General features: G+C 46.2%; 12 protein-coding genes across 14 annotated transcripts; all 12 read right to left on the reverse strand.

Annotated features, from left to right (window-relative positions):
• Positions 1–12470: 12470 nt before the first annotated feature.
• Positions 12471–20457, reverse strand: KRT39 (keratin 39). The gene is made up of 7 exons (XM_075559342.1): positions 20005–20457; positions 19069–19151; positions 17779–17935; positions 16941–17102; positions 16704–16829; positions 15180–15400; positions 12471–12747 (listed from the first exon to the last, which is right to left on the reverse strand). The coding sequence occupies exons 1-7, from the start codon at positions 20455–20457 to the stop codon at positions 12471–12473; spliced, it is 1479 nt and encodes a 492-aa protein (XP_075415457.1).
• A 3798-nt stretch (positions 20458–24255) lies between these two features.
• Positions 24256–29981, reverse strand: KRT40 (keratin 40). Its single transcript, XM_075559651.1, has 7 exons — positions 29535–29981; positions 28768–28850; positions 28325–28481; positions 27176–27337; positions 26970–27095; positions 24876–25096; positions 24256–24370 (listed from the first exon to the last, which is right to left on the reverse strand). Exons 1-7 carry the CDS (start codon positions 29979–29981, stop codon positions 24256–24258), a joined length of 1311 nt encoding a protein of 436 aa, XP_075415766.1.
• A 4113-nt stretch (positions 29982–34094) lies between these two features.
• LOC142458319 (keratin-associated protein 3-3-like) lies at positions 34095–34391 on the reverse strand. The gene has a single exon (XM_075559344.1). The coding sequence runs from the start codon at positions 34389–34391 to the stop codon at positions 34095–34097; it is 297 nt and encodes a 98-aa protein (XP_075415459.1).
• Positions 34392–42041: 7650 nt separating this feature from the next.
• LOC142458320 (keratin-associated protein 3-3) lies at positions 42042–42338 on the reverse strand. Its single transcript, XM_075559345.1, has one exon. It carries the CDS (start codon positions 42336–42338, stop codon positions 42042–42044), a length of 297 nt encoding a protein of 98 aa, XP_075415460.1.
• Positions 42339–54459: 12121 nt separating this feature from the next.
• Positions 54460–54768, reverse strand: LOC142458321 (keratin-associated protein 3-1-like). Its single transcript, XM_075559346.1, has one exon. It carries the CDS (start codon positions 54766–54768, stop codon positions 54460–54462), a length of 309 nt encoding a protein of 102 aa, XP_075415461.1.
• A 20919-nt stretch (positions 54769–75687) lies between these two features.
• Positions 75688–76242, reverse strand: LOC142458322 (keratin, high-sulfur matrix protein, B2A-like). Its single transcript, XM_075559347.1, has one exon. It carries the CDS (start codon positions 76201–76203, stop codon positions 75688–75690), a length of 516 nt encoding a protein of 171 aa, XP_075415462.1. The 5' UTR covers positions 76204–76242.
• A 2876-nt stretch (positions 76243–79118) lies between these two features.
• Positions 79119–79481, reverse strand: LOC142458733 (keratin-associated protein 9-3-like). Its single transcript, XM_075559652.1, has one exon. It carries the CDS (start codon positions 79479–79481, stop codon positions 79119–79121), a length of 363 nt encoding a protein of 120 aa, XP_075415767.1.
• Positions 79482–82900: 3419 nt separating this feature from the next.
• Positions 82901–83455, reverse strand: LOC142458324 (keratin-associated protein 9-3-like). The gene has a single exon (XM_075559349.1). It carries the CDS (start codon positions 83414–83416, stop codon positions 82901–82903), a length of 516 nt encoding a protein of 171 aa, XP_075415464.1. The 5' UTR covers positions 83417–83455.
• A 5286-nt stretch (positions 83456–88741) lies between these two features.
• Positions 88742–100737, reverse strand: LOC142458735 (uncharacterized). Its single transcript, XM_075559653.1, has 3 exons — positions 100365–100737; positions 95020–95421; positions 88742–89295 (listed from the first exon to the last, which is right to left on the reverse strand). The coding sequence occupies exons 1-3, from the start codon at positions 100735–100737 to the stop codon at positions 88742–88744; spliced, it is 1329 nt and encodes a 442-aa protein (XP_075415768.1).
• A 6711-nt stretch (positions 100738–107448) lies between these two features.
• LOC142458323 (keratin-associated protein 2-1-like) lies at positions 107449–107874 on the reverse strand. Its single transcript, XM_075559348.1, has one exon. The coding sequence runs from the start codon at positions 107827–107829 to the stop codon at positions 107449–107451; it is 381 nt and encodes a 126-aa protein (XP_075415463.1). The 5' UTR covers positions 107830–107874.
• Positions 107875–115380: 7506 nt separating this feature from the next.
• On the reverse strand, positions 115381–115761 carry LOC142458736 (keratin-associated protein 2-2-like). Its single transcript, XM_075559654.1, has one exon. It carries the CDS (start codon positions 115759–115761, stop codon positions 115381–115383), a length of 381 nt encoding a protein of 126 aa, XP_075415769.1.
• Positions 115762–124636: 8875 nt separating this feature from the next.
• LOC142458326 (uncharacterized) lies at positions 124637–125275 on the reverse strand. 3 transcript variants are annotated; one of them, XM_075559351.1, is made up of 2 exons: positions 125085–125275; positions 124637–125003 (listed from the first exon to the last, which is right to left on the reverse strand). In XM_075559351.1, the coding sequence occupies exons 1-2, from the start codon at positions 125273–125275 to the stop codon at positions 124637–124639; spliced, it is 558 nt and encodes a 185-aa protein (XP_075415466.1). The 3 variants fall into 3 exon arrangements, with proteins under 3 accessions (XP_075415466.1, XP_075415465.1, XP_075415467.1); XM_075559350.1 differs by having other exon boundaries at positions 124637–124979; positions 125040–125275; XM_075559352.1 differs by having other exon boundaries at positions 124637–124758; positions 124921–125275.
• Positions 125276–141044: the final 15769 nt, after the last annotated feature.

Raw genomic sequence — 141044 nt, forward strand, 5'->3', positions numbered from 1 at the left:
TATTTTTTTTTAACAATTTCATAAAATGATTTTTAAAAAAGGACATCTGAGGTGACCCTGTGGAGCTGTTCTAGTCTCGCCTGTAGAGTCCTCGTGGGTCAGCGTCGACCTGACAGCAACGGATCTATAATTTAATGTAAGCAGCGGTTAACCCATCAGCTTGCATGAATTTAAAAATTATATTTTCCCAAAGTGTAGAATTTAAATCATGTTTAATTAAACTATTTATAAATAATTCTTGAAAAAGATAAAATCCTGTAAAACTAAGGCAGTACCTAAAGATCCAAGACACGTAGAAACCATAAGGGTCAAGGTGAACTTCAAAATGTATAGCTCAAGTCTGCCTCCGACTGGTCTCGCCTTTCGTCCATAGCTTTGGAACTCCTCTGTGGACCAGCCTCCCAGATGAGCCACCTAGACATGAGTTTTTCCGTCCCTAATTGCTGTTTACGACGGAGGCTTCGTGTTATTAGTGTGAAGAGATGGTGCTGTGACTGGGGATGGGCCATGTGCCTTCAAGGTGGCCCCCTGGCCACTATTCCATTTTGCCCGTAGTTTGCTCCTTCCGCCTTCTTAGTTTGTTTTTTCTGGTGTGTCCTCTGAACTCAGAGACATAGCATGTTCTACTTCTCGTATTCAGACCTAATGTATTCGAGTTCACTTTTGTTTACCACCTCTGAGCATTTTGTAGCTGTTACTTACTAAAGGTGGACCTCTAAGCCCACCCGCAGCTCTGCGGGAGAGAAGAGCTGGTAAGCTGGGGGCAGTTCTACTTTGTCCTAAGGGGTCACTATGGGTCGGCACATGGGAACAACCACAGCACCAGACGCAGCATTCCCAGGCAGTCCAGGGGTGGGATTTGGATAGCCTCCTTTACCACCCTCGTCCCTGTTCATTTGGGATGTATCGAAACCAGGAAGTCCCCACACCGCCTTACGCCCATGATTGCCGATGGAGCCAGAGATCGTCTGCTGGGAACATGGATACGTGGCGGTCATTGTGTCTACCACATGAGACCACGAATAGGAACAGGATGGAACGTTAACCGCGTGCTTTCCTGATGTTTCTGCCGTCAAGGTCTTTCGGCTTCTTCGCCAGTGCAGCAGGGCTCCGCGGTCGCTCTTCTCCCTGGAACCGGGACGAGCAACAAGCTGCCTGCTGCTGTTAGAAGGAGGCGGGCTGGAGATGCTTCCTTGTTGGGTCCTCGGGCCCCAAAGGAGGAGCTGTGCAGAGGGGCATGCTCTTGGGCCGTCATGGTGGCTGCCTTTGTTATCTTGTGCGACACGTATCACAAGTACGTCATTTACCGAGGACCTTTATTTTCTAGAAGTCAGATTTTAGGCAGAGGGCTCCATGGACAGACTTCCTCTCTGTTGGTTCTGGAGGTGGGTCCTAGTCTCTTCTGAGTCTCTGTTCCCCGCTGATTTTCACGGGCCTTTAGTATCTCTCTCTCCCTGTCTCTGCTTGCTTGCCTGCCTGTTTAATATTGAGAGAGAGAGACTCAAAACCTACCCTCTGCTAATCCTGCCTCATCACCATAGACCACAATTCCCTATTGGGATTATACACACAGAGTTGAGGATCTGTAGCACGTGTTTGAGAGGGATCCAATTCAATCTGTAAGAGTGTCCCATGCACGTTTGCAGGCCCAGAGGCTCAGAAGCACCTACATTTTATTAATGCACCAGGAGGAACCAAAGGGATTCTTAACAGCTCACAGTATCTTAACTTTATTATTATTTTCTTCTTTTTTATTTTTTACAAAGTAACCTAAGTGAAGCAGCAGACTAGTAAACCAGCATGAAGACTCCACTAGCTTAACATTGAGAAGTGATTCATTCTGGGACTGTGAGGTCCCATTTGCAAATAGGGGAACTTGTTTTGTTCCATAAAAGTACTGAAGAAACCAATTGTCCTGTGGAGATTGGTTGCCAAACATGGAACCAGAATCAAAGCGTGGTGGGGTTTTAAGGACTGAGCCCTGAAGAAATTGCCTGACCTACATGAGCTAACATGCCGGCGTCAGCATTGATCTCTCCTGGATGGGGGTGAAAATTTCATGGTCACGTTGTGTTTTCAGGGCTCAATTACCTTTAAAAAAAATAAATCATTTTATTGGGGGTTCATACAATCCTTATCACAAATCATAGATACATCCATTGTGTCAAGCACAGTTGTACATTTGTTGCCATCATCATTCTCAAAACATTTGCTTTCTACTTGAGCCAATGGCATCAGCTCATTTCTCCCCTCCCTTCCTCATGAACCCCTTCACCCACTTTTATGTTGTCCGTCCCCCTGGGAGGGGGTTATATGTAGATCATTGTGATTGGTTCCCCCTTTTCTTCCCCCACCTTTACCTTCCCCTCCTGGTATGACTACTCTCATTATGGGTCCTGAGGGGTTATCTGTCCTGGATTCCCTGTGTGTCCTGCTATGATCTGTACCAGTGTATATGCCCTGGTCTAGATGGATTTGTAAGGTGGAATTGGGATCATGAGAATGTGTGTGTGTGGAGGGGGGAGTGCAGTCCAGGGCTCACTTTCTTTAGCGTTCCACCGCACACTCGTTTGTGATGGAACGATTGATTCACACCTTTCTCGTTGTTGTCAGGTGCTGCAGAGTCCCTTCCTCCGTGTGGCAGAACAAAACATTGCTGGGTCCTGTGCCAGCCGCGCAACGGACACATGTCGTACATTCTCAGATTTGAACGATGAAATCCTGGGCATTTGGAAACAGAAAACACATGCTTTCAAGTTTTGACTTTGCCATTTCCTAACCGTGTCATGCTGAGCAAGTTACACATTTTCGACCAATATTGGCAAACTTGCGAGTGATGTGGGGACAATAATAATATATAAGCACATCACTTGCAAGTATGCCAATATTGGTCGAAAACTGTGTGTGGACATTGTTTGAAATAAGTCACGTAGAACACTCAGTATTGTGTCTGAGGCATGGTATTCCATTCATTTGTACTTAAAATTTTAAACAGTTTTATTGACAAATAATTCACATATCATACAGTTCAGTAGTTCAATTAAAGTGTTGCATATTCATCACCACAATCAGCTCAGAACACTTCCTTCTTTCTTGTACTCATTGTTACTGGCTCCCAATTTCCCCCCAAAACTCCCTGCCATGCCCCCAAGAAATTATTAACCCAGTTACTGTCTTTATAGATTACCTATCCTGGATTCCTTACAGAAAAAACAAGACAGACTACAACGTAAAACACTGAGAAACCCGAATCTAAAAGAAAGCAGAAAACAGTGAAAAATAGAAAAACTTAAAATGTGTCAAAAGGGAGATTAAGTGATAAGGTGCTAAATTTTGAACTAACTGCATTGATGACTGCATGACAGCCAAGCTAGGCTATGGTCAGAAGAGAGTCACCAGAATCTTAATCCACATGCATTTCCTTCATGTTTTTTAAGCTGAAACAACTTAAAAAGGGGTCAAAAGGGAGATCAAATGATGGGATATTACATGTTAGCCTAAATGCCCTATATACTCGTGTATAAGCCGAGTTTTTCAGCACATTTTTAATGCAGTTTTTGTGGTGAAATTTTGGCTAGTGTTCGGGTCGGCTGATACTTGCGTACATATGGCATATCTGCCATAGTGGATTTTACAATGCTCTCTGTCTGGTACGGCTATTTGCAGCCCTCAGCTATGGCCAGAGGGAATTCGCTGGAGGCCTAGTTCATGTGTGGACCCTGCACATGGATTTTGGGCTTGCACTGTCAAACCGAGTGTTCACCACGTAAGCTCTGAAGCCATCCCTCCTTCAGATCTGGATTTTATCATTTACAATCCTTGGATCACTCAGGCTGGTGCGCTTCTGCCACGTGGACTGCCCATTTGTTTGAAGACACGCCTTTAAGACCCCAGACAGTATTTTCTTCTCATAGCTGGCCACCATCTGCTTTCTTCACCACCTGGCTACAGCACCCATGTCTTCAGTGAGCTCTTCCTGAGGCTCAATCCACTTTTAAATGAGTAGAAGCGCTGCTTTTTCTACCTTCTGGTCCTCGTAGGCACCATGACTTCTGCACATATCTACTTCTTTGATGATGTGGTGACTGAAACTAGGCTAACTGTTGAGAATTTGGGGGATGTTTTCCTATTGACTCTGAAAGACAAGGGAAACATACTGTCCTAGAAGAACTACCTGAACTGTCCACCATCTCCAGACTGGGGAGGAAGGATCCCATTTCCAGGCTGGTGTCAAACAATCCTTCATCCTCCTCTTGGATCATCCTCTTTGAATTTGTTGCCAAAGGAGACAAGGGTCGGTAATTTACAGGTAGGCCTTCATCCAGGTTCAATCCAGTTCAAGCCCTTGTATATATCCATCAGAATCACCCAGTGATTTTGTTCAAATGTAGACTCTGATTGATTATATGTGGGTGGAATACAACTCTAAGCAGAGGCTCAAGCCAGAATAAACTCATTCAAAGGAAGCCCCGCTTACTCATGGGGAAATCCACTGAGTTCTGTAGACCCCAAATCAAACCCATTGCCAATGAATTGATCCCAAATCACAGCAACTCTGTAGAGGAGGGTTTCCAAAGTTATAATCGTCATGTGACCAGAATGCCACCTTTTTCTCCCATGATGGGCTCAAACCACTGACCTTCCGGTTAGTACCTAAGAACTGGACCGACGCAAAGAGCTGGTGGTTTGACTGTAGGCGTTGTGTGACTCCACTTCCCGTGAAAAACAAAGGCTCCATCCTGACCCCAGTGCTTGAATCAATGATGCTAGCAGGATGGCTTTGTGCACCCTTGTGGCACTCGGTTAACCTGAGGAAAATACTGGGTCGGCCATGTTTGTATGTTTGTGCCCGTTGAATCTGAGCTTCTCCACGCAGCGCCATGACGTCATCTAACAGCATCACTGGGCCCCAGACAAGCTCTAAGAGTTTTGCCTGCCTTAATTAATGCAATCATCTCAGCCCTGTGAAGTAGGAACTATTCATAACCCCGTTTTTCAGATGAGGAAGCAGAGAGAGAGAGAGAGAGATAGATAGATAGATAGAGAGAGAGAGAGAGAGAGAGATTGAATAACCTACTCAAGGTCTCACAGTAGGTGGCAGGGCAGGGAATCAGACCCAGCTGGTTTGACCTCAAGCACTTGCTCTTAATCAGTATGCGGTTCTGTTTCTTAACTAGACAGGACCGCGTTTTCTTCTGACCCATTTTAACGCCTCAGACGGGTGTCACCGGCTCTGAATCAGCATCCTGGTTTCCTTAAATGGGTTGTCGCGTTTGTTTGCTTGCCACGGGGGAGACTTCTCTCTGTGCCCACACAGCCTAGGCCCATGGGTAGAGGAGATTACCACAGTTGTCTTTCTGTTGGTGGGTCCGTGGGAAACGAGCTGACTAAAACTTCAACCTCTGGAATCTCATCGGGTCCCACATACAAGTTGTGGGTTCTCTGCAGTCAGCTCTAAAGATCTGGAGAAATGCCTCCCCAATATGGTCTTTCTGTATGTCTGCTGGGCCATGGATTAAGTTGCTTTTCGGGGGTCCACTGAGATCAACTAGGTAAGTGCTCTCTTCTCCCCAGTAACTGTCACGCATCGGCCCCCTAAGCCTCCATGAAGTGAAAAACCACACTCCACTGCCCTCCAGGCCATCGAGTCAGGCTGCCCCTGTGCCTTTCTGAGACGGCCACTCTTCACGAGAGCAGAAAGCCTCGTGTTTTTCCTGCAGAGCGGCTGGGGGGTTCCAACTGCTGACCTTGTGGCTGGAAGCCCGACTCATAACCACTCTGCTACCAGGACTCCTCGCCACAGGCGTGGTCTTTGTCAATCAGAGAGTCTTGCCCTGGGCTCAGAAGGAAGGCAGCAAGAGTTCTTTCCTTTTTTGTCCTTTAGACTCCTAGAGAAATTCCAAACTCACCTCTAAACCAACTACACCGCCAGGGCTGAGTCACAGAGAAGGGAGCCCCTAACCGGCTGTCAGAGGTTTTCCCTCCAGATGCCAATATACCTATCCTGTAAGGACAGTTCTGAGATAGAAAAGGTAAACACACACACACACACACACACACACACACACACACACACAGAGAGAGAGAGAGAGAGAGAGAGAGAGAGAGAGAGAGAGAGAGAGAGAGAGAGAGAGAGAGAGAGAATATGTCTTACTGGTGATAGCTTCCCCAAGATATGTAAAGCATCAACATATTAAATGTTTTTCTGCGCATGTATGTGGCAGCATCTTGCTTAAAGCATCACCTGAGAAAACTCTCCAAATAGGATGCTCCCCCTGAAGGGATACTTCCAATCGAAACAAACCTTTCATTGTTGCCAAGCAGGGTCACTCCCACTGAACAGGCTGCGTGGGTGGTTCTCATGAAGCTGTGAATCATGCATGAGCACCCGGACCAGCTACTTCCAGCCAGCCCGCCAGCCCAGGTTCATTCCAGAGGAAGGGCATGTGGGCACAGTGTGGAAACAATGCACTCCACGCTTCCCGCCACTGCAACTAACCACGGACGTGGTGGCTGCGGATTGCCTTGACCTCAACGTTCTTCCTAACACGTACGGGCTTTCCCTCCTCTTCTGGGACTCTTCGCCTGTTTCTTGAATTTTAATTTCTCCCTTCTCCTCTAGAGAGGAGGTTTGCTTTTAAAATGCTACCTGTCACCCACAGTTTAAATGTAACTCAAAGGGGACAGAATTAGGATAAATGTACTCAGTTGATTTCTGTCGAGTAGAAGATATTTTCTTTGTCTATGGTTGGGCATATGGAAATGGTAGGAAATATTAACTGTAACAACAAACAGTTGTTAGCTTCTAGAGAATGTAAAGATTTCGTTGATACCACCTTACCGTATATACTTGTGTATAAGCTGAGTTTTTCAGCACGTTTTTAATGCAGTTTTTGTGGTAAAATTAGTTGCCTTGGCGGATAGTCGGGTCGACTTATACTCGAGTCTATGTGGTAATTACCTTTAAAGGACCCCAAGAGAGAAAAGAGTTGGAGGCTGTTGTTTCTGATGCCCTCTCCTATTGATGGATGCCCAAGCTTAGGCATGAAAAGATGAGTAATGTCAGGGATTGAAGGTCACACGTAGAACATAAGCACAGACAAACCGAGGGTGCTTCTAAGAACCAGAACCCACGGTCACTGTGTGGTCCAGTGTGGTACCCACCAGACTCCACTCCACTCCCGCCCCTGCAGATGTGGTGGGCAGTGAGTTAGGGGAAGGGCACGTGCTGTCCTCACGGGTTGTGTGGTTGTGGAGCTCGCCTGTTGTTGTTGTTGTTTTTCATCTCGGAAATAAGCAAGGCTATCAGAGGTCACCAAACTATCTTTCCAATTTTTATTGCCCTTTATAAACTTCCTCCTTTTTTATCTTCCTGATTCTAATGCTCCAGTAGTCTGTGCCTATCTGAACAAAGACCCACCAGTGCTAATGGCAGAAAGGCTCCTTGGTTGGTTTTTCCTTAGAAGCAGGACAAAATTCTCATAGGGCAGCTATGGCTATTTAGCTTCAGAGGATGAGTAGGTGCATTGTTGTGATGGGGGAAAAAATAAGCAAACAAGACTTCTTTGGTACAATTTTCCCAGGATTTTTCTCACAGAGGCAGTTTTTAATACTCTTAAGACTTCTTCCTAATAAGCCCCTGTGCTTTTCCAGAAAAATTGATTACCTTCACCTTCTGAGTTGACTTCTCTGTCTTGAATCACTGGCCCAGACGACCCCCTTGGAAGCCACTCATTACTGGATGTGGAGAGTATAAGTAAGTCCAGGACATACCCCATTTATTTTTCCATTAAACTAACTTCACCGGTTTGGAGCTTGCTTAAATGTCTGGTGAAAAGATTAGTTTTTTGAGCAAACTGATCTTCACACAGTGCTTCGGCACCCATGGCCAAGATGTTCAAACCATGTGAGACTTCCAACATCAGTAGTCATAATATTGTCTTCTGCCCACGCTTTCTGGATCCCACTCAGTCTCTTCATTTGTCCAAGTTGAGCATCTTCCCTTCCATGACGCATCCTCGAGGTCTTCCTGACCATCCTTAAAATGCTCTATCCGTCGAGACACGTGTTTGGTGTGGAAAGCACGCCTAGAAACTTGTGGCAATGCTTCCATGACTTGGAAAGATGTGCAAGTGAGTGGACTCGGAATTATTATTTTTCTCCTGGCACCAAAAGGATCATTTTTTGAAGGCAACCTAATGAGACTCAGAGCAGCATATGTATTAAGGCAAGATTCTGTTGGCAGCCTTTCGTGGATCGCAGAGACTCATGTAAACATGTCTTGTGTGGGACAAACCCCGCATGTATGAAGTGGATCCCCAGTAGCAATACTCTTTGACTTACCCTCATGATTCAGAGACGGAAAGTCTCTGTAATTACTTTTCAAGCCTTCGAATGCACGCTGATCAAAGCTGTCACCATTAACCTGTTCTAAAGATGCCTTACATCCTGTGGTATGTCTGCGTGTGCTATAAGCCTGCGCTGTTGTTTTCATTCATTGCTCTGGTATTTTTATAGTTGCTGATGTTGCTGCAATTTTCTGGTGTTTGGGCTACCATATTGTGGTAAGCAGTATGCTTGAACCCATATCAATGACATTTTGTAGACGCCCTGGTGACACAGTGGTTATGAGTTGGGCTGCTAACTGGAAGGTCAGCAGTTCAAAACCACCAGAGGCTCTGTAGGAGGAAGACAAAGGCTTTCTACTCCCATCGAGAGCTTCAGTCTGGGAAACTCACAAGGACAGCTCTACCCTGTCCTACAGGGTCACTATGAGCAGGCAGTGACTCGTTGGCGGTGTTTGGAGTTATTAAAAGACAAGAAGGCGAGAATCCAAGACTAATAAAGTTATTACTAACAACTTTGTAATTCAATGTAGGAGGGTTTATAGAACATTTTCTTGTCAGTATTCATCTAATGTAAGGGGTATTCCATGCAAACAGTTTACCACGATATTGCTCACACTTTAGTCTGTGATCAAAGTTGATAGTAAGCATTACTAAGGAGCCTGTGTGGTCTGGTCAGGATGCGGTCCATGGGGGTTGGGGAGGTGACACCAGGAAGTACAGCCAACCCGACTGGACCGCTGGAGAAGGACTTGAGTTGTTGAAAAGGCTCCCGTGGCTGTCATGAATGATTTCTGTTGAGACTGGTTATGTAATGTGTCGGGATGCTCTCAACTTCCCAAGGAAGCCAGGAAGGTACTGAAAAGACTCCTGTCTTATTACTGTGTGGCTTTGTGTGAGTCATTTAGCTTTTCTTACTGTCCGTCTGCTCCTCTTTTGAGAAGAACCTTCCTATTCCCCTACTTTAACCCCCATTCTACGCTAGCTGCTGGCCTGCCCTGAACTTTGTAAAAAGACACTTGAACTCCCTCCTGTGGCTGCAAAAGATACTTTGGAAGCTTCCTGGTGAAACTCCAGGCTCCTTACCACCAGCCCAGGAGCCCTGGTGACACTGGGTTAGGGATTGGTTGGCACATTCACCGTCCTCTCTGAGGGAGGAAGATGAGGCTGTCTGCCCCAGTGAGCACCGGCAGTCTGGGAAACCCTTTCGGGGAGCCTGAGTTAGAACTGACTCACAGTGGGCTTGCTTTGATGGGTCTACCTACTACTTTTGGAAGTTGGCCACCCGTGGGCAGTGTTCAGCAGAGAGCTTCTCTCTCCCGTGTATATAGATAGGCACCCTCCTGGCACAGTGCATTTGGGGCCCGGCGGTTAACCGAAAGGTCAGTGGTTCCTCCCCCCGCCCCCTGCCCCAGCCACTCTGCAGGAGAATGATGAAGCGGTGTGGTCCCATAAAGATTTATAGCCCCAGACACCCTAGCGAGCAGTTTTGCTCTGTCCCATAGGGTCCCGATGGGTCGGAATCAACTTGGTGGCTGCTAAGAGCCGTTAAGTCAGTTCCAACCCGTAGTGACTCTGTGTGCAACCGGAGGGAACTCTGCCCAGGCCTGTGCCACCTTCCCAGTGGTCACGTTTGAGCCCATCATGCACCCATCTTGATGTCCTTTTCGCTGCCCCTCCATTCTACCAAGTGGCATGCCTTTCCCCGGGGCCTCGTCTCTCCTGATAACATGTCCAAGGTCCGTGAGATGAACTCTCGCCGTCTTCCCTCCTAAGGAGCGTTCCTGCTGTGCTTTTCCCAAGACAATCTCATTTGTTTTGTTTTTGACAGTTTATGGTAGTGACTTAGGTTTTTTTCTTCTTCTTTTAATACAGAAAAAGCATATTTTATTTAAGCAATTGGGTGGGCAAACCTCTTACTAGGCAGTTTTACAATGACGTATTTTCACTTAGGAAGGCATGCGGGATTTCTGGGATAAAGCGAGCATAGCATTGCTGGAGATGGAACTCAGCATGAATGAGTCTAGCCTGAATCCAGTGAGGTTCTTAAGCTCGGAATCTTGTGGGAATCAGCAGCTCAGAGCAGACCGAGCACCTCTGACCTCTCGCCATCTGCTCTCTTAGTTGGTATTGATGGTAAGCATTATAGTCCACTCCCGGCCAAGCCCTGACTCAGACGCATAGAAAAAAGTATGGGAGGAAATGCTATATGCCTGCTTTCAATGAGAGGGCCAAGTCCATTTGTATGCAAGGGGATTGAAACTGCATCCCAGGGTTTCTGAACCCACGTCCCATGCTTTTCCCACATCGCCATTCCACAGCTTGAGATGTCATGAGATTAAGTGGCAAATGAAATGACAAAGACCACAGGTCCTCTGAGGGTTCACACGAGAGAGGAATTATTGACAGGTCAGAAATTACTGAGGGAGTTCTGGATCATGCTTGCTTTTTATAAGTGGCCACTTGTCTGTAGGAAGTGAATTGTGGAACCATTAGATAATTCATATGTCTTTGACGTGGGTATTGGGTATTGCCGATCTCTACATGCTCCAAGACTAAAAAAGCAAGAAAACCTCCTCCCCCCCCCCCACCCAGTATCCAACTTCATTGAGAAGAATCGTGGGTTTGATAATAGGACATCGTGTTCAGTTTTTCTTACAAGCTAACCACCATTAAAACCCCAAGGTCATCACTAGAGGACGAAGGTAGTGAGGAGTCACTTTAACGTGAGACAATAATGATAGATCTCCGTCCAGAGTTGGAGTCCAAGTAAGGCTTACGTAAAAATAATTTTTCTGTGCTTCTTTCCAGGGTATAAAGTCATTTACATAAACATTTTCACTTGATCTTTGCCACCGTCTTGTGCAGTAGGCAGGATCCTCATTTAACACGCAGGAAGTTGGATTTGATGAAGGCTAGGTGTTTTGCCCATGGTGGCAGGCAGTGGTTAAGATAGGACTCGGGGCTTTTGAATTCCATATTCTGCATTCTATTTGGAATTATTTACTAAAACCCTTGCAAATGTGGAAGAATTTCGGTAGGGAATGACTTAAACATCCTGTGACTGAACTGCCCAGCACCGTGATAAAGGCTGGTGCCCAAGTGATGCCTTATCGCCCCGGCACGGCCTCACTCTTACAAGCAGCAACTTCTTAGGATTCTCCGCAAAGCTGGCGGCTAGTAAGCCCACTTCTCCCTATGGATAGACTGAAGCAGGAATCTAAGCTATTCATCCACTGTCATTCAGCCCAGGGAGACAGAGGAACAGGAATTCTGTCTCAAAACTTCCAGCAATAAGCCCCTTATTAAACAGAACAAAGCCCCCTTCCATGCAGACTAGAGAGAAATAGGAAATATGAAAGGACCCAGGCTATTCCCTGGGACGTGACACCGGACATATCTGGGGTGGAATAGCTCACAGCTTTGGAGACTGTAGACAGCTTAAAGGAGATCTTGGCAAGGTTTGGTGTATTTGTATGGAGCAATAATCAGCAGCGTTCAACAGGGTTTAGACTGGTGGCTCTCTATCCAAAGGAGCTCTGTATTGAATACCCTTCTCTGTGTTACTGTGTTATGACCAGGCTGCGGGAGAAAGACGAGGCTTTCCACTCCTGGGAAGAGTTACAGTGTTGCAAACCCACATAGGATCACCATGCACCCACTCAATAGCAGGGAATAATAGTTTCTATAAAGGCTTTCTTTCTTTATTTGCAGAGAGAATTTAGAAGGGAAGGCTGTAGCTTTTCACCTTCATGTGCCGTACGTCACCCCAAAACAATCCTAGAACTTGTCTGACTGGCTCTCGTGAGGAACATAAGTCAACAAGACCGGAGTGAACAAGCGGGCAGCCTCCGAGTCACCCATTGAGTCAAGCGTAGGCTGACTTCCGGGACACGTAACAAAGCAGTTTCCATCCTTGCGATTAAAAGCAAAAGGCCCTTCTGGGGAAATGCCATTTATTATTACTACGTTGGCAGCAGTGACTGAGTAAAGGAGCAGAATAGATTGTACTCTAGCTAGCAACCGGGACCTGCTGGGGTGAGGAGAAACTAAGTACCTTCAGCAGGACAGGGACTACTTGGCTTCTGTTTCATGAATGTGGGCCAGTTTCATTGCCCGGGAGTGCTAGACTTTAGCAGCCCTGGTGATGTAGCAAGGCTGCACATGCTCGTGGGACGAAATGACCTTCCCGTCCTTAATCTCCTTGGTGGTTGTGCATATCTTCACTAGGATCCGCGGCAGGGGTCTGCAGACACTGCAGGGCTCATGGATCCCATGGCGGGCAAGGGACTCAAAGCAGCTGCACGCTGTAGACACTGGGACCATGCCTTCCGTGGCCCTGGCCTTCCAGGATGTGCAAGTGGAAGGGTCACCTTGGGTGGCACCCAGGTTACAGGGAAGCCTAGGGAAGAAGCAGACATGTACCTGTGATTGGTGGAGGGCAACAAGCACTGTGGAGGAAAATGACAGTGGTTAGTTTTTCAACATGTCACTCAAAACAAGTGCCTCTTCTACGGTAGTCGTTGCCAGGGAGTTGGTTGGCTATATGGTGACCAGGTGGGCGGAGTAGAACTGCTCGGTAGAGTTTTTCAAGATGGATGATTCTAGAAGCTGATTAGAAGTCTCATCTTCTCAGGGACTTCCGGGTGAGTTGGAATTGCCAACCTTTTAGCCAACAGACGGGGAGATAAACCTCAGACCAGAACCCTTGGAAAGTGGCATCCTAGGTTTAGAAGTATCTAAGGTTATCTAAGCTTCCATTAGAGTAACTTTCATATTGTTGGTGGGAAGAAGGCCATACCAGGACCCAGCTGGGGACCTCAGGGAAGTCAGTCAGTCAGTCCTCCTGAGCTTCTTGTCTTATCTGCAGGATGGACGTAATGATAACCGAACTCACAGGTCTGTACAAGCACTCGAGGCTCCACAGTGATGAGGAGGAAGTACAACTGATTATTTTCTGAAGAATGGAAGACAACAAAATCCTTTTCTCCCCACTCCTCTCCCCCAGATTGTAATTATTTTTGATACTGTCATTTAGATATTGTCTTTAGAAGAGAGGGAGGTAGCCACAAAATGCTTCACGAATAGTGCACAAAGTGTGTTCTGGGTGGTCTATCACTGGAGACTTTAAGAGAATCAGAGCAAGAAACAGTGAAAAGGAAAACTTTTATAAAGCATCATCTTTCTTTGAGTATTGTATGCACTTTAGTTTACTCTCATTGTTCAAAATTATGACATTGCTTGACATGGTGCTAGTGGACTTGGCAGTTAAGAAGATGCTCTGAACAGAGTTCATTGATTATTTGAGGGAGGAAGGTCCCTTACCATTTCTAACCAAGTCTGTGTTTGAGGTATTAGTTTTAAAGTGAATTGCTTCAGAGAACTTGTGCTACAGGATAATTCTTCATGAGTTCGTTAGTTTCTAAAAAATACTACAACTTCTATTTGAAAAAAAGCAGATCGGGTGGTGGAGCATACAGGGTGTAAAGTTATATAACTTTTCCTCAAGGGAATGAGTTCCTGGGCCAGGGACCCAGGTCCATCGTCTCGGGGGATACCAAGATCAATTGTGATAGCAGAGTCGCACCCTACTTTGGTTAGTTGTGACTGGGGTCTTAAAAGCACATGAGCAGCTACTTAAGGTGTAGCTATTGGTCTCTTCTTGTCCAGACACATGGAGACAGTGAGTTCAAGGGACTAATGGACCATGTCAACATCAGTCTCTGTGACCCCAAAACCAGAACTAGATGGGACCTAGCTACCACTACTAACTCTTCTGAAAACATCACCTTCAAAGGTCCTAGGTAGTGTGGACCAAACCTCAAAACTATGCAAAGACTAGTCTTACTGGCCAGGTAGAGAGTGTGGAGCCCCTCAAACTATGACCCTTTGTTACCTTTCAGGTTTGGAACCTAACTCAGCTCTGTGGCTCAGTTTTCAGCCAAACAATAGGTCTATCACAGGTTCAGTAACCCTAAAGAGGTACGTACTCCTTAGAGTAGCCAACCATGTGAGATACAAAGGGCCTCGTTTTCCAAAGGACAAAGTTCAGAATGGCTGGGAAAGGAGGAGGACTGGAAACAGGGACGAAGAGGGATTAAGTGAAGTTACACGGACTACATGGATTACAAAAGGGAGGAAGAGGGATAAAGTGACGTTACATGGATTACAAAAGATTGTTATCAATGAGATGAAAGATTGTTATCAATGAGATGTTACAAAAGATTGCTATCAGTGAGATGAAACAATCTGTGTTTATATTGTGGAATATAAAACTGGTGCTCTACTCTGTAAACCTTTACCCAAGTCACAATAAAAAAAAAAGATGCTGAAACACACGGATGACATGCTTCTACTGGCCTCAAGTACAAGTAGCTAGGCAGGGTTGGGGGTCAGGGACATGAACTTGAGAAGACGGTTCCTCCCCAGGGAGCAGGGTTGTCTGGTTAGAGCTCATGAAAGAAGACTTAGCTCATGGAGGCCACATGTGTAACAGTGCCAGGAGCGTTCATCTTGAGTGAAACCATCTTATTTTTTTCCTAGTAACTTAAAACTGGAAGCCCCTCATCCAGAACGACTCAGTTCAAGTCGCACCTCAAGTCTGGACTGGGTTAGAATTGCAGGCCTCCCATTGCTATCAAAGCACGCGTCCCCCTCTGGCTAGTGTTAGCACACACCGTAAATGAATCGACCCGAGTATCAGCAGAGGCACCTAATTTTATCCCCCAAACTGCATACAAACATGCTAAAAACCTCGGCTTATACTCGAGTATATATGGTGCAGACATGTGTGCCCCTCGGCCTCTTTCCCCCAATCGTTTTTCTGTTACGTACTTGCCGTCCCAGCTCTCCAGGAGTCTGCGGTAAGTGGCGATCTCACACTCCAGTCGGGATTTGATGTCCAGAAGATTTTCATATCCTTGATTCTGTCTTTCTAGGGCGCACCGGATCTCCGTCAGCTGCGCCTCCAGACTGTCAATCAGACCTTGGATCTGGCCCAGGAGGGCTGCGTAGCGGGCCTCTGTCTCTGCCAGGGTGCATTCCTGAGAGTCTCTCTATCATGGAAGAGGAAAGGTAGGCTTTAACGTGATGGCTTTGTCCAGCTCATGGCCAACGTAGGCCACTTGTGATCTGTCTGGTTTTTAACGGTCGTTCCTCAGCGGCAAGGGCTGACGGATTGCCAAGGCCCTGTGTGCTGCCCTAAGCAAGTCACCTCGGTGGGTAAAATTTCCATCTACGCTAGAGCGTACTTTCATTTGTCTCCTCTTTCACCCTCCTTTCAGGGTTTCCTTGTCTTCCTCTTTTTCAATCGTGTGATAATCTCCTACCACACTCTCTTACCTGTGAGTACCCCACAACATTGCAACTCATTTCACATCCGGGCATTAAAATGGGTTATCATGGCACCCCATGCAATGAGTGTACCTTAAAAGGGAAGCAAACAATATTGAGTCATAGACATTTTTCCTTTCTGGACCAAGTACTCTATCTGTAAGATACAAGAGTTGAAACTTTGATGATTAAAGGTCATTGTTGCTCTCTTGCTCTGTACGTCTGTGGATCGTGGTGGGATGTTAGGCTTTACGAACCTATTATTTGTCTGCTCGTCTGCATCTTTATAGATGAGAAAACTGAAGTTCAAGAGGTTAAATGAGTTGCCCAAGGTCATATGACTAGCGAGGGACAAAAATAGGGTTGAGTTATTCAAATCAATTAGGTAACGTCCTACTTCAGAGAAGGCAGACATAATCAGGCAGAAGCAGTACCAGCTTTGGAATCTTAATTGCGCCTTGAACTCTTATTATTCTTGTGACTTGGTTCAAGTTGTTTCGAATCTCATGATCTCAAGACCTCTATTTACAAGACAGAGATGAGCCTTATGTTGGATTTTCCCTGAGAAAAACCACCTTTCTGTCAAATGGGTGTCATAATTAGACCATGTTGTTCATTAGATGGTTTTGTAAATATAATAGCTTATGAAACTTTTCATCTCCCCCCCAGCATTTCCCGATGTATACTCCATGCATCATTTTTACCATGATATGCTCTTCCCCACAAAGTGTGATCTTTAACCTTTTGGAATGCTTGGAAATTTATGGTGCACATCAGCTTATTAAAGACCCTCTGGAAGGTGCCTTGTCTAAGATGTTTAAACCAGAAGTTCCTAGACATATTTGATCACAGTTTTTTTGGTGTGTGTGTGTGTGTGTGTGTGTGTGTGTGTGTGTGTGTGTGTGAGATAGATCCTCCAATACCAGAGAAGCTGCACTTCTGAGGGGCAGAGTTAAAGAACATTGTGATATAGGAATGGCAGGGACTGTCGCTGGCATAGCTAAGCTTGGTCAGCTTGCCGGGTACCATTCGGTGTTGGGCCTGCAGCTCAATCTCCAGGGTGTTCAGGGCACGCCTCCGTTCAATGAGCTCTCTCTGGCAGCACTGCTGCTGCTGCGAGCTGGTCGCCACTTGCTGGTTTAGCTCTTCCATCTGAAACACAGTCAAGGACCTTTGCATTAAGCAGGCAAATATGGCTTCCCTTAAAGCGCGCCCAGAAACCCAAGGTTATTTTCCTGCTTTCGATTGTTAGACTTTCCCCACCTGCATGCGGAACCATTGTTCTACATCTCGGTGGTTGGTCTCGGCAATAGACTCATATTGACATCTCATTTCTTGTAGAACCTGGTTTAGGTCAACCGAAGGGGCAGCGGTCACTTCGATGTTGAGTCGGTCTCCAAGCTGACTCTGTAAGGAATGGATTTCCTATGGAAAGAAACAAGTGCCAATCCCCTTAGTGAGCATACGACCCTTTGGGGTTCTTGTGACGGGCTGGCAGCAATAGTTTAACTTAATTGTGTTTGAAATACAGCCCACAATAAAGGAAGTATATGACTTACAGGTATTATCGAGAAGCTATCCAATGAATTCAGGTCATTTCACACATGACTGTGCTAAAATATGAGCTAAGCTAAAGGGAATTGGCTAGGAAGTTCAAGGTGTTAAAGGATGTAGGTCATTTCTAGGGATGGGTCATGGATACAGTAGGAAAGAGGCAGACTTTATAATAAGAGGCCATATTCTTTAGGTGCCAATACAGACTTGTGCCAATATTGACTTGCACTCAGATGAGCTGGCAGATGTCTGCCTGGAAATGTCCACCATAAGGTAGACAGGGTTGCTTCCTCCTTCCTGAAAAGCAGGAACCCACAGAAACTCCCCGCCCCCTCCAACCCCCCGCCCCACCCCTTGGCTCTAGATATTGTGTTGTAGCTGGTGGATTGGAAACATTGAACTTGTGGTAGTAGCAGTGGAGTGGGTGGTGGTGGTTGTCAGTGCTCCAAACCAGAGCAGTAGGTGGAGGGGACACCACCCTTTGTTCAAGTTCACTGCCATCAGTAGAGGCGTGGCTTGAGGCTGATTCTCTTGGCCTTTGACTCACCTGTTGATGGTGGTCTTTCAGGACGAGGAGCTCCTCCTTCAGAGACTCCATCCGTGCCTCCAGGTCTGCCTTGCCCAGGGTCAGCGCATTTAGGATTTGCTGCAGGCTCTTGGCATCTGCCTCCACCAGCTGGCGTAGGGACACCTCTGCTCCATACCTTTACAAAGGAGACACGAAAGATGGCCTGTGTTTATAAGACGGATGGGAAAGCACGCCAAACAGAACTCCAATCTGCCATTTTCTCTGGATCTTTGCTTCACTCTGTATTGCAGAGTGTTACTCCCTTTAGAGAGGAAGCCATGGGATAAGCATGGAGACTTACTGATAATTCATAAATCATTTTCCAGAGTGCTGTGATGTTGCTCATTCTTTGAGGAAAGTCAATTTCTTCTGCTGCCCTTGGAGCCAGTGCTGTCTAAGGGAAAAGCACTCGCTGACTGAGAAAGCCCAGATCCCAAATTTGACTGTTTTGGATTGACTCCCACGCCTTTGGCTAACCTCATACAGCTCCCATTTTCTCACCGTAAATGGAAGCAATATATTGTTGCAATTGTATGTGGTAGCGTCCATTGTGACTCATTTAACCCTATAGGACTGAATCAGTAGAACTGCCCCATCGAGTTTCCCAAGGGTCATCTTTTATAGGAGCAGATCTCAAGTTCACCGCCATTGAGTCAATGCTGACTCACAGTGACCTTTATAGGACAGAGTAGAACTGTCCCTGTGAATTTCTGCAACAGTGACTCTTTACAGGAGTAGAAAGCCCAGTCTTTCTCCTGTGGAGCACCTGGTGGTTTCGAACTGCTGACCTTGGGATTAGCTGACCTTAGAGTTAGCAGGTTTTCCTCCTGTGGAGCGACCATTAGGTGTGAACCACTGATTGACCTTTGGATTAGCAGTCAAGTGCCTAGCTGTCGCACACTATGGCTCCTTTTAAAAATATACCGGGCCAGTGGGTGGTAAAATAAACATATACCAGGGGACTGGGAAAAGTTAGAGGGGAAACTCCACTGTCTTTTCTTTCCATTCCCATGAACGTTTGGAAGCCCACCTCACATGAGTTGAACCATCCTGTAGGTAATAAAAAAAGATGGTTTCGTACACTGGAAGCCACAAGTGTTACATCACGTAGGCTGCTATTCATCCTAGTGAGTTATTGAATTTGAGCCTTTGCTCTGGGTGGGTGCTAACCTGATCTGGGGCAGCTGGGGTAGGGGTCCTCTTATTGAGAGTGGTCAGCATGAGGTTGGGGTGCATTCTGTCACGCGTGACAGTGTCAGATGAGCTTACTTTGCTCTCAAGTCATCAGCAGCCAGTTTGGTGTTGTCAATTTGTGAGACCAGCCTGGAATTCTCAGCCTTGGTACACAAGATCTAGAATTAAGAAATTGTACACACAAATGAGACCAACACCAGAATCTTCTTTAAGAACCCAGGGTCTGTGTGCTTCCATGGCTAGGGGAGACCTGCCTGTTTTATTTCTTTTTATTATTAATTATCATGGTAAAATTGAGTTACTTTGGAAAGTCAGAATGTTTTGTGTTTTTCCTAAAAGATCAGTCCCCCCAAAAACCAGACAAAAAGATTTAAAACTTTTAGTCTACAGCTTTCTGTTCAAACATAAAATCCCCCCACCTAAAGTTTCATGGCCTCACACAACTCACTCAGCTGTAAACCCCACGAGAGAAGGGACTTTTTAGAGTTTACCAATATTTTCCTAGAACTGAGTGCAATGCCCGGTCCATTATTGCTAGCACTGTTGACCCAGCCGCGTATATTTACTAGCAAATTATCACGCTGAATAGAACATTTAGCTTTGGTGTGGGGAGAAGCGACCCCACCACTTCGACACGATGGACTACGCCGAATAGGAGAAGAGGGTGGTGATGGCTACAGGATGAACAGAAACGAAAACGCGTAGGAACTTTGTGCCACAAAATGCACATTCTCAGATCCCGGTTTCCTCTTTTCGTGAAAGAAAAGGTATCAACACATTGTCACATTTTGATCCGGCGTTATCTGGGTAGAATGAAAGAACCTATCTGGGGAAATGCAGAGTGATGCCACTTGGAGAACGCCTCTCCTCCAGAGGCGCTTCTCACCCAACGAAAGCATTTCTCACCCGAACCCACATTTTAAAAGACCTACGTTTAGCGCATGACTATTGCTTGGGGACCATCCATCCACCATGAGCTCAGACAGACTCCCGAGCTTCCTTCCACCTTACCTTCTGCTGGAGCGCCTCAATGGTAGTGTAGTAGGGCAGGTACTCGGGACATACGACAGGGACCTCCTTGCCGCACTCCTGCTGGATTTTACACTCCAGCTCTGCGTTCTCTCGCTCCAGCATCCGCACCTTCTCCAGGTACTTGGCCAGGCGATGGTTCAGGATTTGCATCGTCTCTTTCTCGGGGCCCTTGAGAGCTTCGCCACACCAGCCGCGGTCATCCAGAGAGAGACAGGCACTGAAGTTGCCTGTTTGGCAGATGGGGGTACCACAAAAGCCAGCCCTGGGTTTGCAGCCCCTGGGTTTGCAGCCCTGGGGCTGCGGCTTTTTCAGCACCGGGCCAGTGGCTTGGCAGCTTTGGTGGGAAGAGGTGGTCCTAACATTTGTAATCCCAGAGCAGCGTGGGAGGGGTGTTGAAGAAGAGACAGTTGTTGTACGGCCCGCAGCGTCCATCGTGTGTGTCCAGGTTGGGCTCTGCGTCAAAGTCTCTGGTTCAAAGCTCAAGCAACCTGGACTGAGTCTAAGGACCAAGCGTCTTGGCTTGTCTTTGAAGTGCTTATATAGCCTTCCCTCTCCGTGGTGTCCCAGCAGGCAGGATGTTTTCCTTTCGAATGTTTCTATCAAATCCCAGAGGAACAAGTCATTAGCCTGCCTTTTACTCGCCCCAGAGGAGTTCCTGGACTCATAAAAATGTCGCATTTAGGCTGTTACTAAGTTATTACCCATTCCAACCACTCTTTGTCACTGGACCCAGAGCTTCGCATTGCGTCTTCAAAAGGAGCGGCACGGACAGCATCCATTATTAAATAGGGGTGAGTATATTGAGTTCATGCTGTCCTTGTTGACTTCTCTGCCGGCCCTTGTCTGGGCCGGGCATGAGCCCTTTTGGTCTTTTCCTTTCGTCTTCAGAAAAGGGAAACTATCGATACCTAACAATTATTGGTGGCCTTAGAAACCATCCTCATTTTTTTTATTGTTGTTCTGACCAACCAATTTTCCCGTTTGCATTTTTAGATCACTGTAGTTGTGGACTGGAAGGTTCGTCTTAGATAGGAGCCTTGGAGGAAAGTAATCACTGGATTCCTGCCTTAGCTTTCCAGGCAAAAGTTCATGTAGGAGAGGCTGGCTGCGTTTGGTTTCCCGTGCTCAGGTTTCATTGAGTTTTTCATGTGTAGGGTCCGTGGCATTGCCTTCGGTGACAGCGTGCAGGGCGGTGGCTGACGCCGGGTGCTTGTGCTCTGCGGCAGGAATGCGTGCCTTCTCGGAGCATTTTCTTCACCATCATGATCCACGCCAAACACAACAGATGAGGCCGTCGACAGAGGTCGTGGGACAATTTCAGTATCTTTTAATTCCATTTCTCAGGGACTTTCTATGCCTATGCACAGAGTGGGAGCCCTGATGGCATCCCGTGGGGCTGCGACTCGTAAGGTCAGCAGTTCGAACCCCCCAGGAAAAAGACCAGGCTTTCAAATCCTGTAAAGAGTTACAGTCTCAGAAACCCACCAGCGTCGTCCAAGCCTGTCTCATGGAGTCGCTGTGAGTCAGCGTCCGCTTGCTGGCACTGAGTATGTAAAAAGGATATATAAATATACACGCATATTCTGCTCCAGTAGCTACTGTCTGTTATTAAAAATGACCACTTACTAACGAAACAGAGGCATACAGGGCCTGAGTAATCACCCCATGGTTTCTATAGCTAGTAAGGGGTGAAATCGGGACTCGAAGCTTAGATTCCGTGCACATCCCAACTCAGTGCTTCTTTGTAACTTTGTTCTTACTCTTCCAAATGTGCTTTCTCTTGATCCTCCCTTTGCCATACGAATTTTAGCAACCACTTGCCAAATTTCAAGAAAAACACCTATTGGGATTTTGACTGTAATTTACTGTAATTTACAGATAAATGTGGGGAGACAATTGACCTATGTTTTCAATACTGGGTCTTCACTGTTATAACATCAGGGATGTGTAGCTCTCTGTTTAGTTAGTGGTTCTCCTTTATGTCTCTCAATAAAGCTTTATAGTTTGGAACCTTGCAGTTTTTGCAGTTTTGATGTTATGGATGGCCACCCCCCCACCCCACCCCCACCCTGCCACACCGACCCCGTGCACACACATTACAGTGAGTTGTTGACTTGTGCATAGGACGGGTTGGCATTTTTGGTGAAAATAAATTGGCCATAGACGTTGGTGTTTATTTTTGGCTTTTCATCTCTATCGCATTGGCCTGTTCTTAAGTCAGTGTTGCACTGTTTTGCCTACTGTCGCTCTGTAGTAGATTCTGATATCAAGAAATGTGCAGTTCTTTCCATCTTCTTTAATATTGCTTTGGTTCTTTAAGGCCCCTTGCAATTTTGTAAGAATTTGAGGACTGGCTTTTCCATTTCTACAAAAGAAGCCCATTGGGGTTTGATAGGGATTGCATTGGACTTGGAGATCAGTTTGAGTTATACTGATATTTTGAGATTATGAAGTCTGCCAATCCACAGACGTGAAATATCTTTAGACCCAATTAGGTCTTCATTTTCTTTCCCAAATGTTGTGTACTTTTCAGTTTATAAGTCTTTTACCTATGTGATTAAATTCATCCTAGGTAGTTTATCCTTTGGATGTAAATAAAACTAATTTTCTTTTGCGGTTGTTCACTGCTGGTGAACATATGGGGACATAACTTTTTTTTACCTGTATGTTTTTCTTGTATCCCGAAACTTTGCTGAACTTGCTTATTAGCTCTTACAGCTTTTTGGGTATCCTTTTGGATTTTCTGTGTGTATATAGAGCTAGACTTCTCCCTGTCCTATTTTGATATTCCATATTTCTTTGCTTGTCTTTGTTTCCTGGTTGGAATATCCAGATCAATGTTGGACAGAATTAGCAAAAGCAGGTATTGTTATTACAGTTCTGGTCGAATGGGAAACACCTTTGCTTTATGACCACTGAGCATGGTATTAGCTATAGGTTTTTCATAAATGTGCTTTATCACATTAAGGAAGTCTTCTATCCCTAATCTGAGTGTTTTTAATCATGAAAAAGTGTTGAGTTTGAGCAAACCTTTTGCATCTATTGAATTGATCGTGTGTGTGTGTGTGTGTGTGTGTTCCTGGTTCTGTTCATAAATGACTTCTGTGAGCTACCATGAAGTTGGCCCCTATTTATGGGAACTGCATGTCCAATGGGAAGACATGTGGTAGGGTCCTGCAACGCCCCCATGGAGTCATTGTTGACCCTAAAATCGTTATAATTATAATCTAAAAGACCAAAACCCAAATGCACTGCGATTAAGTCACTCCTGACTCAGAGTGACTCGGGAGAACAGGATAGAACTGCCCCACTGAGTTTCCAAGAACGTAACTCTTTACAGAAGTAGAAAGTTGCATGTTTTCCCAAGGAGCAGCTGACGGTTTGGAATTCTAACCTTGAGGACAGCAGCTCAGCACCCCAGGCCTCCACCACTGTGAAATCACTATCCGGGAAAATGGATGGGGTCACATACAGTCCCTGAAAGAATGTTCACATGTCAGTGCCAGGTTTTATTAAGAATCACTTAGATGACACAAGTGGAAAAGAAGAGGCGTGTGAGTATGACACCAACCATATAGGGGGAAAAACATGTCTATTTTGAAAACGAGACCTGGAAGAAAGTTACCCAAAACATTGAGTGCGGATGGGATGATGAATGGTTCCCCCCTCCTTCCTTTCCCACATTAGAGAGGGACCATCCAGTCTTCTCATAATTCAAAAGGAAGCTGTTTGCAATTTACTCCTAAACCTCCTCTCAGAAGGAGTCATATCACTAATGAAATCTCCCGGGGATGGGTTCGTTTCCTCCACGGGAGGCACTGAAAGACGCTCAGCAGGGTTTGCGCAAGCTCACACTGTGGGCCTCCCTCCAGATGGTTTTCCTCGGGTCCCGTGGCTGTGTAGAAAACTTAGAGGACAATAGCAACATTCTAAGTTACAAAGCTGTATTGGCCATCCCAAAGGAATGAAACAGTTTTTATATGGAGGCGAGCAAGAAAGTCTTAAGGATTCTATGAATACCACAAAGCAGCAGGTAGGAAAGAATCAACGACCAAACAAAGAGATGGAGGATGCTCAGAGGAGAGCGTGAGGACACGAACACCACCCCAACATGGGTGTCAGGCTTGGATGTCGCTGGCCGAGGCTCCCTTTCCTTCCTAGGAACCGGCAGTGAGTGGGCTGCCTGCCTTCCTCCTCCAGTTTCCTTGAAGAGCAGCAAGCGGCGGCCACTCAAGCACAGTTTTCCACTGTGCAAATGACATAGGCCAAGCAGGGCTCACAGGTGCTGTGGGGCTCGCAGACGGTGCTCGGTGTGCACATGGCGGGACCTGGGTTACAAGGAATTCTGGGGGGAAAAATAGAAACAAAGCTGAACATGTCAGCTGGGAAAGTGCAGGCTAAAATTCGCCTTCCAAATGATCCTCTTAAGAACATCGGAGGATGACAACCTCTAAGCCTCTCTCCTTCCTGGCCTCCCTCAGAGCAGTTCCAGCATGCTCACGGCAAAGACGCTGAGCGAACACCACGCCCGGTGTCATCTTCATTTTGTCAAGGCTGTACTAGTCAGGCGCCTGATTTTTCTTCAGTGCAAAATCAGCGCGAAGAGAAACTTGTAGAACAAAATGTTAGATGGGATGCTTGTTCGGCATTAGAATGTTAGAATCTCTCGGGACATTTCTGCCATCCTGGGTTTCTTAACCTTAGCCATTTTCCCCAGAAGATTGCTTCTAAGAAGGGAGGCTAGACATTGGGCATCACCTGGGGACAATGGGCTTCTCTGACATCCATTAGCGCCTCACTTTCCCCTTCTTGGTAATTTGTGGGATGTGACCACGCCGTGTGGAACTTGCCTGTGATCTTCCTTCTCCAGCAGGCCCCGGTACGTGCTGATCTCACCCTCCAGCCTGGCTTTGGTGTCTAGCAGCACCTCGTACTCCTGGTTCTGCCGCTCCAGGTCACAGCGGATCGTGGCCAGCTGGCACTCCACATTATCGATCAGACACTGCATCTGGGCCAGCTGGGTGCTGTACTGGGCCTCCGTCTCTGCCACAGTGCCTGCCAGAGAGTCTGTCTGCAGGAAACCGAACAGGGGTTCAAAGGCCTGCGGGACAACCTTCCGGACTCTACAGTCTGCGCTCAGCTCTTTTCAAGAGACGTGACTTTGGGAAAGTGGCTCAGCTCCCTCAGCCTCACTTGGAAACAAAGCCAAACCAAGTGTTGCCGTGCAGTTCACCTACCATACCATTCAATGGCCTCACTGTATTAGAAAGAGTTGTGCACCCAGAGTTTCAGAACATCTGCTTCATTCTTGTATTCATTATTATCAGCTCCCTATTTCCCCCAACCTATCCTGCCATAATGCCCGAAGAAGTGATTAATCTAGTTTTTATAGATTTTATAGATTTACCTAGACTGGCTTTCATATAAAGAAAATCATAGGAAATCAACAACAAAATAAGACACAGAAAATCCTCACTCCAAACGGAAGCGTGGTAGCGTGGTGGCTACATCTTGGGTTACTGCTCACGAGATTCGTAGTTCGGAAACCACTAGCTGCTCTGTGGGAGAAAGATGAGGCTTTCTACTCCCGTAAAGAGGTCCGTTTGGAAACCCATAGAGGCAGTCCTACCTTGTCCTGGTGTCACGATGAGTCAGAATTAACTCGGCAGCAGTGTATGGTTTTGTTGGAACACGTGAAAAATGGGTCCAAAGGGAAAACAAATTGTCCAGTGCTACATTTTCACCTAATTCTGTCTGCAGCCATCTGCTTTGCGAAGCACACTGTGTGAGGAAAGGTTGCTCACATCCCTGGTTGATGGACGGAGGGAATGTAATGGAGGTAAACCTCGCTGTAATCATATGCAAACTGGGGGCACAAAGCCTGTCTCCCGTAGGATGATTGCGAGAGCTGAATGAATGAAGGTTATAAGAAACTCTTAGAACCGTTACGCGATCGCTACCACCACTGTAACGATCACAACCCACCACACGGTTCTGTAGGTTTAAGAGGACAAGATTGGCTCCTGGGGAGAGTGGCAGTGTATCAGACCATGGTCAACCAGAGAGGGCCGTGGCTCGAATGGGTTCAACTCTACCGCTTGCCTCTTAGGGCTGTAGAACCCCCACCATCTGACCCTGTGCTCTGATCTGTAAAATAGAGTTAATAAGGGTATTTACCCCCTAAGGTTATTGTGAGGGTTAAACTACTCTCGGGCCCCGCCCAGGATGAAGGCTCAGCGATCGCTCCCCTGGTTCTTCTCCAACGCACTGACATGTCCCACACAGGGGCGCCTGCCTGGAGCTGGCTGATGCATCTCCCTGAATGTACGGTATCCTTGTTGCTTGGCGGGACTGGTCAAGGTCAGGCTGAGGTGTGCCCTGTCCTGGGAGCGTCAGTCTCCTTATGGGAATGAAAGTCTGGGATCGATTCTTTGTTGTCGTGGCACTGGTGAGTCTGGAACATTTGCCCGAACCGAGTGTTTCCTTGCCATGCCGAGAGCCTTGGAGACAGGGCTCTGTCCCTCTTGGTTTGGGGCAGGGGTTGTGGGATTGTGCTCAAGTCCAGGGGGGAAGAGGTCATGGCACCTGATGAGGCAATACAAGCTGTTGACCTGTTTCGCCTGCTTTCCACTCACTGCCACCAAGTCAATCCTGAGTCATCGCGACCCTAGAGGACAGGGTAGAATGGCCCCTTAGGGTTTCTGAGGCTGACACTGTAACGAAGGAGAAAGCTTCATTGTTCTCTGGAGAGATGACTGGTGGGTTTGAACGGCTGACCTTGTGGTTAGCAGTTCAATGGGTAACCCAAGCAGTGCTCTGCAGGGGCAAGGGCATGGCAGCCCCACAAATGGAAATTCAGTCCCCTGTCCCATAAGAGAAGATACAGAGGTACAGAGAGTATCTCGGGGCGTGTCCCACAAAACAGCTGTCTCTTCCTTACGCACCAAGTTCTGCTGCGCGTGGAGCTCGATCTCCAGGGTGTTGGCGGTGCGCTTCAGTTCCAAGAGCTCCGTCTGGCAGCCCTGCAGCTGCTCCGAGCTGCACAGCTGCTGCTGGCTCAGCTCCTGTGTCTGAAACACGGGTTCGGTCAGAGAGCCTGGAGGAGACCCGCGTCTGGCAGCCTGCTGTTGGCTTGGCCCCAGGGGCTCACCTGGGCTGCAAACCACTCCTCCACGGCCCAGCGGTTGTTGGCGAGTACCGTTTCATACTGCCCACGCATCTCATCCAAGACCCTGTTGAGGTCAACCGGGGGCGTCGTTTCGAGCTCCACGCTGAGTTGGTCACCAAGCTGCCCACGAAGCACGTTGACCTCCTGAAAGTAGAAACGGGGCACAAATGACTCAAAATGGGGGTGGGGTGGGGGTGGAGGCAATCATTTGACAGAATTCTACCCCAGTGCCATCCTCTTACTGTATATTTCCAAACAGTCGTTAGAAGAGTGGATTTAGATTCAGGTGGTCTGAATTTCATCACTTTACAAGGGCCTCAATATTTTCAATCCCAGAAATGAATAAATATAACAATAGTCTCTTTTCTAGAGGCATTTTATAGGAGGATTTATATATGTAGAAGAATTATATATGTATGTATACACACACACACAAGCATACCGCTTAAAGAAGACTTGGCACCTAATAAGCTCTCACTAAGTGCTAACTATTATCATCACCATCACCATCTGGTCAAAGAAGAAAGCGTTCTTTGTTACATCAACATTTCCTTTTCCAGCCTCGTCGTAGGAGATGATCACGCATTTCATGTTTGATAATTGTGGGTACAGAGAGCTTAGAGTCATGTGGACGTAGGGCATGATAGCCCTTTTTGACATGGACTCTGTAGTCAGTGCTTATCCATCCAATTGTCATTCCTTTTGGGTTGAAATTAGGGGTGACAGAGAGCCTCCCAGGAATGCCATTTGTGGAGTCCCCCAGCTTCAGCGCCTCCACAAAGGCAATGGCAAATGAGTCACCAGAGTGCTTCCCCAGGATGGACATGGGTGGCAGCAATGGGCTCAAGTGTAGGAGCCTTTGTGAGGAGGGCGCAGGGCCCCCGCGGTGTTTTGCTCGGCTGAGCATAAGGTGGCTGTGGGTGGGAACTGCCTGGGGGGCACCTCACAGCCACAGAGTGGTTTCACATCTACATCCAAAGGCACGCTGCTCAGATCAGACTGGGCAGCGACTAGGAGTGCCTCCAGTCATTCTGTCCCCCCTTCCACAAGCTCTCTATACTTCAGCACGATAGCCACCTGTTGGGCGCCATCACTCTGAGTCCTCTTGGGCTTTTTTGTCAGCATCCTCACCTCCTCGTGACTTTTCTTCAGGCAAAGGAGATCCTCCTTCAGAGACTCCATGTGGGCCTCCAGGTCGGACTTGCACAGGGTCAGCTCGTCCAGGATCCTGCGCAGGCCGCTGATGTCGGCCTCTGCCAGCTGCCGCAGGGACAGTTCCGTCTCGTACCTGTCGCAGAACAAGAGAGAGGCCCGATGCTCACTATGTGATGCCCGGGGCAAAGTGCTGGGAGTGCACCGAGGGATTGGTGCATAGACTCGGGTCACCACCATCATTTCTGTTTTCACATCCCAGATAAGTCTAAATTTGAGGGTTGTGAAAAATTTTAGATTAAAAACACACAAATAGACATGATTTGTGCTAAGGGTGTTTATGAGAGAGAAAAAATTGAATGACAGAGAGAGAGAGAGAAAAGCTGAGCCACCAATTACATTAAAATGAAAATTGGTCTTACTTGGACCTAAAGTCATCGGCAGCCAGTTTGCAGTTGTCCAGCTTCACAGCCAGTCTAGAATTCTCTGCCTTCGTGCACAGGATCTGGAAAGCAAGTATGACGCCATGAATGATTCTTGGGAAGAAGCTGACATGTCTATTCATTTACTAGCTACATATCTAGTTATCCTTTGAAATATGAGGCCCAAGATAGGAAGAGCTTTGATCCTGCCTTTCTGATTAAATATACCATGCACGAAGGAAAAATAAAGTCAATTTAACAACACAGCAGAGAAAGTAAAATGGCTATTTTTAGTGACTCCAAGGACATTTTACCAGATTGCTTGGCGGTTGAATGCAGTTGCATCTTTTTGGAGAAGCAGTTTGGGTTAGGACCTGACAGCTCCCCCAGGTTTAGCTGGACATTCATTAGTACAAGAAGACCAGGATTATGAGGTCAAGGTAGATGGATAGAAAGATGATGTTTTACCCTCAGGGTTGAAAACGATCTGTACAGTGTTACATAAGAAGTGATTTTAGATGCAAAGCAGTTTCCCATCATTTCATAAATGATGAAGGTAGCGCCTACAGGGAAATGACTTTATTAGGGACACACTCGACTCATAAGTGGTATCGCCGGCCCTAACACTGATACTGCCTGTTACTCCAGTGTTCTTTCCACGACTTCCCATGTCCCTCGTTCTCCTTATCCCTGAAACGCCGTCCTATATAAGAATCAATCAAGCCACCGGCTGGACAAACAGACATTGGGGCAGCGGGGTGGCCGACCTTTTGTTGGAGTCCTTCGATGGTGTCAAAGTAACACTGGTAATCAGGACACACGGAGGGGGTATCCTGTCCACAGTGTTCTCGAATCCTGCACTCCAGCTCCGTGTTCTCCTCTTCCAGGGCCCGCACCTTCTCCAGGTAGTTGGCGAGCCTGTCATTCAGGAACTGCATGGTCTCCTTCTCATGGCTGTTGAACACCCCCTCCTCACACCAAGCACAGCTCCCCACCACGCAAGGCATCGGACAACTCCCGGCCAAGTAGCACGGCGTCAGGCAAGCAGCCGACGAGCGAGGTCTGGCTAGGAAGCTGGGGGTGCGGCATCGAAATGTAGCACGGGCCTTAGGGACACCAGCTGTTTCCAGGGAGCAAGTCGACACAGAAGGACACTCAGAAGACCCCGCCCCAGGCTCGGAAGAGCAGCTGGCGGGAGAAGAATCTGAAGCCATCCTACGGGAGCTGAAGGTCAGAGATGAGCTGCTGCACTTGCTACCCGACTCTGAAAGTCTTCTTCCTCCCTGCGACTTTTATACAGCCCCCCAAATGGGCACCTGCAGACTCCTGCGGATGTTTTCTTTCCCAGTGCGGGTGCCACGAACACTTCATTAGTCCTGCTTATTTGTGCAGGAGGAGTGTTATGCCTCATAAAAGCGGGATAACTTCAGGTTACTGAATCGGGACTCACACCATGTCCATGGAGGGGGAGGAGAGGAGCCTGGCTTCAGAAAGATCTGCACCGCAGCCGTCGTCCTTGTGACAGCCTGTGACCAGTCCATGTGACAAGTATAATTGATTACAAAGAGGGGGGAACCCCCCCAATAGTTGTCCACATTTGGATCATGTGCGATTAAAATGGTATCAATTAATATTACAAATCATTACATGGTATTTATTTGTTTATGTCATCGCCATAAAAGTGTTCAGTGTGATTATCAATGTTTACCAATGAAAGGAGGGAGGCATGCACCTGGTGGGAAGCCTGTGCCTAAGTGTGAACCCTGACTCTCTGGGGACAGATCGAAAGATGCCATGGCATAATGTGGGAGTATGATGTGTGCCCTCGAGGCTAAGCTACTAGGACCCCCGGTGATGACACACTGGGCGGCTGAGGCCAGCAGCGGAGACCCGTGACCGCCCCGTGGGAGCAAGAGCAGGCTGGCTGCGCCATGGGATTTCCAGCCTTGGACACCCTCAGGGACGGTTCTTCACTGTCTTATAGGGTCGCGACGTGTCCGATTTGACTCGGTGGCAGTGTGTTTGGTGCAACACCAAAATATTATGGGTTTCCAGGATCTGGAGTTACAGCTCTTGATTTGCTGTCACTTTTCAAATGTCTCACTTAAAGATAGAAAGTACTTCTTACTCTGGGCATGCTGCTGTCTGCGAGCTGTCTCTGACTCCTGGTGACCCATGTGGAGCAGAAGGAAAGGGTGCAGGCCTGGTATGTGTGTGCCCATTGAGGCTGCCATCTGCACGCTGGCCCGTCTCATCGAGGGCTCTCCAGGGCCGTACTGGTCCTCTACTTCATCACATAGGATGTCCTTCTCTGGGATTGCCCCCTCCTGAGGAGGAGTCCAAAGTAAAGATACTTGAGGGTCCTGTGGATTACCCTGGTGGCGTGGTGGTTATGAGGTGGGCTGTGAACTGCAACATCAGCAGTTCAAAACCACCAGTCGCTCGGATGGAGAAAGAGGAGGCTTTCTACTGCTGTAAAGAGTTGCCGTCTTGGAAACCCACTGGGGCAGTTCCCCTCTGTCCTATAAGGTGTCTGTGAATCAGTATCTGCTGGGTGGCAGTTGGGTTTGTTTTTCATTACTTAGTGTAATTGGTTCCACTTTAATTATGGCTATCCATTTCATTTTCAGCAGTAACACAGGAGAAATCCCCTGAAGGACATTTGAGACCCTTTGAGGAAAGAACATTAGTCTGAAAAAGTTAAAATATTTTCATGATCCTGAACACAGTTCATGATTTCTGAATTATTTATAATTCACCTAATTATTTGAAGACCCCCAAACAAGGGACCACGTATAGGATGGATTAAACTAATCTCGCAGGATGTATTTATTACTCACTGTCCATGTTGGATTAGAGGCCTGGTAGTGTAGTGGGCTCTGAGCTGTGCTGCTAACCACAAGGTCAGTAGTTCGAACCCACCCGTTCTACCACAGGAGAAAGATGAGCTCCTTTACGTTCATAAAGATTTACAGAGTTGAAGACAATTCTCTTCCGTCCTGTAGGATCACTATGCGTCAGAGTGGACTCAATGGCAGTGAGTTTGGCTTTTGTTAAAATAAACATGCATGCTTAACCGCTTTTAGAGTGATTCATGGCATATGGAGGCCGTCATTAAAAGACATGTGTTCCACGAGTCAAAACCAAAGTTTAAATCACAAATATCCGAAGGACTATGGCTTGCCCCCCAGTAACCCGATGAGTCGAGAGAAGGATATCTTTGAACAGAAGCTGTGTCTTGGCGGTGTGTCAGAGGGGCCACCTGTTTGAAGTGCCGCAAGGTGTCGTTCCTTTAAAGTAGCTGCAGCTGTCATAAGACGTATTTCCTTTCCTCTCAAGCTAATCTCTATTTGGAAAACACTGATTGCTGGCTGTTGTTGATGTGCACGGAAGAACTCTTTGTTGGGCCTTGATTAATTCGGGCTGTGCTGCTGGACAAGCTGTAGCTAGTTGTCATCGCAGGGAAACTGTCCAGCATCTGTTTGCCGAGCATGCATGCCCGCAGCCTCAAAGTAAGTGCACGTCAAACCAACCAGGAGCTCAAACCTGTCCAAACCAGCCGCCACTGAGTGCATGCAAATGCACGTGGCAGAGTAGAACTTAGAACGTGGGGTTCTCGAGGCTGTGGACTTTGGGGAGCAGGTAGCCAGCCTCTTATCCTGAGGTTTTTTGAGTGGGGTGGATGCCCAACCTTTCTGTTGGGAGTGGAGTGTCTAACTCTTTGTGCCACCCAGGGACTTCCAGAGGAAAAGAGAGATGCCGCCGGGTTGTGATAAAAGCGACACAGTCTCTCATTTTGTGATATGCTCTTACCCTGGAACAGATACGGTCTGTTGAAAATATACACCGTCTCTACTCGTGTATGAGCCGAATTTTCAGCACATTTTTAATGCAGTCTTGGTGGTAAAATTAGGTGCCTCGGCTGACAGTCGGGTCGGCTTCTACTCGCGCATGTGTGGTAAATCTGTTTGTGTGACTCCTCACTGATGAGCTCCACATTTCCAAGCTTGCTGTTGATGAAGTTCCTCAACCTGGTGCCCGTTTGCTCCTCTCGGCTGCTTCCCGTCGCCCTCTCTCAGCAGCCTCACGCTCCGGCTGTCCCCCGGACTTTGCTGCTTCCTTGGTCAACGGCTCCCCTCACCCCACCTTCATCGATGAAGGCACACATGGAGACTTAGCAGAGACGGCAGGCAACTGCGTCACGCTGAAACGAGGGCTCCTTTTATCCCAGCTCCTTCACACCCTCTCGGCTGAAAGTGACGGGGTTGGCATCTGACCTTCTCTGACCTTCTCAAGGAGAAAAGAGAACCAAACTCAACATCAGCCAAGGCCGATCGCCACCCCAAACAAAACGGATGGGCACTCTGCCTTAAATTTCAGTGGTCTAACCGACCCCCTTGGAAGCTCCTCTTTGGGTAGTCTTTTGACTTAGAAGGCGCCCGGTGAGACCCAGGCACGGTCACTGCGGAGGGCGCTCCTCCTAGGTGCGCGGAGGGCAGAGGCTTGCTCCATCAAGCTTTATTTGGGAGACACCTGTGCATGTACAAACTGGAGCCACGGTAGCAATGCTTCTTAAACTTACTCGCACAGATAGAATCACTTTGATTCATGGACAAGCATCGGCATATTTAGTCCCCGGGTCAGAGGAAGTCTTCCCTAACTTACCTTACACCCTGTTTGTGGGGGACGGGTTAGCCAAACGTCCACTTCGTATGTGCCAAAATACGGAAGCGGCTTCTACGCCAGGCCATTTCATGTTTGTTTCTCAACAGCAAGAACAAGAGCAAGAAATAGTTGCATCTCCTGCTACCACTTTCAGGTTTTTCAGATAGTCCTAGGTTTTTGTGTTGTTTTTTTAAAATTAAAAGCTGGTGTTTAGAGTAAGGAAATCCCAAATGAATGGACAGAGACCAACAAAAGCAATTATAGACATGTGTGTTATGCCAGAGATGTGAAATTTATTTGGATGGTCCTGAAGGACCTCCGTATTTTCCAGAAAGATACCCAAAACTAGAAACTGAATTCCCCAAGAAAGTACCCAAGAAAGACACACATTAATAGGAAGGAACTGAACAACTACGAGGAGCCTACAGCGTTCTGCCTGCTCCAACCTGTTCCAGCTTGGTTATTGATGCCAGCTACATGGTCAATGAAAGTGTCCTAGTCGTCCCCCCCTTTTGTTGTTGTTAGAGAGACTGTCGGTGGCAGTGTCGCCCATTGTCCATTTTCTAAAGCAAACTAAATCCGTTCCAGTTTCAGGTGAACTCTCAGACTTCTTGGCCGATTCCTTCCAGGTCAGGCACAGGACAGAGAGCAGCCCTGGGAACTCAGCAGCAGGCTGGCAGGCAGGGGTCACAGCAGGGCTGAGTGAAGGTGGTGAGGTTGAGGGTCTCCAGGCCTGGGGCTGGATGGCAGGAGTTGAGCAGGAAGCAGGTGGGCACACAGGGCTGAGGGATGTGGCAGGGTGGGGGGCAGTTGTCACAGCAGGTTGGCTCCAGCAGCCAGGTTGTGTGTGGGCAGGTGCTGGGCAGGCAGACACCGCATCGGCAGCACTTGTCCGAGGAGCAGATGGTGGTGGCCGGGCCGGTGGGGACGCTGCAGCAGCGGGGAGCACAGCACACCATGGCGTCGGGGATCTGTGGCTTGATTGGGCTGGTTGAAAAGAAAGAGGAGGCTTCCGATGTGCGATGTCTCTCCTCCCTCTGGGGCTCTTATATACCCTCCTTAATGGGTGTTGGTCCAACCAGAAGGCTTCTTTCCTGGTTCTTGTTTATGTTAATGTCCTCATTATCCTTTGATTGGTTTGCCATTTAGCTGCCTGGAAAGAGTCCGCATTCTCCTAATTAACTTTTATTGGAGTTCATTGCTAAACCCGAGCTGATTACTCTTGCTATTTGTCACTAGAACACAGCATTATGAGGTATCACCAAATACTTACAGTATTACCATGCGTGCCGATGACAGTTCCAATGCCATCCCTGGTGGAGAACCGCGGGTGACTGGAGTCCTGTACAACTATGCAGCCATCCTTTCTTCTGCTGCTCAGAGTTCTCCTCTACCCTTGTCTGTATCAACGTGGCTGAGAAAACATTCCTTTTCCTGTTTAAAGATCTGACCTGAATTTTAGGAACGTTCTTTTAGCTGTAGAGTTTCTGAAGATCACAATCAGAATGTGGATAAGTAGGTTATTGAAAGTATGAGTAAACTTTGAAAAAAAAATAACCTAACATCCATTCTTTTTCTAACCAGAAGGCATTATATCTTCATTTTTTTAAATTTGGGAAATGCAGAAAATTATAAAGAAAAGGACTTATCCGTAATCTTAGCATTGCAATAGATTGTGTGTTTGTATGAATAGTTAGGAAGAAAAACAGAGAGAACAAGGGGATATGGAGTGGGGATGGGGCTCCCGTCCATAATGTGCTCAATCGTCTTCCCCATCCCTGCAAGTCAAATGCATCAATTCTTTACTGGTCCTCCTGTTTGTGGTCCAGCTTTCACAGGCATGGGAAACCATTGAAACACTGTGACTTGGATCACGTTCACCGTCATCTTCAAAGGGACGTCTCTGCTTTCTACCCCTTTAAATAATGCAAAGCGAAAACCAAACTCACCGCCCTGGAGCTGATTCCGAGTCAGCGACCCTGTGGGACTGGGTAGAACTGCCCCTGTGGGTTCCCAGTGGGAAGCCTCATCTTTCTCAAGAATGGATTGTTTCCAACTGTGGCCTTGGTGGTCATCCATCCAGCCTGTAACCCAGGCACCACCAGGGTTCAGTAACACTCAGAAGAGGCTCTTAAAGTAGTCCTGGTGGCTAGTGCTCACTTCAAAGCCAGCAGTTGGAATCGACCATCCTCTCTGCAGGAGAAAGATGAGGCTTTCCATGCCCATTGAGGGAGAGCCTGGAAAGCTCACGGGGGCAGTTCTAGGCTGTCCTTCAGGGCCGCTAGGAGTTGCAGTCAGCTCAATGGCGGTAAGAAAGAGGCCCTTGGCCGCCGCTCGACCCAGTTCAATCGATACCCTTTGATTTCCTGACTGCAGAGCTCATGGGTTTACCAGGATGTTGCTTATCTGTCCATTCTCCAGGATTTATTTTTGTTATTTCCACCAACATCATATTTTTCAACTACTGATTGTCCTCCTTTGTTTCAATCTTTGCATGATAACCACCAGCGACTGGTCGATTTCAGACTGCAGACGTTGGTCAACCTCTTCAATTTCTTCATCTTGGACATTCGTGGCTGGGATCTAAATTTGAAGACTAGTCATGTTGACTGGTCTCCCTTGTAGGCGTATCAATATGATTCCCTTGTAGGCGTATCGATATGAATCCCTTGTAGACGTATCGATATGAATCCCTTGTAGGCGTATCGATATGAATCCCTTGTAGGCGTATCGATATGAATCCTTTGTAGACGTATCGATATGAATCCCTTGTAGACGTATCGATATGAATCCCTTGTAGACGTATCGATATGAATCCCTTGTAGACGTATCGATATGAATCCCTTGTAGACGTATCGATATGAATCCCTTGTAGACGTATCGATATGAATCCCTTGTAGGCGTATCGATATGAATCCCTTGTAGGCGTATCGATATGAATCCCTTGTAGACGTATCGATATGAATCCCTTGTAGGCGTATCGATATGAATCCCTTGTAGGCGTATCGATATGAATCCCTTGTAGGCGTATCGATATGAATCCCTTGTAGGCGTATCGATATGAATCCCTTGTAGACGTATCGATATGAATCCCTTGTAGGCGTATCGATATGAATCCCTTGTAGGCGTATCGATATGAATCCCTTGTAGACGTATCGATATGAATCCCTTGTAGGCGTATCGATATGAATCCCTTGTAGGCGTATCGATATGAATCCCTTGTAGACGTATCGATATGAATCCCTTGTAGACGTATCGATATGAATCCCTTGTAGACATATCGATATGAATCCCTTGTAGGCGTATCGATATGAATCCCTTGTAGGCGTATCGATATGAATCCCTTGTAGGCGTATCGATATGAATCCCTTGTAGACGTATCGATATGAATCCCTTGTAGGCGTATCGATATGAATCCCTTGTAGGCGTATCGATATGAATCCCTTGTAGACGTATCGATATGAATCCCTTGTAGGCGTATCGATATGAATCCCTTGTAGGCGTATCGATATGAATCCCTTGTAGATGTATCGATATGAATCCCTTGTAGACGTATCGATATGAATCCCTTGTAGACGTATCGATATGAATCCCTTGTAGGCGTATCGATATGAATCCCTTGTAGGCGTATCGATATGAATCCCTTGTAGACATATCGATATGAATCCCTTGTAGACGTATCGATATGAATCCCTTGTAGACGTATCGATATGATTCTACCACAGGGTAGACCTTCAGCCCTTCGTTCTAATGAACCTTGTGATGTCACTCTGTCTCAGTTGACTATTCCCAGCATCACACACCGTATGGTTTATCTGATTCACTAACAGTCCATTTTACTTCACTGACGCCTAGCGGCTTGATCTTCAAGCATTCCACTTGATCTTTTACAACTTCCCATGTTGTCAGATTCACACTTCATACATTTCAAATCGAGATGCGTGGATGTTAGCAGCTGGCGTTCGTTCTCCTCATCTTGAATCATGCCCCTCAGGACAAAAAGGCCCGGAAGACTGGACTCCATGCACATCCTTAAGATTGATTCTGCCTTGAGAAGACAGACCTTTCTCAGTCGTGTGTGCCCTCCAACCTGCGGTGCCCATCCTCTGGCACCGCATCGGACCGTGCTCCACAGCGATTCCACAGTGCGTTCAGCTCCTCGTTTTTCTGCTTATTTCACTCTCTAGTCTTTCTTAGCTCAGAAGCTTTGCTAAACTCTGAGTGAACCTGCCGGTATTTAAAACTCCGGTAGTATAGCCTGTAGCTCACAGTAACAGGATGTGCCACGGTAAGACCCACGGATAAGTATACAAACAGACATAGCAAGTGAACATAGACGTTCAAATTCAGGGCCTAATTCTCAATTTGTACATAAGCCTGAGACATCCCTTTCCTGGTTTTAGACCTTGGAACATCCCCTTGTTCTGTTCCCATGACTGCCGTTAGGTCTGTGTGCAGGGTCTGCTTGAGCACAGTTTAGTCCTTTCTGGTCGACTGCAGCTTCTAGTAGCTTCTACTGCCAGAAATCCTTGGAGTTCCTGGGCTTCTGCATGCATCTATCCTCGTTCTCTATCTTCTGGCTTCTCTCCCCGCCACCCCACTCCCCATTGTGTGCATGTGTCAAGGCGATGGATAGCTAGCTAGCTAGATAATTGAAAGGCCTTTGATATTGGTCATTAACATTTGTCCTAATAATTCTGCAGAATACTCGCTGCAATTTTCATCTGTATTTTAGAGCTAGTCATGTGACACAGTTTTTCCTTGGACATTTATGGTGGCCCTGTTGGGTTAGTGTTGAACTGCGATGCCCAAGCTTGTCTGTTCAAACCCACCGGCCACTCCTAGGGAGAAAGATGAGGCTATCTGTTCCTGTACAGACTTGTAGGCCTGGAAACCTTGTATAGGGTATGTGTGCATCATAAGCAACTTGACGGCAGAGGCTTTGTGGGGGTGGCCGGTGGGGGTGGGTGAGAAGGGGTGGCAGGAAAGACTTCATTTCTAGTTCCAGGCACACCACACAGACTTTAGTCTTATTTGATATGTAAGAGGACGTCCAGGATGATTTAGGAGCTCTGGTGGCGTAGTGGTTACGAGTTGGGCTGCCCACCATAATGTCAGCAGTTCGAAACCACCAGCCACTCCTAGGAGAAAGATGGCACTTTCCCTTCCCGTAAAGAGTTATAGTCTCAGAAGACCACAGAAGCGGTTCTATATGTCCTGTAGGGTCGCTATGAGTCGGCATCATCTTATGAGAGTCTGTCTTTTCCGTGGGGTGCGTTGCTGGCCAGCATCCACCTGACACCTCAAACCACTCAACTGTGACTCAATCATCCTTTAAACTCAGGTTCTTCTCATGACCCTTTATCATCTTCCTTTTTAAATACGCCTGGACATCTCTGATCGGGAGTGCAGTAGTTCTCGGAGACCGTTCCTCACAGACAGGGTTTTCTGTGGAGCATTATGCTTCTCTAATAGAAATAAGACTTGAGGTTACAGATTAGCAACTCATAAAATAACCATGTATGATAATGATCCCATCTGTTTTTATTCATAAGGTTTATAAGACTCTATTAAAAGTTAACTGTCCTCAGTGGTCTAAGAGATCTGGGAAGTACTCTCCCTCTCTGATAAGTCGGGAGAGTAACTCCTACCCAGGAGAAGGGAAATCACTGACCTGTGTGACCAGGGGAGCTGCCTTGGTAAAAGCTAAAAACAGGAACTGTGAGGATTGAGACCCCTTTGATGTGGCTCAAAACGAAGTTTAACATCGGGGTCAGATATAACAAACACAGTGGATCTGTATACACACAGAGCACATTTCCTTTCAGAGGAAGGAAACGTTTGGTGGATTTTGATTCAATAGTGGTGGGAATCCACATGCCCATCCTTCCCCAAGAACCTTCCCAGTTTTAATTACCCATTTCTATAGCCAAGGGCCCTGGCGATGTGGTGTGTTGGGCTACTAACCAAAAGGTCAGCTGTCAGGACCCACCAGTTGTTCCCCAAGAGAGAGATGAGACTGAGTTGACTTGGCAGCTGTGGGTGCACTCAGGATGCGAGGGCAGACTAAATATGCAGGCACAAGATTGGCAGTCAGAAGCAACAGCCACGTAACATGAAGATCAGTCCCACGCTGCACATCTCTCATTGCTTTGTGGTTTCGGTCTCAAGTCAGGGTCTTTGTGTGTCTCTTTTTGCTTCATCTTTTTTCTTCTCCCGCCTTGAATGTATCCGTCACTCCAGCCATTCCTGGAACTTGGCTATCCCACGCTCTCTAAGGCCTGCGTGACGGACTAAGCTGCTTCCTCTGTCTCAAAAGGCGACGCCTGTGTTTTCTCCTGCCTGTTCATCATTTGATGTGTAGCCTGAGCAGCAAAGTCCTTCCACGGGGAACCCCACGACTGAGGTTGTAGTGGTTGCTCTTGCTGTGTGCTTGCATGCCACAGTGCTCTTCCTGCCCGGGCAGAGGGGCGCCACACGGCTGTCACGGTCCAGGGTTGCAACAATGAAACATGCAATTTTCCTCGAGTTCCTAAAAGTTCCTCCCCCTCCCCCTCACGATCATGATCCCAATTCTACAAATCTGACTAGACCAGAGGATGTACGCTGGTACAGATAGGAACTGGAGACACAGGGAATCCAGGACAGATGATCCCTTCAGGACCAGTGGTGAGAGTGGCGATACTGGGAGGGTGAAGGGAGGGTGGGGTGGAAAGGGGGAACCGATCACAAGGATCTACATATAACTTCCTCACTGGGGGACAGACAACAGAAAAGTGGGTGAAGGGCAACTTAGGACAGGGCAAGATATGACGAAATAATAATTTATAAATTATCAAGGGTTCATGAGGGAGGGGGTAGTAAGGAGGGAGAGGGAAAATGAGGAGCTGATACCAAGGGGTCAAGTAGAAAGCAAATGTTTTGAGACTGATGGCAACAAATTTACAAATGTGCTTGACACAATGGCTGTATGTATGGATTGTGATAAGAGTTGTATGAGTCCCCAATAAAATGATGTAACAAATATGGAAACTGTAGTTATATAACAAATAAAGCTACACATGTATTATGACGAGAATTGCTTGTTGGTTTCTGTCAACAGATTTGAAACCTGTGGGGGGCACTTTAAGCGGTAGCATTTCTTTTATCCTCCGTCTCCTAGCAGAGATTTGGTGCCTGGCACAGAGAAAGCACTCAAGAAATTTTGGCCACATGAATGAAGAAGAGGATTCAGTCCCTCGTTGATGGTCACCTACCCCATGATTGCTAAGTGCTGTCCACTCAAAAGGTCAGCTACTACTAAGGGTCTGTGGAATCCCTCTCTGGAGAGACTGCTCTGCCTTTTCTCGTCCTTCTACCCTGCTCCCCCAATCCCCCCCCATCATTCTTTTGGTTTTCCTGCAGCACAGTGATTTTTAGGTTTTGATGTGAGATATGCACATGCACGCACACACCCATGAACACACACACACACACGTATGCACTCTCTAGGCTGGCTGAGGGATACTCTCTGGAAAGTAAAAAGTGGGTCGGCATGTTTAATCAAGGTATCCACTCAACTCTCAGGACATCACTGAGAAGTCCTGTCATTCTCCTGAGTGCTGCAGGAGAATTCTCCTACCGAGCTGCTTTATGGTGACGGGAAAAATAGGTTCCTAATATCTTACTATTAAAATTGACCTCTTTGGGTTCTCTCTAAGGAAAAATGAAGTCAAGATTGGCACGCCCCCTAAATGACCCCAATGTTAAATGGAATACCTTATCATTTCAGTCACTGGGTCAATTACAATGAGATCTATTACTATTAGATGGGATGGCTAAAGACTCTCATCCTTCATCTCTGTGAATATTTTAACTGAATACCTTACTGTGTTCAGCTTCTATTAATATTTGAGGCTGTATGCTATGTGGCAGAAAGTATTAGTCACTGGTTTTGGAAATACAAGAGATTTAATTCTGGTCTTAGGAACTAACTTTATGACTTTGAGAATGCCGAATGACTCATTAAGGTTTAATTTTTTTCTCATCGCTTGATACTGGTGTAGCGACCAAATGAATGAAAAGTAGTATTCCTAGGACAGTGTTAAGTAAGTGATTATTGACGTGTCCAAAACTGTGTTTGTCTGAGAAACAGGGGAGAGGAGAGTGTGGACACAGTGGACAATTAGCTAAGTCCTTCCTTTAATAGTTTCTCTTTTAAAATAAAATTGATGACCTTCTATTTGTCTTTTTTTTAGTGAGAGAAATATACCAAACACTCTGAACAAACAACATTTCCTGCCAGAGAAATAAAGTTTATTGGAAAGCCCATGAAGAAATATTTTACCTTTATGGACACAAACAATACTAGAAATAAGATCCAAGAAACAGCATGATGAAGAAAATATAATTTGAAGTCTTAAAGATTTCTTTGATAATAGTTGATACTCATCTGCCCAAATAAACCAAAATAATTATTCAGCTAAGTAACCATGAAGAAATATCTTGATTTCCTTTTCATTAAAAGAAAAGGGGCTGGGTTTTTCATATTTCAGAGGCCTGTGATACACTACTGAGGCAGGTACACACGGACTAGACATCTCCTGGGCTCTCTGTTGAGAAGTCCTGGCTCAGCAGCAGGCTGGCAGGCAGGGGTCACAGCAGGGCTGAGTGAAGGTGGTGAGGTTGAGGGTCTCCAGGCCTGGGGCTGGATGGCAGGAGTTGAGCAGGAAGCAGGTGGGCACACAGGGCTGAGGGATGTGGCAGGGTGGGGGGCAGTTGTCACAGCAGGTTGGCTCCAGCAGCCAGGTTGTGTGTGGGCAGGTGCTGGGCAGGCAGACGCCACATCGGCAGCACTTGTCCGAGGAGCAGATGGTGGTGGCCGGGCCGGTGGGGACGCTGCAGCAGCGGGGAGCACAGCACGCCATGGCGTCGGGGATCTGAGCTGCTTTTGGGTTTCTTGGGAAGAAAATGAGCTGTGTGGAAAATGTCTCCTCTCACCTGGAGAGTCTTATATACCCTCCCTAATGGGGCTTGGTCCAACCGGAAAGATTCCTGTCCTTATTTTTGTTTATGACACTTTAAAAAACAATCTAGTTTCTTTGATCAATTTGGAATTTGCTTGCCCATTAAGAACCCCGACCTTCCTTAAATGGTGTTTTTGACTCATTGATCTGTCGTCTTTTGGTCACAAGTGAGTCACGTTGTAGCTTCAGTGGGGCCTGGCCTGCTAAAACGGTCATGATTCATGAGTAATCCCTTTAAGTGACAATTTAGCTATAGTTTCTAAGGCTCAACCCGTCTTGTCATTTTTTTTTAATTTGAATGATATTCATAGCACGACGTAATTTTCCAAAATAGCGAATATCAGAACAAGTGACTCACAAGATTAGTAGGGGTGTTTTCTACCCACTAAAGTCAACGAGGAAATGGCTACTTATAAATGAATAGAGCATGTAGCTGTGTGCATCTCAGACATATTTATCTTGTCGGTTGGTTGTTTCACTCCGGTTCTAGTGAGCAAACAGGGCTGTACAGAATGCTAGAGATGAAACACTCCTTTTCATTATTCTTTAAAACTCCTTAGTGGATTTTTGAAAATTGTATTGCTCTGTTTTTTGAAGAGTCTTTATTCTCATCGGGACACCAGTCTGCTAATGAGACAACATATAAGTTCTCTGAAATAAAAGCGCCACTTCATTGCAACACTTTACTAAACATACCATTAAGAGAAAACCACCTTGGTCTTCCTTCATTTTCATTCCATTGATAAACATATACTTTAAAAAACCATTTTACTGGGGGCTCTCACAGCTCTTATAACACAAGCACATTTGTTGCCATCATCATTTCCAAAACATTTTCTTTCTACTTGAGCTCTTGGTATCAGCTCCTCATTTTTTCCTCTCCCCACCCACTTTTCCACCCTTGTGAGCTCTTGATAATTTATAAATTATTATTATTTTAGATCTTGCACCATCCGCCGTCTCCCTTCACCCATGTTTCTGTTGTTTGTCACCCTGTGTGTGTGTTTTATATGTCAATTATTGCGATCAGTTCCCCTTTAACCCACTACCTTCCCCTGCCCTCATGGTGGCTCTACTCCCACTACTGTTCCTGCGAGGGTTCGCTGTCCTGGATTCCATGTGTTAGGAGCGCCTGTGTATCCCAGTGCACATGCGCTGGTCTAGCCAGATTTGTAAGGTAGAACTGGGACCATGATAGTGGGAGAGGAAGGCATTAAAGAGCTAGAAGAATGTTGTATGTTTCGTTGGTGCTATACCCACCCTGACTGGCTCGTCCCTTCCTTGTGACCCTTCTGTGGGTATGTCCAATTGTCCACAGATGGGCTTTGGGTCTCCACTATGACCCACCTCATTCACATTGATATGATTGTTTGTTTTGGGTCTTCTGATACCTGATCCTGTCAACTTATGAGCACACAGGCTGGTGTGCTGCTTCCATGTGGGCTTTGCTGCTTCCCAGCTAGATGGCTGCTTGTTTAACTTCAAACCTTTAAGACCCCAGACACTATATCTTTTGATAGCCGGGCACCATTAGCTTTCTTCACCATATTTGCTCATGTACCCATTTTGTCTTCAGTGTTTGTGTTGGGAAGAATGCCGGGTTATTAGAACAAAGTGTTCTTGCATTGAAGGAGGACTTGAGGAGAGGCCAATGTCTCTCTGCTGCTTTAAAAGTTAACATATAAATATATGTACATAGACCTATATCCCTATTGTTATATATATTTACATATGTACATACTGGTATTTATATTTTTATAAATATTCTTTACTCTATTTCCTTTCACTTTCCTCCTGTCCCATTGTGATGTTCGGCCTTCAGCCTTCATTCGGCTCTCAGTAATTCTTCTTGGCTACATTGCGCTTGATCAAACCCCACCGGGCATTCTACACCCTCCTTGCCATCAATTTTAGATCACTTGTTCTCTTGTCCTCGGGCTTGTTGGCTCCCCGCTTCCTTCCCCAACTCCCTGGTCCCCTGTCCCCCCAGGAACCATTGGTTCCACTGTTTTTTCTTCCGGATTGTTTATTCTGCTTATCTTATATAGATAGACATGAAAAAAAAAGCTTATAAGTGGTTCCAGCTCTGTCTGTTGACCCTTATGAGCATTTTCTGATTGAGTCTGATGAGGTGCCAAGTCCTGCCCCTAAATCTATTGTGGGGATTTCTCAGACTTCGTTGCTTTGCTCCCCTTGCTGCTCTGTTGTGCTCCCTTTGTATTTTACCCTGGTGTGTGTGTGGGGGGGGTGGTTAGGGGGTGGTAGGGGTGTAGGGGCCAGACCAGACACAATTCTTGCACTGTGTCTCTTGTGTTGTTCCCCGTAGTGCTATGGGTCAGAGAGGAGATGCTGTGTCTCGTGGTGGGGCCAGCCCTACAGTCCTCTCTGTGCATTGGCTGCTCTGAGCAGGGATCTCATCCTTGGGGCTTAGTGGACCAGGTGCTAGTCCACTCTCTCTCTTTCTCCTTCCTTCTTAGTTTGCTTCTGTGTGTTCTCAGCAGACCTACCCCTGTCCCCAGGCTGTATCTTCAGTGCTGTCCTCTGTAGTGTATTCTTCTGGGGAGGGGGTCCACAATGCTAGGATTGGGGCCAGCTGAGCAGTCCTCTCTGTTAGTTTGCTGCTTCATGCCAGTATGTTACCTTCATGTCTTGGCGCACTAGGTTAAGGTCTGGTCCCTCTCTCCCTTTCCTGTGGACACATAAACAATACCCTACCCATGAGTGGGTTACTGCCCAGTTACCCCCAAGATGAAAATAGGAACTGAAAGGAGAAACAATAAATTTTGTATTTAATTGTCTTTTCATAAAAACAATGGATTATGGAAAGAAATCTAATCCAAAAGGATGTAGAACTATGAGATTCATGAAAATAATGTTTCACTGACTCACTCCCTACTTTACATGCTGATTTGCTTTCATATCTTGAGTCTTCATGTAGGTTATACATCCCATGGAAGAATGACGTATACAACATTCCTCAACTCTGTTGGCCTTAATTTATAGTTCCAGAGTTGCTAGATGAAGAGATTATACTGGACAATATCCGGTGTGGAATACTCCCTGGTTCCAACATCTTTGTATTCCTCCCCAACTAAACTGTTCAATTGTAGAGTCTAAATGACACAATAATTTGTGCATGGAAAATGGCTGCTGAATAAACACAAAGTACTGATTCCCTGGTAGGTCTGACAAGACATTAGAGCAGCGGTTCTCAACCTTCCTGATGCCACGACCCTTTAATATAGTTCCTCATGTTGTGGTGATCCCCCCAACCATAACATTATTTTTGTTGCTACTTCCTAACTGTAATTTTGCTGCAGTTATGAATTGGGCAACCTCTGTGAAAGGGTCATTCGACCCCCAAAGGGGTCGCGACCCACAGGTTGAGAACCGCTGGGTTAGAGAAAAATGGAATACTCTGTGTATGAGAGGACGAAGCTGACTTCACCAAATAAGTGTAAGATGCTGGTGTCGTTAAAAGCCATTGTTAAGCCTCATGCATTTTATATGTGAAGAACTTACAGTAAAGTTGTTTGCTCAGTTATTGCTATTTGGCATTGATCATATCAAATAAAATCTCATAGGTACTTTATACCTCTGTGTCTTTCCTCATATTGTTTCTTTGGCCCCAAATACCCTTCACTAGTTCTCTACCTTCCAAATTGTGGTTCTTACTTAAGCTCAAACTTGTCCAAGCTTCCTAAAGGAACTTTGGGTGATGGGGCTTTATGTTTCTATTGTTGTCTCCATTCTCCCAACATGTGTTGCTGTATACTTTCATTTCACCCTTGTTTCATTCTGTTGTATATAATAACCTATCATTTATATGTACCTTCCTCACCATATAAGATGCTTGAAAGTGTTTATCATGATCTTTGTTGTCTCTTTCAAGCTCCTGGGACAAATCCTGGCACATAGTAGGTGTTAGATGAAAGCGTATTAGATTTGCTTAAACTGAAGTACAGATTAAATTTTTTTAGAAGAGTTCTATCAACTCGCTCTATCTAATCAGAGTGGTTGTTCCATTTAAGTACTCTACATTAGTCAGTTTTGCCTTTGAATTCCTACCTAAGAGACAGTGAAGAAATCAAGCTCAGCTCCATTTCAAGGGTTTCTTCTCAGAGTATGCCCAGCTTTAATTTTTCTGTTTTTTCAGCCTCTTTAAGGAAACTGGCAAAGTTACTGAAAGAGACGGGGAAAAATGATATACTGAATTTGGAATTTAAAAAGGAATCTAAAGAAGCCTAGGATAGTAGACAATTTGTCCAGGTATTTAAATATCTCTATGAGCACTTCTTTGAGTTATGAGATTGATGTTGATGTCATCAGAAAGTGTAATTCTGCGGGATTGATTTATAGGCCTATGATGCATGTGTGTCAGGAGTCACTGGGTAATTACAGTCTTAAACATTGAGGCGGTGCATGGTTTGGGGAGCCGTGCTTATGTAGTTTCCAAGTCAGGTGGTCCATAAGAGTACTTTCCCCACTTCCATGTGAACTCAGCCCTCAAAAATATGAAGGAAAAATGTCCTTCAGCAAAACTAGAGCCAGCACATTGTCTTTCAGAGCTTCCCAGTCACACCATTTTCCTCGCAGCCCTTGATGACCCTTGAAGATTCTTGGGGGACTCATGCATGAAGATTCAGAGGGGACTCATGCACGGCAAGGTGGTTCACACTGACGGGGCTGGGTGCAGATTGTGCCCGAGATCCACTCAGGTTTGGAGTCGGGCGGCCGTTGTTGAGTAGCCAGCAGGGCACATAGGAGTCAGGCACACATCAGGGTGGAGGGCAGATGTCCCAGTAGGTGGGCTCAAGAAGGCTGATCTCATGTGCACAGGTGCTGGGCCGGCAGACTCCACAGGGACAGCATACATCAGAGGAGCAGATGGTGGTGGCAGGGCCAGTGGGGACGGTGCCGCATTCTTGGGGAGGAGACTCACAGCAAGACGTGATGGCAGCGGAGCATCGGGTTGACATTGTTGCAAGGGGAGTTTTCTTCGACCAAGTTGTCCTCTGCGAGTCTTTTATATCCATCTGTCTCAGGGGACATGGCTTCTATCTCTCTGAAGGTTTCCTTGTTATTGTTTGTATAGTTCCCCATGAATAACTCACTAACTTCTTATACGTAAGCTCTCCTTTAGTTGTATTTGATTGGGTGGCTACATTCAAACTTGTTTCCTGTTGCAGTTTCAAAATGGGGTCTCCGTTGACTCAATCACATGTCAATCCATCTGCATCTATCAAGCTCTCTTGTTTATTACCTGTCAGATTTTGTTCATACAGTCGAGTGTAAACAAGCAAGTCTCTGACAACTTGAAAAGACGTGATCCTTTTTAAATGCATAGCTTGTATACAGATATTTGAGAAATCAAAACCTATAGGATTCCCCCCAGTAGATTCATCTTGCTATTTATTCATGGATTTGAATGCATGCATGAATATTAAAGATCAGCAGCATGACCTTGATCGGGAAGTTCAGAGACTTGATAAATAATTTATGCGCCAACCTACTCTTTTAATAAATGTGCAATTATATATAAACGTAAGGGGTCCCCTCCCCTCAATCTTATAAGGGAGTTTGGTAGTTTTCACTACATGTGGGCAGATTAAGCACAGGTCGTTGAGACTATATTTTGGCTAAAAAATGAACTTTCATTTCTTTGCCAAGCAGCATGAAAAGTTCTCTCGTCTGAAGAACAAAATCAAACTACCAGTCTACCTGCTCCATTTTTAAACCATTACTGAAGTCAATAATCTATCTCTCGTTTTTTAAAAAAAACATTCCAAACATTTCAGTTTAATTATAGGGTTACAAGTCATAGCTAAAGCTAGTAAATAGGTACAAAAAAGGGGCACTGATCAATAAATTCATTCATAATGAATCAAATATTGATGAAGTACTTATGTTCTGAACAAGGACCTCTGGTGCAGTGATCATCTGGAATCTGAGAGGTTGGAAGCTAGAACCTACCAGCCTGCCCCTGGAGAAAGCGATGGAAGGCTGCTTCTGGGAAGACTGCTGCCTTGTAAGCCCCGTGGGGGACTTCTACTCTGCACTGCTGATCACCCTGAGGGAGAATCCACTCGATGGCAACTGGATTGGGTTTTTGTTCTAGGCTCCGAACAGAATGGTGGAGACAGAAAAAGAAGACACAGTCCTTGTCCTCTTAAAGTACACAGTCATATAAAAGTACTTAACAAAAAAGTACTTAAAGCACACAACATATAATTAGGTACTTGAGGAGGTAATAGAAGGAGTTTGGAGTTAGGTTTAAATCCTGATTTAACGTTCAAGTTGTGAGAACTAGAGCAAGTTACTTAGTTTCTTTGGACTTCAGTTATCTCAATAATAAATTCTGGGAAAATAATAATTACCTGTTATAGCCTTAATATAAGCATTAAATAAATATTAAGTGAGATTACTTATGAAAACCATTTAGTGTTGCGTGTGAAACAATAGAGTCTATGCTAAATGGTGGTTTCTTCTCCGGTACCATGAGCATTATGTGACAGGAAATGCAGAGAACGAGTCATGAAGTGATCAAAGAAGTCTTCATGGTGCACTTGGGGTAAATCGTTTGGTGTCAGAAATGCTTCTGAGAGAGGTCATGACGTTTCAGACAAAGAAACCGATGACATTGAGACTGATCAGCCTCTATTTTCTGCTCTCACTCTTGTTAGAATAAGCCTTTCCCCCCTTTTCACACCCTGTAATTAGTGCTGTTAGGTGCTGTCACGTCAGTTCCTACTCGTGGGGATGCCATGTGCAACAGAGCCGGCCGGCACAGCTCATGGCACATTTGAGCCGCTGTGACAGCCGTTGTATCATCATCTTACTGCGTTTTCCACGTTTCCCCCTAACCCTTTTGCTTCACCGAGCACGATGTCTTTCTTCGAGGATTGGCCTCTCCGGCTAACATGTATGATGTATGTGAGCATTCTGGTTGTAATTCTTCCAAGACCGATTCGTTTGTTCTTCTGGCAGCTTAGGTCCTTTCAAAGTTCTGGAATTCCCATTTTTGCAATGTTCTCTTTAGTTTTTTTATGCTCCGTACAGTCAATTGTCTTTGCATAGTCAAGGAGATGCAAGTAAAGGTCTCTCTGATATTTTCTGCTTTCAGCCCCAATCCATCTGGCATCAGCAATGATACCTCTCACTCCACTCCATCTCCTGAAGTTCTGGAAGCTCCCGTCAACAATGCACGGCCGCAGCTAATTTTGAAGTGTCTCCAGCAAAACCTTACTTTGTGGTGATCTTAATGATACTCTTCAGTCATTTCCTCATTCTGTTGGGTCAACTTTTTTTTAGTTTTTGGATTCGGCACAGATATGTGTATCTTCTAGTCTGTTGCCTAGGTTGTTTTCGCCCACATTTTTTGGGTGTAGATAAATTAGTGCCTCATCAGCTTGTGGAAACGTTCCAGTTGGTCTTCCATCAGCTCCTGGAGTCTTGCTCTTGGCCAACGTCTTCTGTGCAGTGTACGCTTCTTTCTTTAATATTACTCGTTCTCGATCATATGCTACCTTTTGAAATGGTTCGACGCCGATGAATTCTTTTGGTTCAACGAGTCTTGTTATTTTCATCGTTTTTTGGTGCTCCACGCGCTGTTTAACATTTTACCCACAGATCCCTTCAGTCTCTCAACTCGACACCCGCAGGTGCCCATAGCACTTAAAAAATACTTACCGGTAAATCATTTTATTGGACCCATAGAATTTTACTGTGCCTTAACAAAACAACCGCCCGAAACCGTTTATTGAGAAGTAGGTGAAGGCTTACATAGCAAAGCATCTTTCCACTTAATAATTCATAGGTGTCACGTCCTTGGTGGCAGTTCCCCATTGTGACACCCCTTCTCGCACTTCCTCCTGCGTTCCCATTCCTCCCCCTTGCTCCGTCCTTCCTGCCTTTAGAACTCAGTCCTTGGGCAAAGGCTGTCCTTTTTTCACCTCAACTGGTTGGTTACTCCCTGTGTTCTCGTTGACCTTGTCAAGCTGTTAGGGGCTTGGTTGAGAATTGAACCATCAAACGAGTTTATTTGCAGGCCTCTAGGGTGATTACAAGGCCATAGCTTTGTGTTTCCATTAAAAAAACAAAACAACCTAGTCTTTTTTATGACTATGAATTTTGTTCTCTATATTTTCTTCTCCCACTCTATTTAGGTTCTTCTGATGGAATCCCTTTAAGGTGGTCAGTCATTGTAGCTGGGCATCAGCTACCTTTTTTTGTCTCAGGGTCTCAGAAGCTGAGATCCATCTGGCCTATTTTAGCACTGGACTCCTGCTTGCACGGATCTCTTATTTGCTTCATGTGCATTTCTCTGGGCAGGGAGACATGATTAGTTGTACTCTAGATGGCTACTCACGAGCTTTTAAGACCTTACTTGTAACTCACCAAAATAGGACTTAAATCAGTGGTTCTCAACCGTCCTCATGCTGCGACCCTTTCATACAGTTCCTTATGTGGTGGTGACCCCCAACCATAACATTATTTTATGGCTACTTCATCACTGTCAGTTTGCTACTGTTATGAGTCAGGCGATCCCCATGAAAGGGTCATTCGACCCCCCCCCCCAAGGGGTTGCGACCCACAGGTTGAGAACCGCTGCCTTAGAGCATTGTCTTTGTGGATGGTGTTAGGCCAATGGACCTTGATAATTCCCAAGAGCACAGTCCTCAGCCCCCGGCCCAGTGGGTCATTCCTGCAAGAAGTTTGATTGTGGCTAAGAAGTTTTCACCACTCTTCTCACTCTCAGCTCTACTATATTCATGGACCTGTGTAACACAGGTAAACGAACTCACAGCCCTGAAGTTGACCTTGACCTATAGCAACCCTCTAGGTAAATACATGTAGACCTATCCTCTGTCAAACCTACATCTATCCACATGTACAATTCACTTATCATTCCCACACCTGTTCTGTCTGTTGATGCATCCATGCATAGATTATTGTTCTTACAGAATTGTGTATATAGTAGTATTTATCTTTGTTGCCTTTAACTCTCATACTCCTTGAAGTATCTTTGCCTACATACATTTTTGCTGACCTCCCTCTTATTATAAATTGCCTTAGACAACAATGACTAATTTGTGAAGTGCCTCATAGCACAGGTGACCCTGGAGGACATTAGGCTGAGTGAAGTAAATCAGTCACAAAAGGACAAATGTTACATGGGACTATTATTATAAAAGGTCAACACATTCTTTGATGGTTACCAGGGATGGGAAGGGCAAGGAGGGTTGATTTGCTGTATCTTTATATAGTCGTATCAGTTCTTTTGATAAGGCCATAATCCCCTTAAAGGCAGAGACCACGGTTTCTTCATCTTCCTTTCTCTGGTGCCCCGCATCCTCAAATAAATGGAACGAGTCAAATAGGTCTTTAGGGAAGAGAAAATAAAGGTAACTGGCATTTATTGAATGTTTCTGAATCCTGTTTAGTCAGGAAAAGAAACAAACAATAGAAAAAACTACGCAAGGCATTGGCATTTACTATAGGGAATTGATCGAGGAGTCCTGGTGACTGGGATCGGGTGTTAAGTGTTGGGTTGCTAACCCAAAGGTTAGCAGTTTGAAGCCACCAGTCGCTCTGCAGGAGAAAGATGGAGTTTCCCGATCCTGTAAAGAGTCACAGCCTGAGAAACACGAAGGGGAAGATCTACTCTATTCCAAAGGGTTGCTATGATGTGGAATCAATTCAATAATAGTAGGTTTAGTTTTTGGATAGGAAATTGACTAGGCAGGTGTAAGACTGAACACGCAAAGGAGAAAAACTGAGACAGCACGCTTATCCGCTACTAGTGCTAGGGCTGGGATAAGAAGGTAAAAATCTATCAACTTCTCACTTCCCTGGGCTTGATGCTCACTCAGAGTCGCCCTGTACAAAACGACCCCTGTGGGCTTCCATGACAGCGAATGGTGTGTGTGTGTGATGTATATCATTTAAAACACCGAGAATCTTAAATCCAAAGGAAAGCAGACAGTGATACACACTGGAACAAGTTAAAAAAGGTATCAAAATAAAAACCAAATGGTCAGATGTTAAATTTTAAGCCAACGATCTCTACAGGAATCCAGTGCACTCTGAGGGCAAACGTATGTACATTTGATCTTCACATTTGAGCTTGAGACAGAAATGAGGCTCGGGTTATTATTCCCATGGTAACGATGCGGGAACCAAGGCTGAGACAAAGGTTGCCAGCCCAAAGGACTAAGGCAATTCCAAGCAAACTATCAACGAGGTTCCACGCTGGACACTTTCTGCAAAGGACTTAGCTGCACATGGACTTTTCCAAGACAACGAAAAGATGAGTGAATGGAGGTTGTAAAAGTTTTGTTGTAAGAGGACTTGTGTGTGTTTTTGCATCACAAATTAACCATTTCTGGTGGTTAGAGAACACTGTAGTGTTGACTAATGTAGATAGCTTAAATTTTTTCTTTGTTAATGGCAAGACATGACACATAACTTGGGCTAGTAAACTTGTGAACGTATTTATGACCAACGTAAACCAAGCCATGTGCAAGGAGCAAGGCACACACTCAATGCTAATGTCATTTCACAGTGTATTGTTGTGGAAGATCGCAAATATCAAGAGATGAATACACATATAGCCAGTGTGTACACTTTATATATACATATTTCTATCTCTCTGCAATAAATATATGAGGGGGCCTCAAAACAGTCATGGAAAATCAGAGTTAGAAAACAAAAGGTTTTTTCTACAGGCATTGTGAAGCTTGCATTCATCGCTCTCTACGTAAATACCTCTTTGTATTTATATGGATGTGTGTTTGTAGGTGCTGCTGGGTTGGTTCTGACTCACAGTGACCTCATGTCTAACAGAAGGAAGCCCTGCCCCGTCTTGGGCCATTCTTCCAGTTGTTGCTACATTGGAGCCACTTGTTGGCACCACTGTGCTGGTCCATCTCAGGGGGTCTTCCTCTTTGGGGCTGCCCCTCTACTTTACCAAGGATGATGTCCTTTTCCAAAAAATTTTTTTTCTTCCTGATAACTTACTCAGAGTCCATGAGTCAAAAATCTCATCATCCTTGCGTCTAAGGAGAAGACTGGCCATACTTCCAAATCTGGCAGTTCATAGTGGAGTGTGTACGTGTGTGTGTATAGATATCTGTATGGAGATACATATGCATGTTTATTTTCCCAGTGGTGTTCCGTTTTGAACTTGAAATGCAATGGATGACATGGATGAATGAAGTCAACATTGTCTGGGTGCACAAGCAACGTTATCCCTTTTAGTTGACGAAAGAAGAAAACAAAATAAATGTCAATGAAATTTAAAACGAAGCACATATCTGTTAAGCATTCTCTAGACATCTAACATAGCGCCCACCGCATTGTATGCTGTCAACAGTGTCTGTTGAATAAACAATGACTGGATGTCCTGCGGTGGTGCACACAGGTAAGCACTTGGCTGCTCATTGAAAAGTTAGGTGCCTCCCAAGAAAGGCCTGGTGGTCTGACTCGGAAAGGCCACCCTCACAGAAAGTCCTCAGTATAGTTCGTCTCTGAAGCACACAATTTACCAGGAGTCAGAATTGACTGGACAGTAATTGGTGTCACATGACTGCCTGGATATTTTGCATGTCAACATTTCACAAAGTGTCAGCATCTAATTGTTAAAGAAAGTCTACCATAAGCGCTCTCTCTCAGTTGAGGTTAATCTTGGGCAGTGTGATACGCAGTGACTGTTCAGGTTTAGGTAGGGGTTCTACTTTACTGAAGCGGAAACATGAGAAAAAGTCGTCACAAGGTTGTATTTGCTAAGCCAGAATGAAGTTTATTTACTGGTCCAAATAGCTATTTCTCTCAGAGCAGGGAAGTAGCTTAAAAGACAGAAAGAAGGTCTCTAATTCTACCCACAGGGGCAAAGAATTGAGACGTTGAGCGAATTCATGAAAGCACATGGGAACTGATGTAGGCAGTCTCCGGTGTTGAAGGTCAGGTGACTGGTATGTTGGCCGGCAGCCACATCACTGAGCTTCAGCAACGACGTCCTTGTTTAGCAGCAGCTGGGCGCACAGGGGTTCTCACAGCCAGACTGAGTGTGGGTCGTCAGGTCGATGCCAAACAGCCCGGGAGTTGGGTGGCAAGAGTTGAGCAGCCAGCAAGTTGCCACGTAGGCGTCAGGCTCACAGCAGGGTGTGGGGCAAGGGTCGCAGCAGGTGGGCTGGAGGAGGCTGATGTCATGGGGGCAGGTGCTGGGCAGGCAGACTCCACACCGGCAGCATTTGTCAGAAGAGCAGATGGTGGTGGCTGGACCGGTGGGGACGCTGCAGCAGTGCTGGTAAGTGGTTCCACAGAAGACCATGGTGTTAGGAGTTGGGGTTTTGTTTGGTTGAGAGGAGAAGTGTCCTGGTGTCTCAATGGCTCTCTCTTCTGAGCCGGCTCTTATATACCCAACTCCCTGGGCGTTGGCCCATTACCAAGATTTCCTTCCCTGTGTTTCAGTATATAGCAATGTCCATAAAAACCATCTAATTACTTAAGTGTTCATTGCCTGGGACACCTTCCTCACTCCATAAAAGGGATTTAGGTTGTTTTGTTGTCAAATTAGGACTCTTCACCGTGGCTGTTTACCACTGCAAGGAGAGCTTCATTTCAGCCTTCAAAGGCACTGAGTCATTATCTTCTAATCATTAAACTCCACTAATGGCGGCTTGGTATGCCTGGTATCTCTAAATCTTCCCCATGTTTTTTTTTTTGGTCTACTTTTCAGATGATGTGATAAGTAAGCTCTTTAATTCTTCTGGTACCAGCAACCAAAGATTCTTTGTGATAATTTAGGGCCCCTGGCTGGAAAAGTGATACAATTTTATATATCTTGTCTTTGCCTATACAGAAAGCTGAGTTAAGTTCCACAGATAAAATCTATACAGAAATTGATATCGGGTCTGTGTATAGAGGCACTTTCTAGCAGAGCTAGAAATAATGGCTTCTTCTCCATCATTTTCATAATGCAGCTCAACTCACTGCCAGGGAGTCGATGCTGACTCAAGGCGACCCTTTGGCGGGGGGTGGGGTGGGGGGGTGTAGAACTGTTTAAGGGAGTACAAAGCCCCATCTTTCTCGGACCACCTGGTGGTTTTGAATTCCAACCTTGTAAATCACAGCCCAACTGTAACCACTATTGCTACAAACTCACTGCAAGCAGCCGATCCCAACTCACAGCTACCCTATAGAATAGATTCTGCTCCATAGTGACCCCATAGGACACGGTGACATGAACCCCATGGGTTTCTGAGACGCTAACTCTTTATGGGAGTAGAATGCCTCATCTTCCTCCCACAGAGCAGCTGGTGGCTTTGAACTGCTGATCTTGCAGCTAACAGCCCAAATCACAACCCAGGTACATCTAGACCTTTAAAACTCCAATAAGTTAAAAAAAAATAAATGAAGACATAACACTTTGATTTATATTTTAGAATTATTTTGCAGTGGGAACATTAGTAAACTAAAGGTACATCTTTAGGACAACTGTGAAAGGCTTAAGGATATGCATAGTAGCATAAGTCAAAAGAGTAAAACTAGGGTTTTAGTTCAAGCATGCATGGGTTCCCCCACCCGAAACAAACAAACAAACAAACAAACAAACAAACAAACTAGTGTGTTAAAACACGCTGCTCGGGTCAGTGGATGGCGACAGTCAAGTTCTCTCTGTAAAGCACTTGTCTTTATCTGTTGTTAGAGTAGCTTAAAAAAAAAAAAAAGGCCAATCAAAGCAGTCCTTACAAGGGAATCTGCTCCACCAGTTAAGTTCAAAGCAGAGAGGGGCCAGCTCAGAGGTTATGGCAACTTTTCCTAACGGGACCATCTTGATCGATTTTCTTGCATGTCGCAGGATGGTCGCAGGGGCCCACAAAGAAGAAGTTTTAAGAGCACCGAAAGTTGCATCCACGAGAAAAAGTTAGGAAAGTTAAACCAAGACATTTATTTCCATCGTGACAATGAACCGGTTTATCCTTCGAGAGTAGCAAGGCTGAGCCTAGGAGAAGTTCATCGGCAAACCATATCACACGCTCCCAACAGCCCTGATGGTGCCCTTCAGAGGTCTTTTTAGTTCCCAACTCAAAAAGCATTTAAAATGTGAATTATTCAAATCCCTCAAGGAGGCCGAGGGCTGCCATTTGGCATAACGTTAATGGAAGACAACATAGCTTTTCAAGATGGGTTACAGAGACACAAACACTGTCTTCAGAAGCATTTAGACTTTAGAGGGAGGACATGCTGAGACACAATCGTTCCGCATTTTGGTGAATTGACCCTGCTTTACTCACCTTGCTAAATCTTTATTGCTTAGACAGGCTTTTCTTTTTAAAAAAATTATTTAGTCATTTATTTATTTTTCTTTTAAATCATTTTGTTGGGGGCTTGTACAACTCTTTTTAAATCAATTATTTTTCTGCTTCAGTGGTGCAGTGTAGCAACGCAGAAACGTACAACTTTCCTCTAGATTCTTAATGGTTCCTACCCCGCCCTCACTATCATGATCCCAATTCTACCTTACAAATCCGGCTAGGCCAGAGGATGCACAGTGGTACAGAAAAGAACTGGAAACCCAGGGAATCCAGGACAGATAAACTCCTCAGGACCAATACTGACAGTAGCAATACCAAGAAGGTAAGGGGAAGGTGGGGTAGAAGGGGGAACCTATCACAAGAATCTACATATAAAGTTGTACGTTTCTTCGTTGCTACACTGCACCTCTGAAGCAGATGTTTCTTAGTTCTGAAGCATAGTCCTCGATTGAGCACACCCTGAACACCAAACGTTATCCAACAAGGAGCAGCTGTACTTTTGCCTTTGTGGTGATCACAGAGAATAAGAGACAAGGAGCGGGTTTCCCAAGGACGGCACAGAAGTGAACATTCAGGCTATCTATGCAATGATGCAAAAGTTTAGAGATGGAAGCCGCTTACTTTACCTGGAAGATTTGGGGAACACTTCATGAAGAGAGCAGAAAAATTTCAACCAGTAAAATAGTTAGAGATGCAAATTTGTCATGGGATGGTGAAAAATGATGGTCTGATGACCGATTCTGAATCTGATTGCAGGGAGACTTTGGAGAGGAACGATGAGACATGAAGTTGAAAATGTAAGTTAGATCCACAATATGAAGAATTTGTATTGTGCTTAGTATCCTACCAACCCCAAACCATGCCCACTGCCGCTGAGCAATGCTGACCCTGCAACTGTAAATCTTTCCAGGAGCTGGCAGCCTCAGCTGTTCCCCAAGGAGCCGCTGGTGGTTACAGCCCAACACCTACCCCACAGTGCCACTAGGGAGATGAAATACTCAGCTACTAACTGAAAAGGCAGTGGAAAGAACTCACAGGCTGTTCTAGGGGTGAAAAGATGTGATTGCACCCATAAAAATGTCAATCTAGACAACCCTGTGGAGGCAGTTCTACTTTGTCCTACAGGGTTGTTATGCGTGGATGGCATGACGCAAGAGCAATAGGGGTGCTGTTCTTACTGGAGTGAATATTATCCTTAAGATTAGATACGGTGGCATTTGTGAAACAGATGAAAACCAGCTTAGCAACAGTTTTAAATGCATAGAGGAGTTGGCTTTGGAGCCAGTTTTCTTAACCAAAATACTCTGTATGCGGTAGACAGGGGACCCTCAAAAGACAGAGACAGGGACAGGGAAGCTCTGTTGCTTTTCTTGGGGGTGACAGGAGCCCTGGTGGTCCGGTGATAAAGGCACTGGGCTACTAATGAGAAGCTTGGTGGTTTGGACCTCCCAGCCACTCTGAGGGCAAAGGATGCAGCAGTCTGCTTCCATAAAGATTCCAGCCTTGGAAAGCCCACGGAGCAGTCCCACTCTGTCCTGGGGGCTGCTATGAATTGGAAACCACTCAAAGCAAGAGGTTGCTGTTGTTGGTTGAAAGGAGAAACGAGGAGGTTTCTGTGCTAGAAGGTGTCCAAGTTCACGGGGCACGTTCAATGGCACACCTGGGATCCCCCATTCCATCATTCAGTAATCTGGATAGCACATCACGTTTTTAAAAAGATTGTTGTTTGAGAGGCAATCTGCGCATGATAATCTTATCTTCCACTAATAAAAACCATTTACTGAATATAGAATTGTGTTCCTCAATGTATGTGTCCCTCAATAGAAACTCAAGAACACTCCCACAGAGCACACAGAGGTAGAAAGCCTTCCCCTAGGGATGGGGACCTGGGTTCCCACTTGTCTCCCCCTGAACTGTGAGGAGAAGTCCTCCACTTGTGATATTTCTGTAATAGCAGCAGAAGGTAACTGAGACATACACCATGCGCCGGGCATTGTGATAAGTATTTTATGCATGTCTTCCTTATTCTTCAGCAACTCTATCAGGCCAGGGCTATGACTACACGCATTTCCCAGATGATGTTTCTGGGAGTCAAGATATGAAACAGTGATTCTAAAGTCACACAGCTAATGAATGGCAGAGCCCATCTCACGGCAGCTGTTAGGGCGTCTTTCTGAAAATCAGCATTTTTTGTGTCATTAAATATTGCATAATTATAGATGATATTCATTCCCCCATTCATGTATTCATTCAACAAAATGCTCAGGACTGTGATCGAGCAATACACAGGAAAGTTGAGGGCCTTCTTGTCAGATGTTCACTCCAGTGGGGAGACAGACAATAAACAAGTCACACATGAATAAATAAGAATCTAATCCCGTGACAGGTGGCAGGACAAAACAAAACAAGACAATGGGGCAGGGGGATTGAGGAGGAAGGGGGGAGGGAGTAATTGCTTAGTTGAGGTGCGTAGGGGCGATCTGTGCCTGAGTGCCTTGGATGGAATGCAAGAGAAAGAAGGAGATGGATGGGGTGAGAGCGAGAGGGGCCAGTTCTGTGGGGTTTGTATTTTGTTCTAAGGGCATGGAGAAGCCACTGGATGGTTTAGGCAGGGAGATAAAAGGAGATGCATATTCTGCAGGAGGGCCATAGCAGAGAAGGGAGGACACCATGTGGCCCAGGTGACAGAATGAGAAGCCAGGCCCGTGGTGGATGAGCTGGTAAGTAGCAACGGCATTTGGGAGACATTTGGGAAGGAGAGAGGGCAGCCCATACGCATATGGGTTTTGCAAGGGCATGGAGAGGCACTGTGGGAAAGAGACAGATCCCATGAGCCAAAAATCATGCTCAGATCTCTGATCTAGTCATCAGGGAGAAGGGACCTCAGTGACAAAATTGCCCAGGGTAGCAAAACTGAAAAATTCACTGCGATCAAGTCGACATTGACTCTTAGTGACCCCTTAGGACAGAGTAGATCTGCCCCCAGGGGTTTCTGAAACTAGTAACTCTTTATGGCAAACAAAGCCCTGTCTTCCTCCCAAGGAGTGACTGGTGGTTTTGAACTGCTGCCCTTTTGGTTAGCAGCCCGACTTATAACCACTAAGCCACCAGGGATTGGGGTCAAAGAAGAGGGGTTCCAAGAGGAGTTCAGTTCGGGATCTGTAGAGAGTGAGCAGCCTGAGGAGGTCTGAAGCTCACAGAGGGAGTGGGGCTGGAGATGAAGAACAGGGAGCCCCCAGCACACAAGAGAACTGCTTACGACGAAGTTCGCGTGTGGAGAAGAAGATGATCCCTTTTATGAGCATGAGTCAACATTTATTATGGGCCTCTTTGTGCCTGACCAGCACCCATCTCCCAGCGACTCAGGGGAGCTCTGGGTGGTTGTTGGAACGCCCTCCCACCAGGGCACCTCCTGAGTCAGCAGGAATGCCAGTGGAGGGAGAGGAGACTTCACGGTCCGGAGCAGCTCGGTTTTCTTAAAGCTGATGGAACACTTCTTTCCGTCACAAAAGCAGGATATAGGAACCTTTTGAGTTTGTCATCCTAATAAAAAAGCCTGTAAGTAACAATCTTTCGTCTTTATTTCCTGAGTTGGATGATATTTTACATTTTGGATTGACTCCCTTAACTGTAGATGGGAAGTACTGACTCTCAGGGGTTGTGGTATTGCGATGGTTCAGCCCTCAGCTGTTAACCACAAGGTGGCTGGGTCGAACCCACGAGCTGCTTTGTAGGAAAAAGAAGGGACGGTCACCTTCCTTACCGATGACCCTATGGGGCAGTTCTCCTCTGTCCCATCGGCTCCCAGGGGGTGGATAGCGCAGTGATCGTGGCTTGCAGTGCGTTCACTGCGGAATTCCCACCTTGCTCGTTTTTCTTCTTGAGCATGCTGGCAAAGGGTCCTGTGTTTTGGTGAAATGGTGGACTTTGAAGGCCTTGTCTAGGCATACCACAAGACTCCTTCCAATTTGTAATTAGAGTCGCATTAGCTAGAACTGCTGCCAATGTAGTAACCTGCACAGAAAGCTCCCCCTGAGTTGGATTTCTTTTAAATGGAAGTCGGGTTGCTTCATCTCTTGAGAATAGTCGGTCGATACAGGTTACACCGGTGTGTCGATGTGTGTGGCCTACCGTGGGCGACTCTTCACCCTGTTTTACGTGGGCACCTGTAATCCCATTGCAACACGCTCCAGCGAATCTCACAGCACACCGTGACACGGCTCACACGATAGGATTACAGGTGCTTGCTTAGCCTGGATTTTGCTGACTGGAAGGGTCCCTTAGTTTTCTTAGGGATCTAGATCTTCAGCTTAGTTCTCATGGGATAGGAGTTTGTGGAGTAGATAGAATGTACCAGAGAACTATGCATATTAACTAAGGTAGAAATGTATATGTTAACTGAAATTAGCCTGGCTGGGAAAATGGATGCACAATCAAATTTGAATGCTTAATTTGTCCAGTCAGTGAGAAAAAATGGGCATTTTCAGCTACCTCTCTTATGACAAATCTATTGTTATGTTTAGACTTATGACTACTCCGTAGCACACTTTGGATATTTTTATCCTCAGAATTATTTGCTAACAGTAGATGGAGTCTGTAAGTTCATTTTGAATCACAGATGCTTTGGTTTATTGATTAGACAATCATTTCTCATGATGGGATTTAGTTCAATGATCTCTCAAACAACTCTTGTAGCACATGAGATTTGGGTGTTTTGACTTCAGGGAGTTAAATGTTTCCGTATGAAAACATTAGCAGACATCGGACAGTGTAAGATATAACAAAATAATAATTTATAAACTATCAAGCGTTCCTAAGGGATGGGGGAATGGGGAGGGAGGGGGAAATGAGGAGCTGATGCCAGGGGCTTAAGTGGAGAGCAAATGTTTTGAGAATGAAGGCAACAAATGTACTAATGTCCTTTAACAATGGATGTATGTATGGCTTGTGATAAGAGTTGTATGAGCCCACAATAAAATGATTTATAAGAGAGAAACATTAGCAGTCATGATGGCTTTAACACGTGTTGTGAGTGGCTGCACAGCTGGCTGATTGCCGTCAAGTTGACTGCGACTCAGAGCAACCCCGTGGGACCGAGCAGCGCTGTCCCCCAGAGTGCCCCAGTCCACCGTTGATCTGGAAGCAGACTGCTCTGTCTAGCTCTCACTCAGTAGCTCAAACCACTGATTTTTCAGTTAGCTCTGAACACTTAGCCACTGGGGCCCCAGGGCTCCTTTGTACGAGATCCCCCGTGGATTACAGAGAAACTGCAAACCCTCGTACAGCATTGACCATGCAAGAGAGATGGCTCTAAGTGCTGGAGACATAATGTTTCCCACCGTGTGAGGCAGGGATTCGAGTTGTCCTCCTGGGACAGAGAGACGAAGCTCGGCACAAAGGTGAGATCAGTTGCCCAAGGCCACAAGGCTGGTACTGTCGTGGCGTTGAGGTCTGAGTTGAGATTGCTGGCTCGAGTCTGTGCTTTGACTCACGACGCCAGTGTCTGATCTTCCATCTCGTATTATTAGAATTAGCAGGAATATATAATTTGGCTTATTTCAATCAATCTTGACTGAAGACCTGCGGTTTTCTGGACTCGGTGCTCGGACACGAGACATTCAAGGACAGTAGTTCTCAACCCGTGGGTTGTGACCCCTTTGGGGGTTAGATGACCCTTTCACAGGGGTCGCCTGATCCATAACAGTAGCAAAATTACAGGGATGACGTAGCAACAAAAATATTTTTAAAATCAATTTATGGGACTCATGCAAGTCTTATCATAATCCATCCATTGTGTCAAGCACATTTGTGCATTTGTTGTCATCACCATTTTCAAAACATTTTCTTTCTACTTGAGCCCTTGGTATCGGCTCCTCATTTCCCCCCTCAATCCCCATCCTCCCTCTTTCCCTCCCTCATGACCTGTGATAATTTATAAATTATTATTATCTTTTCATGTCTTACACTTTCCGATGTCTCCTGTCACCCACTTTTCTGTTGTCGGTCCCCCAGGAGGGGTTATATGTAGATCATTGTGATCGGTTCCCCTTTCTCCGCCAGCTTCCCCTTACCTCCTGGTATCGCTACTCTCATTATTGGTCCTGAGGGGTTTATCAGCTTGAATGCAACAAAAATCATGTGATGGTTGGAGGTCACCACACCTGAGTTGCTGTATGAAAGGGTCGCGGCGTGAGGAAGGTAGAGAGCCACTGCTCAAAGATGAATAGGACTGAGGTGTGCACTTGGCTCTCTCAGAGTCTACTGGCGGTCACAGGACACTCAGGATTTATGCACCGAATGCTGACTAGGAAAGGCTTAGGTGATGGTTGTGACACATGCACGCAGTGGCAAGCATGCTGTTAGTTCTCAGGCAGAAGTGCGCTGTGTCTAGAGGACAACGCGAGACAGCAGCTTCCCTTACAGCCTCTTGATGCCCAGGATGGGTAGCCGGACCCTAACTCACTGGACCACAGAGAGCCACTGCCAAAAATTATTTTCTGAGCCGGGAGGTTTTCTCATAAATCCCCTCATTTGTACAACGGACATCATAATACTATTACACCGATTGAGTGTTTAAGGATATGATTGAATAATGCTTTAACATGGCTAAGACCATGTCTGGAGTCTATCTAATAGATGTGGTAGTTATTATCTAAAAAGCCAGGGGGGAAGTTCGAGCTCTTTTTGTGTTCTTTAATTCCAGAGAGAGCTGCAGGAGTGACTTACAAGAATCACACTTTATTAAAGTGAGTACCATGAGCTTCTTCCCTACTGTCTTTCTTAACATCACACACATCACTTCTTTATGAGGAAAGTGCCTTCCTCTGATCACAGGGCTGGGGCCCCGTCGCTGGTGCTATTTGCTTTAGAGGCAACGGTCATGGCAGGTGAACTGGAGGAGTCTGTCCTCATCTGGGCAGGTGCTGGGCAGGCAGCTTCAACACTGGCAGTGTTAAATAGAGGAGCAGATGGTGGGGGACCAGCAGGGATATCGCAGCAGCCGGGAGACCTTCTCATGGTACTACAGGCCTCGCGGGCAACATGATGTCATATTTGGTGTGGAGGTGTGGGCCCCCATCATCAGGCATTTCCATGTTCCTAGTCATGCCATTTCCACCACTGACAATCCATCACCGAACTCTTCCGTAACCTTGGAAGAATTATTTCTAAGGCAATGCATCATTTCATTGGTTTCTAAGCACAAAATCATTACTACTGCTTTCTACCATTTGAGTCAGAATTTCATGTTACCTAAAAAAAAACAAACAAAAAAACTCTTGCCTTACTGAAATATAATTAAGCACATTACCATTCAGCACTCATAATAATGCCCAGTAGGATTAATTATGAGTGGAGAGTGCACATCTCTACCAGCCTGTGTTAAAAAATTATTTTTTACCAGCCTGGGCTTTGACTGCTTTCTTATTCTCTATTTCTCATTAATATCTGTGATTTACACGAGGTGATGAAATTCCCATTTAAATGAACATGGGATTTTCGGGTAGAGAGTAAGGTGCCTTCATCATTCAAAATCCTCCATGGAAATGTGTCGTCTTGGTCAACACAGGGAGGAAACGTGAGAAGATTGAACACACGGGAGAAAGCATGGGAGGAAGAAAACTTCCCTACGACGATCAAGTGCGTGGATATTCTAAGAGTGCCAGGAAGCTGGACAAAGAAGGACCAACCACCCAAACAGAGTAAAATGCTGCCCCGAGCAACATCTTCCACGCTCACATAACTGGCTGGTCCGCCATATCTTCACAATGCCCCACAAAGTTCTCTGCTTGTAAAGACATACACTTTGAAGGAGAAGAGAGAGAAAAGTGGTTTACTGACGACCAACTATGTGTCAGGCATATTAATATACCCTTCTCATCTGATACAACAGCTCGGAGGCAGATATTAGAAGCCCTATTTGATAGACAAGAGAAAGAAGGAGCCTCAGTAGGTAGATTTTTGATTTTGAACTAAGGTATGCTGTTGTCCTGTTGTCATCCCACTCTCGGTCACTTCCTACAGTTATAGATGTCTTTGAAGTGAGTGGTGTAAACATACTTGTCTCACTTTGTACGTGGTAACACAGACAACAGTGTTCAGTATGACCTTGACGTTTAGCTCCTGTTTCTTTAATCTCTGTGCCCAGTCCTTGTACGGCTCTCTCCCATGTGGGTCTCGTCTAACCAGTAAGATCGTAAGTCTTACCCTGAGGTTTCTGAGCACAGCCTCAGAGTTTCCTGAATTATCTCTTTGTCCCTACTAAGCTGAGGACTTTGAAGTCCTCAGGATGCGAATTCTTCGTGGCTGATGCACGGAGCCTCTGCCACCTCTGATTTCCTCATGCTTCCTGACTTGAGGTGCTCTGGAAACCCCACATGTCTTTTCCCTTCCCCTTACTATCACCAGCCCACACCCGATGGCTTGAGTGGATTCCAACTCACAGTGACCCTCCAGGGCAGAGTAGAACAGCCCCTTGGGGTGTCCGAGGCTCTGTGTCTTGATGGGTGCAGGTAGCTTCACCTCTCTCCTGGCAGACCAGCTGGTGGGTCTGAACTGCCAACCTCGTAGTCCATAGCCCAACTCTGAACCCACAATGCCAACAAACTTCCTATTAACAACCCACTCTGATCTTATTTCCAGATTTCCAGGTCTTGTGTTTTTATAACAAGTGAATACGATCTTACGGAAAACAACGTATTCTTTACTCTTGGCCCATTCAGACCAAAATTCCTCTGATCCCTTCCAGAAAATGTTCTGTGTATCTGGCTCAGCTAAACACTGCATTTAAAAAGTGAGGAACCGAAAGACTTGACATTTTGTATTTTAAAGATCCACCTATGAAAAGCTGGAAAATGTCCTGGAGTGTATCACTCTTGTTTCTGTTTTAGTGTCATAAAGCAGGACAAAAAAGGGGTGGGGGAAGAATTGGTTCAGAAATGACTAGGCCCCGCATGAACGAGAGCTTGATGCTTTGCATTAGCATCTCGCCACCTCACAAAAACCATTTTACACAAACTCTCAAATCCCTCGCCTTGCCTAAGGCTTTCATGCTTCAGTTGAGGCGATGACTCAATATTTTCTCTCTGCAGGTTTCTCAAGTTCTCTTTGGATCCTTAGGATTTAAAAATTAAGTTTGTCGATCAGCATTCAGTAGACTAATCAGGATAGAACTTGTGCTGCGTATAAATCACTGACAATAAAGGACTGACTGACATCAGTCTCCCTGACAGGCCCCTTTACATGGAGAGGTTTTCAAGGATGGTGGAATCTTCTTAACCAGAAAGGTAAATAGTGCTAGATAATCTTTTTAGCTAGAGCCTATCAAGTCTAAAATGCAAGGATAAGGGAAAAAAAATACTGCCTTACAAGTCATAGAAATTTTTATTAAACAAAAACAACCCAATGTGAAATGATTGTTTCTCAACTTATCCTCTATTTAAGTCTATATGCTTCTGAGATGTGTCTAATCCTCCATCTCTCTAACCCTTCCCCCAAGAACTCTGTGCTCTTCAATTTATGCCACATTGAACAGCAGTTTGGGGATCCTTGAGAGACCCAACCTGTATTCCTTTTCAATGTCATTGGGTTTGAGGAACAAAACAAGACTCAGGAGCAAGATCAAAGCTATAGTTTGGATGCGGAGTATTCCCAATGAAATCCTTCCTTGAGGAATGAGCAGGTGCACTGTCATGTTGGGGGTGGGGTGGAGGCCCTCAAGGCAAGTGTCCTGGCATTTTTTGTCACCAATGCAGTTCTAAATTTTCATAACATTATCTTATAATTGTCCTGTGTCTTTGAGAAAATCTGTCAAGACATTCATTCCCTTTGAAGTCCAGAAAGACCAATTGCCATAACCTTCTCAGCTGACTTCCTGGAATTTAAATTGTCCCAGCAGATCCCCTGGGAAGAGACACTGCCTTGATCAGGCCTCTTCGGGGATGAGACCAAGACAAGTGTATACTGAGAGGATTTGTCTGCAGAGACATGTTTGAACATGTATTGTTTGGAACTAGCTCAGCCATGTACAAACTGGAGCCCCAGGAGCCAAACTGTGTTGACTTAGCCTGGTGTTGTAGTCCTTGGGCTTCCACCCGAAGGTAATTCTTCCCATCATCAGCTACTCGGATGAGCCAAAGGGAGTAGATGCGGCATCTCAAGAAACATTCACTCAAACACCTGAATCTGAAAAGGCAAGGAGTGTAACCATCAGGGCCCAGCCAGGAGACACAGAGTGAATGGAGTGATTTTCTACGAAGAATCCTTAATGACAACCTGTAACTGAAGAGATAGCAAGAAGACCCCATGTTTCACAACTAGAAGAAAGGCTTGAAAGCCACAGGAGTGGCAACTGTTGGCATGAGATAGGAAAAGGGTTGGATAATTAACTCTTAAAAAATGTAGCAGGGGAGTTACCCAGCAGAGTTAAAACTCAGACTTGCAGAGAGGTGGCTGGCTCAAGCCTGAGACGCCTGGAGGGGTAGTGGGGCAGGCCCCGGTATGGAAAGGCAATGCTCCTAGCAACCACTAGTAGGCAGGCTGTCCTAATTAAGCAGAAGGAAGCAAAAAAGGAGTAAGACATGACTGTCCCTGTCCTCCAGCTGCATGGTTTTCCTCTATCACCCCCTACTGGCAAAGCCCAGAAAAGCAATCCTGCTTCCATCATTCTCATTAAGCACAATTTAGAAGAGAGGGTGTGGCCCTGTGAGACCAAGGGGAACCTGGTCTGATTTGCCCGGCTCTCAAAGCGGCTCTCTTTAATCAGCTGAACCTCCCAACCCCTTTTCTCGCTTCTTCACTTCATTGACTCTTCGTGACTTTGGAGTCAGAGTTGGGGTTAGATTTCAGTTTCTACTTGGGAGCAGTTTGACAGCGAGCGAGCTGGCTACCACTTTTCTTTGACTGCATTTCTTCATATACAGAACCAAGATAACACTCCTCTCTCACTGGATGTGTGCCAGCAGGCACCGGAATGAAGTTCAGGCATGGAGGAAGCCACGCATGTGGTACAGCATTTGGGAGGCAGTCCGTAAGAAGAACTAAAACAAGCGAGGGCGAACACACACATCGTTTTTGTGTTGGTCACAAGACTAGAGTTGATCTTTCTACCTTTCCGCATCCACTACCCATTTCGCCTGTCCTTTTCTCTCAGCAGGTTAGAGTTCTGTCCTTGATGGAGGGGTCGAAAAACCTCATTCCTGGAGGTTCTGAAGACACAGAGAGCCTGCATTTGGGTAGTGGTTTTCCATTTGCTTTTACAATTAGATCTGGACAGCCAAGATAAGCCCTCAGCTCCAGAGTCAGTTCTCTCTGTCTCTTCCTTGAGTGCTCGCATCCCAGTAGCAGAAACTCCTGGCTTCACCTGTGGTTCAAGGGTCTATTGTACAACACAGTGAAATACTGACCTCATCCTCGCTGCTCTGGGGGAGTCCACTGCTGTAGCCGCTGCGTCAGTCCTTGGTAAGGATCTCCCTATGTTTCGGTGAATCTTTATTTCCCCATCCGCGAGGTCCTTCTCTGGTGGCTTGTCTCTTCTGATAGCATTGTCAACATCATAGGTGAGGAAGACTGAGCCTCACCGGCCTTGCTTCTAGGGAACATCTGGCTACGCTTCATCCAAGATGAATTTGTTCATACGTACGAAAGTCTATGGTATATCCAATATTCTTCATCCACACTGTAATTCGGGTGCACCAAGCCTTCTTTGGTCTCCCGTATTCATTGTTTCGCTCTGGCCTGCATGCGATTCCATTGAAAACATCACGGCTGTAGTGAAGTGATGCATCAGACTCGAATGCTCAAACCTCGTCACGCGATCTCCCTTCTGATACGCTTTGTGCTTCATCTGGTTTGTAATACTTCCTGTCCTGCTGTCATCATTATTTGTCATATTGGGGTTTGTCTCTGTTGTATTGTGTCATTGTTGGTAGCCTTCTTGGCTCTCTGTCATGTTTTGGTAAATCATACCCAGGATAGGTGACTCTATATGGACAACAAATAGAATAAGGGTTCTTGGGGGTGGGTGTAGTGGGGGACGTGGGGGTCAGTAAGGGGAGCTGATATGAAAAAGTTCAAGAAGGAAGAAAATGTTTCAGGACAGATTGTGATAGTGATTGTACAACACTGCTTGACATGACCGTACGACGGATGGTATGATGTCTGGATTAGCTCCCATAAAGTAGTTTGGAGGGGAAAAAAGAAGAAAGAAAATATGGCTTTGATTAAGCACACCTGAGTCCTTCAGGTAATATATTTACTTTTTGCAGCAGATTTGCCCAAGGCAATACATTGATTTCTTCACTGCGGCTTCCACAAATGTTGATTATGGATCCAAATAAAATGAAATCCTTCCGAATTCAAATTTTTCTTCATTTAGCACGGTGTTGCTCATTGGTCCTGTTTTAAAGACTATTTTTCCCCTTTAACTCTGTATTGTGAATTGAGCACAGGCTTACCGAACAGATCATCGGTTTTATATTAAACAATGTGTATACACTTTGGCTTCCCCCTATTCATTATAATCCTCTCAGTGGGACATTATTCCCCCCTTGTCCCTCCTGCGTTTCCTCTTTCCATTCTGCATCCTTTCCCAACCCTTCTGAACCTTGACCTTGGTCAGTGTGGCCCTTTCGCTCGCACGTGGTGGGCTATTCTCAGGAGCACATAGCTCAAGAGGGATAGTGTTCCCTCATGGATCTGTCTACCGCTTGGCTGCACATTGAGCCATGCGGGTGAGTTCAAGTCCAGACCTGAAGGGTGACTAAGGGCCACAGTCTCAGGGGTCCCACCAGTCTCTGTCCTTTCAACAAGCCTGGTCTCTTTTGTGATTTTGTGCTACGGTCCACCTTTTTCTTCCCACTCTACTCGGGACTTTGGATTCAATTCTCTCCAGAGGCATCGGCCCGCCGGGTTGTTCTGATCTCAGTCAGGGGCACTGATGGTTGCGGGTGTGGATTCATGTTTACATGTTTCTTTGATTTTCATCACGTTTCCTTCCTCAGGTGAGGGAGAGACCAGTTGTTGTACTGTAGACAGCTCAAGCCATTTTTAAGAGCCTTGTCGCTATTCACCAAAATAGCATGTCAGTTAACCTTCATTTTCCCAAAGGCTGTGGTCATGAGCCACTGAACCCAATGGACATTTCCTCAAGGTGTTTGGTTATGTCTTAGAAGTTTCAGTAACTTGTCTCCTGTATTCTCCACAATTCATGGATATATCTGCAGCAAAGTTAAATACTCATGTAAAAATATGTTCTTTCAAACATATGTATATTTGAAGGGATGCTCCCACTATCCCTCTCACACCTGGTCAGCTTGTGTATCTATCCACGCTTCTACTCAAAGATCACTGTTATCACAAATTTTGTGTATATAACACAATTGTATATAATTGTGTACACAGCAGTATTTCTCCTTTTGTTGCCTTTGACTCAGTGTCAGCCCCCCGGCCCCACCCTCATTTGCCAACCTCCATTTCATTTTATATTGCTCTCCCCTTCACTCAGTTCTTCCCGTCGACTTAATTTCCTCTCGACTGGGAAGTTCTGTAACAATATCATTGTCTTAGTTCAAATATATGTCCTTGTTTTCCCATTTTCAATCTTGGGGGTTTGTCTTACTTTGGCTATTTCTCTATTGGATTGACTTTTGGGAGGTGTTGTCAAGTGTGTCAGGCTGTTGTCTACTCTCATTGGCTCTCTGTCCAATGAATTCCTTTTGGCCTTTTTGTAAGGTCAGTTTAATTTTTATCAATTCTCTTAATTTCCATGTATCTGGAAATATCCTAATTTTGCGATTGTATTCGAATGACAATTTTTCTGGGTTTGTGATTCTTGGCTGGCATCTTTTTACTCTTTCATAGTTTCTTACACACCATCCCATTGTTTTCTTGCTTGCATAGTTTCTGCTGAGAAATAAGAGTTTAGACTTCTTGACTCTCCTTTGTTGGTAACTTCATTTTTCCTGAGTCACTGTCAGGATTCTTTCCTTGTGTTTGGTTTTGGAAAGTTTAATTATACTTCATCTTGGTTTTCTTTTGTCTGTCCTGCTTGGGGTTGGTTCAACTTCTTGAATACATATCTCCTTACCTTTCGTAGTATTAGGGAAATTTTCTTCCAACAACCTTCGTGCAATTTTCTCTGTGATATTTTGTATCTCTTCCTATTCTGGAATTCTGTTCACACATAAGTTATTTCACTTGATGATTTCCCACATGATTCATTGTCTTGTTTTCCGATTTTTTTCTGATTGTTCCTCTAGCAAAATAGTATAAGAAATTTGTCTTCAGGCTCACTAATCCAACTCCCAATGAACCCATTATAGTTCTTTGCCCTTTCAATGCAATAACTATATCTAAAATCTTAGTCTCTTAAATTTCCATTTATCGTATTTGTCGGGTTTCTAATTATACATTTATTTTGTCAGTTTGTTCTTGTAATATTTTCCTTAATGCTTCTCAAATTTTTTCTTGGTTTTCACCTGCAAGTTTCTTGATCTTTTTCTCAATCAACTGAAAGTAACTAAATATATTCTTTTGAATTTCCTATCAGGTGCGTCCAGTGCCATTTTCCCCTCAGAGAGGTATTCTAGCTCCGCACTTTGGTCACTTGTTCGAGCCACTCTGTCTTCTTTCTTTCCTTTTTTTTAAGGGAAAAATTGACAAATTCAACTTTACTAAATTTCACAATTCATCAAAGGGTAGCAAAAGCGAGTGAAGAGATAATTTACATACTGGGGAGAAATTTTACAGAGGTTTATAAAAGAAGTTTTAATACATCACAGATATAATTAACAGTGGGGGAATATACACAGCCTTTTAAATTTATTTTTATTTTGTTTCAATTACTCAAAGACTTTGTCTTATTATAGTACATGGACTACGGTTGATGGGAGAGGGTAGACATACTGGGAAACCTCTGCATTGGTTAGCATCGGATGCCCATCCCAACGGCCATGAACGCACCAAAACACCGCCACTCTGCATCATAATTTTCCCAAATGCAGCCCACCAGCTCCCGACCCTGCACTCCAATCCTGAGACAGGACAAGTTGCCAAAGAATGCCCAGGGTGTGACCCAGCACAAAGCCCATCTTCATGAGGTCGAAGCAGCTTGGTTGGGACTGCCGTAGGGACACATGGCCACCAGCATCTCACTTCTTTATGTGAATTGAAATTGTCTTTTGTTTCTGGGATATGGTGGTACTCAAACTATGTTTGCCTTTCATTGATGATTGCATGTTGGTGTTTCCTTAGGCACTCGCCACCTGTCTGCTGGTGGGTGTGAAAGAGCATGCGGGTGTGAGCACAGTTCTCTGTTCCTTGTTCATGTGCATAGCTGAGTGTGGGTTTGGCAGGTATTGTCTGCTGTCTATTGATGACTGGGTGATGCAAGAGTGGGTAGTGGCCCTTGCCCAGTAGGTGGCAGTGCAGGGGGGATGGGAGTGGCTGGACTTTGTGGACAGAGTTGTTGTCTTCTATCAAGTAGAACAAGAGAAGAGGAAAATAGGTGAAAAATAGAAAGTAATAGAGAAGAAATCAGGGCAAAGCAGGAAGACAATAGCAAGAACAACAAGGGAAACAAAAACAAGAGGAAAGAATTACAATCAACAAAATTAGGATGGAGGGCAGAAAAGCGAAAGCTAAAAGAAGATAGTAAAGAAAACACCTGTGAATGAAGAAGGGAAGGGTAAGAAGAAAAGAGAAATCGATGAGAAAACAAAAAGGAGGCAGGCAAGCAGAGAAAGGATTACAAACACAGGGAGGGTCACAAGGAGGCCCGGGAGGCAGTGCCCAGGGGGAAGAAAACTGTGGAAGACGAGTATCCCATATGGTCAGCCCCTCTGCTCACCAAGGAACCCACCGAGTATGGGGGGGTGTGTGGAGGGGGAGGGGCAGAGATGCTTGCTGCTGGGTGGAGTTCCTGCCAGCCGCGCTGTTGTCTGGCTATTTGATCAGAAGTAGATCCTGTCAGCTCAGAAGGATGCTGAAGTTAGGGTGCTTGTTCCCAGAAGGAACCCTTTCAGGCTCAGATGGTAATAGGGCAGGATGGCTGATTATGGAAGAAGTTCTCTGTCGCCCAAGGGTGACTGGGGACCAGCACTGAGTATTCTGTTGCCTCTAGAATTGGGGTAGTATACCAGAAATCAGACTCACGAGGGCAAGGCTATGGCCTCAGATGGAGCTGGGATATGCCTGTGGGATCAGGTGGGGTGGGGATGGGGGGAATCATTGGCTATGGGGTAGGTGTGGGTGAGGATTGGCCATGTTTCTCATCACCAGGAGGGTATGGCAACAAGGGAGGATCCATCCTGTCTTTCTCTTCACCAGCCACTAATGTGGGCTTGTGTTGTCAGACTGATCAGATATTACTTAATGAAGTTGAAGATGGCTGTGCCATGTCAGACCCGCCAACATTTCACCTGTCTGTCCCCTTTCTCACTGCTTTTGTTCGGCTTCTGGGACACAGGACACAGAACATGTCTCCACCCTTTCCTGTGAAACTCAGGGTTCCTGGATTACCATCTGTATCTATCTCATCTGGCCTCTCATGCCTTTGATGTAGAGAGTCTGTGTAGCATGTCTACCTAGTCTGTCATCTTGCTGGAAGTGCAGTTGGAAGATATGCATTCTTTACATTCAGCTGTAACCCTACTGAAGCCTGGCATCTGTGATCTTCGTCAGCACGTACCGCAGCAAGCACTTTGACCAAGCAAGGTGGTAATACCATGCGCATATTGCAGGTTGTTAACGAGTCTTCCTCCAACCCCAATGCCACATCCGTCATATAGTTCAGCTTTTCACATTATTTGCTTGGTGTATAGGTGAAAGGATACAACCCCGATACACACCTTCCATGGTTTTAAACTACACAGTGTACCCCCGATCTGTTCACAACTGCCTATTGGTGTGTGCGCAGAGTCTGCACAAACACATGAGTAGGATTAAACCAAACTCACTGCCACTGAGTTGATTCTGACTCATGGCGCCCCTGTAGGATGGGTAGAAATGCCCCTGCGGGTTTCTGAGCAGCTTGAAACCACCAGCTGCTCTTGGGAGAAAAAAAAAGACTCTCTACTCCCATAAAGCTCCAGTCTCAGAAACCCACACACGTAGTTGCACCTGTTGTGCGGGGTCACCATGAGTCAGCCTGGCCTTCAGGGCCGGGAGCTGAGTTTGCAGGCAGCACGGGTCTTGGTGGTCTCTCGGACTCTTTTAGACTCACTCTTTTCTTTGTACATCGAATGATCTTCAAGACCCAACTCAAAGATGACCACCCTTGGAAAGTCTTCCCTGACCCTGCTGCTACCACCCAGCCCTTACTTGCCCTGACCCACAAAAAGGGGTGCCTTCTCCTTTGAACTCATGTTCATGGAGTGTGGTCTGCTGCTTTGAAATCCGCACACTAAAAACACTACTTTCTACAACCAGTGCTAATCAAGCCTCCCCGTAGCTTCTGCACATTCCTCCGACTTTATTTTTCGTGGTTCCTGCTCTCTTGGATTTCGGGGATCTCTCTTTTTCCCCCTCACATCAACCCAGACACGAAACTCAAGCCCATCATTAAGGTTCAACCCTCCTGTGACCCAAAGAATTCTGTGAGTTTGATAGCTCAATGCAGAAGGGAGGGGGGAGGTTAAATAGAAAATGCATGACCACCTAACTAAGTTTCTTGTCTTTTTATCCCAATTTTCTTTCTAAATAGAAATAGTCTTCTGTTTGTCCTGTGTATCATTCTTTAACATCCTTCTCACGGGCTTTTCTGGCTGTTACATGAGAATTCGCTGATTGAACGTTGGTCTATGAAGGCATGGTGGCAGACAAAGCAACATGCCTTACCCCTCTAAGACAGCGGTTCTCAACCTGTGGGTCTCCACCCCTTTGGGGGTTGAGCGACCCTTTCACAGGGGTCACCTGATGCATAACAGCAGCAAAATGACAGTGATGAAGTAGCAATGAAAATAATGTGATGGCTGGGGGGGGGGGGCGTCACCACCACATGAGGAACTGTCTGAAAGGGTCACCGCATGAGGAAGGTAGAGAACCTCTGTTCTAAGAGAAAGTCTTCTTCCAACCGCCGAGAGAATGCAATTTATCTCATCAAATTTTATAGAGCTATTTTCACACGTGTGGTTTCTCTTTCCAGATAACAACTTCTTCCGAGAAAGGAACTATTTCTTCTTCACCTCTCTGGTTCCCCCAGCCCCTGCTTGAGAAGTGGGTGGTCCAGAAACATCTATTGTGTACAGTACGTGGATGTACTATCTGTAATTTCAGTCTTTTAATAACAGAAGCAAGTAAGCTTTTTTAAAGTAGATTTTCTTAACTATCAGCAGCCAGTCCACCTTGTGTACAATCAAAACACAGACGGTGCTTTCTTTGCTCAGACCATGCCATTTATTAGGAAAGGACGGAAGAGACAGCATCACCAATATCATTAAAACAACCAATGGGGAAAATCATTGTGAGCCAAAGGACAGAATAACGTGTGGAACCGTGGAAAACTCCAGCCTTCTTCTTAGAAGCTGAATGATGGGAAATACCCTCCATTCTTCACAGTGACATCTGAAGAAGTTTCCCGAGCTTAAACTCTAGTGCCTTTGGTTTCAGAGAAACAAATGTAGGTAAATAGATACTAAAAGTAGACCACACACAAAAAGGCAAACTTAACCTTGTGATCCGTTCTTAAGGATGAATTTTACAACACATCACTCCCTTTCAACTCAACTGGAAAATCAGAAATACTGTATTCAAAGCAATACTGTATTCTTCAGTGGAGGTTCAAAGCGTGGATTGCAGACAGTAGTCGCGTAGAGCTGTGAGGCTCATATACTGGTTAGTTGCCATAAAAGCTGGTCCCATAGTCCAGAAGTGAGGGAGAAGACCATCAGTTCAGGTAGCCTGTGTCCTGAGCAAATTGGAAACCAGCTGCATTGCTTTCAGCAGGTGGGCTCGCAGCAGGTGGGCTCGCAGCAGGTGGGCTCGCAGCAGTAGCAGCAGCAGGCTGGGCGGCAGCAGGACTGTCCACAGTAGGATGGGCGGCAGCAGGACGCCTGGGCATGGTGCAGCTGGCAGCAGGTTGGAGGTGTGCAGGTCACCACGCAGCAGGGGGGCAGGGAGGTGCCCTCCAGCCGGCAGTCTGGGCGGCACCACCTGACACGGCAGGTGCTACCCATCTGGCCACCACCGATGCCACTGCCGATGCCACCGCCGATGCCACCGCCAATTCCACAGCAGCTGCTTTGGCAGCAGGTGGGCTGGCAGCAGCTGGTCTCACAGCAGGTGGGCTGGCAGCAGCTGGAGCCACAGCTGGTGGGCTGGCAGCAGCTGGAGCCACAGCTGGTGGGCTGGCAGCAGCTGGAGCTACAGCAGGTGGGCTGGCAGCAGCTGGAGCCACAGGTGCCACCAGTGGAGCAGCTGGGAAAGCCACAGAAGCTGGTATGGAGGCAGGCCATGGTATCAGGAGTGGGACTGAGAGCTGGGTAGCTTGGAGAAGTTTCTAGGTTTGGGCTGTGACTTCCACCTGGGGCCTTTTATATATCTTGGCCAGCAGCTATTTATAAAATTCTTAACATATCTTCCTTGTTTTTGTTTAAATTTGTTCCTCAGTGGTCCCCTGATTGGCGTATATTGAAATATTTGTGACACATCATGAGTAGCCATTTGAAAATTGCTCTGTTTTATAGTTTCATCAGGATTCATCATCTCTGGCCTTTGCTCTTTGGAGGACGCCTGTGCTTTCCCAGGTTCAAAGAGTCCTTCCACTTTAGTGCAATCTGGCAGCCTAATTTTTAATAGGGAGTAATCCCACGTGACAGGATACCTGTATGTCTAAAGTTAAAGGCGATAGTGCTCTTATTTTTCATGCCTGTTTTTTTGTTTTCTCCTGGGGATATCGGCTTCAAACCCTTGCATTTAGAACATCGGAACCTCTACCACGTGAAAGGGATACCTTGGCCACCCACGATGAGAGGTGCCAGCTCATTTACTCCGACATCAAATCAAATGAACACCATGGCAGTTTTGTTGCTTTCTGCGCCTTTGAAATGTGTAAAATGACATTCATGTTTTCTGCTAGAAATCTTTTCCCTTGAATGAAACGACACATCTTCATGAAAGTATTCCATAGAGGGCCTAGCTTGGGGGGGGGGGGGGCGAGCTTCGTAAATGTCTATGGAATATGCTTTTGAAAGGCATGAGTCATGGACACCTGGAAGCACCGACAAAGTTATGAAGTGAAGTTGGCCGTGCAAGCTGAGGTTCCTCTCCTGAAGGGAGATCTTATTTCTTGTGGAAGACAGAAGATTAGAAAATGCTGAGTGACTTCTTCCTAGACTTAATAGTTAACCCAAGGATCAGGAAATACACACACACACACACATACACACACGCGCGCGCGCGCGCATGTACACATTTAGGACTGGCGGTACTTTGAAGAGCACACTCCCATCTAGTCTATCCGTCTCTGAAGTTCTCCTTCCTGCACGTGATCGCTGGTTGCCACGGTGCAATGGCGGAGGTCAGTGCAGGGAGCTGGTAAGTAACTGGGAACATAGATATTGTAAAGTACTTGGCCTACTCCGTCATTCCTTATGCATTTCAAACACTGTTTGAACGATGGATTGAAAAATAAGTGGACAAAGCCATTTGGGAGCTGTTGTGCTATGTGCTGACTTTCTCTCTTTAATTAGCATAAATTTTTGACCAGTTGCTAGACATTCTAACAGACAATTGAGCATGTCTACACGCTACGATTTGGTGAGGTGGCCCTGTACCTTCAAGTCACTTCCGACCCACAGCAGCCCTCGTAATTGTGTCTGAGCCGAGTTGCACCCACTGTATCAATCCATCTAGTCTGGGATCGCTTTCCTCCCAGAAAGAGTGACCGTCTCGGACCCTCCCAGGGGCGGTTCTCCCCTGGCCTACAGGGTGGCTCTGAGTCACCGTCGACTCGAGCACCATGAGTTTGTTTACTTTCAGTATTTTGATTTTGGTTTCTCCTTTACCAAGTGTAAGTCCGTTTCCAGGGGCTCATCTCTCATGACAACCTGTTCGAAGTATGTGAGACAAAACTCTTACCATTCTCGATTCTAAGGAGCAACTTGGTTGTGTTTCTTCCAAGAGAGAAAGCTGTTTGGTTTTGGGCTTTATTCTCCTGGCCATCCACAGTTCTTTCAACACTCCTCACCAGCACCCCACATCGAATGCATGGATTCTTCTCTGGTCCCTCCAATTCACTGTTCAAATCTCGCATGCTCCAGAGGCAATTCAAAATACCATGACTTAGTCGTCAAAGTGGTGTTCTTTTTCATCAACACTTTAAAGAACAGCGACATGCATCTTTGACTTCTTAAAAGAATTTTCTTAAGTTGGGTTGCAAAGTAAAAAAATACTGTATCATTATTTCAGGTTTTGACAGTCATCTGTCCCACAAATAGTGATGGGTGGACCCAGTACTCTCCATACTTCTACTTCATCTAGACCAGAGACACACCTTACTGTGCTTAAAGTGAGGGTATGTGGATTTGAGGAGTTGGAATATAGAGAGTGATTTGGAAACCAGAGGAGGAAAGAATGTGATAAGCTAAGGCACAGGAAGGGGCCAAATGCTCTTGAGAATTGTAGCAGGTGGCTGTGTTTTTAATGCTTTTAGTAGGTAACAAATTTTTTGTAGATACTGGGTATGCATGAAAAAGAACATCTAGTATATTCTACAGAGAGAGATGAGAGATGTTATCCTAACCCCTAGGTAGGCATCCCATAGCTTTGATCAACCTAGCATTTTAGCTAAAGGGGTCTTATCAATCTAGACCTAACTGTAATATGTCAGAGCACATGAGCATTTAATGAACTATAAATAGTATTTAATACACAGAGAATTTTATTAATTGATGTACTCAAGAATAATTCAATTTCCATATAACCTTTCTGGCTTGTATTTTATGCAGATGCTCTGATTTCATAAAAAAATGTAAATCCGCTCTGCTTGAATTCCAGCTATAGGTAGACCAATTACAGCTAAAAGGACGGCAGTCACTCAGTTTGCTTTGCGGAGTTAAAGATGTTTATTTGTAACCAACAGAATACATTCAAGAAGAGAGCAGGTCCAGAAAGATGTAGCCGTGGTGAAATTAGGAGGAGGCCAGGGATGCCCCTGAAATGCAGACCTGCCCATCCGGGTACCCTGCTGACGCCAGGCAGGACACTCTGCTCGGTGCCTGTTTTCAGTGAGTTCATTAAGCACCTCTGAGAGACTCCTGAGACTTTTGGTTTTGGCTGGTAGAGAATACAAAGTATTTCATTGAAAAACGGGCATGTAGGTGAGTGCCCTTTCGCTCCCCGCTCCTCATATTCCTAGCTGATTGGCATCCTAATCTTTAGCGGTGGTCTCAGAGCAGGTGGGCTGGCAGCAGCAGGCTGGGCGGCAGCAGGACTGTCCACAGTAGGATGGGCGGCAGCAGGACGCCTGGGCATGCTGCAGCTGGCAGCAGGTTGGGGGTGTGCAGGTCACCACACGGCAGGGGGGCAGGCTGGTGCCCTCCACCCTGCAGTCTGGCCGGCACCACCTGACACGGCAGGTCAAAGCTCCACTGCCACCCGCTTGGCCACAGCTGGTGCCACCACTAGTCCCACAGCAGCTGGCTTGGCAAGTAGACTGGCAGCATTTGGTCTCACTGCAGCTTGGCTGGCAGCAGCTGGAAGTTGATTTCCCATCTGTGGAGCAGCAGGCCATGGGGTCAGCAATTGGGTTGAAGGTTGGGTCGCTTAGAGAAATTTCTGGGTGTGGGCTGTGACTTATACCTAAGACCTTTTATATATTCCCTAGAGCTGCATATTTGCATCACAAGTTGGCATCTTTCCTTCATACCCATGACAAAGTCAGTCTCTGATTGGTTACCATCTGAGTTGTTTAGGAAAGTTATAAATAGCCTTTGAACACCCTGGGTTGGTCACTGCTCAATTAAATCTTACTAGGCTTCTTCTGCACCCTCTGGTCTAAGTGAAGGCTCCCCATGGAAGCCAATCATGACAGTCCCTCTTGGTGAAGTCACATGGCAGACTGGACCACTGGGCCGCGGGTTGCTCTGACTCTCCCTGTCATACATGTCCTTTGGTAACCTTTAGGAAGAGTTAGTCAGAATGAAGTATTTCCTTCAAACCTCGTCACCCAGTTCAGGATCTTGACATCAAAGCAACATATCCAGACTGGGGAAGACTAATACTGACTGTTATTAAAATATGAACTCTCAACTCCAACAGCCAAAGGAAGGAGGCCTTTCTGTGTTCGTGGGGCCCTGAGAGCTTTACACGGTACTCTTGACTTCAGCCATCCATGCCTGCGGTCTCAACCGAAGCCCATCATGCCTTTGCTTGTAGCGGTTCTTGACTCTATTCAATTAAAATACATACACTGATATGGATGAAAGAGTGCTGGTAGCACAAAGGTTAAGTGCTCAACTGCGAGCTGCAAGGCCAGTGGTTCAAGCCCACCAACTACTCTGCAGAGGAAATGAGCTGTTGCCCTACTTCCAAACAGATGATAAGCTAGGAAATGCTAAGGAACCAGTTCTATGCGATCAGATAGGGTCACTGTGAATCAGAATCAGCTGGTGACGCATACAGCAAACAGAATCTGTAACAAACCAAATAGTACCACCACCCACCACCTCCATAGAGTTAATTCTGACACAGAGCGGCCCTCTATGGGGCTTTTCGGAGTGAAAATCTGTACAGGAGCAGGCAGCCTCATCTTTCTTTCAAGGGGTGGCTAGAGGGATTGAACTGCTGACCTTGCAGTTATCAGTCCAATACTAACTCTACCACGCCACCAGTCAACAGTGTCAAGCAGTCAGAGGGATATAAAGTTAAATCAATGCCCCCCTCTTCTACATACTTCCCTCCCCAAAGTAGTGGTGTGGATTTACTCAATGCTAACAGGTTGGTGCATTTTTCTACTCTTTCCCCCATACTTTTGCAAATATAAACCAGCAAATATAGACATACATTTTCTATTTAAATAAACGTTGGGTCTGCTATATGTACTTCTCATTCTTTTTAATTGCTGTACAATACCCCAGAGGATGATCATATCATGAAGCATTCTGTCTTCTCTCCTCAGTAGTTTTCAGGTTGTGAGTTTAAAATACATATACACACACAAATATATGTGTGAAACATATTTCTCTATAGATAATATCTTTCACATAATATATAACAGAGAGGACTCCTTGGTGGTGTAGTGCATTGCATGTGGGGCTGCTAACTACTAGGTTAGCAGTTCGAACCACCAGAAGCTGGTGCTTTCCAAAAGATGAAACTTTCTACTCCCTTAGAGTTATCATCTTGGAAATCCACCAGGGCAATTCTACTTTGTCTTCTGGGGTTGTTATGAGTCCGAATCAACTTGGCAATAAGAATAACACACACACACCACCACCACCACCACCACCACCACCACCACCACCCCCGGAAAGAGAACTTAAATGGGGTTATGCTGAGGCTGTTAGGAAGGGTCACGTAGTATGAGGGACTAAGCTCAACTGAGAATGAATTAAACTAACTGGGCTTCTTAAATTGGCTCTACTACTAGTTGACCATGCGACCTGAGACACGTCCCTAAATCCCTAGAGCGCATTGGTTTGTTCACCTGTAAAGAGACATCACTTCTCGGACATCATCCAGGGCTAACATTGTTTAGTTGCTCTATAAGGTCATTCATGCCTCAGAGGCATGCACTGCCCAAGACTGGTCCCCTTGGTATCCTACACAGCACCTACGCAGACCACCCTGCTGGAAGATGCGCGCTCAGTGCTTGCCGAGGAAATGAATGGATGCGTGACTAGTGGGGGCTAGTGATGAGGAGAAGCTGAGTCTGCGTTTTGCCACAGTCATCTGCTGATGTGTTTCGTTTTCTACCAGGTGTGCTGGACTGTGACGGGCATCACACAGGACGCAGGGGCCCAGAGGACAGCATGCTTTCCCCCGCTTTGCTCTGTGATTCAAGGGTCATGTCTGAATTATTTTCAGGAAGTGGATTCTTTGCCTGCATTCCATCTTTTACTCAGGTTTTCCGATCTCCCCCTTTTAATTAGCCCTCGGATGCATAATCATTGCAGTTTTACCCAAGGTCGTTTTTTCATTAGAAAACACTTTCGGCTCGTTGAGTTCAAAGAACCAAGGAGCAACCCCGATCCTGCCTGGAAAAGAGCGCAACCTTCCTGGATACCTGTGTTTAGTGGAGTATAAACTTAATGTGTGCGCACAGGTGTATACAAGCACCTTTATACATAACAGATGCTGCATATGTCTGTTAAGGTGGCATTTGAAACTAGGCCGGTTTATTCTAAAAGTAGAGCGGAACTTGCCTTTTGTCCGGTGGGGTTGGGTTGGGGGAGAAGCTTGGAGCACAGACTTTGGGAGCCTATTGCCTTGGGGAGATGTTTCTGCCTTTTCTCTCTCTTACTCTACCCAGAATGCCATGTGGGACTCATTCAGTCATGTACAGTAAAGACTGTCAGAGAGAGGAGTCCTCTAACTCAGCAGAGCAACCAGTCAGGTTCAAGACTAGAGTCCAAGGTTCTGGCTTCTCCACCCTATGGTTGTAAAAAGGGCCGTGGGAGATCAGGAAATGGTAGTGGGGCATCTGCCCCATGGCGGGTGGTGGGGGGGAGGGGGCTTGGAAACCCCAGTTACTGTATCTTTTATGGGGATGAGCCGCCACTGGACCCAATCCAATTTCCTGGCATGAGGGATCAGGACAGTGGGGCCTGGTATCAAAAACAAGTTAAACCCACATCTTTGCATAAAAAATACACCGTGACCCACTCAGTGATGAAACAAAGACATATTTGCTACATCAGAATAATATAATTTATTGGCTGTTGGTGGAGTGACATCCCCGCCTCATAGGAAGTGCCTCTGCCGGATCTTGGGTTGAAGAAGGTAGAGTTTCCTGAGCCTTAGAGATAGGGTCTGATACCTGCTGAGGACCCTAGGAAACTTGCTTTTCTAATTTTTTGAGTCGGATTTGTATTTTGGCATCCTCAGTAGAGAGAACCTGCGGTGTCAATTGGGATCAGACAGGTCTCCGAGGCGTCCCGACAAAATCAAATGGAAGGTCAAGAACTTGTCAGTGGTCCAGCAGTGTGGCCTTTAGCAGGTGGGCTCACAGCAGGCGGGCTCACAGCAGGTGGGCTGGCAACAGTAGCAGCAGCAGGCTGGGCGGCAGCAGGACTGTCCACAGTAGGATGGACGGCAGCAGGATGCCTGGGCATGGTGCAGCTGGCAGCAGGTTGGAGGTGTGCAGGTCACCACGCAGCAGGGGGGCAGGGAGGTGCCCTCCAGCCGGCAGTCTGGGCGGCACCACCTGACACGGCAGGTGCTACCCGTCTGGCCACCACCGATGCCACTGCCGATGCCACCGCCAATGCCACCGCCAATTCCACAGCAGCTGCTTTGGCAGCAGGTGGGCTGGCAGCAGCTGGTCTCACAGCAAGTGGGCTGGCAGCAGCTGGAGCCACAGCCGGTGGGCTGGCAGCAGCTGGAGCTACAGCAGGTGGGCTGGCAGCAGCTAGAGCTACAGCTGCTTGGGTGGCAGCAGCTGGAGCCACAGGTGCCACCAGTGGAGCAGCTGGGAAAGCCACAGAAGCTGGTATGGAGGCAGGCCATGGTATCAGGAGTGGGACTGAGAACTGGGTAGCTTGGAGAAGTTTCTAGGTTTGGGCTGTGACTTCCACCTGGGGCCTTTTATAATCCTTGGAGAGCTACTATTTACATAATTTCCCAAGTGTCTTCCTTGTTTATGTTTAAATAATTTGCTCTGCGTGATGATTGGTCTGCCCCTGAGTTATTTGTGCAATCTTCTGAAAGCCTTTAAAAGTTGATTTTATTAGTCTTCAATTAGGATTCTTCTTCATGACCAAGTAGTCATCAGGGCTTGTTTGGTATATAAAACCTAATCGTCTATATTCGAATGTTTGGAAACTGAGTGTGGTAGCAATTGTACAATTCTGCTGGACGTAATTGAACTGTGGAATAGTGTGATATAGCTATTAACTCCAAATTAATAATAGAGGGGAAGAAAGCCCAAACAAGAAGTTAGAATTTTTTGGGGGGCTTGTTGCTCAAGTAACAATGGACTGATACCTCATTTGAGTGTCAGTGTTCCGCAGGGTTGACCCTGCTAATTGGGCCGCTGCATTCCACCCCTCAGTGACCCCTGCAGCAGGGCTCTGAGGTGGACTGTTCCTCTACTCTACCTCTCTCCCCTTCACTTAGATGCTGAGGTACTTGGTTTAGACTCTGCTGACCACAAAGGGATACTTTGTTTTTGCTTTATTTCCCCTCCTGGAGTAGGAAATGTGAATACATTGTTATTAAAGGTAACTTGTTTATTTGAGTATTTGTTTATGATGTGTCTAAATGGTTTTAAGTATTTTGTAGTACCAATTCACTTTAAATTTCATAGTGATCCCAAGAGGTGACTAAGAGTTCCGTTCCCATTATCTACATGACAAAACTGAACTGCAAACTGATTTAAACAACTTGCCCACGTTTACACCATCACAGGGTGAATCGGATTTGAATCCATACCAACTAACCCCAGAGTAAGTTCTTTGAACCGGTATGGGAAACTCCCTCTTTTTTGATCTTAGCAACAATTTTAAGGAAAACCAGAGGGGAAAAAAACAGATGTGAAAAATCCCCCACTTTTTAAATAAACATATCCCCCGCTGCTTCCCCCCCCAAAAAAGGTAAATATATAGGTAACAAAGCATTTGCCTTTCTAAATTCTTCACATTTGTAGTTTGGTGACGTTAATGATGTTCATCATGATGTTCAACAACTGCCACTGTTAAGCTTTCCTGAAATCAACTTTCCCTTGTGTCTAAATGTTGCACCTTCCTTTCCCCTTTCATCCGTCCAGCCCTGACGGTCCCTCACTTCATGGGGGTTTTTGACAGTCAGAGAAAGGGCGGAGCTTAGAGTGAACACAAGGCTATGACCTCATGTTTTCAAATTCCATCTCAATTTTAATTGAAAGGTATGGTTCACTGTGAATTTATTGCGTCCCGTCCTTGAAAACAAAACAAAAACCAAACTCACTGCCATCAAGTTGATTCCAAATCTTAGCAACCCTGTAGGACAGGGTCGAACTGCCCCCATGCGTTTCTGAGTCTGTAACTCTTCATGAAAGTAGAAAGCCTCTTCTTGCTCCCATGAAGCAGCTGATGGTTTCCAACTGCTGACCTTGAGGTTAGCAATTCAATACAAAACCCACTTTGCCATCTGGAAGCTTGTATCATAAATTGTCGGATTGGCTAAGTTTTCATCGATGGATGCTTGAAGTAGGTGCATTTGTCATTACAATCTCAGGACCTGTACATTTGCATCTAAATCTACTAAAAATTTTGATCCTAAAAGAAAACTTCGCCTTGCAGAGGGCTCAGACATTTGAGGAATTGAAAATACATCCTGACCCGAGCACTGGAGACCGCAGCATGGTCAATCGGCCTTCCTCAAGGAGCACTGCTTATGTCATCTCCCTCAATATGTCATAGGCTGGGGACTTCTAACACCTTCCCAATGCAGGTACACCTCATTTTGTTGAGCATCACTTTATTATTCTTCACGGATAGTGCTTTAAAAATTTTTCCAGAATGAAGATTTGCGGCCGCCTGGAGCCAAGCAAGTCTATCGGTGCTTTTTGTCCAATCGTAAGCGCTCGCTTGCTTCCTGTGTCTCTGACCACATTCTGCTCACTGTCACGATGTTTCCAACTTTTTCATAAGGCTATCGCACGCTTCGTAGACTACAGTTTAGTGTAGGAAACCAAAAAATTGGTGACTTCCTTTGTGCGAGTTATTGTAGGGGTCTAAACCTGGACCCAAGGTATGTCTGAGGGAGGCCTGAATGGTGTCTAGTTATTCTTAGAGAATCAAGAATAGTGTTTAAGACAGAAAATTTGAGGATGCCACCCTTCGCCACAGAAGAAAGACTAACTTGAACTAAAGACTCCTTCCCTTGCACCCCAAATAAGTAGAATATAAGCAAAATCCTGCTTCCTACAACCACTCAAATCCATTTATTTTTTATTGCTTCCCGTGGGACAAGAATTAGAAATTCAAAAGAATTTAAGCTGTTTATTGTAGGGTTTTTTTTTCCCCTTTTCAATTGCTGGCCATCCCGACCCTTAGTCTTCTAGGTGGAGAAAAGTTCCCGTCTCTTTAGATTTTAATATAACACCTGTAAAACTATGCTATTCCTCTTGGTTTCTCATGGCTGCATTTAAAGTTATGGCAACCAGATCACTGCTGTACCATAATGGGTTGGTCACCTGGGAATATCTGATTTCTATTTGTGGACTTAGCACTCTGAGTTGTTTCAGATAACACTTTGTTTTTAGTTTACTAGTATCAGAGTTTCACCCCATTCCTTAATCTTCCTTTTATCAGTTCTATAACCCAGTTGCATCTGCCATACTCACATTTTTGAGTCATAAGGCGTTACCACTTCAGCAGCCAAATGGGTGCACTCACCATTCTCACCCAGCGCATCTGTCAGGGCTCCCAACCCAGTGACCGCGGCTGCGTCACATGAAAGCTTCCAAGACTTCTGACTCTGCGACCTTTCATCCTAAACCAGGTGATAGTGTCTTTCCTACTCTCCTAATGGCCAGCCTGGGTCTTCTTGGTGCTTCCAAGTTGAAGGAACATCCAACCGTATTCTTCACACACAGTTGCATAGACCCAAGAAGCTGTGCCCCACCAGAGTCACTTCCAACCCCAAGGGATGCCTTGCTCTCATTCTCAGAAAACTGTATGTGTAGAGGCCCCACGGCTGGATTTTATGACCCAAGATTTTTACCCCTTGGAAGAGGAATGCCATGACACGTCTTTACCTTTATCTTCCTAGCACTCCAGAACTCTCTTTGGAAAGTAGGGTAGAGATAGGCATGGCGTCGGGCCACTACCATGTTCATTTGTATGCATCCTATGACAAACCCTCGTTTTTTCCTCCACAAGACATGAGAGCGTGTTCAAGGCATGACCACCAGCTGCTGTTCACCCTCATATTTTGAGGAATGCTGTTGTTTGGGCTCAAGCCCATGAGAGGGGTAGAGTCTCAAGCCCATGAGAGGGGAGAGGCTCAAGCCCATGAGAGGGGGAGAGACTCAAGCCCATGGGCCTGGACAGAGTTCCACATCCAGCAGCGGCCTGCTGGACAAGAAAGGACCTGATGGTGAAGTCACTTGGGGCGGGAGGGTGGTAGGGGGCGCTCTTCATACCAGTTGTAACTTGGAATGAGGTGGGCTACTGAAATCACCAACAGCATGACAATAGCTAGCCCAAACTCATGATGAGGTCGCTGCTATTGCATGTACTGCATCTCTCTGATCACGTGGTGTGGGAGCTAGAAGCAATCGCAGTGCCTCTGTCCACGCTGCTACTTGCAGGGGGTGAGTGCTCCCCAGGGGGGACGCCTGTTGAGCTAACGTGTGGCCACCTGGAGCACTAGCTATTGTCCCCACATTCTCCATAGCAGTAGTGTTGGGTTGGGTTTGTTGGTCACGGGGTGTACATAGACACTCAGTGAATAGAGGATCCCTGATTAAATTAGCTTGTGGGGCGGTGATGGATACATAGTGGCCTTTATTTCAGGCTCTCTCATTCCTTTTACTATTGGGATGTGCTTTGTGCACCTTAGAGGCTGCTAACCCATGCGACACTATTTGACTGTTGTGCATTCCGGTTTTGTGGTGCTTGGAGGAACGAATTGCCCGTGGAAGGTCCCTGGGTGGCCCTAAGTGTGCCCTCGACCTCTAACCTGAAGATGCCCCTCGAAATACCCTCAGAAGCACTGCAGCAGGCAGGCTTGGTGATCTGCTTCTATGACAATTACAGTCGCCAAGGAAACCGCTTCTAGTGTGTAGCACACACAGTCCCCGTGAGTCAGAATGGGCTGACTCCGGAACAAGTTAGTGCTTCACAGTAGGGACATATACAGAGCAAGGCATTTGTCAAGCTCTAGGTATTTTTAACTGTCAGTGAAACACTTATTTAATAGAGGATCTGCTATCATATGCCTGGAAGGGCCATTGCAAGTCATACAACTCAATTCCGATGTTTTCCACGGTGGCCAGGCAGGTGAAAAGACTTGCTCAAGAATGCACAGGGCGCTCGTTACAAAGCTAGGGCCATAACTCAGGTTGGAGGCTGTGACAGCGTCTGCCATTGTCCTCACCATGGTGAGGGCCCTCGGATGGCGGGGTCCAAGTAGACTGGGTGACGCCCCTGGGAGCTGGGCACAAGGTAATGTATTTCTGTAACAAGGGGACTTTGCAACACACTCAACAGGACACGAGATTCGTGTGTGTGAGAGAGAAAGAGAGAGAGAGAGAGAGAGAGAGAGAACGAGAACTTATTTCTGGGCGCTCTAACCTAGCATCTTGCACAATTTTCTAAAGCCCTCGGAAAATACAAGCCCTTTCTGAACACTGATGTGCTCTTTTAACCGTGTGCTCTGCTGAAAGGTGTTGGGAAAGCCGAGAATCACCACCCTTTAAAAACCACTCCTAAAGAACATGTCAAGGAAAACCATGATAGAATGCCATATTTATTGAGAATTCAAAAAAGCTCAGCACCCCAATATCATGAAGAAAGTCCAGAGAAAAAACAGTTCCCACAGGAACGTCATCACTGAAAATCAGATGAAAATTTTCCTAACATCCAAGTCCCACAGCTGTTGATGTCTTTCTGAGATATTTCAGATGACACTTATTATAAAAGATTCCACATCTCTTCACATGTGTGGGAGGACTTCTCTTAGTTTTCTGCTGGACCCGTATGTCTGTCCCGGGAAGCTTTGGAGGTGTTTGCCTAAAGGCTGTGGGCACTGGAGCTCTGCAGTTTGTTGGGATTCTCCATTTGAAGGGTGGCTAGTTGGGCAGCAGCATTTCTGGGGGTTGTCATCAGGAGTCTTTCAACAGGTGGATTAGCAGCAGGTGGGCTCGCAGCAGGTGGGCTCGCAGCAGTAGCAGCAGCAGGCTGGGCGGCAGCAGGACTGTCCACAGTAGGATGGGCGGCAGCAGGATGCCTGGGCATGGTGCAGCTGGCAGCAGGTTGGGGGTGTGCAGGTCACCACGCAGCAGGGGGGCAGGGAGGTGCCCTCCAGCCGGCAGTCTGGGCGGCACCACCTGACACGGCAGGTGCTACCTGTCTGGCCACCGCCGATGCCACCGCCAATGCCACCGCCAATGCCACCACCAATGCCACCGCCAATTCCACAGCAGCTGCTTTGGCAGCAGGTGGGCTGGCAGCAGCTGCTTTGGCAGCAGGTGGGCTGGCAGCAGCTGGTCTCACAGCAGGTGGGCTGGCAGCAGCTGGAGCCACAGCTGCTTGGGTGGCAGCAGCTGGAGCCACAGGTGCCACCAGTGGAGCAGCTGGGAAAGCCACAGAAGCTGGTGTGGAGGCAGGCCATGGTATCAGGAGTGGAACTGAGAACTGGATAGGTTGGAGAAGTTTCTAGGTTTGGGCTGTGACTTCCACCTGGGGCCTTTTATAGGCCTCTGCTGGTCCTCGGTGACAGACAACATTCTTATCATGTTAGTCTTCTTTTGGGGCGGCCCTCTGATGGTTCCAATACTGAGTTATTTTAAGTGTATCTGCAAATTTGTTTTTCTTTATGGCTCAGCTAATGCTCACCAAATATGTTCTCCTTAGGAGAAATGCTAATGTTTCATCTGCAAACAATGCTATGATTTCTACTGGTGCACCTGTGGTCAGACATGCATCACCTGACAAGGTGACTCTCATATGTAAACTGTGTGGTTTAGGGATCCCATCCCCCAATGCTGTTGTTTGGGCTCAAGCCATGAGAGGGGGGGAGTCTCAAGCCCATGACAGGGGAGAGGCTCAAGTCCATGAGTGGGGGAGAGTCTCAAGCCCATGAGTGGGGGGAGTCTCAAGCCCATGACAGGGGAGAGGCTCAAGCCCATGAGTGGGGGGAGTCTCAAGCTCAAGTTCTCTCTCTCCCCCTGGCTCCCCCTCATTCTAGTATGAAAAACCACCCCTGACAGCCCACTGGAGAAGACTCTTTATTCTCATGTTTTGAATGATGAGACGATTTCCACAATGAACAGACAGCAACTCCTGCTACATTCTGTCAGGCGCATCATGAGAATTTCTTTCGGTGCTCTCACCTAGATGTCCAAAATTCAGACATGAGAAAGCATTTGTAGTCACTTGGAAGGAAGTAAAGCCTGTTTCATTCCCTCCGCTGCGGATCTTCTTTTCGCAACCGTTTCTAAGAAGGGATAGGAGTCAAATTCAGGAACAGGAGGAAGATCAGTCTGGTTCTAAGTGGAGCTGATGCTTCTCTTCAAGAAGAAAAGGAACCCTGCTGTGTTGATGATCTGGACAGTATTCGTTTCTCAAAAGTGGAATTGATTTTCAGTGTCTGTCGCTTTTTTGTTGCGAGGCTGTGTGGTCTATGAAAGGATAGCAGACAAAAGAACGTAGTGACGGGATTTACCAGAGAGAAAGAACAGCAAGTAAGTAAAATCAAGAAGCCCTGAGTCTGGATCACTGTGCTTACAAGGCAGGCTAGGAACTGGGCTTACAAGGCAGGCTAGGAACTGTGCTTACAAGGCAGGCTAGGAACTGGGTGGCCAAATAGAATTCAACAGGTATCAAAGCAAAGAGATTGATGTCCATTTCAGTAAAATAAAAAGAGAGTCTGTCGAGGAGATGGATTGGCACCACGGCTGCCCCGATGGGGTCACGCCTGGGAACGGGAGTGAGGAGGGCCAGGGCCAGGGCCAGGCAGTGTTTCCTTCTGCTGCGCATGAGGCCACTACAGGTCGGGACACTGCAACCCCTAACAACAACAGTGTAAAGACTTTCTGGGGGTTTCAAATGAAAGGGTATGCTTTTCCACTGGAAATTTGGGTCACAAGAAGAAAATGGAAAAAGAGGACGGGGTGCAAAGGAACATGTTACAACTGCATTTGGTGGGATTTTTTTTTCTTTCTTCCCATCATGAATGCAAACATATAGCTTTTTAAGAGGTATTGGTTTGCACGGTGATGGGATTAAATTGGAATATGATTCATGCCAATGTCAATAAAGATGCTCACGAGGCAAGCATGACTGTAGGTAAGGAGTGGAAAACACAGTATATGGAATCGGCTCCTGAAGATCAAAGGAAAACTTAATAAGTCATCTTGCCCAACCACTTGATTTCAAACCTGTAGAAGCTGCCATCATCCTTATTACAGCGACTGCATGTTTATTTAATTCTATTACCCACAAAGCACTGAAAGTGTTTGCAGAAAGCCAGAGCTAACTTCCTGTCTCACGTTTCCCCCCAGGGCGCACATCAAGGCGTTACCAGGGAAAAGAGTTGGGCGCAGGTAGAACCATTCAGCCTCGAAGTGCTCAAGTAAACAATGGTGTTATGCTATCAACCGCTCTTACTGTCAGCTGCAGTTAATGTTAAAATAAGCTTGCGTCTGGGCAGGGCTGCGTTTTAAGTGTCTTGCTCCAAACACAGTCTCCAGCTAAAAGGCCTTGGTGTACAACTCTCATTCCTCATTCACAGAGGAGTTCTGTTTACTTTACACTAGGCTGGCTTCTAGGGCAACTTAGCGGAAGCGAATCTCTCGGCTTCGTGCTTTCTCTAAGATCACAGAGAGGTTCGATGCTGGGTGGAGTGGTCTTCAAAACCATATTCACTTGGGTGAAAGAAAAGGGAATGTGCCGTCAGGGTGAAGTCAGCACAAAAGGATCCAGGCAAAGGAAGGCGTCGGGAGTCGCACGGAACTAAAGATAACAGAAGTAACTAGTATTAAATACGCAATCCTGCAGTCTCAGCAATAAGAATCGATGCTTATGCACTTAGATAGACACCGAAGCTGAACAGAGATGGGAGGCAAATGGGACTCTTTTCTCTTGTATATGTGTGTTTCTGCATGTTTGCTGTGTATGTACTGCAACTATATCCATGAATATAGTAAAACATACAAGAGGAAAAGTTGTGAGAACTTCTGATCCCAAACCAAACACCTTCCAGGAAAGACTTACTGGAGCTGGGGGTTCAGGTAAATCTTCTTGGGGACAATTGACCTAACTTAATCCACAAGGATGATTGTGCTCCATCCTACTTTGGTACAGCTGGTCCTAGAAGGTGTGAGCCACCATCTAAGGTGCTGCGATTCGTCTGTCCTGGTCCGAAGCACAGAAGAGTGAAATTACAGGCAACGGACCAGGCAGCCCTCAGCACTCAGAGCCTCCACAAGTGTGAAACCAGACATGCCAGGCGCTGCTGGTCCAGTACCACCACTAACTGCCCTGAAATGGATCACAGAAGGTCCTGGACCGAACAGGAAGAAAAAAGGCAGAACAAAACTCAAAATCATCAAAAGACCAGGCTTACTGGTCTGATAAAGACTGGTGGAACCCCTGAGCCTGTGGCCTTCTGGGACTGCACTCACCTTTCAACTAAGCGATAGACAAGCCTGTAAGGTGAATGGAAGGACCACTCCCTAGAGCAGAACAATCAACCCCAGGGGCTCAAAAGGGCGTCACTTGCCCAGGAATGAAGCTTGGCTCAGGAGGGAGCAGATGGAAGGATGAATGTAAACCAATACACAGGGAGGGGGCAGGAAGTGTTAGATCGCTCCGGGCTAGAGTTGCACCTGGGTCCTTGGCTCCGCTGGAGAAAGAATTCACGCTGAAGCCTGGCTCATGATCCAAGTGAGTTTAATGAGAGTTAGAAGTTTCAGGTTTTACGCGGCACCCATAGGACTCCTCCCGACCATGTAGCCTGGCAGAGACTGCTCAGAGTCACGCAAAGATCTCTTTCCCTGCGATCTATGTTAGATCTCTCCCAAGTTCTACCTCAAGTTCTCTCTCTCCCCGTGGCTCCTGCCTTCTCAAGGATTCCAGGGGGAGGCGTGGTGGACGACCCCAGATACACCCCATTGGCTGAATTGAATTCACCTGGTCCACGGGCTGATCCAGGATTAGCGCCCACCCATGCCCACTGGCGGGAAACCCTGGGCCTCTGGGCATGTGCAGTTCGCCGCCCTTTGTTCCTGCGCTTGGCTCTCTGGGCATACGTCAGCGCACATCCCATCCCTGCCCTATCTGCCTAACAGAAGGGCACTGTTACATTGTAAGGATTTCCATCAATGTCACAGAACAAAATGTATATGAATTGTTGAATGGAAAACAGATTTGTCCTGTAAACTTTCACCCAATGCATAATAAAAAGTATTTTAAAAGTCATTTTACTGGGGGCTCATACAACTCTTATCACAATCCATTCATTCACCCATTGTGTCAAGCACATTTGTACATTTGTTGTCATCATCATTCTCAAAACATTTGCTTTCTACTTGAACCCTTGGTATCAGCTCCTCATTCCCCACCCCACCCCATGAACCCTTGGTAATTTATAAATTATTATTATTTTGTCATGTCTTACACCGTCCATCTCCCTTTACCCAATAAAAAGTATTTTTAAAGACAATCACAATGTAAATAATCATTAATATGTTAAACATTTTAATGTTTTTTTAAGAAAATTTCCCCAGAACTGCAATAAGTCATATTTCCTTCTTTGATCTTATTTCCCACATTGGGCAAGGACTATAATCTGAACTTCGGTAATCTCTTTTATTCTGTTGCTTCATAACCACCTTAATTCTGCCCATACTGTGTACAATCCCGAGAAGGGCAGTGACCTAATCAGTTGTCATGTGTTTAGTCGTTGACCTTCTGTGTTTGAATGCAGCTGCCATAACACTCCTCTGAGTGTCCAGCTCTTGTCATCCATCCACATCCCCATAGCTTTCAGCAGCTCCTTGGCACTTGGTACACTCTTCTCCTAATTTTCTCCCATCCTTGTACAGGTGTGCACCCAAATGCTCCCAACCGAATGATCCTCGAAGCAACCATTCTAGTCCCCTCTTTCCATACCTTTGCTCACTGCTAAGAATATAATTTCCCACAATTCTACGTGCCAATATTGTATTCCCTATAACTGCTAGTTTCTTTCCATCTTCTTCCTTCTTCTCATCAGTAACAACTTCTCTGCTGACACTCTCTAGCGTGTTGTGTTTTTCTTTGTGTTCATTTTAGCAGGGTTGTTATGGACTTGACTGGAATTTCCCTAAAGAACTATTTTAAACTCAACTTCAATTTCTTATCCTATGCCACACTGTCGATGACTTGCCGGTGATGGGCAACCGGTCCATTGGGTTGTGTGTATATTTAAAGAAACATGTAGGATGAATCCATGTGGGAAACTGAGAACTGGGAAGAGAGTGTATGGGGACGCGTTCTCTACGCTCGAATTGAAGGGGTCTGGGAGGCCGATCCTGGTGGAGGATGCACCCCACCCCATTTAGGGTGTCCCTCGCAATCACGCTGACTTTACGGTGCTGCTCGCAAGTACACCATTGCTGCTGTCTATGCTTGAAGGTTACTGCTTGAAGGCTGTGGGCCTGAAGGTTGTCTGCCATCAAGAGGGATCAGACCACCCCGCCCTAAGTACAGCCGCTCCCTTCTGATAAGGATCACAGAGTGTTCCCCTGGAGAAGAGCTCAGGGACACTTAAGGTCAATTCAGCTCAGAGACAACCAAGGTTAAGCTGCTATCTTAGCTCTAGAACCATCCCATCTTGGTAGGGAGTACCTTCCTGTTGCATGGCTACCACTAGCTCCACCCCTTCCTGTTCCGTGTATGCCTCTAATACAACCCCTCCTGTTACTGATGCGTATGACATGGCTTGCATGCCCGAGATTATATAAACCCGTGAGAGAATACATTCGCCCATCTCTCTGGTTCTGGTCATCCTGGAAGAGGTGAGTACCTGCGTGTCTTGTGTGATATTTCTTAAACTTACCCATCAATTACACAACCACCCCCAGGACCCATTTGGTTGTAGAGGTGGGACCCCCCACAAATAAATCAAGTCAAAGTTGTGTTTGCAAGGCCCCCAAAAAGAACTCTTTATTTGAAAATCAACATACCACAAGACCTAAGATCTCAGATCGGAAGAAGGATGTTAGTTCTGTTTCCAAGACTTGGGAACCACCCAGGGATACAGGCTGAATAGCCCAGCCGATGCCATGCGTCTTGGGTCTTCCTTCAGAAGTGGGCTAAGGGTCTTGATGGCTCAGGGCAGGGAATTTCTTAGGAATGGGAGCAGGGCTGTTTCAGGAGGGTTATCCTTTGCTTCAGGTAGTCAAGGCCCTACTCAGCAGCAGGAGGTGGTGCAGGTGGTGCGGCAGGGGGCAGGCCGGCAGCAGGGGGGCCGGCAGCAGGGGGCCTGCACAGAGATGGGCTGGCAGCAGGTGCTGGACCAGCAGCAGGGCCTGCAGACCACGGCCGTGCAGGATGTGGGGCAGCAGGCAATGGGCCTGCAGCAACCTTCCTGCAGGCAGCAGGGGTCACAGCAGATGGGCCTGCGGCAGGGATCACAGATGGGGCGTGTGCAGTGAGGCACGCAGGTGACAGGGCGGCACACGGTGGTCTGGCAGGACACTGGGCGGCAGCAGCAGGGGTCTCTGAAGCAGCAGGGCTGGCAGCAGCCTCCCCCACAGCTCAGGGAGGAGAAGTTGGAGCCACAGCAGGTCATGGTAGGAGGTGGGGCTGGTCTGGTGGGGACTGTTGACAGCAGGTGGGTTTTCTGAGTTCTGAATACCTCCCTCTCCCTCTGGGCCCTTTATATACCCTGGCCAGGTACATCATTCCCCTTGTTTGTTTATCTTTTGGCCAATTAAGTAGCATTTTGTTTTGACTAATGTTACATTGCTGATGGCCTGCTCAGGTTCTCATTAAGCAACTCTTGTCTCATCCTCAAGCATGAATATTTTCAGGCAGTTCGCCCCCAGAACCTAAGAATAGATATTCCCAGGGGGGTTGCTAGTAAATCTGGATTACTTTGAGTAGGTAGCACCAGTGACACCTAGGTGGAACGGTCTTAAGAGAAAGGCTGTCTTTGAAGGTCTAGGAATGCCTGGGGCACTGGCTAGATCCAGTGCTTGGCTCTTTGGAAGAGCCACCACGTGAACCAGACCCATAGCAGACATGCCTTTCCATGTAGACTTCAAAGGTACGCACTTGCCTTTCCCTTGGTACAGTAGAATGTGCTCATTAATGCACCTTAAATAGAACACCAGCTCTTATGTTAATTGGTAAGGGAAGGACCAAAGCTTCTTGTTGCTAGGTATTAGAGTAACCCCCCAAGATGCTCTCAGAGGTTTTATTTTCTCCAGCTTGGGTGGCGTGCAGCTCTGGTGTCCTGGTCTAGGAGGCCCGTTTTATTGCTAAGACATTATTTTGTTATGCTTGCCTTTCTTGTCTGTGTGCTGACACACACACACACACACACACACACACACACACACACCAAACTCACTGGCATTGAGTCGATTCTGGCTCCTAGTGACCTTAGAGGACAGGATAGACCTGTCCCTGTGAGTTTCTGAAAGTATAGCTATTTACAGGACTAGAAAGCTCCATCTCTTTCCCACATAGCGGCTGGTGGCTTCAAACCACTGACTTTTCCGTTCGCAGCCCAGCTCATGACCACCAAGTCATCAGCTGCAAAAGGCTATCTGATAACTGTTTTCATCACACCTAAGGCACGAGTGCTGTGTCTTGTAGGGTTTACCCAGCAGCCTTGCCAGCACTTGGGAGACCCCGGTCAGGGAGGCCACACAGCTATTTTGCTAGGGCTCTGCTGGCCCTGGGCAGGAGATATCACAGAACCTGGCAGAGAAGCAGCCTCATTCCTGTTCAGCTCAGCCCTTCCTATTACTCACCTGGCCCGGTTTGGGATCTTGCTTGGATCATTCCCATCCTTGGAAAGAATGTGTCTCCTGACCCTGCAGCTGAAGGTCCCCCAGTGGAATGCCAAGCATCATTTCAAAACATTTTTAAAAATGCTAAATGGACTGAGTGAGATGCAGTGTCCCAAAGCTTCAGCTCTTCAGCATAATTAGGGAAATACATCTGCAGAGAGGGGCACCACGGCTGACTCATTGCTGAAACGTGTCCACCCCATCGGGGTTCACATTCTTTCCCTCATTCAGATCCACCTGTGACTTGTCTAAGTGGGTGTGGCAGTCACCTAATCTGGTGTCAATGTAAGGATTGAGAGTGTAGGGGTGGAGTCTGGGCTGTCAATCTGGAGATAGCCAATGAGACTTCTGTGTGGGCATGGCCTTCTCCTGAGAATTCTGGGAAATCCTGTACTTCCTCCTTGGAGGTGGAAGACCTCTCTCTTTCTCTCTGCTACACCTGGGAGGGAGACATTGCAGAAGACAAGCCACATGGACGCAACCAGACCTCAGAAGCCAGAGAAACCACAGAGAGACCCCTGCCAGCGCTGAGATGTTTCCAATGACACTGGATCCAAAGACTTTCTACCCACTGGCCTGTGATCTTCTGCATTTGGCATCATTGCATGTGTTTCATGAGTCTGAAGAGGACTTTATAGATTAATATCAGAAATATGGGCTAATATCAGACTTATGGACTTGATCTGGACTGGGCTGGGATGTTTTCTCAATATTCAATTGCTCTTGCATATAAATCTCTTTCTTATACACATATGTGTGTCCCTGGATTTGTTTCTCTAGTCTACCCAGACTAACACAGTGGTCATCGGAGGCTAGATCACAGGTTGTATATTGTCCCTGCTAATGTTCTTACACATCATCTGATAATCTGTCATGTGAGTCTTTGTGTTTGAGATGCTTGCAGTGGGAACCCCTTTGGAAGTCTCTTTGAAACCGTTTTTAAGTGACCGGTAACCGAAACCCATGTTCAGCTCCAAACACTTCTCACCTAAGGTGGCTTATTCCAAAGGGACTTTCTTGTCCCCCACCCGCATCTCACCTTTACAAAGATCCACAAAGATAGGGCCCCCGATCCCCTCAGTGAGCTCTGCTAAAGTCCCTCCACGCGAAGACACTCATTCCCACCGCACGCAAATCAGACAGAGAAACACCGGTGCTATTCAGGAACTGACCCCACAGGCACGAAAGCATGGCTCAGTGGGTTGACACTGGTGACAAGTCATGTGCTGTTTTCTTGGGGCATTTATCCTGAAACCAGCCAACACTCACGGAAAGTCTTGCCAATGACTGGGGGTGTGGCCATGGGAGCTAATAATAGGATGTATCTATCAGGGTGACTGCTAGGACTGAATGAACTAATTAAGATTCATTAAGCACTAAGAACCGTGCCTGACTGTTTGTAACACATTATAAGGCTTTATGAAATAAATACAAAGTAGGCATGAAGTAAATATCGGTACATTTATGAAATAGAGTATATGTGCAATAGATCTAAATAAATCTAAATTTTCAAAGGTCACGGTGCCTTTATTATCAGCTCTACAGTTTGGTTTCTAGAAAGCCAACATGTTTGATATGGCAAGGAGCAGCTTCCTTGCTCAGCCTCTGCAGCATACACATTGACGATGACCCCGTGGTGGGTCCTGTTAGTAGGGTGGAATAAAATGAAGACACCGCCAGGAGAAGATGGCGCTGCCTCCCTTGAGGCATGAATCTCTGTGAAGGGGTTTGAAGCTGGTGATGAGCCGGTGGGAAGCGTTTGTGTCAGAATTATGAGTGGCAGCATGAGCCCTGCTTAGAACACCACAGCCCTGCATCACAGATCAGAGTCATGCAAACCCATCCTCAGGGATAAAACAAGCCCCCAGCTAATGTGAACAGATTCCTCAGGTAAAGGCCAACCTATCTTGCATAACAAATGTGGGGGGTGTCTCTGCTTAACAACGGCATTGTTTCAAATATCATCATGGAGGTGAAAGATCAAAGTGGAAAACTGGCCTTTTCATGGTTATCTGTGCAAGTGGAACCAATGAAATACAATCACGCGTATCATCGGAGATGACCAGCAATTAACATCATGTTCAATTTGGAACTTATCAAGAGGACACCTTGCTTTATGCAACTGAGATCATCTTTAGGTATTTGTGGGGCATCAACACCCATCTACATGCCCCATGCCACCCCACCCCCTCAAAAACAGCTTCCTATTTAACCAATTATCCCCCCACCCTTAACAATATGCCACAGCCAATTGCGTGGCATTTTCTAATAGTTCTAAAATCTTAACTGTTATTTTTTCTCCCACATCTACATTGTTTACGTACTATTTGACATTTTTATTATTAATGCCTTATCCCCCTATATATATTATGCTCACTTTGAAGTAAGGGGTCTCTTTTATTCATTCATATTTCACCAGGGAAGCCAACTCAGTGGGCTGTTCCAGTCGGTACTCAATAAACACATGCAAATTGACAATGGTTGGCTAATTTGCTTAGAAAATGCCACCTATGGGCAGAGCCTAAACACAAATACAAGCAACCCTTAAAAACCAGTGAATATTGATTATCCACAAGAGTTGGCATTGTGAATCTATAACACATCAAGGGGGTATATTACCTGAACTTGAGTCCTGGTACTCCTGCTGGGTAAGCGTTGGACTGCTAACTGCCAAGTCCATGACTCAGACCCACCAGATCCTTCAGGACAAAGATGACGCTGTCCGCTCCTTTAAAGATCTCTTGTGTACACACCCTATATTAGGTTGCTATGAGACGGAATTGATGGGATGACAGAGGGTTCCCAGTGATAGTGGGGCACCAAAGGGAACAGAGCACAGTTACTTTGGACAGGTGCACAAATGCCTAGAGTACAGAAAGAAAGCCTACACCTCAGGATGCTCACCTTTTCTGTCTGGGTCTCCGCTGCACACCAGCAATCATAACTTCATTCATCTTGCATTACTCATGGCCCTTCAACTTCTGGCCAGCTGTCCCCTAAAGCTCCCCCCACTTCTACAACACTACTCATGGCCCTTCAACTTCTGGCCAGCTGTCCCCTAAAGATCCCCCCACTTCTACAACACTACTCATGGCCCTTCAACTTCTGGCCAGCTCTCCCCTAAAGATCCCCCCACTTCTACAACACTGGGCTGGCTATGCTCGGCTAACAGGTGTGTCCCTCAGAATGGGAAGGCTGGCGTCAACCCAAATGCAGACTTCAGGTGTAGTCTCAGGTGTTTGACAAGTTCCCATGGTTGTGGGCACGGGTGTGATGAAGAGGTAGCCTTGATCGCATCCCTTTGCTCTGGTGCTCTGTGTGCACCGTTTACAGCGTGGTTAGAGACATCACTGACCCTTGTAATTTGAGAGCCCACTTCAGGAGGACTAGTCCATATCTTCCTTTGACTGTACTGTCTCTGGACCCACCAGCAAGACACAATTTAAGGAAAGGAAATATCACAAAGACCATGATTTATATGCTGGGAGAATTAAGTTTATTAGAAAACAGACAGCATGAACTAGGAGTTAGGCTGGGATCATGTGAGGCTATGGAAAACAGCATATTCTCCACCCTCAGCTCATAAGAATAGCTGTTGTCCATAGACAGTGCAGACCAGTTTCAGGAGCGGAGGAATGGCCCGCTCAGGAAAGTGCATGTGGTGCTACCTTGAGCTCTGAGGGGCACCAGGATGCCTTTAGCAAACTACAAGACACCCTTGGTAACCAGGGGCGGCTCAGCAGCAGGAGGTGGTGCAGGTGGTGCGGCAGGGGGCAGGCCGGCAACAGGGGGGCCGGCAGCAGGGGGCCTGCACAGAGATGGGCTGGCAGCAGGTGCTGGACCAGCAGCAGGGCCTGCAGACCACGGCCGTGCAGGACGTGGGGCAGCAGGCAATGGGCCTGCAGCAGCCTTCCTGTAGGCAGCAGGGGTCACAGCAGATGGGCCTGCGGCAGGGATCACAGATGGGGCGTGTGCAGTGAGGCACGCAGGTGACAGGGCGGCACACGGTGGTCTGGCAGGACACTGGGCGGCAGCAGCAGGGGTCTCTGAAGCAGCAGGGCTGGCAGCAGCCTCCCCCACAGCTCAGGGAGGAGAAGTTGGAGCCACAGCAGGTCATGGTGGGAGGTGGGGCTGGTCTGGGGGAGGACTGTTGACAGCAGGTGGGTTTTCTCAGGTTTGAATGCCTTCCTCTCCCTCTGGGCCCTTTATATACCCTGACCAGGTACTGAGCACGCCTAGGTTTCAAAGTCATTTCCTTGTTTTTGTTTATTTGTTGTGAAATTCCATGGTCAGGTTAGTAATTTCTCTCTGCGTGTTTTTAGTTGTGCAGCCATTCATGAAAAAAACATGTGGTTTCCTTATTTAATGGGGAGTCATTATGTTCTACTATTTGTGGATCAAATATGACCTTAATGGCTCTAGCTTCAAAGTCTCCAATTATCTATAATGCAGAGAGGCTGGTGCCAGTTGGTGTTTTGATAGCACCAAGTAGCTGTCCTGGAGCCAGAATTCCTAAGAAACGAAACCAAAATGACCCCCATTGTCATAGAGTGGATCCTGACTCACCGTGGCCTTACAAGGCAGAATAGGACTGCCCATTGGGTTTCCAAGGCTGTCAATCTTGACAGAAGCAGACTGCCTCATCTTTCTCCCTTGGTGTTGCTGGTGTGGGTTTAAACACCCCACCTTTCAGTTAGCAGCTAAACCCTTAGCCAGGGTTCTTTGACTTAGGAACAATGGAAGGGATTTCTCCAGGTTGTGTCTTTGTCTACTGCTGAGCTTCCTTGCTGAAAGTGTGGACGACTTGAAGCATTTGCTGATGTAGATCGAGCCTTCCGGACAGGAGAGCAATTCAATGTCAAGGAAAGGAAACTCCTTACAACTGGACCAAGAGATGACATCATGATCAATAGAGAAATGATCGAAGTTGCCAAGGATGTCATCTTGTTGGATCCACAATCAATGCTCACAGAAGCAGCAGTCATGAAATCAAACGACGTATTGTCCTGGGCAAATCTACTGCACAAGACTTCTCTAAGGTGTTGAAGAGCAAGGATATCATTTGGAGGACTACGATGTGCCTGGTCCAGGCCTCAGCTGCCTGTGAAAGGTGGACATTGAATAAGGAAGCCTAAAGAGGAGTCCATGTATTTGCATGATGGTGATGCAGGAGGACACTGGACGTACCATGGGCTGCCAGAAGAACAAACAGATGCGTCTTGGAAGAAACAGAACCAGAATGTCCCTTAGAAGGGATGATGGATAGAGTTCATGTCACGTGGTTTGACAGGTTGTCCGAGAGACGACTCCCCAGAGAAGGACATCCTGCTGGGTGGCATGGACGGCCAGCGGCTGCAGCAATGGCTTCAAGCATAACAATACTTGTGAAGCTGCTGCGGGACCCGGCAGTGGCTGGTTCTGTTGGTCACAGGGTCTGTATGGGTGAACCAGACTCAACAGCACCTAACACAACAACAAGATCCTGAGCCAAACAAGCTGAAAGCTAATCTACAGACGTTCAAAAGGCCTGAGTTGTCAATAAATCACGAGGATTCCACCCCAGTGTTGGGAGTTCGTAGTGCTCCATCAAGGAGCATTGGTGGTGCTGTGGATTTAGGTGTTGATTCGATTAGGTGTTGATTCAGACCCACCAGTCTGTCAGAGAAACAGGCGGCTGTATGCTTCTGTAAAGACCTGCATTCTTGCTATGAGTCACAGTGCACTTGCTGGCAGTGGAGTGGGAGGCCTCTATCCACACTGGGATTTATTCAAACAAAGTGCGGTATAGCACCAACAAGACACACATCATTTCCTCTAGTTCCTGAATGCTGCTCACTGCCCGCCCCCCCAACCCCACTGCCATGACCCAGTTCTACCTTACAAATCTGGCTAAACCGGAGACCAACATTGGTATAGATAAGAGCTTCGACACATGGAATTCAGGACAGACAAACCCCTTGGGAAGAGTAGTGGGGGTAGTGATACCATGAGGGTAGGGGGGGGGGGTGGAGAGGGGAAAGGGGAGAAAGGGGAAGCCGTCACAAAGTTGATATATAACCATCACCCCTCCACCTCCGAAGGGGACGAATAACAGAAATGTGCATGGAGGGAGACAACGGATAGTGTAAGACACGAAATAGCAATTAGTAATAATAAAAGGGTGGGAGGGTGGGAGAGGAAGGGGGGAACAGAGGAGTAGATATCAAGGGCTCAAGTAGAAAATGTTTTGGAATTGATGATGGCAACATATGTACCAATATGCTTGATACAACTGATGAATGGAATGTTATAAGAGTGGTAAAAGATCCCAATAAAATGATTTAAAAAACCCCAAACAGCAGTGGCATTTGTCTTAGATATATACTCTATTTCCACTGTAGTTTTCTAAGCCATGATAAGTTTCATTATGTATGTTTCATAACGGCTAATACTAAAGTCTATGTTCTAAGCATCATGAAAAAATGAAATAGGTGCATTCATTTATACTCCTAGTAAGTGTTGGAGCTAATACTCATTCTAAAAACAGCGGTCAAAGTACCATGTGCTTGAAGCCCCCTGAGCTGAGGAATAGGGTTGCATCATATTCCTGACCCTCAAAATCTGTTTTACTTAGATGATTTATCAGCTAACTTATTTCTTGAAATAATTGTCATTTATGCAAAAGTTAACTTTTAGAGTCATTTGAAATAACTCTGTGTCCTGTTAATGTCCTCAGAAATTGGAAGAATTACTTCTCACAAGGTCTTCCGGAAATAACAAAAGACACCCTAAGGAGAGAGACCCACAAAATCAAACCAGCTGCTGCCAAGTCAATACCACATCCCAATGAACCTATACATGTGAAAGTTAGGCATTGCATAAGGGTGACCGAGGAAGAATCGATGCATTTGAATTGTGGTGCTGACGAAGAATATTGAAAGTACCATGGACTGCCAAAAGAACAAACATTAAGCTTAAATCTTTTTATTGATTATGTCTTTGGCTCAGTCTCTTGCCTCCCAAACCAGAACTTCACCAGCCAAGGACATGGAGTTCCTCTGGAAGCAAGCAAGATTCAATACAACAATGACCTTGAGAGAAAATAAACATCCCCTAATTGAGATCATGCCATTGAATGAGGACATCTGTAGAAATCTAACAAGGATCATTCTGAGAGGAAGCAAATAGATTAGTTGGAGAGTTTTAAAAAGTGGCGACTAAGAACATGTGAAAAGCAACTTCTTCTGCTCCCGTGAGACCAGGAGAACTAGATGGTGCCCGGCTACCCTCATTGCCCAGTCCGACTAGGTGCACAGTTACAATGCAGAACATTTTCTAGGAGAAAATGCCGAACAAAGCTCAAATACCTAAACCGGGACAGACTAGCTGGACCACTGGAGACCAGAGGACTCCCTAAGACTATGATTGCCTCTTTAAACTTTGAATTGAATCAAAATTATTCTCTGCGATCACCCGTTATCAGAAAAGCAGGGTGACACACAGCATCCTTGGTGCTGCAAAATGCCGTGGTCTTTTAAACCCAGCCCTTTCCTGAGACACCAACTGTGTGAGCCCAGAAGGCCCATGCCGCGTCCAAAGCAAAGATAAGAAGATACCATGGGGATGGGGAAGCTAGAGTTCTGGAAATGACACAACCAGAATACAGTTCAAGAGATTGTTAACACAAGGTAAACCGTGTCAATGATGGTTATCAATCAATTGGTGTGGGCAGAACCTGGTTTGCTGTGTTTATTGTCACCAAAAGCAAACATAAAAATATTTGTGTTACAAAAAGAATGCATGGGAGGAAATTGGACTTGTGAACCTGTTGGTCAACCTCTAGTCAAGAGAACGCTCCTTGTGCACATACTGAGCATGTAAACAGTTTTGAATTTAATGGACTTCTTGCTTGGAATTCTTTAACGGAAGAAAACGCTTGCTCGTGTTTTTCATTGCTTTATTGTAAGAATGCACGTGTCCAGAGTGAGGAGAGATTGGGGGTGTGCTTCCCCAGAGAATACATGCACTCGGTTATTCAAAAAGTGATTGCCAAAGTATTTACTATGTGCTCAATCAATGCCGACCCGCAGGGATTCCAGTAGGGAACAAATTCACTCAGGACCCCTGTCCTCAGAAAGCTTGATTTGCTTGAGAAATTTCCAGGGCTCAGTCGATGTTCCCAAGCACACAGACAGCGTGTTCCGAGAGGCTCCCCGTAAGCCACACGCTTGGAACACAAAGCACATTTCTTGGGGCATCACCAGTGGATCGTTTCCTGGCCAGCCTAAAAGTGTGCCCTCGCAAGAACAAAGAGTTCAAAAGTTCTCTAACCAGTTCTCCCTTTCTCCTTCTCATCTCACCAGCAGTGGCTTTACGACATTCACCGCTGGTCATGATGATGCTGGGAGGAGCGGTGGAGAAGATGCAAGAGTCGTTCTTCCAGCCTGGGCTGTTCAGGGGTTAACTAAACACCAAACCCACTGCCATCAGTCAATTCCATTTGCTGGGGACCAGATACGGGGTTTCTGAGGCCGTAAATCTTAATGACAGCAGACAGCCTCATCTTTTGCCTAAGGAGCAGCTGGTGGGTTCGAACTACCAACCTAGTAGTTAGTAATCCAGTGCTCATCTGACCGTGCCAATGAGGCAGTAGTTAGAGAAACCAAGACACTAATTTGCCATCCATCACTGCCAAGTTTTCTAGAATGGAGAGTCAGTAAGCTCACTTAGGTTTCCTCCTGCTTGTTAGCGAGTGAGTGTGTGCGATTCATGAGCCAAGCTCCTATTGTACTGGAGCTCAAATGTTGAGCACGGAGTTTGCAGAAGCCTGAGGTTTAAGTGCAAGTCCTAAATTCTTTTGCAAGTATCCACATAGATTTTGCCTCCAGTGAACTCTGTCTCCCCATCAATCAGGCATATGAACAGCTTGGCCTTCAAACCCAAACCAGACTTGCTGCCACGGATTCAATGCTGACTCATAGTGACCCCTGTGGGTTTCTGAGACTGTAACTATTTAGGGAGTAGAAAGCCCAGTCTTTCTCCAGAATTGCTGCTGGTGGCTGGTGGTTTCGAACAGCCGACCATGCAGCTCCCAGCCCAACAGGTTTCCACTGTGCCACCAAGGCTCCTTGCTTGGCCCTCAGGCAGAGCTTCTTTGGAAGGGGATTCCTACTAGTCGCTAAGCCATCTCACGGAGGCACAGCCTCTCCCTTAAGGACTTGCCTAGGTGTTTCCTTAATGAAAATTGGGGGCTGAGGGTCACCTGGTTTTGAGTCATATCCTCAAATGCCTTGATTGGAGAGCCCTGAACCAATCTCGTAAACCCTCTGTCGAGCGTAATGCATGTGTTCCAATCACAGTGTAACCCTCACTTCTGCAGTCCACACTGCCACTCTGAGGTGCTGATCTGCCACCAGTCATACTTTGTGGGACTTTCTCTCCTACTTCCATGGCCTGTTTAGGGGCCAAAGGTTCTGTAAATCCTCGCATGCCATTATGACTTTGTGCAGATGATGTTCCGCATCTGGATGAGCTGGTCTGGTCTTTGTCCTGTTTCAGTCTTCTTACACGTGTCTGACTTGGCATGGACTCAATGGCGGGGAGGCTTTGTGTCTTTTAAATGAAAGGATATTTAGATTGGGGCTCTCTTTTGTCCCCTTCAATAATGTCAGAGGCCTTCCTTAGTCCCCAGCTCCTCAGCACCACCGCAGGGCTTAGACTTGAAATCTGAAGTTGCTTCACGTGAGAAGTCCCTGAATCATGCAAAATTTTATTAAAATAATAAAGTTTGCGCCTATAATTTGTTCCTCTTTCAAAATTTGAGGGATTTGGAAAATCCTTCTTTCTTAGACTCTTCTGCCTCTTTATGCCATAGTTTAATTTTTTAAAAAAGAGGGATTTTATTAATATTTTCCATTTTATTGGGGACTCTTACAACTCTTGTCACAATCCATACATTGCTTGCAACAGGCAAATCTGTACATATGTTGCCTTTATTCTTTTCTAGACATTTACTTTCTACTGAGCCCTTGCTATCAGCCCCTCTTTTCTTTTCTCCCTTCCCACCCCATAACCCCATTGATAGATTGTACATTGTTATTATTTTTATATCTCACACTGACCACTTTCCCCCTCCCCCCATGTTTTCTGTTGTCCTTCCCCCTGGAGAGGGGCGTCTGGTTATGTGTCGACCATTGGGATTGGTTCCCCCTTTCTCCTTTCCTCTCCCCCTGCTCCCCCTCCCCTTCTGATACTGCTATTCCCATTCCTGTTCCTGGAATCTGTGTGTCTTGAGCCCCCATCTCTTATCTATCCCTGTGTCCATGCTCCGGTCTAGTCTGAATTGAGAAGCAGCACTGGGCTCATGGTAGTGGGGGGTGAGGAAGCCTCAAGGAACCAGAGGAATACAGTGTATTTCACTGGTGCTTTAGTGCGCCCTGGTCGACTCCTCCCTTCCCTGTGGCCCAAAAAGGAGAGATTTTAGAGAAGAGTAAGTAAGATCAAGGAATACAAGTTTATTTCTCAGTATGCAAAGAACAGCCTATAAAATATTTATGTCAGAAAACATTATAGAAATAATCCAGCATTAGCGTGATAGATAGAGTGCCATTCAAGAGGAAGCTTGGGTGCTCTTTTTTTTTAAAAGCAGGATTTGAAAGAATGAAGACGGCTCTCTTGTCAAGAGTGTCACATGGAGCCAGAGCCAGCCGCGGAAGTGGACAGGTAGGTAACAGCTATGTCACTTCTGGAAGAACGCGCAGGTCACAAAGATGGTTCCTCTCCTCGGATCCACCAGGAGCGGCAAGAGTCTGTACGTTCCATACATCCGGCACGTTCAGCGTTGGGCGGCTCAGCAGCAGGAGGTGGTGCAGGTGGTGCGGCAGGGGGCAGGCCGGCAGCAGGGGGGCCGGCAGCAGGGGGCCTGCACAGAGATGGGCTGGCAGCAGGTGCTGGACCAGCAGCAGGGCCTGCAGACCACGGCCGTGCAGGACGTGGGGCAGCAGGCAATGGGCCTGCAGCAGCCTTCCTGCAGGCAGCAGGGGTCACAGCAGATGGGCCTGCGGCAGGGATCACAGATGGGGCGTGTGCAGTGAGGCACGCAGGTGATAGGGCGGCACACGGTGGTCTGGCAGGACACTGGGCGGCAGCAGCAGGGGTCTCTGAAGCAGCAGGGCTGGCAGCAGCCTCCCCCACAGCTCAGGGAGGAGAAGTTGGAGCCACAGCAGGTCATGGTGGGAGGTGGGGCTGGTCTGGTGGGGACTGTTGACAGCAGGTGGGTTTTCTCAGGTTTGAATGCCTCCCTCTCCCTCTGGGCCCTTTATATACCCTGGCCAGGTGCTGCGCTCCCCACCACACAGGTCATTTCCCCGTGTTGAGCTGTCTGTTGAAATGGGACTCAGGATTGGTGGATTCAATGGCTTGATGCAGCAGTTCCCACATGACTGAAGAATGCTTGCCTTCTTTCCTGTCTGTGGTTTATAATGAATGTTTGATGGTTTATAGCATCAGAAAAATTACTCATCCACCAGCCACCCCTGCCCTCCTCTGTCATGTGACAAGTGGAAAGGCTGTCACGTCCCTCTGCTCACCCGCCAAGAGTCAGAGCTAGGTGCTCATGTTCATGACCTTCTGAGTGACCGGGTCAGGCCGGCTTGGCTAGAGAAACAAATCCAGAGACACTCCTGCATGCCTAGGAAAGCGCTTTATATCATGAAGTAACTATACATCAAGCAAACATCCCAGACCAGTCTAGATCAAGTCCATAAGTCCAACTCAAGTCCACAAGTCCCTCTTCAGACTCGCAGAGCCACATGGAGCGATGCAGAAGCAGGAGGATCACGGGCCGGTGGGCGCGAGGGCTGTGGATCCAATGGCGGTGGCTGCATCACGGGACTCGCAGGTCTCCGTGTGTCTCACCAGCAGGAAGGTGAAGACAGAGAGCGTGTGTGGCCTGCCTCCAGGGAGAAGTGGAGAGACCAGGCCATGCGAGCCATTTAGTTTGGTAACCCTCCAATCAAGCTGCAACCTGATCGAAAGGCTAGACTCTGCTCACATGTTCCTGCAGGAGCTGTGTTGGCGCAACCTATCACAGGGACATTGTGATGACACACGATTTTCTGAGAGAACGAACATGGCCCACGAAAAGGCGTGTACCTATTCTGCTGTGGAAAGAATGGTCCAGAGCATCAATAGCACACACTGCCTTCATCATGTTCATAGGGAAATGATCCCCAAAGCCCCCAGAGTACATTGGTTTAGCAAACTGACAGCCCATAATTCACAGTCATCTAGGAGACCCTTACAGTGTAGACAGTGCTGCCTTATTTGGTGCGGGGAGGAAAATATTAAAAAGTTGGCATTATTTCCCATCCACACATTGTTTAACACATTTTAGGAAGGAAGAACAAAAGCCGATAAAACCAGGGAAAAGGGCAACTGTTTTTAATTGTGTGAGTCTGGGATCTTTGGAGAAGCAAATCCACAGAAACTCATGTATAAGAGAGTTTTATATAAAGGTTAAGTACACATCAAGAAAACATCCCAACCCAGTGCTGCCCCAGCCCACAAGTCCATATGTCTGACACCAATCCACAGAGTCCTCCTCCATCTCACAAAGCACCCTCAATGATGCCAACTGCAGGAGGAAAGCCAAATCAGTGAATGTGTAAGCATCCGAGCACTGGCAGGGGTCTCCACACGGCTGCTCCAGCACCCAGGGCTGCACTGGGGCAGGTCCATGTGGCTTCTCCTCAGGGATATCTTGCAGGAAGTGAGCCTTGCCAGCTGAAGCAGGGAACTGGCTAAAGCAGCTGCACCCTGGTCTGACCATCAGAAAGCAAGAGACCTGAGAACAAGAAAGGCGAGGTTCACTGAGCCATTTATCCCTCTGCCCTTCAATTAACCCCACATGTGTTTATCGCCCAGGTTGGCACAATAAACTTTAACTCACCAATGTTCTTTCTTCTTCTGAGAATAGCCTTGGAAACAAAATTGAACTCAGAGCAGTTCTTGCTCTCTAAGAAGGACATGGCACTTTGTACTGAATTATTCACAGTATGAATGAAAAGATACCTTTCCCAAGTAGATGCTCTGGTTTGCTACTTGAGGGTTTTGGTGGCTCATACGAGGTGAGCGTAGACAGATGAAAATACCAGGGAGATTAAACTAGCAGACGAGTGATCAGGTAGCTTTGTTTGTTGATTTCTTTAGGCTAGCCACAGTGGAGAAGAATGGAAGGAACACTGGTGGTGTCCTGGGTTCAGCATTAGGCTGCTGACCACAAGACCAGTGGTTCAAACCCACCAGCCTCTCCAAAGGCGAAATATGATGCTGCCCACTCTCATCAAAGCTGCCTTCTCGGAATCTCAGTGGGGTCAATGCACACTGTCTTATAGAGAGTCACCATGAGTGCAGTCACCTTGATGGGAGTGAGCGGTCCATGTCTTTTGTTAAAACACGTTTTCATGGTTTTTAAAGGAGGAGGGGGGTACAGGAAATAAATTAAGAGTTGAAAGGCCGTCAAAGATAATTTGGTCCAAGGGTCGCCGTCGCCGATAGCCTTCAGTCCAAATGTATCTCTGAGGTGTGCTTTGCTTGCTGAGATCATGTTTTACCACTCTGCAGTCCACCAGCCTCTTGATTCTGGAAGATGTTTGGCTTTATGACACATCGGACTTTTTGAAAGACCAGATTAGTGACCGATTTCTTCAAAGTCTCCCATAAAACAAGAGTGACAGGACTTGGACAATCCTACAATCCTCGGCCCCCTGTTGAGTAGTGTCAGTTGTGCAAGAATATAACCACCAGAGTGGGAAGGGATTCGTGTGGACCTTGTGGTGAGAACTTGTGGGGGGTGTGTGGTTAGACAGAAGAGCAAGTTGCAGTGCTGACCCCTGGTGCTGGTGGCCCTGTCCTTACACAGCCCGTTTGAGCTGAGTCCCTATCACTCTTGTTTATCTGTGATCTACTTTGATCTCTTCCAAGGTCTCAGCAGCAGTTCAGAATGTTAACTGGTATTTGAATCACACTAGGAAGAAAATTGACCCCTGCTGGGAGGCAAATTGATCCCTCCTTCTAGGGTGATCAGATCTTAACATTGGTAAAAAAAAAAAAAAAAAACGGACACCAGCAGGACACCATTGATAAAACTCATATCCTGGCGAAATAGCCACATGGCAGCTGGAAACCGTCTACCCTAGCTTGTCGTGCATTCTTTCCAAAAATTGGAAGATTTTTAAAATGCCACGCATGTGGGAAAAATTGTTAAAAATCGGACCGTCCCACCAAAAGCAGGACGTCTGGTCACCCCTTCCCTCCCTTGCCCTCCACTTCCTAGTTCACGGTGTACAATTGATAAGTAGTGAGCTGTAGGAGTCCTGCTGGTGTAGTGGTTGTGTATGAGGCTGCTGCCAGCTGCTGTGAGGGAGACAGCCAGGACTTTCTATTCCCACAAAGAGTTGTGGTCACCCAGGTTGTCCTGCTCTGTGGTATCGCTTATGAAGGGTTTTTGTTTATTTGCTTGTTTTGCTTAGAAATGTACAGAGAGAGCCAAATTTAGGGATGTGTCTGTGAACTCACAATTTTGTTAATTCATACAACCGCAGAGTGTTTTCTTTTTAATCTTGTTTAATCTTGTTTCCTAAAACCATGGACTTTTGGAATTTTTGGCTGTTTGAAATCAGTCATAAGGGAACATTCTAGAAATTCCCAGACAGAATATTAGGTACTTTGAAACAGAGAAGCAACCTCAATTATCCAACCCAGGTACAGAATTTCAAATATGAGACTGCAGGCAACATTTCTTATGTACGTATCTTACCTTTGTAGTTTTCAGGGAAACACTACCCTGATTCTCAGCCCAGTCCTGGTGTTAATCCTTCTACACGCTGTTTGGTTTGGTTTTGATCTTATCCAAACATCACTTCCTGCATGCCATTGTATCTGAAGAGCCCATGATGCCCCTTTCTTTTCCTTGGTTCAGTGGGACATGCGTGGTTTCCCTGGGCGGTACACCAGAGCTTGCTGGGCCAGAGCTGTGCCCTTGGTCTTCCTCAAATGATATTTTAGTCAGGAAAGCCAAATTCCAAGAGTTTTAGAAGAGTGTAATCACCTGATGTGACCAGTCAGGGGAAACCACAATGGTGAGAATTTGTGGCATTTTTGTGGTTAGATAGCAAGAGGATGTAGTAAGGGTGACTCTCGTGATGGTAAACCGTCCCTTCATCCAAATAGTGTCATACCTTGTGTCTTGTTGGGAACCACTTGGAAAACCCCTGGATGTTAAGAAGAGACAAGAAAGAAAAGAACAAAGAAGGAAAGATTCTGAAACACAATAGGCATTGCCTGGATCTCTCACTCCCTGAAATGATCTCACGAAATAACCTCAAGCCAAGAGTCAGAGATGGAAAGGAGGAGGCTCCAGGGGGAAAGGGCAGAAAGAGGATGGCTCCTGGAAAGAATGCTATTCCTTCTGTTTTTGAAGTCAAGTCAGCAAGAAGTCCTGACTGGGATGTGAAGTTCAGTACCCTTTGGACTTAGAAATCGCTCCAGGTGGAGTGGGGGAAAGAAAAAAAAAAAAGGAAATGGGTAGTGGGGGCACAAGGCACTAACTCGCCCAAGGGGAGGGTATTGTTTATATTTCCACAAGGAAAGAGGGACCAGACTTCAACCTGGTGCTCCAAGATGTGAATGCAACATAGGCATGGAGTAGGGAACCAGTGGAGAGGTCTGAGGGGCCGGCTCCAATCCCAACTACATGGACAGCTGCCCCTCCCACCAGAAGAATTTATTTCAGAGGACAGCACTGAAGCTAAGCTCGGGAAGAGGGACATGTCTGATTAGAGCACACAGGAGCAAATGAAGGGGAGGACAAGAGAGTGGCGCATATCCTGGCCCACCAACCCTTGACAATGATATTCCAGCTCAGAGCAGCCAATCCACAGAGAAGACCATATGGCCAGCCCCACTATGAGACACAATATCCCTCACTGACCCATAGCTCCACAGGGGACAAAACTGTGGGAAATGCGCCGGATCAGATCCCACCACACCGAGGGAAAACACTAAGGGTGTTCAACACAACAGCAAGGGGAACAATGTCCATAGGGAATACCAAAAATAGACTTTGGGGCCAGGGCTTGGCACCCCATCAGACTCAACCGGAAAACACTCCTAAAGGCCAGCAAAAAGTCCTTGAACTAACTACAAGCATTTCTTTTTTTGTTGTTTTTTTGTTTTTATCATTGGTTTTTGTTGGTGTTGTTGTTTTTCTTTTGTTGCTTGGTTTTGCTCTGTCGTGTTTTGGGGCATGTTATTATCTCTGCAGGTCTGTCTAAATAAGATAGGCTGGAGGAACAATCTGGAGGAGAAAACAATAGGACCGGCAGTTCAGGGGGACATTGGAGAGGAGGAAGTGTGGGGAAAGGAAGTGGTGTTAACAAACCCAGGGACAAGGGAACAACAAGTGATCCAAATTGGTGGAGAGGAGGGTGTAGGAGGCCTGGTGGGGTGTGCTCAAAGGTAATATAACCAAGAGGAATTACTGAAACCCAAATGAAGGCTGAGCATGATAGTGGGGCAAGAGAAAGTCAAAGGAAATAGAGGAAAGAGCTAGGAGGCAAAAGGCATTTATAGAGGTCTAAATAAAGGTATGTAATATGTAAATATATTTATATATGAGGATGGGGATAGATTTATGTGAATATATTTATAGGTTTAGTATTAAGGTAGCAGATGAGCATTGGGTCTCCACTCAAGTACTGCCTCAATGCAAGAATACTTTGTTCTATTAAACTGGCATTCCATGATGCTCACCTTCTCCACACGATTGCTGAAGACAAAGTGGGTGTATAAACAAATGTGGTGAAGAAGGTTGATGGAGCCCAGCTATCAAAAGATATAGCATCTAGGGTCTTAAAGACTTGAAGATAAACAAACAGTCATCTAGCTCAGAAGCAGCAAAGCCCACATGGAAGAAGCACATCAGCCTATGTGATCACAAGGTGTCAAAGGGATGAAGTATCAGGCATCAAAGAACAAAACATCATATCATTGTGAATGGGGAGTGTGGAGTGGGGACCCAAAGCTCCTCGGCAGGCAACTGGACATCCCCTTATGGAAGGGTTGTGGGGAGGAGACGAGCCAGTCAGGGTGCAGGGTAGCAACGATGAAACATACAACTTGCCTCTACATCCTAAATGCTTCCTCCCCACCATCATGATCCCAATTCTACCTTACAAATCTGGTTAGACCAGAAGATGTACACTGGTACAGAGAGAAACTGGAAACACAGGGAATCCAGGATGGAGGATCCCTTCAAGACCAGTGGTGAGAGTGGCGATACTGGGAGGATGGGGTAGAGAGCCTCCTCCCTGGGGGGCAGACAGCAGTGAGGTGGGTGAGGGGAGATGTCGGACAGTGTAAGATATGACAAAACAATATTTTATAAACTTTTAAGGGCTCACGAGGAAGGGGGGAGTGGGGAGGGAGGGAAAAAAAGGAGGAACTGATGCCAGGGACTTACATGGAGAGTGAATGTTTTGAGAATGATGAGGGTAATGACTGTACAAATGCGCTTTATACACTACAAGGAATGTATGGATTGTGATGAGTGGTATGAGCCCCCATAAAATGATTCAAAGAAATAGACAAAGAAAACGCTGCAGGCTGGTTACGCCGCAAAGAAGCTCAAACCCAGGTCTTCCTCCATGACCATGATCTTGAAACTGTTGTGTTCGCAAAAATCTCGCGAGAGCGTGAACAAGACGTGCACGGCCCTGGCCCCGCCGCTAGAGATTCTGATGCAGTACGTTGGGGATGAACGACAAGGTCATGCATGGGGAATAGGACTTTGGGGACACTCTGATACGGGTCATCTGTGGACCACTCTGGGAGCAGCGCTGCTCTGGGAAACGGGGCAAGAAGGCAGCAGATGCAGAGGAGCTGCAGTTGATGGCTATCGCCACCCCCTCTTCTGCCCGTGCTTTAGGCCACACCCTCTCCATTTCCCCTTCTTCCCTAGTTTTGGGTAGGCCTAATTGTTTAGTCTATGCATGCGAGGGGCGGGGCTGTTCCGGTTAAGTTCACACGCAGTGCCTGACCTCCAACACCCAAACCAAACCCACTTGCTTTGAGTTGACGCCAGCTCCTGGCAGCCCTGGGAGGCGGGGGTGGGGGGTGGGAGTGTGTGTGTGTGGCGGTGGTGGAGAAGTGCTCCCTAGGGTTTTCCAAGGCTGTAAATCCTTCTGGGAGCAGAAAGCCCCCTCTTTTCTTCCGCCGAGCCGCTGGCGAGTTGGAACTACTGGAGTTGAGGACAGCAGCCTAATTTGCAGTTACGGAATGACGGAATGAATGGGATATCCCCAAGTCTGTGGCTTTTCTTAGGGGAAGCTTTGGCTCCCTGTGCAGAGTCTAAAAACCTAGCCCTCTCTGTACACTGCAAACACACACGGATGAATGGATCAGGAGGCAGGTGGTTTACTTTGCCAGTGAACATCAGTTTATTGAAAAGAAGCGGGCAACATATTACAGAAGATGATGGTCAGGGTGTAAACACCCTCCGGAATTCAGAGTGTGGTGACCAAGTCCATTCGGAGGACTTTAAAAGGCAGGCTCTCCATCGGTGACGTAGACTCTGGGGGATTTAGACCAAAGATGGTGATGACCACGTGCCTGTGTGTCAGACTGTATCCAGATGGGAGAATGTAGACATGATCCCCATCTCCTGGGGAGGCAGAAAAGGTGCTTCAGCTCCAGAGTGTTGCTCTGTGGGGACAGGGATAGCTCAGCAGCAGGAGGTGGTGCAGGTGGTGCGGCAGGGGGCAGGCTGGCAGCAGGGGGGCCGGCAGCAGGGGGCCTGCACAGAGATGGGCTGGCAGCAGGTGCTGGACCAGCAGCAGGGCCTGCAGACCACGGCCGTGCAGGACGTGGGGCAGCAGGCAATGGGCCTGCAGCAGCCTTCCTGCAGGCAGCAGGGGTCACAGCAGATGGGCCTGCGGCAGGGATCACAGATGGGGCGTGTGCAGTGAGGCACGCAGGTGACAGGGCGGCACACGGTGGTCTGGCAGGACACTGGGCGGCAGCAGCAGGGGTCTCTGAAGCAGCAGGGCTGGCAGCAGCCTCCCCCACAGCTCAGGGAGGAGAAGTTGGAGCCACAGCAGGTCATGGTGGGAGGTGGGGCTGGTCTGGGGGGGACTGTTGACAGCAGGTGGATTTTCTGAGTTCTGAATGCCTCCCTCTCCCTCTGGGCCCTTTATATACCCTGGCCAGGTGCTGTGCTCCCCACCACACAGGTCATTTCTTAGTCATCGTCTGGCCAATCAAATAAGGATTTAGCATGGACTAATGGTGTTGAGATTACCCCTCTGCATATTACACGCATGTACCCACCACAGATGTTCTTTCCTCTTCCTGTATCTTTTGTTTTCACCAAAGTGGATACATCGGATTGGATTCTGATGAATTTGCCTCCGAACTATTTCTAACTTACAAAGGGGAAAAGAATGTGGTTCCTACTCTAGAGCAGTATCTTACCACTCTGCCCTTTGGACCTGAAGCTAGAATTGTGTGCCTTGATTTCAAAGACTTTTTATAATTACCACCCAAGCCGTGATTTGCCATGGACTTGACAGGAGCAGATTAATAGCAGCATCACTTTCTCGTGGACCAAGTCATCCATTCGCATGAAGTCATCCCCTCCAAGGGCTCAGTCAAAGGCAGGGTCGTGGTATTTTCCTATGAGAAGGAACCACATGGGAGCCCTCTCTCCCCGCCAAACTGGTTTGGTTACTCTCCCTTCTTTGGACTGCTCAGGTTCTTTACGTCTCCCGCTCACCTAGAATGCCCTCCTTCGTCCAAGCCAAACTCCACCCCTACTTGATTGTATAACCCGCCTCGAGGGTCCCGAGGGTCCCGTGTAGATGCTATCTTTGTGAAGATAAAAATGACCAGTGACTGTCCTGGTACCATGAAGGACAGAGGTCATCCTATCTCCTTGAACTACAGACAGGTTCATGGTGGAGGTCACATAATGAAGTCTTGGGGTCCGTCTCTTGGCATTCACCAACAAGCAGCTTTGACTATACGTTTGTATATTGGGCTTAATAAACCACCATCTTTAGACAAGGGGGAGACGGTTTCAAACAATAGTGACATTTTTCTTTGGCTTCAGAAGCAGCATTAGAAATGAGAGAGCTAGGGAAACTGGTTTCCCTGATGGCAGGTCATCTTGAAAGAACTTGGAGCAGAGGAGAGTTGGTCGTCATAAAGATTCCATAGTGAATTTCATCATGTTTATTGTTCAGCCTTTCTTAGGCCAAGACTCTCGCTTGGCTCCCGTCTTCTCTAAATAAAACAACACCAGGGAGCCTCGTCTCTGTCTGTGCAGAGAAAGAGATTTTCTATCAAGAAATGGCTCGCACAGTTGAAGACGTGGGTTAAGTCCAGTTCGTGGGTCAGATGTAAGCTGGAGGCTTGTCCGGACTTGTGTAGCTGATGGACAGGAAGCAGGATGACCACAGGCTGGTGGACACAGAGCTGAGGGCCCCTGAGGTCAGTGGAATGAATCCAAGGTTGGCAGTCCGCAGAGGGCTCCTGGAAGAGCATGCAGGATCGGAAGCCAGCAGTAGACGTGGGCAGGCTTCTGCACACTGCCCATCTGTACACCGAGTAGTGCCCACCCCAGAGGACGCCTCCCTCAATTGTCTCAAGACTGTGCCCTGGTAAGGAGGAGACGCTTTACCCCATTCTTCCCCAAACTGGCTGCTTCACAGAAGATCCCATCGTGGAGCTGACCACACTATGTCCCATGAGCTTCCGGAAGAACCCAGGGCTGCCCACGGTGCTACACCCCCGAAGCACAACAGCTCCTTGTCAAATTGAGTTGATGCTGACTGTCGAGACAAAAGCATTTCCTGAGGTAATGCGGATAAACTGACATGCCGTGTTTTAGGCAAAGTCACCTTATGACTCAGCGTAGGTGTATTTGTTTACCAGGAGCCTTATTATCCGTGACTAACTTTCTATTTTTGTCTCCATAGTACTTTCAGCTGAGGTTTTATAAGCCTTACATCAAAGGGTTGTAAGGAGTCCCAGCGTCTTCTCTAACTAGCTCTTCTTGGAAACTTACATCTATCTTTTAAAGAAAATGTTGTCACAATTTCTTTGGAATGTATCATTTTATTGCGTGATTTTATTGTGTTTATGATGTGTCATTATTATGTGACAGCTGCCATTGCTCTGTGGGTGTTAGACATTAACATGTAACTGAACACTTATTGATGTCATATTATTTCAGATTTATTTACCTCTCTGATGATCATAGAAATCAATTGAGGGGGTAACATTCTCCCCAATTTTGTAGATGAGGAACATGAAGCGCTGCAGCCTTGGGTAATTTGCCCAAGGCCTCATAGCTCGTAAATAACCAAGTCTGGATCCAAATGCAAACATCTCCAGCCTTTAAGGCCTTTGCTTTTAGCAAATATGCTTCCAAAACTTGATTTGATTTTCTTATAGTTCAACACAGATGGAGTCACTTTGTCTTACCCACCAGCACACTGCCCATGGCCACCGAGTCTATTTTGACTCCTAGGGATCCGACATCGGGATTCTGAGGCCATAAACCTTCACAGGACCAGGGAGCAAGTAATCTCAACTTCCGCCTGAGGAGTGGCTGGTGGGTTTGAACAGTCAACCTGTGGCTCACCTCACAGTGCCACTGAGGCCCTGGAGCTTAATTCATCTCTAACCCTAAACATTTATTAACCTATAGCTTCCAGTAAATGTATTAATATTTAAAAGAAATCCAACCCTGACACAACTCTGGGGCGGTTTTCTGTTTTTCTTTTCTTTGCAGAAAAGTTTATGCTTCTCTGTGTATACTAATTGGGGTGTCGGAAACCCTTTCTTTGCTGAATTAAGTGTTGGTAGTAAAATTTTATAGCTATGTTTTGGCTAATGGGGTGCCTGCTGAATCACTGAGTGGTCTAAAATTTTGTTAGGTACGACGAAGTTTGATAAATATTACATGGGGGCACATTTGTCCCAATGGACTCCAGTTGTAAGATAGGTGGGATGATAAATGGGAAAAATATTTCTTGAACATTACCTGATTCTGAGCAGCATGCTCTTCCAATCACACACAGTAGACAGTAAATAGCGGACACTTGCTACCCAGAAGCCCAAGGAGACACTTTTATAAGTCACTCCTCCAGGATGCACCATTGCGCGCAATAACAAGTTTCTAGACACAGCGACACGTGAAGGAAGCCACGGCTCCTGTCTGATGCAGCATCAAGTCCCCACCTCAATGCCAGCACGTGGAATACATCAAGAGCAGGTCTCCCAAGAAACTCTAGAGGCAAAAAATTGTATTTATATGTAGCATGGATCATGAAGGAGTCCAACAAGTTTCTCATTGCACCATGGATGGATGCGTTAGCTATCGCTGCATAACGAGCAACCACAGATTATCCACGGTGTGCCACAGAAGGCATTCCGTTTTTGATCACGTGTGTGTAGGTGATTTGGGAGTTGACTGCTCAAGGCTGGGACTGGTTCCTGGCCACGGGTTAGTTTGTGTTGCCTTCAGAATTGGGGTTGCTGGCATTAGCAAATAACATTACAGGTCAAGAAACCAATACCTCAAACTAAACCTGTTGCTATAGAATTCATTCCCTACCTATATGCTGACTTCATATCATCCAGTGAAGTCGGAATTTCAAATAAGAAATCTGTATATCTATATTTTTAGTATCAGGATGTTCTGGTATCGCCTGTGTTCTGGTTTGGCTGGGAATCTAACTTCTGCTGGCAGCAATGCAAGGCTGCAACCCAGACATGGGAGCACATTCCACCTCCTTGGTTGGGCCGTGTTCTCAAACTTCCCATTGGCCAAAGTTGGGAAGGAGAGGATGCTTCTCTAAAGTGTTGGAGAGGCGGAGAGAGAGTAACCATTGTGTAGAATGAGCTTGCCTACCAGTGAATCAAAGATTTTAATATTTTTGTTTGTGAAACTTGGGGAAAAAAAGATTTTTAGAAAGTCAAAATAAGTATATCTACGGGACCGCCTTCATTCACCTGGTATAAGTCTACTCCCCTCCATGGTTCATGACAAAGTGTCATGGATTAAACAGGGGTGACCTGATTTCTCTGTGAGAAATTTGTTGTCTCCTGTTCACTTGTATTTGGTTAACAAATCTTTACTCAAAAGAAAAGCAAAATTTTCCTGGGAAGGGCATTGGTTTTATGAACATACATAGCTATTGATTTAAATATTTCATTAGCAGTTATAATCAATGCCTGATACATAGATAATGCAGGTGAGTGGTGAAATGCTGTCTTGGGAAAGATCTACTTGAAGGAACTCAGCCACGCAGATTGAGATAGTTAAGGTTTATTGTGCCAGCCTGGGCGATAAACACATGTGGGGTTAATTGAAGGGCGGAGAGATAAATGACTCACTGAGCCTCGCCTCTCTAGTTCTTGGGTCTCTCGCTTTGTGATGGTCGGACCAGGGTGCAGCTGCCTTAGCCAGTTCCCTGTTTCAGCTGGCAAGTCTCACTTCCTGCAAGACATCCCAGAGGAGAAGCCGCATGGACCTACCCTGATGCAGCCCAGGGTGCTGGAGCAGCTGTGTGGAGACTCCTGCCAGCGCTGAGATGCTGACACATTCACTGACTCGGCTTTCCTCCTGCAGTCGGCATCATCGCGTGTGTTTTGTGAGATGGAGGAGGACTTTGTGGATTGGTGTTGGACATATGGGCTAATGTTGAACTTGTGTGTTTGGACAGCACTGGGTTGGGATGTTTTCTTGAAGTGCACTTAACCTTTGTATAAAACTCTCTCTTATACACGAGTTTCTGTGGATTTACTTCTCTAAAGTACCCAGACCCACACACAGACACTAAGTTTGCATCGATTTCCCTTCCTGGGAAGAGAGTTGGGGGCTTGTTTGTTTGCTTGCTTTAGTAACACACTTTTGAACTTAATAGAAAGAAAAACTCCTAAGTGTCAGAGGCATCAGAAACAATACCAAACCGTCCAACCTTTTAACTCGTAGTTCAACTTGCCCAGGGTCCAGGGGAGCGGCGTGGAGCGACAAGTTGTTTATTTTTGTGGTGGTAACTGCCAGACCACCCCCCTTACATTCTTTCATTGTGGTTTGGGTCGTGTTTACAGAGGGAATTCATTCGACAATCGACACACATTGAGTTCTGTGACATTGGCTGCATACCCTCAAGGTAGCAGCACTCCTCTCCTCTCCTCCCTGTTTCCCCATTTCCATGCAGCCTTCTTTCTGGCCCCATCCTGCCTCCTGAGCTTGGTTGTTGGGCAAATACCGCCAATCGTGTGGGTGATTTTGCCGAGAGGGGCATTCCTTCCTATGAGTCAGAATAGACTCCACGGCCGTGAAGTTCTTTTGCTTAAATTCCTCCTGGTGTTATTATTCACCTCACAGGCCTGTCCATTGCTTGGCTGAAAGCTGGTTTCCGGGGGGTTTCCGTTCCTGGCTTGAAGGGCGTCTCAGGGTCACAGGCACAGGGCTTCCACTAGTCTTTGTCAGATCAGTCTCTCAGGGCTGTGCTTTCAATGTCCACTGTGGACACAAACATGTTACTCTGGGACCGTGAAAAGCTGACAATCTGGGAAGGATTTCCCTCAAAGAGAGAACTTGGAGAATTCAGCCTATTTCCCAAGAGAAACCCAAGAATCTTGTTCTTCAGGGAATGTTGAAAATCCGCAACATAAATAGATGTGGAATCCAACTTAACACTTCTACATGATGTGGGAATCCCACGGTGAGAAATTAATTTTCTCAGATCAGAGAGTTACTAACTGGTCTGTATTTGATGCAATGTGTAGTTCCATAAAGACTTCAACATACATTGTTTTTCCTGTGTTTTCCACACAGAGTGCAGTTGCCTAGTGACTAAGCAAACTGATTATAGAAGCCACAGAGAACCAGAGCAATGAATTCTTCTGTGAGACAAAGTTTATTGAAAAGGAGAGAAGCAACAGAACATGAGAAATACATCCTAGAATGAAATATGAGATATAATGGGCCTCATTTCTGGGGCGTAAAGTCAGTGTCCCCGTACAGGAGTTACAGGTAATTTTTACCCACTGAGAAAGATATGTGGAACCCGTTAAGATGTGAAGGGCAATGGTAAAATCTTAGCTAGTAGACAGGAAATGAATTCCTATTTGGTGCCAACATGGAAAAGCAAAGATAAAAGAGAGACTTTAGATTGAACCAAAGTCAGTGGAGTGAACGTTGGCTCCACTGAGTAATGCCCACCCATAGCCCCATGTCTTCAACATAGCACAATAAGGTCTGTATCTGGGGCAGAGGTCAAGGATACAGTGCAGGGGTCTCAGCAGCCAGGGACGGCACAGCAGGTGGGGCGGGGGCAGGTGGAGATGACACAGGTTGGGCGGTAGCAGGTGGTGTGGCAGGAGATGTGGCCACAGACTGGGCGGAGGCTGCAGCAGGGGCCACAGCAGGGACCGCAGCAGCTGGAGATGCAGCAGCTGGGCCTGCAGCAGCAGGAGCTCCAGCAGGGCGGGCGGCAGAAAGTGGGCCCACAGCAGATGGGTCGGCAGCAGCTGGAGACGCAGCAACAGGGCCTGCAGCAGATGGGATGGCAGCACTGTGGCCTGCAGCAGCTGGACACACAGCAGTTGGGCCTGCAGCAGCAGGTCTCCTGGCCTTGACCACAGCCCTGGTCAGAGCAGACGGAGCCGCAACAGTTGACCATGGTGTCAGAGGATGGAGGTTCTGGATGTGTTTGTAGGAGAGTGAGGTTCTTGGTGTTGATGTCTCTCTCCCTCTGCTGCTTTTATACCCTGCTGGGAACTACTGTGACTATGTGCAAGATTCTTTCGTTGTTCATTCTACTGGATAACTTAGCCGTTTAATTACATAATTGTGTTTTCCTCATGAAATACTCCAAAAATGGAGAAAAATTTTTTTCTCCCTCGGTATGTTCTTATGCTTCCAATGAAAACATTTCTCACATTTTTTTTTAACCTTAGCAACCTCACCTCAGTCTCTGACCCATGCAGTAACTTCTACAGATGTGTGTTGTGACTGCCCCTCACACACACTTTGTTTCTGAACTTGACATTCCTTCCTATCTGTACATGGTGGAGAACGGCTCTCACAATGAATGCTAAGGCATCTTCTATCATCCAAGATGAGAGGGGATTGTTCTGATTGGGGAGACTGCTGAAAAGGAAACAGATGGACAGAGCCCCTCCAGGAGAGGGTGCTTCATCCGAAAATGAACACGACGGTGACCTTCATGGGCATCTTAGAAGGTCACAAAGATGGTGGAACACCAAGAAAGTTTGCCGACTCTCTTCCACATCTTCTGCCAGTGTTTCAAGCTGAAGGATGTAGCGATGACTCATTGCCTTTAAATAGCAAAGTCACATTTTTGGACTATCAAAATATCTTCCAGGGCAAATGATTAATCTTTTGATGGCCAAACTTTTGCAACATATTTTGAGTGACAGCCTCTTTCCTGACATATAACCATATTCACAAGGACCAAGTCTTTCAGTCACACATTTAGACATTCTGCTGCAGCAATGGGAATCGAGCAGCTAAGCCTGCCTCAGTTTCCTGTAGGTGTTAGAATTAAAACACATGCAAAGGAAACTTTGATAACTACTGAGAGAATTCCACTAATTTTACTTTTAAAATTAGAACCAAAGTAGATAGCATGCCATATTTCCAGGTGCCCTCGGTAAAAGAGGAGACAATATGAACAGCTGTCGTTTGAGAAGTGTCAACCATGTATCAGGAGCCATTGTGCTGCACATGCCACATTCATTTTGTTTTGCATCTTTCCGGCAGCCACGTGGGATCATGTGCAGTTCTGTGGCTCTTTTCACAGAAGAGACAGCAAAAGCATCGTTAGGTGCCATCTCACTGGTCCCGACCCACAGCGACCCAAAGCACAACGGAATGAAACATTACCTGGTCCTGCACCGTCATCACACTTGTTTCTGTATTTGAGCCCATTGTTGCAGCCAAACAAAAGCAGAGTGGTTAAATGAAAAGCAAGCAAACGAACAAACAAAAACCCAGAAACAACTTTTTTAAGTTCAAACAAGAAGCAAGCATTAAATGATAAGGTCAAGAACTCAGTTCATATGTATCTTTTCAACAGAGAGAACAAGGCGAGATAAAAAGTGGTAAGAAATCCTAGAAAAGGAGTACAAAAGGGGTATCTCATTGATCTTGACCTTACGTCATGGGAGGAGGTGCGGGAGGGAGGTGTCAAAATCTGAGACCCTACCTGGGATGGGGAAAATCTACAAATCCTGTAAACACAGTGGCTAGGAATTGTGAAGACACACGCAGGAGGATTGGGCGGAGGTGTTGTTCATTCATTAGCAGATTATGACTAAAACCATTAGGAAGGGATAGTTTGAACAGAAGCTAGAATGTGGACAGAGAACTAATGGGGCTGGGTTCTTTTATGGGTCTCAGAACCCAGTCCTCTTCAGCACTCCACATTGGGAAAAGGAGGACACCAGACCGATGGGGAAGGAGGGAGTGAAGAAGCCGCGTGCTCAAAGCAGAACTTCAGCAACGGGGCGAGGCACAGTCATTGGGGCGGGGGCAGGTGGAGATCACACAGGTAATCTCGTGTGGCAGGAGACATGGCCGCACATGGACGGGACAGCAGCAGGGCAACAGCAGCTAGAAATTGTCCACACCATGCTGACCAAGTTTCATCGTCTGTCCTAGGTGGAATGTAATGATCGAGACTGAATGTAGAATTGTAAGGAAGAACACAAGCACACAGCATTTTCTATTCAGGAAAATGGTTTATTTTGGCAAACAGGAATGACATACTTGGGGAGCAGGTAAATTGGGGGAGCAGCAACTGTGAAATAGAAATTCATTGGAAAATCCGAATTAGAGCTAGCATCTGAGATGTTAGCCTGAATGGGCAGCACCACAGGAGGGGCTGTGTGTGTAGGGTGCATGGAGTGTGAAGGAAGGGGTGGGTCCAGGCAGCAGCTCAGCAGTCAGGGACAGCACAGCAGGTGGGGCGGGGGCAGGTGGAGATGACACAGGTTGGGCGGTAGCAGGTGGAGTGGCAGGAGACTTGGCCACAGACTGGGCGGAGGCAGCAGCAGGGGCAGCAGGAGGGGCGGCAGCAGCTGGACCCACAGCAGCTGGAGCCACAGCAGGAGGGACGGCAGCAGCTGGAGATGCAGCAGCTGGGCCTGCAGCAGCTGGATCCACAGCAGCTGGGGCGGCAGCAGCTGGAAACACAGCAGCTGGGGCGGCAGCAGCTGGAAACACAGCAGGAGGGGCGGCAGCAGGTGGGCTGGCAGCACACAGACTGGCAGCACTGAGGCCTGCAGCAGCTAGATCCACAGCAGCTGGGGCGGCAGCAGCTGGAAATGCAGCAGCTGGGCCTGCAGCAGCTGGATCCACAGCAGCTGGGGCGGCAGCAGCTAGACACACAGCAGGAGGGGCGGCAGCAGGTGGGCTGGCAGCACACAGACTGGCAGCACTGAGGCCTGCAGCAGCTGGACACACAGCAGCTGGGCCTGCAGCAGCTGGACACACAGCAGCTGGGGCTACAGCAGGTCTCCTGGCCTTGACCACAGCCCTGGTCAGAGCAGACGGAGCCACAACAGGAGTTGACCATGGTGTCAGAGGATGGAGGTTCTGGATGTGTTTGTAGGAGAGTGAGGTTCTTGGTGTTGATGTCTCCGTGCCCTCTGCTGCTTTTATACCCTGCTGGGAACTACTGCGACCATGTGCAAGGCACTTCCTGCTGTTGTTTATCTGACTCGAAATCCAAACAGTAAACCAGTTATCGTCAATTAGAGAATTGGTAATCTAGTAAGTAGTCCTATATATAGAAAAGGCACACTTCCTGTTCCTGTTATATTGTGCAGGCTCTAATTTGGTTAATCCAGGCGAATTAGCTCCCCTGCTGCTGCTTTGCCGGATGTGTTTTCTGAAGTGAACCCATGATACGATACTTTTTCCCGTTGGATTTCATGTGTGGTATTTTCTGCAGTGTGAGTACAGCTGGAGTAATATTGAGACTTGATTCTGTGGTGTCTAGAACATCAGCAATGGCAAAGAGATAAAAACCTCGTCATGTAGATTGTTTGTAGGAAAATAGAAGTTATCTTTTGTGCAAATTGAGGAACACCGTGATTTCCTTGGGTATCTGGATGATCAATGAAGTGGAAAGGATCCCAGTGAAGTTCCTATCTTTTTGGTCTTTTAAATCTATTCAATTTGAACTAATTATTATGTGGCGATTCACCACACTCAAATAGTAAACTACATTGGTACAATATGTTTTTTAAAAATTATTAAATTATTATTGGCATGGTCTCCAGATATAAAATATCGAGTGAGAATCCTTTGATAGGTTAGCATACCCAATAAACTCCATTTCATGAATACTTTATTCAAATGCATTTTCTTAGATCTCGACAATTGCCTTTCCACAATGTAAAAGATATTCTGCTTGAAACAAAGAAGGCATGAAATTAAGCTTTAATCTCTGTCTGATAGGTCCTTACACAAGACACACACAGTGGACAGAGTTTGGCGATTATTTTGAAGTATCTTGTGAATGGTAAACAACACAATAATTGTGTGCTTAAGTCCCATCTACATCTAATGAAAGATGAGCTAATACTAATGATTACCATTCCCTGAATGCCTACGTTCTGAATGCTCTGTAATTGTGATCTCATTTATACTTCACACAGACACTCTGAGGGGGACACTATTTTCTTCATTCTTTAGACATGTGGTAACTGACGCCCAGAGAGAGTGACGTCACGCCATCCCTCCTAGAATGTTCCTGGAAGGTGGGAAGAAGCATTCCATACCATTTCTCCTGCTGCCTCACTGACTAGAGGATTTCCTACTCCTATGTCAACTCAGCAATCATGTAAATCTTCAGTCTACATGCAACCTTATCCCTGCTATCCTTCTTGACAGCTGTCATGTCCAAAATGAATCCTGAGAGACGTCTGCCCTGCTGCTCTGTGCATATACAGGAGACTGAATATGCACACCTTCTGTGGAGAGTGATACAATGCTGCTGCCGCAAATCTTGAGCATACAAACCCCCTACCCTCCAGCGGTCCCTCTGTTGAGTATCTATCTAAAGAAGTGAGAAACTTATACACGCCCATGTTCATCGCAGTGCTGTTGACAATAGCACGAAAATGAAAGCAACCTGAGTGCCCATCAGGAGCAGAAGCTGTGGCACACACACACAATGGAACACTATGCATCGCTCAGAAACAAGGACAAAACCACAAAGCACCTCATGACATGGATGGCTCTAGAGAACATTAGCCTGTTCAGCCAATCACAAGAGGACAAATAGGGGGAGGACAAGGGAAGGAAGACAAAGCCGTAGGCTAGACCTTTACTGGGTGTTGACTTGGGTGAGTGGAAGGTGGTGATTCACAGGCGGGAGAAAGGAAATGAAAGAGCAGGGTTGGGCGAGCGGAAGAGGGTTGGTTGGCAGTTCACATGGTAGAAGACACAGTTAACTATCTGAAATATAACCCTCCTCCTAAGTCATAAGAAGTAAAGACAAAATGGAGGGGAAAAGAAAAAAGGTCGATATGTATATGCCTCTGATTTGAGTTTTACATGCTATTAGCATAGGGCTTTATATCTCTTTCCCCAGCCTTCTGTAAATCCCACGAGGTCAGAGACGGTTCTTTATTCATCTCCCAAACCACAGTGCCTATCAAACTCCCTAAATGAATGTTTGTCACGGGTATGTGAGAATTAGTGAACAGCACAGGGCATTTTCTCCCCCTTCAACATCATCTACGTCATTTAGACAGATGGAGAGGAGAAGAAAGAGCATTAAAGCAATGGAACAAAGCTCAATAGGAAATAAACTTTTCATTTTTCCTGGGGTAAATAATAAGTCTAGAAGGTATACGAAGGAGTATTCCCCAAAATGGGTTTGTTTTTCAAAGTTATATATTTACTTTTTTTTTAACAAAACAACCTTATCCCTTTCAAAGTTCTCTCCATTACACTTAATGTATTTGTCAAATCTGGGATTCCATTCTTGGAAACATTTTCAAACTCATCTGTTTGGACAGCTGACAGCACCTCCCTTTTTCATCACTTCTACATCATCAAATCACTGTCCTTTCATGCCTGTTCCTCCCTCTTCATTCACAGTAATAAAAAGAAGTCACGTGGAGCGAGGTCAAGTGAGTAAGGTGCATGGAGCAAGAGAGGCATGCTGTTTTTGTTTTTTTTCCCCAAAAACTGGCACGCTGAGATGGCGGCATGAGCAGGTGCATTGTCATGGTGGCAAAACCAGTCTCTCAACAGCTACAAATCAGGGTTTTTTTGTTGCACACTGTTACGCTACTTTTTCAGAACCTCTAAATCAGTGGTCCTCAACCTGTGGGTCATAACCCCCTTGGGGGTTGAATGACCCTTTCATAGGGGTCGCCTGATTCTTAACAGTGGCAAAATTACAGTTATGAAGTAGCAACAAAAATAATTTTATCGTTGGGGGGGGGTCACCACAATATGAGGAACTGTATTAAAGGGTCGCAGCATTAGGAAGGTTGGGAACCACTGCTCTAAATAGAAAGCTAGACAAATGTGGTGAAGAAAGCTGATGGTGCCTGGCTATCAAAAGTTATAGTGTCTGGGGTCTTAAAAACTTGAAGATAAACAAGTGGCCATCTAGCTCAGAAGCAACAAAGCCCAAATGGAAGAAGCACACCAGCCTGTGTGATCACGAAATGCTGAAGGGATCAGTTATCAGACATCAAAGAACAAAAAAAAAGTCATATCATTTTGTGCTCACCTCCATGATATGATTGCTGAAGACAAATGGGTGCATAAGCAAATGTGGCGAAGAAAGCTGATGGTGCCTGGCTATCAAAAGATATAGCATCTGGGGTCTTAAAGGCTTGAAGATAAACAAGTGGCCATCTAGCTCAGAAGCAACAAAGCCCACATGGAGGAAGCACACCAATGTGTGTGATCATGAGGTGTCGAAGGGATCAGGTATAAGGCATCATCAGAACAAAAAAATCTTACCATAGTGAATGAGGGGGGAAGTGCAGAGTGGAGATCCAAAGCCCATTTGTAGGCCACTGGAGATCCCATTACAGAGTGGTCTCAGGGAGGAGATGAGCCAGTCAGGGTGCAATGTAACAACGATGAAAAATATAACTTTCCTCTAGTTCCTAAATGCTTCCTCCACTCCCACGATCATGATCCCAATTCTCCCTTGCAAGTCTGGCTAGACCAGAGGATGTACACTGGTGCAGATAGGAACTGGAGGCACAGAGAATCCAGGGCAGATGATACCTTCAGGACCAGTGGTGTGAGGGGCGATACTGGGAGGGTAGAGGGAGGTTGGGTTGGAAAGGGAAAACCGATTACAAGGATCTACATGTGACCTCATCCCTGGGGGCTGGATAACAGAAAAGTGGGTGAAGGAAGACGTTGGACAGGGCAAGTTATGGCAAAATAATAATTTATAAATTATCAAGGGTTCATGAGGGAGGGGGTAGTGGGGAGGGAGGGGAAAAATGAGGAGCTGATGCCTGGGGCTTAAGTGGAGAGCAAATGTTTTGAAGATGATAAGGGCAATGAATGTACAAATGTGCCTTACACAATTGATGTATGTATGGATTGTGATAAGAGTTGTATGAGCCCCTAATAAAATGATTTTTTTTAAAAGAAAAGCTTAATTAATAGTCTAACCCGGTGAAACGAACTCCAAAGTGCAGTACGCGTCGGCATTTTTGTCTGTTCAGGAAGTTGATGGACATCCAGAATGAGGTTTGTCATTGATCAACATTTCACATTTTTTGAAACAAGAAAACCATTCATACACTTGAGGTTTCCCCCACCCCATAGCACTGTCCTTGTAAGCTGTGTTCAACATCACAACTGTGTCTATGGCATTTTTCCCAAGAAAGAAACAAAATTTCACAGCCACACACTGTCCTCTTAAATTGGCCATCACAAAAAACAAGGTTTGAACCAAATTGCTTTTATGAAAAACTTCACTGTGACCAGAGAATGCCAGGCAATGCCATTGGATGCACCAACTCAGAGCAAGCTGCTGGATGCCCACCTAGTGGGAAAATGCGTACTACTACAAGCTCCACTCCACCCAGAGCAATTCTGGTTTTGTTTTGAGTGGGTGGTACTCCCTCATATGTAGGAGAATATAGAAAATAACACTGAGTGACAGTATGAGGAGCATGTACGAATATTCTTGAATTTATGCAAAGAGACAGGATGTTCTATCTTCACATGATGGGAAGAAAGGTGAAAGGATCCCTTGAGACTTTGTAACTGTTATTTGGCTTGGGGGTGACAAGAAGCAAGAAAAATATGCAGTTGATAGTTGCACACTAGGGATGCAGTAGCTATTTCAGTATATTTTATAGGGCTTTTCTTTCTCTGGTTATCTGTATTTCTAAATATTTCACCTTTTGTAAATGGCATCATTTTCTGATTTTCTTTTCAGAGCTCTCTTTGTTAATGCAAAAGAATCCAGCTGATATTTGCAGTTGATCATATGCCCTACACTTTGTTCAGTCTTTCCGTTGGTTCTAATAAATGTCTTGCTGAGTCTTTGGGATTTTTCTTTGTATTGACAAACTGTCATTGAGGTCACTCTTAGTGACCCTTTAGGACCATACCACCTGAAAATAGAGAGCATCTTATTTTTTCTCTGCCAAACTGGATGTCTTTAATATGCCTTCTTTCACTTCTAACTCTGGCTGACACTTCCAGCGCAATACTGAAGTGGTATTAAAGAGCAGCCTTGTCTGGTTCCCATTTGCAAGGGGACTGCTTTCTGTTTCTTTCTGAGGAGAGCAATGCCAGCTGTTGGAACTGAATGTGTGTTCTTTTTATGTGAAGGGATTTCCTTTCTGTTTCTACTTTGTTGAGTGTTTTTATCAGGAATGGATGTTGGATTTTTGTCAAAAGCCTTTTCTGCATCCGTTGATATGCTCATGTCTCTCTTTGCCCTTTGTTTCATTTCTGTGGTTGATTAATTTGGTTGTTCTCCTAATGCTGAACTAAACCTCCTGCACCTGGTATAAATCCCAATGGGTCACAGTATGTTACGTTTTGCTATCTTATTGGATTCTATCTACTGTTTTTAAAACAATTTTGACCTATAATTCACATATCATACAAGTCAATATTTGAGTATATTGAAGAGCATTGTATATCCATCCATCCATCACCCCGATCAATTTTAGAACATTTGCCTCATTTTTGTAGCTATTGTTATTAAATTGCCATTTCCCCTCAACTTCTCCTGCAGTAATCCTGCTCAAAACTCTTACTGCTGCTGAATTGATGCCAACTCATTGTGACCCTTTTGACAGGGTAGCACTGCCTTGGTGAGCTTCCAAGACTCTATTTATGGGAATTGAAAACTCTTTCTCCTGAGAAGTGACTGGTGGTTTTGAACGTCAGACCTGTGCTTAGCAGCACAACAAGTAATCACTACACCACCAATAAACTATCAATCTAGGTGTCATCTCAATCGATTTACCTGTCCTGTTTCATTTAAATAAAATCATTCAAAGAAAAGGAACCAAACAATGACAAAACAACACACACCCAGCACTACAACAAAATAAAACACAGAAAAGCTTCAGCCTACAAGATAGCAGGCTGTAATAAAAATTAGAACACGTTGAAAATTAGTTAAAAGGAAAAATAATGTTAAGATGTTAGAATTGACTGAAATTATGTCTGCAGTAATCCACATTCCAATGTACTCTGGGTGGGGGCAAGACTATTCATATCCTTGGTCAACTGACCGAGGGAATGCAATGGAGATTTAGTCCTTGTAGGGGCTCTGCAAATGGATTTGGGGACTTCGCCTTCTGTCAACTGGGTGCTCAGGATGTAAGTGCTGACACAATCCCCTCTCTAATCTTGTATTTTATCGTCAGTCATTCTTTGATCACACTGGCTGATGTCCTTCTGTGTGGATTTGGCTGACATCTCACATTGTTTAAAAATTTTTTTAAAGGTGTGTGTCAAGGTGGTATCCTGTCACCATACTTATCCAGTCTGAATTCTGAGCAAATAATCAGAGAAGCTGGATTATACGAAGAAGAATGCAGCATCAGGTTTAGAGGAAGGCGTGTTAACAACCTTGACACAACCTTGTTTACTGCAAGTGAGGAGGACTTGAAGCATTTGCTGATGAAGATCCAGGTGCAGCCTTCAGTATGGATTGCAACTCCATATAAAATAGACCCAAATCCTCACAACTCAATCAATAAGCAACATCATGATTAATGGGAAGAAAAAGGTTGACGTTGTTAAGGACTTTGCCTTGCTTGGATCCACAACCAGTGCTCAAGGAAGCAGCAGTCAAGATGGTAAAGGACAAGTTGCCTTGCTGCAGAAGACGTCTTTAGAGGGTTGAGAAACAGCGATGTGACTTGGAGGACTATGTTGCCCCTGACCCGAGCCCTGGTGTTTTCAGTGGCCTCATGTGCATGTGAAAGTTGGACATTGAATAAGGAAAGCCAAAGAAGAATCAGCGCACTTGGATTGTGGTGCTGGCGAAGATTATGGAAAGTACCATGGATGGCCTAAAGGATAAACAACTCTGTCTTGGAACCAGTATGGCCAGAGTGCTCCATAGAGGCAAGGATGGCAAGACGTCTCTTACATTCTTTGGACGTGTCCGGCGAGACTAGTCCCTGGAGAAGGACATCATGCTTGTTAAAGTGGAGGGGGAGTGGAAAAGAAGGCGGCTCTCAAGGAGAGGGATTGGCACTGTGGCGACAGCCATGGGCTCAATCATAGGAACCGTGGTGAGGATGACAGGGACTGGGTGTAGTTTCATTCTGCTGTGTATAGGGTTGCTATGGATCAGAACAGGCTCTGTGATGCTTAACATTACTAACAGCATGCGGGTCAGTCCAAGAGCATGGCTTCTAGAGTTCCAAGTCATACACATGGACTGATTCCAAACAAAATGGGTTTCAACGTGTCTCTGTGATCAGTGAGGGCAATGGCTCTGAGTAATACACTTACCTGAGCCTCCTAAGGAAGTCTTCAGGAAGAAAACTCCGATGAAACTAGAGGTTTTCAAGGGAATCTGCTCGGTCGGTTAAATTCAAGACAGAAAGGTCCACTCAAAAGGTTTTAGCGATCTTCCATTGAGATGACAAAGGTGTAATCTTGATAGCATTCCTTGAAGGCACATGACAATCACACAAAAATTGGGAATTGCTTTGGTGAGAAAGGAAACCGGGAGCATCATTCAGAGGAGTATTTTTCCATCACAGCAGTGCACCTTCTCACTGTCTGAGGGTGGCAAGGGCCGTCCTGTGAGAACTGTTTGGGAAACCTTACCCTCATCACCCTACAGCCAGGATCTGGCCCCTTCACACATTTTTGTCCCACAATCTCAAGTAACAGTTTAAATGAACATGAATTGAGTCCTGTGATAGATAGGTTTATTGTGCCAACCTGGCCAAAAGGAACATGTGGGCAGAGATTAATCAGGTCGCAATTTGATTGGAGGGCAAAGAGAGAAATGGCTCTGCAAGGCCCGCATCCATCTCTCTTGCTCTCTGGTGATCGGACCCGTGTGCTGCTGCTTTAGCTAGTTCTCTGCCTCAACCTTTATGCTATACTACCTGTGGGCCAAGCCAACCTGTGGATCGTGTTGCTAGAGCTTGAGGCTCCTTTCGGACCTACTTCACCACACTGCTGGTGTGCATAGTGCTTGAGCTTGAGGCTGGTGGATTCTGTCACCTGGCATTATTTGAGTTCAATACGCCATCTGGGCCTGCTTCCCTAAGCTCCTGAGCTACTGACTATTGTGGACCCGCCCTGCTGTTTGCTGTCTGCAGGCAGACTCTGCCTGCCTCGCCTAAGGGAGGACTCCACTGTCTGCTTCCTTGACTTTGGACCCAGCAGCCCAAGCAAGTTGAAGGGCTTCCAATATATTAACTGTTCCACAAGAGTGAGTTGAGCTGAGCCTCTGGACTGCTGTGTGGATCAATTTGATGTTATATTCCTTTTCCATATATATATAAAATCATAAGTGTCCTGGTTTGGTTTCTCTAAAGAGCCCTGCCTAGTAAGTCCTTTAAGGAAGCCAGAACTGCTGTTTTGACGTGATGTGAATAGAAGAGTAGAGACTTCTTTTGGGAGATATTAGAGAAATAGAAACACCATCCTCAGAAGTATATAAACCTAGATTTATTTCTTTACTTTTGAATTATTTTATGTTTCGTAGGTACTCTTTTTTAAAACTTAAATTTTATTGATATCCGCAAACCATAAATTTCAATAATTTAAATATTTAAAAATAGTTGTGCCATCATCACTGTAACCAATTTTAGAACATTTAATTCATTCTCATACTGATTATTATTAGCTCCCTATTTCTCTGCCATCTGGTCTGCCATGACCCTGAGAAACTATTAATCTAATAACTGTCTCTACAGATTTGACTATTCTGGATTTCATATGAGAAGCCCTCGTGGTGGTTCCATTTTGGGCTGCTAATTGCCAGGTTAGCAGTTCAAAACCACCACCTACTCTGAGAGAGAACGATGAGGCTTCTACTCCCACAGAGAGTTCCAGTCTCTGAAACCCACAAGGACAGTTCTCCTAGGATTACTAGGAGACAGAATTAACTTCATGGTAGTGAGGGTTTTTTTAAATTAAATTGGATTTCATATAAAGAAAGCCATGCAAGAAAAAAAATGACAACAAAACAAAACCCTCGATCTAAAAGAAAGAAGAAAAAAACCAGAATACAAGTTACAATGCACGGATCAAAAGGGAGAGCAAATGGCAAGGTGCTAAATGTTAACCTCATTGATCCACGTTCCATGACACTGGCTGATAGCAAAACTTCACATCCCTGTAGAGCTAGATAGTTTTGTTTCTAAGTGATTTTGCAGCAATACTTTTGGACTTCCTCCTGTATCTAACTGACAGCAGCAACTCACAAGATTTGGTAGGAAGCTGCGGGGCCAGTGAATTTGTGTTAAGGAGAGAGAGACCACTCAGAAAGGGCAGTTTACAGCCATTAAATCGGATAATATCATCAATGTCTCTGTGTATGCATAGAAACTGCTGACTTGGCAAGAAAGGAAACCAGGAACATCCTGCATGCTTTGTCTTATATATTTTCAGTAGCAACAACAACAAAATCTAAAAATTAACAAAAGAACAAGCCTTCGGCTCCTGCAAGTCCTGGGAGCTGTAGACTCCACTAGCAGGTGCAGCTGATGTTTGGACGTGCTGGGTCGCAACTCTCTACTTGCCGTGGCAAAGATGACATGCTGATGGGAGGAGATGCTGATGGGGGCCTGGGCTATCTTTTAATACTAAGGTCTCCGAATCATCCTCAAGAAAGTAGGTGTCGCTAAACTTCCATAGGCAGGATAAAGCTCCTTTGACGAGACCAGAATTTCTTCAAGGAAGATATGGGCACTCAAGACTTTTCCAATGGATCGTCCCAGACACCCTCAGCCTTTCTTTCCCAATAGGGCCCTGACCTTGTCAAGATGGGATGGATTCAGAGGAGAGGCCAACTATCTCTGGAGCTCTGCTGTCTCTCTGACGAAGTCTAGACTCGACTCTGTTTGTTCTGCCCTGTGGATTCAGGAGATGAGAGTATATTTATAGGCTGCTATTGACACCTTCTGGTTCTCACATATATTCTTTAATTCTGATCTATCACTCCAAACCTTTCATTATGACGTCCCAAATCAATGCCTTTAGCTTCTCCTTCCAATTACAGATATACCAGAAAATTATTGCCCTCCAGACCATTAATTGTTCCCATCTTAAAGAAAGTTACTTTCCTGTTTTTGTTTTGTCCACACCATGCTGAGGATTTCAATCTTGTTAAGAACGAAAGGGACTGCTCTGGAAAACTAGACCGTTCCTAACGTGATTCCATCTCTATTGTAAAATTGACCAAGTTTCATCGCCTGTCCTAGGTAAAATGCAATGATCGAGACTGAATGTAGAATAAGGAAGAGCACAAGCACACAGCATTTTCTATTCAGGAAAATGGTTTATTTTGGCAAACAGGAATGACATACTTGGGGAGCAGGTAAATTGGGGGAGCAGCAACTGTGAAATAGAAATTCATTGGAAAATCCGAATAAGAGCTAGCATCTGAGATGCTAGCCTGAATAGGCAGCACCACAGAAGGGGCTGTGTGTGTAGGGGGCGTGGAGAGTGAAGGAAGGGGTGGGTCTAGGCAGCAGCTCAGCAGTCAGGGACAGCACAGCAGGTGGGGCGGGGGCAGGTGGAGATGACACAGGTTGGGCGGTAGCAGGTGGAGTGGCAGGAGACTTGGCCACAGACTGGGCGGAGGCAGCAGCAGGGGCAGCAGGAGGGGCGGCAGCAGCTGGACCCACAGCAGCTGGAGCCACAGCAGGAGGGGCGGCAGCAGCTGGAGATGCAGCAGCTGGGCCTGCAGCAGGTGGGCTGGCAGCACACAGACTGGCAGCACTGAGGCCTGCAGCAGCTGGACACACAGCAGCTGGGGCGGCAGCAGTTGGAAATGCAGCAGCTGGGCCTGCAGCAGCTAGATCCACAGCAGCTGGGGCGGCAGCAGCTAGACACACAGCAGGAGGGGCGGCAGCAGGTGGGCTGGCAGCACACAGACTGGCAGCACTGAGGCCTGCAGCAGCTGGACACACAGCAGCTGGGCCTGCAGCAGCTGGACACACAGCAGCTGGGCCTGCAGCAGCAGGTCTCCTGGCCTTGACCACAGCCCTGGTCAGAGCAGACGGAGCCACAACAGGAGTTGACCATGGTGTCGGAGGATGGAGGTTCTGGGTGTGTTTAGAGGAGAGTGAGGTTCTGGAATCTGAAAGTCTCCTCACCCCTTTCCCCCTTTTATATTCTTCCGAGTAGCTAAGCAGCTGCTCATGTCTCGATGAGGAGCATTGTTTCCTTGTTGTCTTCCCTTAGTTAATTTTGTTAGATGAACACTCGTGTTTAGCAGGTAAATATGTCAACAATTAGGGTGACATCGTTTCCTCTTCTTCCAGGCTATGACTCATTGGGTCTTGTTAAGTCCTGTGAGACTACTTTCCTGGTCGTCCTTTGTCTTCTACATTGGGGATGCCAAATGGTCTCCGATGACAGAGGTTTACATATTGTCAAACCCCTCTCCCCTCTTCTCCTCCTGAGTCTGGGATAACACGATGAGCTTAGCCCTGGTCATGCTGCACCTGTTTGTCCCAGTGGCTAACCCCCTGCTCTACCACCAGGGGTGCTGATGAGGACCCAGGGTGAAAGACCCATCTTTTGTGTGTGTTTCTATCTAATTGGAGAGATAAGCGATTGCTCCAAAAGTTCCAGTTTTTCCTAAGTTTTGACTCTTCCCGAGGCAGTAGCTCCAGTGCATTCCTTTACAACAAGAAACACCCATTGATGAATATGACCCCCCTCCCGGGAATCTTCTCTGATCTAACCACTTCCACATGATAGTCTGACTCACAGCAACCCAGCAGGACAAAGCAGAACTGCTCCTTCAGGATTCTGAGACTCTAAGTCTTTATGGGAGCAGGCCACCTCATCTTTCTCCCGAGAAACGCATGCTGGGTTCGAACACCCAACCTTGCGGGTAGCAGCCCAGGGCATAGCCTTGTACATCACCAGGCCTCTTTTCTCCACATAGAGTTTTTGGCAGAGGGTCGGTTGGGGTGGAAACTCTTTTTAAATAAAAATTTGATTTGTGTAAATATATTATTGTTGCACATCCTGGTGGTGTTGTGGTTAGGCATTCAGAAGCTAAACGCAAGGTCAGCAGTTTGAAATCACCACAGGTCCTTGGGAGAAAGATGGGCTCCCTGCTCCTGTGAACAGTTAGAGGCTCAAAACCTCAAAGGGTGAATTCTTCTCCATCGTCCTACATGGTCGCTCTGAGTCAGCAGGAACGTAATAGCAATGAGTTGGTTTGGGATTTTTATTACTGTTGTGAAGCAAGGAGTCCATGCTGATTCATGTGACCGAGAAGAACTGTCTCGTAGGAATTTCTTGTTCATAATTTTTATTATTATTACTACATATTTCATTGTTCTTTTGTTAGTGTTGAGAATGTATGTAGCATAACTGACACCACTTCAACACTTTCTACATGCATGACTTATCTTTTTTTTAAAAATTATTTTATTGGGGGCTCCTACAATGCTTCTCACAATCCACACATATCTTTTCATGAGCAACATACACAGTGGGTTTTGCATTTACACAGAACGTTTCAGTTAAACCATTCTTTCCTTGCGTTTTGAAATGCTAAGTCTCAACAAAGGTAAGTTCAAGACAATCTACTTGGACAAGAACTATGCACAGATAAACCTTTGTTGTGGAGACCTGGTTACAGGTCAGACTAACTGCAAGGTCAGCAGTTTGAAACCACCAGCTGCTCAGTAAAGAACTCAGTCTCCAAAACTATCGATTGATAGGAAGGATTTGGGAAAAAATTTAAAAATCACCGTAACTGTGGGATCCAAAGCAAGTATTATGCATTGAAGTTTCATGGGTTTTCAGGAAAAACTGAGATAACACAGGCAACTCCTATCTGTCCGGTGATTGTCAAATATTCTGCAAACTGCTTTGTAACTATTGTCCCTACTTCTTCTAAAGATCCTACAGGGCCCTTGGTAATCTCCGTGAGTTCACAGGGAAGGAAGTTACGGTTGGTATGTCTTATGCTGATTGGCAAAGTTTATGGACACCTTTCCTTTGAGGATAGTTCTTTTTCACCTGAGCTCAACAAATTCTTCTTCCCTTAAGTTCTAGTGTAGATGCCCTCTCCTTTGTGATGGTTTTCTTGGCATGCGGATTAAGCCTCATCTGTTCCTCTTTCAGCACCTGGGGCTGGCTCTAACTCAAACACTGGGCTGCTCTGATGGAGCTTGTCTTCAGCTGGATGGGAAACACCAAAGCTGAACACTGTTTCTACCTGCTCGTATCATCATGCTTACAGCCAAGTATATCATCGGTGTTTTCTTTTCATTTCTAGGCATTACGTTCGCATTTAATTTTGTTTTGTAATTATGTTAAATATTTATGATTCCATGTTAATTATACAGAATTATGCAAGTCCAAACAATTTTACTTCTGTTTCCCTTCCCCTTCCTTCTCCCATGAATAAGCCTCTCTCTTAATTTAAGGATTTCGTGTTCCTGTATTTGTATATTTGCAGCTTCTCCATTTCTTCAGTCAATGGATGCACACTGTCCACACCCTACTCTCCTGTAGCTCTGTCACTTCATAAGAGGCCCCACCCATTGCTCCAGAGTAGTATCTCACTCATTGATCATTCCATTTTTAGCCACTAAGTATCCCATTTAGTGAACACAATACACCTTATTCAATGATACCCATGAACCCGTGCTTCCAGGCTATTGTTATAAATGGTGTGCACTTAGAAATAAGGGTTATTCTCTGTGTGACTTTGATAATGTCTTGAATACCCACCCCAGCACTGGGATCTCCAATCAAGGCAGTCAGGGTACAACTCATGGCTCTTGGACCCCAGTACTCTAGTTTCCAGTAAAGGCATACCCAGCTTACACCCTGGCTGACCAGAGGGGTGGTAGTCATCCACTTTTTAATGCACTGTGCTTAAGGGCAAGGCTATTTACAGTGTCTGTTAATGGTCAGAAATTATTTTTTAAATCACTTTATTGGGGACACATACAACTCTTATCACAATCCATACATCCATCAATTGTGTCGAGCACATTCATACATTTGGTGCCCTCGTCATTCTCAAAATATTTGCCTTCTACTTGAGCCCTTGGTATCAGCTCCTCATTTTTTCCTCTCCCTCCCCCTTACTCATGAACCCTTGAAAATGTATAAATTATTATGATTTTCTCATATCTTACACTGTCTGATGTCTCTGTTCATCCACTTTTCTGTTGTCCATCCCCACGGGAGGGGATTATATGTGGATCATCGTGATTGATTCCCCCTTTCTCCCCTACCTTCCTCTTCCTCTCCTGGTATCACTACTCACATTATTGGTCTTAAATGCTTTATCTGTCTTGCATTCCCTGTGCTTCCTTATCTGTACCAGTACCAGTGTTCATCCTCTGGTCTAGCCACATTTGTAAGGTAGAATTGGGATCATGATAGTGTGAGGGGGATGGGCAGGAAGCATTAAAGAACTAGAGGAAAGTTGTATGTTTCATTGGTGTTATACTGCACCCTGACTGGCTTGTCTCCCCATGATTCTACTGCAAGGGGATGTCTAGTTGCCTACAGATGGGTCTTGGGTCTCCAATCTGTACTTCCCCTCAATCACAATGATAATGACTTTTTGTTTTTTGATGCCTGGTAGCTGATCCTATCAACACCTCGTGATCACACAAGTTGGTGTACTTCTTCCAAGTGGCCTTTGTTGCTTCTGAGCTAGATGGCCACTTGTTTACCTTCAAGACTTTAAGACTCCAGATGCTATATTTTTTGGTAGCCGGCACCATCAGCTTTCTTCACCACATTTACTTATGCACCCACTTTGTCTTCAGTGATCTTGTTGGGAAGGTGAGCATCATTGAATGTCAGTTTAGTAGAATAAAGTGTTTTTGCATTGAGGGGGTACTTGACTAGACATCCAATGTCCAGGTGAGAAATAATTCAATGGAGACTGAATCTATGTGGAGACTAAAAATGGATTTAGGGGTTTCACTGTACGTTTGCTTTCTGCAAATTTAGTGCTCAGAATTTAAACTGTAATACATCATCACCTCTCATCATGGATTTTATTTAAAATCCTTTGATCGTACTCAGGCTGTAGGACTTTTTCTGCACTTAGAAACAAGAGCTATTTTCTGTGGCCATGATAGTGTTTTGAACACCCAGACCAAACTGGTCCTGTGAAGACATTCAATTAATATTTGCTGAATAAATGGGGGTCGGGGGGACTCACTTCATCAAGTCAGTTCTGACTTACGGCAACCCTATAAGGCAGGGTAGAAAAACTCCCTGTGGGTTTGGGGGCCTATAACTCTTTCTAGGTATACACAGCCTCATCTTTCTCCCACAGAGTGGCTGTGGTTTTGAACTTGTGACCTTGCAGCAAGCAGCCCAACACATAACCACTGCACCACCAAAGCAAACACAAGAGAGGGGCTATTTTCCAAGATGGGAGTTGAAAGTTTGATGCCTATCTATAGGATTTATCTTACTGATCATTATTTAGTTATTCTATATTTTAATTAATTTGTCTCTATGTGTTATCACTTGAATTACATAGTGTAATTTGCACAGTGAATTTCTAATGTGCACCCTTTTCCTTATATCATTTGTAGATTCTCTTTCTGAAATTTTATCTATGTAGCTTTCATTGTAATTTTTAGCATAAAAAAGCTTTTGGGAGGTTTGACTTGATCTTG

Source organism: Tenrec ecaudatus, chromosome 10 (genome assembly GCF_050624435.1).
Source record: "Tenrec ecaudatus isolate mTenEca1 chromosome 10, mTenEca1.hap1, whole genome shotgun sequence".
In the NCBI taxonomy this organism is placed as follows: Eukaryota; Metazoa; Chordata; class Mammalia; order Afrosoricida; family Tenrecidae; genus Tenrec; species Tenrec ecaudatus.

Excerpts from the sequence above, each read along its gene's own strand:
- KRT39 (XM_075559342.1), bottom strand. The coding sequence starts at position 20,457 with ATGGACGCTGCGGGCCGTACAACAACTGTCTCTTCTTCAACACCCCTC. Across the intron at positions 16,830-16,940 it reads AACAATGGTTCCGCATGCAG|ATGGAAGAGCTAAACCAGCA; the intron begins GTGGGGAAAGTC and ends ACTGTGTTTCAG. Across the intron at positions 12,748-15,179 it reads CTGGAGAGCTGGGACGGCAA|GCTTCCCTGTAACCTGGGTG; the intron begins GTACGTAACAGA and ends CTTCTTCCCTAG.
- KRT40 (XM_075559651.1), bottom strand. The coding sequence starts at position 29,981 with ATGGCTTCAGATTCTTCTCCCGCCAGCTGCTCTTCCGAGCCTGGGGCG. Across the intron at positions 28,851-29,534 it reads TCGAAGGACTCCAACAAAAG|ATCCTGTGCACGAAGGCAGA; the intron begins GTCGGCCACCCC and ends CTTGCTTTCCAG. Across the intron at positions 24,371-24,875 it reads CTGGAGAAGGAAGATCACAG|AATTCCTTGTAACCCAGGTC; the intron begins GCAAGTTCCACA and ends TTTTCCCCCCAG.
- LOC142458319 (XM_075559344.1), bottom strand. The coding sequence starts at position 34,391 with ATGGTGTGCTGTGCTCCCCGCTGCTGCAGCGTCCCCACCGGCCCGGCC.
- LOC142458320 (XM_075559345.1), bottom strand. The coding sequence starts at position 42,338 with ATGGCGTGCTGTGCTCCCCGCTGCTGCAGCGTCCCCACCGGCCCGGCC.
- LOC142458321 (XM_075559346.1), bottom strand. The coding sequence starts at position 54,768 with ATGGTCTTCTGTGGAACCACTTACCAGCACTGCTGCAGCGTCCCCACC.
- LOC142458322 (XM_075559347.1), bottom strand. The coding sequence starts at position 76,203 with ATGGCCTGCCTCCATACCAGCTTCTGTGGCTTTCCCAGCTGCTCCACT.
- LOC142458733 (XM_075559652.1), bottom strand. The coding sequence starts at position 79,481 with ATGGCCTGCTGCTCCACAGATGGGAAATCAACTTCCAGCTGCTGCCAG.
- LOC142458324 (XM_075559349.1), bottom strand. The coding sequence starts at position 83,416 with ATGGCCTGCCTCCATACCAGCTTCTGTGGCTTTCCCAGCTGCTCCACT.
- LOC142458735 (XM_075559653.1), bottom strand. The coding sequence starts at position 100,737 with ATGACCTGCTGTGGCTCCAACTTCTCCTCCCTGAGCTGTGGGGGAGGC. Across the intron at positions 95,422-100,364 it reads CACCACCTGCACCACCTCCT|TCCCCACCAGACCAGCCCCA; the intron begins GCTGCTGAGCCG and ends TGCTGTCAACAG. Across the intron at positions 89,296-95,019 it reads CACCACCTGCACCACCTCCT|GTGGAAGTCACAGCCCAAAC; the intron begins GCTGCTGAGTAG and ends AAAAGGCCCCAG.
- LOC142458323 (XM_075559348.1), bottom strand. The coding sequence starts at position 107,829 with ATGACCTGCTGTGGCTCCAACTTCTCCTCCCTGAGCTGTGGGGGAGGC.
- LOC142458736 (XM_075559654.1), bottom strand. The coding sequence starts at position 115,761 with ATGACCTGCTGTGGCTCCAACTTCTCCTCCCTGAGCTGTGGGGGAGGC.
- LOC142458326 (XM_075559350.1), bottom strand. The coding sequence starts at position 125,275 with ATGGTCAACTCCTGTTGTGGCTCCGTCTGCTCTGACCAGGGCTGTGGT. Across the intron at positions 124,980-125,039 it reads TGTGGATCCAGCTGCTGCAG|GCCTCAGTGCTGCCAGTCTG; the intron begins GCCCAGCTGCTG and ends TAGCTGCTGCAG.